General features: G+C 51.7%; 6 protein-coding genes across 16 annotated transcripts; 4 read left to right on the top strand and 2 right to left on the bottom strand.

The window, feature by feature from the left end:
* The first annotated feature begins 14,784 nt into the window (after positions 1 to 14,784).
* On the top strand, positions 14,785 to 24,375 carry HOMER3 (homer scaffold protein 3). 10 transcript variants are annotated; one of them, XM_053585729.1, is made up of 12 exons: positions 15,306 to 15,444; positions 15,816 to 15,968; positions 16,424 to 16,576; positions 17,134 to 17,215; positions 17,297 to 17,453; positions 17,666 to 17,797; positions 20,651 to 20,758; positions 21,645 to 21,766; positions 22,408 to 22,564; positions 22,892 to 23,002; positions 23,097 to 23,183; positions 24,179 to 24,375. In XM_053585729.1, exons 4-12 carry the CDS (start codon positions 17,202 to 17,204, stop codon positions 24,368 to 24,370), a joined length of 1,080 nt encoding a protein of 359 aa, XP_053441704.1. In that variant the 5' UTR covers positions 15,306 to 15,444; positions 15,816 to 15,968; positions 16,424 to 16,576; positions 17,134 to 17,201; the 3' UTR covers positions 24,371 to 24,375. The 10 variants fall into 10 exon arrangements, with proteins under 10 accessions (XP_053441709.1, XP_053441710.1, XP_053441711.1 ...); XM_053585730.1 differs by having other exon boundaries at positions 15,303 to 15,968; positions 16,424 to 16,500; XM_053585727.1 differs by having other exon boundaries at positions 15,303 to 15,968.
* An 895-nt stretch (positions 24,376 to 25,270) lies between these two features.
* Positions 25,271 to 33,654, bottom strand: DDX49 (DEAD-box helicase 49). Its single transcript, XM_053585724.1, has 13 exons — positions 33,308 to 33,654; positions 32,016 to 32,139; positions 30,937 to 31,022; positions 30,721 to 30,842; positions 30,326 to 30,513; positions 30,064 to 30,204; positions 29,075 to 29,150; positions 28,514 to 28,590; positions 28,278 to 28,375; positions 27,079 to 27,153; positions 25,738 to 25,826; positions 25,562 to 25,633; positions 25,271 to 25,473 (listed from the first exon to the last, which is right to left on the bottom strand). Exons 1-13 carry the CDS (start codon positions 33,420 to 33,422, stop codon positions 25,285 to 25,287), a joined length of 1,452 nt encoding a protein of 483 aa, XP_053441699.1. The 5' UTR covers positions 33,423 to 33,654; the 3' UTR covers positions 25,271 to 25,284.
* Positions 33,655 to 33,757: 103 nt separating this feature from the next.
* COPE (COPI coat complex subunit epsilon) lies at positions 33,758 to 51,367 on the top strand. The gene is made up of 10 exons (XM_053585739.1): positions 33,758 to 33,929; positions 39,771 to 39,833; positions 40,908 to 41,008; positions 44,655 to 44,807; positions 45,838 to 45,891; positions 46,442 to 46,523; positions 47,492 to 47,647; positions 50,325 to 50,393; positions 50,987 to 51,061; positions 51,188 to 51,367. Exons 1-10 carry the CDS (start codon positions 33,804 to 33,806, stop codon positions 51,233 to 51,235), a joined length of 927 nt encoding a protein of 308 aa, XP_053441714.1. The 5' UTR covers positions 33,758 to 33,803; the 3' UTR covers positions 51,236 to 51,367.
* A 3,035-nt stretch (positions 51,368 to 54,402) lies between these two features.
* CERS1 (ceramide synthase 1) lies at positions 54,403 to 73,329 on the top strand. The gene is made up of 7 exons (XM_053585738.1): positions 54,403 to 54,747; positions 56,770 to 56,929; positions 63,286 to 63,466; positions 65,283 to 65,444; positions 65,847 to 65,994; positions 66,423 to 66,532; positions 73,125 to 73,329. The coding sequence occupies exons 1-7, from the start codon at positions 54,499 to 54,501 to the stop codon at positions 73,165 to 73,167; spliced, it is 1,053 nt and encodes a 350-aa protein (XP_053441713.1). The 5' UTR covers positions 54,403 to 54,498; the 3' UTR covers positions 73,168 to 73,329.
* GDF1 (growth differentiation factor 1) lies at positions 73,271 to 75,183 on the top strand. Its single transcript, XM_053585725.1, has 2 exons — positions 73,271 to 73,764; positions 74,346 to 75,183. Exons 1-2 carry the CDS (start codon positions 73,440 to 73,442, stop codon positions 75,131 to 75,133), a joined length of 1,113 nt encoding a protein of 370 aa, XP_053441700.1. The 5' UTR covers positions 73,271 to 73,439; the 3' UTR covers positions 75,134 to 75,183.
* Positions 75,184 to 75,438: 255 nt separating this feature from the next.
* On the bottom strand, positions 75,439 to 111,031 carry UPF1 (UPF1 RNA helicase and ATPase). 2 transcript variants are annotated; one of them, XM_053585722.1, is made up of 24 exons: positions 110,542 to 111,031; positions 99,183 to 99,322; positions 97,295 to 97,384; positions 94,839 to 95,006; positions 94,221 to 94,401; positions 93,530 to 93,691; positions 92,821 to 92,938; positions 92,579 to 92,677; positions 90,946 to 91,054; positions 90,533 to 90,692; positions 90,326 to 90,444; positions 89,773 to 89,937; positions 89,579 to 89,693; positions 88,828 to 88,971; positions 87,954 to 88,167; positions 84,162 to 84,279; positions 83,490 to 83,646; positions 82,376 to 82,518; positions 80,793 to 80,967; positions 79,997 to 80,078; positions 78,490 to 78,651; positions 78,071 to 78,288; positions 77,664 to 77,786; positions 75,439 to 77,123 (listed from the first exon to the last, which is right to left on the bottom strand). In XM_053585722.1, exons 1-23 carry the CDS (start codon positions 110,770 to 110,772, stop codon positions 77,667 to 77,669), a joined length of 3,390 nt encoding a protein of 1,129 aa, XP_053441697.1. In that variant the 5' UTR covers positions 110,773 to 111,031; the 3' UTR covers positions 75,439 to 77,123; positions 77,664 to 77,666. The 2 variants fall into 2 exon arrangements, with proteins under 2 accessions (XP_053441697.1, XP_053441698.1); XM_053585723.1 differs by having other exon boundaries at positions 92,854 to 92,938.
* Positions 111,032 to 113,647: the final 2,616 nt, after the last annotated feature.

Genomic DNA, 113,647 nt, shown 5'->3' with positions numbered 1-113,647 from the left:
TTCTCCTGCCTCTGCCTCTCAAAGTGCTAGGATTACAGGTATGAACCGTCAAGCCATTGGGACCAGCCCATAGCCTATTCTTTTTTTTTGAGACAGAGTCTCACTTTGTTGCCCTCAGTAGAATGCTCTAATGTCATAGCTCACAGCAACCTCAAACTCTTGGGCTCAAGCGATTCTCTTCCCTCAGCCTCCCAAGTAGCTGAGACTACAGGCGCCTGCCACAACGTCCAGCTATTTTTTTAGAAACAGGGTCTTGCTCTTGCTCAGGTCTCCAACCTGTGAGCTCAGGCAATCCACCCTCCTTGGCCTCCCAGAGTGCTAAGACTACAGGTGTGAGCCACCACACCTGGCCTCCCATAGCCTTTTCTTGACTACAGGGCACAAGTTGGCTCTTCCAGCAGCAGCTCCTTTGACCTCCACCCCCACAATGTTTAACACAACCTCCAGCCTTTTCCAAGCCCCTCCCAACCCTCCCACACCTCTGTGGGTGCAATCCTCTCCACACCTCCTGATGGGTAGCCCAGAGCCGGTCTCACCCACTTGATAAGAATAGCCCTACCCCACCAAACTTATCAAGAGTTCAAGTCCACTCCTCACTATCTGTTGCCTCATGGCCTGGGATGCCTGGTAGACTTTGTGCCTCACTGTCCCCTTCTGGCCAGCAGATGCGGGACCTCACCCCCAAACCTTCCCCTGCGTGTCTTTGCTGTGTGATCCCAGGAGTGTCATTTCACCTCTCTGAACCTGTTTTCTCCTTCATAAAGTGAGTGTGGGTTGAGCCCCCTTCTCAAAACCCACTCCTTCACTTCCAAGTTGTACGACACTGGGCAAGTGCCTTAACCACTTCCAGTGAAAGGATACATTTTGAGGATGCAGGTTGAGTGCTCGGCATACTAGAAGCACTCAGTAAATGTTTGGGTTGGTTTCTTCAGTCTGTCCAGGCGAGGAGAAGCAGAAAACAGTCAGGAGTTGGAGATGGGTGGCTGAGGAAGAAGTCAGCATGTTGAGGAGGGGTGGGAACCAGCCCTGAACCTCAGTTTTCTCATCTGTAAAATGGGCTTTCAAGGTTCTGGCAACTCGTGGGTCTGGACAAGGAGACAGCACATAGCAGATGTTTCAAAATGGGGATTTTTTTTCCTTCTTCTAGTATCATAACTACTCAGTCACCCCCATCAGACCTCACGCTCCATGACCTGTGGGTGAGTATGGCTGCTAAGAACCTTGGGCTCAGTTTCTACAACTGACGTGGAATGATAGTGCTGAGCTTGGAAGGTTGAACTGCTTCAGAAATGGGGTGGGTTTGGCCAGGTGTCTGGGTTTGAGGTGGCAGAGATTCCTTTTTAAATTGCTGGCCTGGTGCGATGGCTCACATTCATAATCCCAGCACTTTGAGAGGCTGAGGCAGGAGGATGGCTTGAAGCCAGGAGTTTGAGATCAGCTTGGGTGACATAGCAAGACCCCATCTCTACAAAGGAAATAGAAAAATTAGCTGGGTGTGGTGGTGCACCCTTGTAGTCCCAACTACTTGGGAGGCAGGAGGATCACTTGAACCCGTGAGTTTGAGGCTGCAGTGAGCTATGAAAATGCCACTACACTCCAGCCTGGGCAATAGAACAAGATCCTGTCTCAAAAAAATAGAAATAAATTTAAAAACTAAAATTAAAAACTAAAAAATATCTGTTGAAAGAACGAATTGGGGCAGTGCCTGTGGCTCAGTGAGTAGGGTGCTGGCCCCATACACCAAGGGTGGCGGGTTTGAACCCAGCCCCATCCAAACTGTAACAAAAAATAGCCGGGTGTTGTGGCGGGAGCCTATAGTCCCAGCTATTCAGGAGGCTGAGGTAAGAGAATCACCTAAGCCCAAGAGCTGGAGGTTGCTGTGAACTGAACACCATGGCACTCTACTGAGGGCGACAAAGTGAGACTGTCTCAAAAACAAAAAAACAAAGAATGAATGAATCTAGTTGACATGGCATTCAGTTCAGTCACTGTTCATATTCAGATGGGGTCCATCTTAGCTTGGGACCTCCAGAAGCTAATCCCAAGACAAGGTGACCCCAGAAAGTCCTGGTGGGGGGTGGAGACATGAGACAGGGAGAGAAAGGGCTCTATAGGGGCACTAACAAGTGGGGTGGGGGGGGGGTAGTGGAGGGAGAGCCAGCATAGAGCTCATGCCTGGAGTGGTCCCACCCCAGGGATGTGTCCAACAGTGGGTGTCCTTAGAGCTGCTGTGGTTATCACTGACCTGGAACATCTGGCCAACTGCATAGGTTGGCAAAAAGCTCCTGTGGCCAGAACAATGGTGTCAGGAGGCCAACAGATGTGAGGGGCCCAGAGGGGCCTTGGCCAGTGGCTGCTCCTCACACTGCTTCTCAGCGAATACTCAAGGGGCCTTCGTGCCCAGGGTGTGTGCCTTTCTGCCACCCCCAGTCAAGATAGGACATGCTGAGACCTCCTCCATGGTCTCTGTGAGCCAGGTTGGCTCTCAGCAAAGCCCCTACCACATCCTCATACCTGTGTCCTGCACACAGGCAGTAGCTACCAGAAGAAGTCACCATGGAAGAGGCCCTGCTGCCCAGAGGCCATGAGCTCCTATGAGCTGTGTCCTGAAAAGGTAAGATCTTCACCCCACAGTCCTCAGTTCACCTTCTGGCCAGTGCAACTTGACCCCACAACCCCAAAGATGTCCTGAGTCTGCCCACCTCTCCCCATCCCATAGCAACCCCCAGCCACCTCCCTCAGACTCCACCTCTGCCTCCCATCCTCCACCTCCCCACAGAGGGCTTTCTCAAATCTTCCCCTGATGTCCAACATACTTGGACTTAAACTCAAGGCCCTGTCCTATCTTGCCCTTCCACATGTCTTTAACTCTCAAGCGAGCTCAGGCCTCTCTTTGGTCACAAAGACTCGTGTCTCATCCCCACCACTGACTTTTGCACATGTAGTTTTCTCTGCCAGAGAAATCTCCTTCTCTTCCATCAAGTTCCTCCAACCATTAGTTCCAGCCATCCCCCCAAAGACTTCCCCAATTTGCTGATAGGAGTTGAGCTCCTGATAGAAACTCTCATAGAACTGGTTCTTTTCTTTCCAAGCAAATAGCTTGGTTCATACTTAGACATTCATTTCTTTAACTATATCTTCTGGGCTGGATTTTTGCTCCATAAAGATAGCCCCAGATTTCTCTACCTGTCCCTGGTAGCACCCCCAGGCTTGGCACAAGGCTGACACACAGTAGGACTCAATGAATGCTGAATAAACCTCCCATGCCACACAGGCCGTGACCTCCCTGTATACGCAGCTCTTGCCTTTGCTTCCCCCAACAAGCATTTATTGAGTATTGACTGTGTCCCCTGTGTGATCCATAGGACTGCAGACTGGAAAAGGAAACACCTCCCAGAATCTCAGCTCTGAAGTCCATAAATGTCACTCTGCCAGCAACATGTGTGTCCAAGGCCATATTCCTAGCCCTGTTCTGGGCTCCTAAGCCAGGCACTGGGTGTGGCACCCTTGACACCTCTCACTCCCAACCCCACAACCATTCAGGCCCTGGGTTTGCTGATCTTCCTACTCCATTTTCAGCCCAGTCCTGCTCACTGTCCCCATGGCTTCCCTGGTTCCCTCAGATCTCAACCTGCCTCCTCCCTGGACCCTTACCCAGAGGGTCACACCTGGCTGACCTCTCCTGCTCACACATACTCCTGACTCCCAGTACCCTTGAGGCAGAGTCTTCAGGCCTCCCTCATGACCCAAGACTGCATGAGGGCTCTGTCCCAGCCCTGCTGCCTTGATGCCCTCTGACCCAGGTGTAGGCCTTGCTGGAGGCCCACGAAAAGACCAAAGAAGAAGCTGCTCACCTCCTAGCTTGAAGGCAACTGGGTTGCAGAGGGAGATGGTTGAGAGATCAGAGGCAGCCCAGAGCCCCCCATTTCTGTCTCCCCAGGGCCTCCTATTTGCAATCTCACAGAGTTGGTTGTCACAGAGTCGCATGGTAGAGCTTCAGATGATAGCCCCCAGCTGCTACAGACTCTACCTCAACTGCTTCCTGGCCTGAGACCCCTATATTTCTTCTGGGTTCTGTGTCTTGCCCATCATTTTCCCCTGGCCAAGCACCCCAGCCAGCTTGCCAGGTACATGTATGCCCCTCCCCTAACCCTGGCCAGCCCACAGTGGCAGAGGACACAGGTATCTTTCACTCCCATTTCATAGGTGAGAGAATCAAGGCCTAGCAGCATGAATTCAGGATCCTCACTTATTATAACCTCTCTGCCATAAGCCCATGTGAGTCGAGTAGTGTCAAATTAGAGGGGTGGATCCCGTTTGTCTCAGGAGCAGGCGTGAGCAGGCTTAAAGGCTAAGCATGGTTTTGCAGGGCAAAAGGGGAAAAGACACCCCAGGCGGAGGGCACTGCATGGGCAAAGGTGTGGCAGTGGCAAGGGCCAGAGGGAATTTTGACTCAGCTTTGCTGCTGTGGAGGGTTTGTGTCAGGAGTGGTGGGAGAGGGGCATCAGATGCCTAGAATCACAACTTACTGCACACCAAGTTGCCTTGTGCCAAGTACTATGTACATGGGACAATTCACATACTGCCACCGGAAGTTTCCATTCATCCCATTTTGCACATGAGCAAACTGAGGTTGGGGACACACGAGTCCTTGACCACAGTTCTGCAGCCAGCGAGGGCAGGATGGAGACAGAACACTGCGTCCTCTCTTTACAAGGAGTGGATTTAATTCAGAACGTCCAGCAATGTAGTGTACTTCTGCAGCCAGTAGGTGGACTTGAGTTATTCCCTCCCCACAAAACTCTGCTACCTCCATACAAGTCCCACCAAGGGCTTAAGTTGGGTTTTTAAAAAGATGAGGCAGGAGGATCACTAGAACCCAGGAGTTTGAGGCTGCAGTGAGCTATGATCACTTGACTGCACTCCAGCCTGGGTGACAGAGTAAGACTCTGTCTCTAAAGGAAAAAAAAAAAAAGCTTCCTGGAGAATTTAAATGCTGCTGGCCTAGTACCAGGAAAACCAACCAAGAGGGCCCAGGGTTCAGCTTTGAGCTTGGGGGCAACCACAGCAGGTACCATCTCTGGCCATGACATGGGGTGTCCCCTCCAGTCCTGCAGCCGGACCACTGATAGCTCAGAGGTCCAGAGGTCCCCAACTGGTCACTTCCAATGATACTTTGTTTCCCTCCTTTCTCTCCACCTTGAGCATCACTGTTTGGAAAAGTTTCTGTCTATATCACACCATTTGGTTAAATGCACATGGTTCATTTGCTTTTCTATTTTTTATAAAGAAATGGAAGAAAATACAGACAAACACAGAGGGGTGGCAGATGTGTCTTCTACAATCCCTCACCCCTATGTAAAGCCACTGACCACACCTGACACCTCCCAGACCTTGCTCAACGTCTTTGACAGGGTGGATTTTGCTTTATTCTTGCCTTGCTCAGATCCTACTGTCTCTTCTATATCGCACTTGGCCTTTTTGTTTATAGTATAGCAATGATTGGGCTGTGACTACTGTTTTACTAATGTTCATTTATCCAACAAATGTTTGCAAAAGACCTACTGTGTGCCCAGCATGGCTAGTGAGTAAAAAAAATGAACGCGATATTTTGGAGCACCTGGTGTGTATCAGCCAGGGCCAAGGGCAGGAAGGGCATCTGAATTTAGTTTGTTAGTTTGTTTCCTGTGCCAGCATTTTTTAATTTACCATGAGCACCAGACACAAAGTAAATATGTAATAAAAATTCATTGAGGGTGGGTGGTGCCTGTGGCTCGGTGAGTAGGGCGCCAGCCCCATATACCAAGGGTGGTGGGTTCAAACCCAGCCCCGGCCAAACTGCAAAAAAAAAAAAATTCATTGAGGGAATTATAATGCTATGACAAGTGGCTTGTTTAGATTATTCATATTATACATATCTGTGTTTTCTGAAACTGTTTTTTTTTGTTGTTGTTGTTTTGAGACAGTCTCAAGCTGTTGCCCTGGATAGAGTGCTATGGCATCACAGCACCCAGACACCCAGACACCAAAGTCCCCAGGGGGAACTCTACTCCTCACATCCACAGTGATGCTAACAGCTAACTCCCAAGCACTTACATCCTGCCTGGGCCCTGTGGAGGCCCCTTAGCCCCGGGTCATGGCCTCCCTGGAAGGTGCCGCCCATAGCAGAGGAGACACCCCCAAAGGCTCATGATGGATGACAAAACCTGAGGAATCCTAAGATGTGACAGTGGGCCCTGAGATGTTACAGTACTAACACCTCTTCCCTAGACTGTGGCCCCCTAGTCCCCATTTACTTTGAGATCTGTTATAACTGAGAATTAAAGAATTTTGAAAAATGGGGACCACATTTCCCAAAATTCTGGAATCCCAACTTTTGATGTCTTCAATTTGCAAGAGGAAGGCTGAGTCTTGTCACCCTTGCCCAACTCAATACACGTGCTACCATTTCGGGAAGTATTGTCTGTTAGGTCCCTCTGTTCTTGAGGGACCCCTTCCTATTCCCCTTCCTATTCTCAATTTCTCCAGCTGTAAAAGTTTGTAACAAAAGCTCCCACCCAGGGCTGGCTTTGGTGTTTAATGCTCTGATACCACAGCTTAGAGCTCATAATCATTTTTTAACAAGCAGCACTACATTTTTCCTTTTGCACTGGGTCCTGAAAATTATGTGGGTCTAGACCATCCTGACAGTATCCATCATAAGCATTTAGCCAGTGCCAAGCAAATGGGAGAACCAGCTGTGAAACCCCTCTCAGGTAGAATCTCAGGCTCAGAGCCTCCCAGCCAGACAGGATTTGAACTCAGGCCCCTGGTGGCAGCTTGTGCATTATGCAACATGTGACATCCCTTTCTTTCAGTGATTCTCTCTTGCTTGTGACCTCTCTCAGGAATGGAGGATCTTTGCACTCCAGGAAGCAGATGTTTCCTTCCTCTTAAAGGCCTGGGGTTTCAATGATAAGACCAAGGTCTACCATCCGGGGCTTGGTGAGAGAGAGGAAGGCAGGAAGGGACAGGAAGGGGCTTACTGAGGCCGGCTTCCTTCCTGAGGCCCTGGGAGGAAGAAGAGCTCAGAGGCTTTAGTTCATTCCTAAAGAAACAATGATAGTGAAAATAATAATGTCACTTATTTGTCAAATGACTAGGATATTGAGAGAGAAGTGTTAGATTTGTCCTGGTCAGTCCATTTGCCACATGGCTACAGGAGGAATCTTATCTTACCTAAGTTCATAAAAGCACGTCATGCCTCTCTCCTGTCCAAAAGCCTTTAGGTGCTTTCCAGTGCTCTGAGTATGAAGTACACATTCCTCACTGGGGTCCACAGGCCCCCTGTGCTCCAGTCTGTGGACCTTGTTGCCTATAGGGCCCCCCACTCTCCCCTATCTCTCTCTCTCTTTTTTAGCCAAACACACCTCTTCATGCTGCTCCAAGGGACCGAGCACATTTCTACCTCAGGGCCTTTGCACATGCCGTTGCCATCAATCACCACCTCTTCAGAGCAGCCTTCAATGAATAACCCAGTCTTGGCCTGTTGCTTGGCCTGATCTTTCCCTAACTAATAGAAGTCATCTCCTTAGAGCCAGGTGTTGTAGCTTACGCCTATAATCCTAGCACTCTGGGAAGCCTAAGGCAGATGTATTCTTGAGCTCAGGAGCTCGAGACCAAACTGAGCAAGAGTGAGATTCTGTCTCTACTAAAAATAGAAAAACTAGCCAGGCATAGTTCCAGCTACTCGAGAGGCTGAGGCAAGAGGATTTCTTGAGCCCAACAGTTTGAAGTTGCTGTGAGCTATGACGCCGTAGCACTCTCCCAGGGTGACAGAGTAAGACTCTAGTTTTTTTTTGGCCGGGGCTGGGTTTGAACCCGCCACCTCAGGCATATGGGTCCGGTGCCCTATCCTTTGAGCCACAGGCGCCGCCCAAGACTCTAGTCTCAAAAAAAAAAAGTCATCTCCTTGTGTTGTTTTGTTTTATTTTATTTTATTATTATTATTTTTTTTTTTTTTTTGTAGAGACAGAGTCTCACTGTACCACCCTCGGGTAGAGTGCCGTGGCGTCACACGGCTCACAGCAACCTCTAACTCTTGGGCTTACGTGATTCTCTTGCCTCAGCCTCCCAAGCAGCTGGGACTACAGGCGCCTGCCACAACGCCCGGCTATTTTTTTGTTGCAGTTTGGCCGGGGCTGGGTTTGAACCCGCTGCCCTCAGCATATGGGGCCGGCGCCCTACTCACAGAGCCACAGGCGCCGCCCTTATTATTATTTTTTTGAGACAGAGTCTCAAGCTGTCGCCCTGGGTAGAGTGCTATGGTGTCACAGCTCACAGCAACCTCCAACTCTTGGGCTTAAGCGATTCTCTTGCCTCAGCCTCCCAAGTAGCTGGGACTACAGGTGCCCACCACAATGCCCGCCCTGCCTATTTTTTGGTTGTAGTTGTCATTGTTGTTTGGCAGGCCCAGGCTGGATTCGAACCTGCCAGCTCCAGTATATGTGGCTGGCACCCTAGCTGCTGAGCTACAGGTGCCGAGCCTGTTTTTTTTTTTGCAGTTTTTGGCTGGGGCTGGGCTTGAACCCACCACCTCCGGCATATGGGGCCGGCGCCCTACTCCTTTCAGCCACAGGTGCTGCCCGTTTTGTTTTTTTAGACAGGTCTCTCCCTATTACTCTAGCTAGAGTGCATTATAGATTGCATCATCATAACTTGCTAATAACCTCAAATTCCTGGGCTCAAGAGATCCTCCTGCCTCAGTCTCTTGAGTAGCTGAGACTAAAGGTGTGTGCCACCACACTTGGCTAATTTTCTAGTTTTGGTCTCAGACCAAAACTGACCTTAGTGATCCCCCAGTTTTGGCCTCCCAGAGTGTTAGGATTACAGCCATGAGCTACTGTGCCCAACCTTCTCATTTTTTATGTTTATCATCTGTCTTGACCACCAGATGTTAGCTCCTTGAGGGCAGTAGTTACTAATAATGCTGGAGGTAGTAAATGCTCAATAAACATAAGTAGATGATGAATAATGACTATTTCACAGAGGAGGAAACAGAGGCCCAGGGAGGTCCCCCTGGTGCATCCATAGAGACGAGCTATTGGACTCCGTGAGTTTAAGCCCAGATTGCATCAAATCTACCTGCAGGTGGGTTAATGAGCCCCCCTGACCCACTCCCTGACTTGGGTAAATAAGGTTCCAAAGGCTACAGGAAGCAGGCCTGGCCTCTCAGATCTGGGTTCAAGGCCCAGCTTTTCCTTTCTGCTGTATTTTTTTTTTTTTTTTGGAGAACGGACTTGAGCTCCCTGAACCTCAGTTTCCTCTTCTATAAAAGTGACATTAAAGGTTAGGCCATAGGATTTGGCCTTGGGCTGCCACATGGGTGTCTTCCTCCTGTGGTGCCTCCGCTGTATACTCCCACACTGGATGATGAGGCCTCTGAGAGGCCTGGGCCTGGGCCTGGACTCTGGTGAGTTCCTAGTCTGGGGTGGACACCCCCATCCCAGGAGGTAAGGGTTGGTGGAGTGAAGGGGAGAGCTGGGAAGGCTTCCTGCAGGAGGCAGTCTTAGAGTTGGCTTTCCAAGCCGTAGGTGGGAGTAGTACAAAGGCTCAGAGGTAGGGCTGAGCAACTTGGATAATGGGCAATAAGGAATTTGATTCTCTCTCTGAGGCATCCTGGAGAGCCATGGAAGGTTCTAGAGCAGGGGAGTGAGCAACCGGGGGTAGAGGGCTGGTGCAGGGGCATTCCAGAGGGCAGCCAGGCCTCAGGTGGCCTATCTAGACCCAGGCCTACACCTACGGACTAGGAACGGTCTCCCTCTGGCAAAACCAAAGAAAGAGGCTGCAGCTTCTGAGTCACCCAACCACTGCGAGAACATTCGGCGCCCAGCAGCCCTGCGTGGGCTGTCACCAAGAAGGAACAGAGCCCCCAGAGCCCTCCAACCTACCTTCTCCACGGCCTCCCGCTCTCTGTTCCCGCAGCTGTTCCCTCAAGGCCACAGAAGGAGAGTGGGAGGTAGGGACAGGCGGAAAAGAGGGTGTGTAGGCTTCTCAGCCAAACTTTGGGAGCTTTGCAGTGAGGAGGGGCTTCCCTGGCTAAGGTCCCAGCATGTCCTGGGGCTGCCCAAGTCTCAGGACTCTGCCCAGGATGGAGAATCTGAGGCTCAGAGAAAGTCAGGGTCTGTCCCCATTTTGCACACTTCATTCTTTCCCAAGAGCTGAAACCCGGCCCAGAGCCTGCAGTGTAAACCGGATCACTCTTTTGCTCCCTGGCTCCAAACTCTCCTATGGCTCCCCAGCACCCTCAGAACAAAACCCACACAATTTATCAGGGACCATGAGGCTCTGCTCTGCTCAGTTCCTGTGACCCCCTCCAACAAGGTCTCAGCACTACCTACACTTTCTTCTTACTACATTCTGCTTTTCCCACTTCCAGCCTCCCCAATCTTCCTGCAACATATGCAGCTGGTCCTCACCCCAGGGCCTTTGCACATGCTGTGCCCTCTGCCCAGAACACCCTTTTGAATTATCATGCCTATTTCATCCCTCAGAAAAAGTGCAAGGAGTTCATGAAAGGCCATATGCCCAGGAACACATAGCAAGCTATTGGGATCTGGGATTTGAACCCAGGCTCATCTGACTAACCCCCCGCGCCGAATGCCCCTCCAAGCAATGATGTCACATTACCAACCAGTTCACCATGGAGCTGGCAGAATCTTCGTCCCTCCTGCTGTCTCTGGCTGGGTGTCAGACCCTCAGGCTTTCATCCCAAGCCTCCTGTTCAGGGAGCTTCCAAGGCCACCTGATCCCCAGGTCCCACAGAGTCCTGAGTGGCTGCAATTTCTCCGCCCCACTTTCGCCCTTCATGCAGGTGGATGTTGGAGCCTTCAAGGACAATGCAGCCAAAAATAACTGGGCCCCGACCTACCTCCAGAAAATGGGGCAGCCCCGCCCAGCCATCCAGCACCCAGGAGGTAATTAGTGCATGTAGCAAATTAGAGTAATTAGGTCTGTGGGAACAGATCCTCGGATCCAGGTTTGTTGCTCAGAGGGGTCTTGAATGCTGCCTCCTCCCACCCCCCAACCCACCCTAGTCCTGAACCCTCAAGTTTATGACCCAATGCTAGAGCCCTCCTTATAACCCCTTCTTTCCTAGGGCTGAGGGAGCCTGTCTCCCTTGCTTCCCTAGGGCTGTTTGTTGAATGAAATAACTTTGGCCTTGGGCAGAAGTCAAGTTCTGGATTTAAGGCACAATCTCCTTCAAGTGATGCAAAATCACCAATATTATCAAGCATAGTCCCTTTGCCTGACCTCCATGTGCCCACCCTGTGCCGAGAGATAGCAGACCCTAGGGAAGCTTCACCCCTGGTTTCAGCCCTTGAGGTATGGCTCAGGCTCAGGGGGTCAGAGCTGGACACAGACACTCCTAGCCCTGTGGGGTCAAGGCTTGGCCACAGCAGGAAGGTCTAGAGGAGGGTCTAGAGGAAGAGGAGGGAAGGCTTTTTGGAGATGGGGCTTTGAGGGATGAATAGGAGTTTTCAAGGAAGATAGCTTTACACTAGCTATGCATACCTGGGTGACTGGGGAAAAGGAAGAAAGGGGTGGATGGAGAAGACATGTAAGGAGCTAGGAGCTAAAGATTTAGAGGATATTATGTGAGGTTAGACCTATTTCTATCCTCAAGAGCTTACGTCTGGTTGGGGTCCCTCAACTCCTGAAAAAGAAAACTAAGAACTTGGCTCAGGATCCAAAGCACATACCAAGAATAAATATGTTTCTAACAGCAAGCATTTATTAAGCACCTACAGTCATGCTCTCTTCACATAAGAACTCACTGGATCTGTGTGTGTGTGTTTTTTTTTTTTTGGCTGGGGCTGGGTTTGAACCCACCACCTCCGGCATATGGGACCAGCACCCTACTCCTTGAGCCACAGGCGCTGCCCAACTCACTGGATCTGTACAGTAAACCTCAGAAGTGGGCACCATTTATATGTCCATTTTATGGATAGGGAAACAGAGAAGGGAAGTGACTTCTTCAGGGCTGCACTGCTGATAAGAGGAAGGGCTGGGATTTGCTCTCTGGCTCATGTGAGTCCAGAGGCTACCAAGAGCTAAAGCTGGAACCTTGGGTGGGGGGGTGTCCCATAGTTCTGAAAGTACTCATGGAGATCTGTTGCAGGCCAGGTGCTGGGACAGAGCCATGTAACAGGTGAACACCAACTGAATCCTGCCATAAACAGATCACCGAGACTGGCACTGGGAGGTTGGGCACCCAGCTTTGGGACGAGTAACTGGATGGCCCCTGCTCTGGTGGAATGGGAACCCTCCGGAGAAGAGACAGTTTAGCTTAAGCCCAAAAGTTCATTCAAATTTAACTAGGCAGAGACCAGAGCCTGACCCCTAAGAGCCATTCTACAAATGCAGCTTCCCTAGTGCTGAATGAACTATCCTGGCCCCTGCTTGGTCTCTTCTGTGTCAGGAAACTCATTCCCTTACACCATTCCTCAGACTCAAAGGAAAACTGTCACCACTAGTCTGCCACCTTGGGGTGGTAGCCTCTGCCTGTCCTACAAGAACATTCCCAGTTCCTTGGAAGAAAGTCCTCAAGGCCCAGGCAGAAGAGGGCTCTGGCTGGGGAGGGAACGGCAGCTCAGGGCAGATGTTGCTTCCCTGTCCCTTTCTGTCCCTCCAAGTCTGCAAGCATCAGCTTATTCTCCAGGTGAGAAAGCTTAGGTCTACACTGAGGAAGCCAATTCCTCAGCCTGGACTTGGCTGAGATGCCTTCAGGTCAGGGCTGCTCAAGGCCAGCCCTGTCCTCAGCACCTCTCAGAGGCCTGAGAGGGGGCGCAGGAAAGTGAGTCAGCTTTTTGTTCTCTCTCGCACTGTTGCTTTCTGCCCACACAAAGAGCAGAGTCTGCCTGGAGTCCTCACCCAGATACTTCCATAGAATAACTACAAGGACCCAGCTCTGCAATAGGCCAGGCTCTCAGCAAACTCTTAACGGCTTCCAGAAGCCTTGGCCCTGCCCGCAGTTTTCCCAGATACTTTTTGTAGAAAATTATTTTGTTGGTAATAAGGAAAAGTCACTCTTTGCACAGAACAGACGGTATTTTCTTTGTTCCCCACAGTGTTCAAGTATTTTGTGGCTTCAGGCCTGAGAGTGAAGCCAAATCCTTCCCTTGTGCAGACGCCTCATGAAGTTAAAAGCAGCTGGGGAAATCTAGTCTGTGTCTCAGTTTCCCTAGCTGGGGTGAACAGTCACTCTCATGCTGGGTTAGATCGAGGCTCTAGGATGGATGGGCCAGCTATAGAGGAGCATCCTGACCTGTTCATGTAACAAATATGTAACATAGAGTCACAGGAAGGGACTAGGACATGGGGAAGGGGAAGGCAACACCTCTTACAAGTCTGGGATAGTCAGAGAGGCTTCCCAAAGGAAGTGAGGGGGAAGTGGGGCTGGGCCTGGAAGGACAAGGTAGGATAGATGTCAGCAGAGAGGGCATTCCAGGTGGAAGGAACGGATTGGACAGGCCTGGAGGGAGGAAAACTCAGATCTTGACCTGAAAGTCTCCAGAGACAACCTGACTTGGAATTCACCTAAAGGTAATTTGAAGGTACCTATCTGCACAGATGTGTAATTTTTGTTAGGCAGAAACAGCAATCAAACAAGAGGAGGCTGGGCTCACACTTGTAATCCTAGCACTCTGGGAGGCTGAGGCAGGAGGATCACTTGAGTTCAGGAATTTGAGACCAACATGAGCAAGAGTGAAACCCTGTCAATACAAAAAATAAAAAAAAATTGCTGGGTATGGTGGCAGGTGCCTGTAGTCCCAGCTACTTGAGAAGCTGAAGTAGGAGGATCACTTGAGCCCAGGAGTTTGAGGTTGCAGTGAACTATGATTACAACACTCCACTCTAACCCTGGTGACAGAATGAGAGCCTATCTCAAAACAAAAATAAAACAGGGAAAGGAGACATGAGTGGAGATCTCAGAGAAGAAAAGGAAAAACCTTTGAGGTTATTAGAAAATGCAACCATGGCCAGGTATGGTAATCCTGGCACTCATGCCTGTAATCCTAGCACTCTGGGAGGCCAAGGCAGGTGGATTGCCTGAGTTCAAGGCTTGAGACCAGCCTGAGTCAGAGCGAGACCTTGTCTCTAAAAATGGCCAGGCATTTTGGCAGGTATCTGTAGCCCCAGCTACTTTGGAGGCTGAGGCAAGAGAATCGCTTGACTCCAAAAGTTTAAGGTTCCTGTGAGCTGTGATGCTACCGTACTCTACAGAGGGCTACAAGTAAAACTCTGTCTCAAAAATAAATAAATAAATAAATAAATAAATAAATGCACCCATGAGGCTCAGAGCTTCTGAGTTCCAAGGATCCACAGGACCTCTGCCCATGAACCCAATGGCACTGTGTGGTTTTAGAGAAGAAGCCAGAGATACAAGAGTAAAAGGATTGACACATGGGACCCTCAGGGGAGGTAGATCCCACTGAAGGATCGTCTCCTGGCAAGTATGGAAAGGGAGCGCTCCTTATGACTAGAAGTGACAAACGTAGGCCAGTGGAGCTTGATGAGCTACACCCATTTATTGGGGACTGGACACCGATATTCCTTCAGCCCTTCGATTCTGGGACTCCCAAACAACAGTAATAATAACCTTAATCCAACCGTCATTGACATTTTTACCATTTTCTTGGAAGGGGACAGAGGTGAACAGATATCCCCGCCCCAGGATCAGTGCTGGGCAAAAGAACAGACAGGCAGGCTTCCAGTTCCCTTGGGTCTCTTTCATTTCCTGGCAACACTCATTGAGCACCTCCTGTACCCAGACTCTGAGACTCCCTAGCACCCCGCACCCTAGAAGGAGCCTCGCCTCCTGTCACGGGACCGAAGTCATGACCCCAGGTAGAGGCAAAAGCGATCTGAAAGGTCATGGCTGCCCCTGAGAAGGTGAAAGGAGAGTGAGGTAACACACATCTCTATCTGTCCAAGTCGGTTTGTCTGTCCGCTTCCGGTCTCTCTACTATCTCTCCCTGTCTCTGGGTCCCTATCTCATCCCAGATGTCTGTCTCTATGTCCTTACCTTCCTGCTCTCAATCTTGGTCTTCCACACCACCCCCTGCCCCAATCCCCCTTGTCCCGATCCCAGTCCCTTCCCCAATTCTGTGTCCCTTCCCCGCGACCTCCCCCCCCAACTACAGAGGGCCGGCAGGGGGCGCAGCGGGGCGGCCTCAGCGGCCTGGGGAGGCGGGGCGGGCGGCGGCCGCGTCGGGACCGGCCGCGATGGGACCGGAGGCGGCGCGGGCGGCGGCGGCGGCGGCGCAGACAAAGGCGCGGGAGGCGCGGAGGGCGCGGGCCGGGGATCTAGGGAACGAGCGGGGCGCCCGGCTACGCCGAGTCAGCGCCGCGGGTCTGCACCCGACTCGCGCCCGGACACTCACAGGGCGCCGACCTGGCAGGGTGAGCCCGGCCGGCCGAGCCTGAGCTGGGAGCTCGGGGGCCTCCAAGTCCCAGGGCCAAGGGAGGGCGCGGAGTCCCGACGTAGGGCCTGGGGGCGGCGCAAGGGTCCCCCAAATTCTAGGGCTGAGGGTAGCGCTGGGGGCTCCAAGTACTGGAGTCGGGGTTGGGGCGGGGACTGCTCCGGAGGTTCCCAAAGTTCTGGACCCGGCGTTGGAGGAGGCTGCGAAGGGGTTACGGAGGTTGCGGACCTGGGGTGGTGAGTGGCGTGGGAGGGGTCGCGAAGTTCCGGACGAGGCACTGGAGGGGTGGCAGTGGGGTTCTTGAAGTTTAGTAATTGGGTACAACGGAGCTCCCTAGAATTCTGGACCTAGGGTGAGAGGCCGCAGCGCAGAAGGGGGGATCCCTGAAGTTACAGACCTGGGGTGGAGGAGACAGAGGAGGTGTCCCGGAAGTTCTGGACCCAGAGTCGGGGGCGTCGCGGGGATCTCGGAAGTTCCAGGGTCGGGCGCGCGTCCGAAGTTGGGGTGAGCACTGGTGTCTTCTTGATGTGGGTGAGGACTGCATCCTGAATGAGTATCAGACCCTCCCGAACTGGGGGCCTAACGGGATGGGATCTCATCCACCCGCCTGATTGGGGATCCCTGGCACCGGGTGGTGTCGGATCCCCCCCTCCGGGAACCCCGCGTCCCGCGTCCGAGGCGCATGACTAGTTGGTGAGTAACTTTCTCCAAACGCCGCAAGTCGGGGCAGGAGCGGCTGGACTGGAAGGGCCTGGGTTCCTGGGATCCCCGCGGGTCCGGACCCACCCTCAACCCAGGCCAGAGCTGCCATCCCTCCACCACGCGGGAGCTCCGATTTCAGACCCTGTGACCAGACAGACAGCAGCTGCCCAGGACAGGATGTGGGGGCACCCGCTCTGACCACAGAGGCTATTGAACTGGGGCCTCCCCTTCTCCAATCCCTACCCCGTCCCCTGCAGGTCGCCTGGATGCAGATTTGGGGAAGCAGGGGAGAGGACCCGGAAATCCCCTCCTAGCATCTTTCCTGGCTAACTGGGTTGGTGGCTAGAGGAGCCAACTGGGAGGTTGGGGAGCTCCACTCCCAGTCCTGGATCCTGCTCTGCCCCTCCATGGTGGGCACCAGGATTTTGCTATTTGGCTGTATCTTGTCTTTTCAACTGGGCTGGGGGCTCCCTGAGGTTGGGCTGTGACTCTGAGTTGTGCCTCTGCCCTAGGGTGGGAGCTAAGGAGTCCCTCTCTGGGTCTACTGGGGAACTGGTCTCTCAGTAAGCGCCTGTCAATATTCCATTTTTTGATGTAAGGCCCTACTTATTCTCAGGAGTAATAATAGGTGGATGTGGCAGAAAGTACTGAGCAGAGTTGGCCTTGGATTTTACTGCCTGGTCCCAGGATGGAAGGAGCTTCATTTCCGTCCAATAACCACGACAATGAGAATTTTCACTGGGATGTCGGGGGCCACGTGGCTTCTCTCAGAAAGCCATGTTCTGGCCAGGGTGTTGTGGAGGCTTCCCCTGGATGAAGAAAATGGGGTCTTCTTGCTTGGAGTGATCTGTACTGATTTTCTTGCCTTTTGATAGAAGTTCTATGAATGGTGAATCTGGCAACGGGTCCTGAGGTTTGACCTACTTGGCCTTCCTCAGCCTGGCCTTATATTCCCCTCTCTCTCCAGAGGCCAAACCAGCAGCTCCTGCCACCCCTCTGGCTGCCCCTTAGAGCCCACCCAGCCCAGCTTGACAAATGTCCACAGCCAGGTGAGCTCCCACCTCCCCCAGCCTGCCTCCAAGCTTCCTAGAGGGGTGGCTGGCCCCCACTGAGTGCCTTCTCGCCACTAGGGAGCAGCCTATCTTCAGCACACGAGCACACGTGTTCCAAATTGACCCAGCCACCAAGCGGAACTGGATCCCAGCGGGCAAGCATGCGCTCACTGTCTCCTATTTCTACGATGCCACCCGCAATGTCTACCGCATCATCAGCATTGGGGGTGCCAAGGTCCAGGCAGGGTCTGGGTGGGGCATAGGCACTAGGGGCCCTAGTGACAGGCCTTGCTGTGTGCCACAGGGGATGGGAATCCCGGAGCCTTCCTGGGCCTCCTAAAATGGCTTGGGGCTCTGAGACACTAAGGCAAGATGATATCTGGGGGTTTCATGTTTGTTATTATCAGTCCAATCAACCTTGAACTTTGTTTTGCAACCCCTGCCCAGGCCATCATCAATAGCACTGTCACCCCCAACATGACCTTTACCAAAACCTCCCAGAAGTTTGGGCAGTGGGCTGACAGTCGTGCCAACACCGTCTACGGCCTTGGCTTTGCCTCTGAGCAGCATTTGACACAGGTGGGCCTGGTGGAGGAGTGGAGGGGAGGACCAGGGCTGGGCCTAGTTCTTCTCTTCCATGCACTTGTTAACCCTGGGCAGGCCTCAGGGATCAGTCTCCCTGCAAAATAGGCAGGCAGAGTTGGGTAAGCCAGAATGTTCATGCCTATAATCTCAGTCCTTTGGAGGCTAAAGTGGGAGAATTGTTTGAACTCAGAAGTTCAAAGCCAGACTGAGCAGCATAGCAAGACCTCATCAGTAAAAAAAAAATTTAAAGAGGCTGGGTGCAGTGGTTCACACCTGTAATCCTAGCACTCTGGGAGACTGAGGTGAGTGGATTGCTTGAGTTTATGAGTTCGAGACAAACCTGAGGAAAAGCAAGACCGCACGTCTACTAAAAAATAGAAAAACTGAAGCAAGTGGATTGCTTGAGCCCGAGTTGGAGGTTGCTGTGAGCTATGACACCACGTCACTCTACCCAGGGTAACAGCTTGAGACTCTGTCTCAAAAAAAAAATAAATAAATAAAAGAAATTAGATGAGCTGGAAATCTTTTCAAGGTGCCCTGGTTTGAGACCTAGTTCTGTTGGCCATGTGCTTCGATTTTGGGTATACCTTGCTCCTCTTTGGGGCATCAAATGGATGCCTGGGTTGGGCTGGGCACCTCCCTACATGCACCAGAAATATATCACCCACCAACCTCTGCTGTCTCTACACTTCAGTGTTATCTTTATCCATTGTTTGTTTTATTAGTGCTTTCTGTGCCTTGCTGAGGTCATGAAGATATTCTCCTTTTTTTTTTTTGTTCTAGAGGCTTTCTAATTTAGGTTAATTAATTTCTTTTCCTTTTTCTTTTCTTTTTTTTTTGAGACAGAGCCTCAAGCTGTCACCCTGGGTAGAGTACCGTGACATCACAGCTCACAGTAACCTCAAACTCCTGGGCTCAAGCGATTCTCCTGCCTCCGCCTCCCAAGTAGCTGGGACCACAGGTGCCCACCACAATGCCTGGCTATTTTTTGGTTGCAGCCGTCATTGTTGTTTGGCAGGCCCGGGCTGGATTCGAACTCTCCAGCTCAGGTGGAGAGTTAGGCTTAGCCGCTTGAGCCACAGGCGCCGAGCCCTTTTTTTTTTTTTCTTTTTGAGACAGAGTCTCACTATGTCACCCTTGGTAGAGTGCCGGGATGTCACATCTCACAGCAATCTCAAACTCTCAAACTCTTGGGCTTAAGCGATTCTCTTGCCTCAGCCTCCCAAGTAGCTGGGACTATAGGCACCCACCACAATGCCCGGCTATTTTTTTGTTGCAGTTGTCATTGTTGATTTTAGCTGGCCGGGGCTGGGTTTGGACCATCCAGCCTCAGTGTATGTGGCCAGCGCCCTAACCACTGAGCCACGGGCACCGTGCCTCATATCAATTTCTGTGGGTGGTACAAGGTAGAGGTCCAGGTTCATTTTTTTGGTTGTTTAGCAGGCCCAAGCGGGGTTCGAACCCACCAGCCCCAGAGCACGTGGCCAGCACCCTAACTACTGCGCTCAGGTGCCCCCAGGTTCATTTTTATTTTCTCACATAGGGTTGAGTTGCTTCTGGGTCTTTTTATATATATATATATATATATATATATATAGAGTCTCACTTTGTTGCCCTCGGTAGAGTGCCGTGGCATCACACAGCTCACAGCAACCTCCAACTCCTGGGCTTAGGCAATTCTCTCGCCTCAGCCTCCCAAGTAGCTGGGACTACAGGTGCCTGCCACGACGCCTGACTATTTTTTTGTTGCAGTTTGGCTGGGGCCGGGTTTGAACCCGCCACCCTCAGTATATGGGGCCGGCACCCTACGCACTGAGCCACAGGCACCATCCCTGGGTTATTATTTTTAAAAGACCATTTTGGGGGCGGTGCCTGTGGCTCAGTGAGTAGGATGCCAGCCCCATATACAGAGGGTGGCTAGTCTCAAAATAATAATTATGTCACCCTCGGTAGAGTGCTGTGGCATCACAGCTCACAGCAACCTCAAACTCTTGAGCTTAAGCGATTCTCTTGCCTCAGCCTCCCAAGTAGCTGGGACTATAGGTGCCTGCCAGAACGCCTGCTACTTTTTGTTGCAGTTGTCATTGTTGGTTAGCTGGCCTGGGCCGGGTTCAAACCCACCAACTTCGGTGTATGTGGTTGGTGCTACGGGCACTGAGCCTAACAAAATTATTTAAAAATGGAGGAAAATAGTATCCTGTTCTAATGGGAAAACTGGTATTGCTTGTCATAGATAGGTGGTAAATGTAAACTTTTGCTACAATGAAAACAAGAACAAAGATTACTGTCTCACTGACTACATGGTTCTTAGAGCCCAAGACCTCTCTCTCTCTCTTTATAATTTGTCCTTGTTTCGTGTGTGTGTGTTTTTTTTGGCTGGGGATGGGTTTGAACCCGCCACCTCCGGCATATGGGACTGGCGCCCTACTCCTTGAGCCACAGGCACTGCCCTTGTCCTTGTTTCTCCTTTATTGTTTCTTTTGCTTTTTTGTTTCCCTACTCTTCCTTTGTTATAAAGTTATAAAAACAGATTAGCACCTACCTGAGACTCACTTTGTAAAAATAAGCCTGGTAGGAAAAGGGAATTCGTTTCTCAATGTAGCACAATGTATTTCATGCCACCTCTGTGATTTAATGCCACCTGCCAGCCTGCCATAATACCTATTCTGCTCATGGGAATATCATTTTCCAATCACACAATTCCCCTTCTTCCAGTTTGTGTGATAAGGGGATAATCACAATTCCGAAGATTCATTCCAAAGTGACAGGGCTGTCCTTGGGTGGGGGTGACCTGGTGGGGGACCTGGGGTTTGTTGACTGTTCTCCTTTCCTCCCTCCAACCTCCAGTTTGCTGAGAAATTCCAGGAAGTGAAGGAAGCAGCTAGGCTGGCACGGGAGAAATCTCAGGATGGGGGAGAGCTCACCAGTCCTGCCCTGGGGCTTGCCTCCCACCAGGTCAGCATTCTTTGCTCCCCTCATGCCCACTTGGGCACCCCTGGGACAGGTGGGCACCCAACTAATACTAGGGGATCTGGGCACCATAATTATTCCCAAGACCAAATCCTTCCAGATGACATAAAGTTAGACCCAGGGCAGTGACCATGAAGGAGGGGTATGGGAGCATGTCATGAGGGCATGGGCCTAGCCTAGGGTCAGGGAGGGTACCCAGTAGGAACCAGTGACAAAACCACAATTTAGATGGCAGAACCAAAGACTAGGAATTGAAATGCCTAGGTACAGGCAGAGCAGTGAACTGCCCCTGGGTGTTTTCCCACATTAATTTATTCAGCATCATTTACTGAGCACCTGCTGTGTGCCAAGCCCAAAGCTGTGCACAGGGGTTAAAGAGATGAAAAACCTTGAAAAAAAAAAAAAAAAAAAGAGATGAAAAAGCAAGCTGACTTCTGCCTTCAGGGCCAGTGGTCCAGGCAGCCTGGGGAGGGCATCCTCCTGGAGTTAAATGGGATATTGAAGATTGGCCCTCAGGGTAGCATTGCTATGGGGAAAGCTTTTAGATTGTTTCCTCACCCTTTACAGATGTGAGAGCCTCAGTGGGTTTAGACTAACCTGTGTCATGTTTGCTCCTGGAGGGTTAGTGAAAGCCCAGACAGGCAAGGTGGGGATGGAGCACAGAACTCTCAGCCCATGGGGAACCATGGAGTGGGTGAGGTGGAGAGGGACAGGCATGGATCCAGTGCTGGGAAGGACCTGCTGAAGTCCATGGGTCAGTTCAGAGTCCCTGAACTCAGTCACGACTCCAGCGGCACCCCAACCATGATGTTCCAACCTATCCTTGATAAGCAATTGCTTATCATGACTCCGTATTTGCCCTCATCCGCAGGTGCCTCCAAGCCCCCTTGTCAGTGCCAACGGCCCCGGCGAAGAGAAACTGTTCCGCAGCCAGAGTGCAGACGTCCCCGGCCCCACAGAGAGAGAACGCCTCAAGAAGATGCTGTCGGAAGGGTGAGGGGCGTGGCAGGGACTGGGACCACTGCAGGGCCGGACGGAGGGAAGACGAGGAGGGGGTTTCTTAGAAGCCGAGACAGGAGACAGACGGCGGGATCTGGCTTTGGACCCCTAGACCTGAGAAAAGGGAGGAGGCTAACCGGATCCTGCCGTATCTTGAGCCGGCCTCACCCCTGAGTTGATCACGCCTCCCCGGGTTGACCCCGCCCCTTCTCAGTTACTTCTAATCCTGCCTCTAATCGTGCACACTCTGCAAGCTAATGATAAATGCAAGGGACCCTTGCCCATCCCCAACCCCATGCTGCTATATCCTCATCGGCTGACATTCTCCCCTGTCCCCCATTTGGACAGTGTCTCACTGGGCTGACTCCACGTGCTTGCTTGGATCTGGTCCCGGACAAAAGACCACGCCTCTCCCGGACCACCCCATACCCTAGCTTGGCGCTATTTAGGCTCCGCCCCTAGTCCAGCCCAGGATCACCATGCCTCTTAGCCTCTTAGCCACCCTGGCCAAGTCCTCTAGCCCTGAGTCTTCCGGCCCCACCCCCAGTTTTGTCGCTCCTCCCCCTAGCCTAGCGTCGCCTCTGACCCCTCCCCCAGCCCAGTGTCGCCCCCTGTTAATTCACGCCTCTCCGCAGCTCCGTGGGAGAGGTACAGTGGGAGGCTGAGTTCTTCGCGCTGCAGGACAGCAACAATAAGCTGGCGGGCGCGCTGCGGGAGGCCAACGCCGCCGCCGCTCAGTGGAGGCAGCAGCTGGAGGCCCAGCGCGCAGAGGCTGAGCGGCTGCGGCAGCGGGTGAGGGCAGCCCTCTCTCCCTGAGAACCCTGCCTGGGCCAGGCAGCTGTGGAGCCTGAGCCTCCGAGTGTCCCGTCTGCCTTGGATTCATGGCTGTGTGACCTCAGCAGGTCACTTACCCCAGCCACAGTTTCTTGCTGTATGAAATGGGTCTGCTCCAATGTCAGCCTCAGAGGGTCATCAGACCCTAAAGTCCAAGCTGCCCAGAGGCAGGTGGTAGTGCCAAACAAAGGAGTGAGTGCTCAGTCATGGACATGGCTGAGCAGGAAGCCAATACCCCAAGGGTCCTGACTGGAGCATTAGGGGCTGAGATTCCTGTCCTCACAGGTGGCTGAACTGGAGGCTCAGGCAGTTGCAGAGGTCCCCCAGGGCAGCGAGAAGGAAGCACCCAGCCAGTCGTTGGAGCAGCTGGAGGTGCTAGTGCAGACCAAGGACCAGGTAAGCACTGAGTGTGGCCCTGGGCTTTGCCTCCCTCACCTCCTATGGGGAGAGCCAGGGTCCCAGACAGACCCTGGGACCCCTTCTTCTCTAGGAGATTCAGACCCTGAGGAATCAGACAGGTGGTCCCCGAGATGCTCCAGACACCACTGAGCGTGAGGAGACGCAACAGAAGATGCAGGTGTGTGGTGCCAGGAGGTGGGGTGACAGTGGGCAGGGTAGGACAGACCTAGGATTTGTATTCCTGGTGGCTCATGGGCAGCTCCATGCCTGAGCGTGTTTCATCTGGACATGGAGTAAAGTCAGTATCTACCTAAGGCTCTAAAGTGTAGGGCAGTGGTTCAACCTGTGGGTCTCAACCCCTTTCTAACAATGAAAGTATATCCTCCATATCAGATATTTACATTACGATTCGTAACAGTAGCAGAATTAGTTATGAAGTAGCAATGAAAACAATTTTATGGTTGGGGGTCACCACAACATGAGAAACTGTATTGAAGGGTCGCGGCATTGGGAAGGTTGAGAACCACTGATGTAGGGAAACCCAGGTCCACAGAAGGCGACACCCAGTAGGTGCTTTGTGATTAATGGTTATTAGTATGGCTTCACATCCATCCAAGAGTTCAATAAGCAACTTGAGTCCCTGCTATATTCCCATGCTTACCCCTATCAAATCCTCACATGTCCTTAGCCTGAGGTCACAAGAACCTGCATTTGAATCTAGGTCTGGCTGGCTAGGTTTTCCCTGAAGCCTTTATGTGAGAAATGTTCAGTACTTTCTGGGAACCCAATTGGAGATGTTCAAGGATCTGGTTCCCTCAAAAGGGTCCCTGAAGAGAAAAGTTAGAGATTTTCTCCCTGTTGTCTCCTGGCAGAGGGCATGTACAATGTGCAAAGGCCCCAGGGTGGGAGGAAAGTTGGGTATTCAAAGAACTACAGGTGGGCCAGGGAGGATGGTGTGCATTTTATTCCTAGTATGATGGAAGCCATGAGAGGGCTATGCGCAGAGGAAGGACAGATCTCTTGTTTCAAAATGGCCAGGAGACAGGGAGTTGTAGGCACAGAGCAGAGGTGCAGGGAGGTGGCAGGAGGTAGTTGGGGGCCTAGGCCACAGGCAAGGCTGGGGACTCCTGAGACTTATTAGGGTCCCCAACTGTGTCCACCCTCTCCCTGCAGGACCTGGAGACCCGCAACGCGGAGCTGGAACACCAGTTGCGGGTGATGGAGCGTAGCCTGGAGGAGGTGCGGGCTGAGCGGGAGCGGGCACGGGCTGAGGTGGGCAGAGCAGCGCAGCTGCTGGACGTCAGGCTTTTTGAGCTGAGCGAGCTTCGTGAGGGGTTGGCTCGACTGGCTGAAGCCACACCCTGATTCCGGCTGCCCAAGTCTGAGCAGGAGCCAGCACCCTCAGTGCTGCTTTTACATGAACAAGTCCTGCCCACAGCATAGGCTGGCCTGCAGGTGGCATAGCTGGGTCCATTTACCCTGGCAGGGACTAGAGGTCCCCACTCAGCCTGGGGCAGGCCTGGCTATTCACAGCTTGGAGGCTATTTGTGAGCTATCCATTGTGTAGAATTTCTAGATCTCTGAGATGTGTGCTGGTGCCCAAATTATATTTCTAAGTGTGGCTATGTGTGGTATGTGGACTCCCGAGTACCTGTAACCAGCCCCTTTACCTGCCTCCTCCTCTTGGGGGCACCTTGGCTGACCCTGTATCCATGTAGGATAGGGAAGCTTCTAGAACACAGCTGTATTTACTAAGCATGGGGGGGCCACCTTTGGAGAGCAGTGCAACTGCCGGGCCCAGAGAAGGGGCTTCACTAACCCAAGGTCACATGGCCAGAATGGCTAACCCAGAGGTTCAAGCTGGTGGTTTGTCTGCAAAACTTTGGACCTGCGGTGTTCTGGAGGACCTGAGAAAGAGAAGCACAGGCTGCAACCTACTCCCACCCCCACCCCTGCGCCATTCTCTGAGTCACACCGAGGAAGTCAAAAGACCCGTTTATTGAGCACCCCCTGCATGTGGCAGCCCTGGGCAATGACCCTGGGCTAAGGCTAGAGTTGAGTCTGACCTGGTCAGTGTTCCTTCCTCCTCTGCAGCCTGATTCTTGGTCAAGGTTCTAAGAAGGGGACAGCCAAGGGGTACCGGGATGAGAGGCTGAGCCCCTACTATGTGGGTGCCTACAGATTCTGCAGAGGGGTGCTGGATAGACCCCGGAGAGGACTTTCAGACTCTCAGGTCCATAGAGGAGTGCCAGACTGGGCACATGGGTGCGGTGTGGAGCTCAGGCTGGGTCCTGGGTGGGTACAGGGCCTGTACGGACCCCCGGCCGGGTGCTGGGTGGATGTCCTGTGCAGTTTGCCCTGCTGGCCTTCTGCCTCTGCAGTGTCTGTGTCACCTTCTCCTTGAAGCGCCGGTTCTTCTGCTTGATCTTGGCCAGCTCGGCTCTGCGCTTGGCCTCCAAGTCGGGGTCCTGGCTCAAGGAACAGGAAGTGGCTGAGCTGGGTGCCCACTCCTCGCCAGGAACCTGGCCACTCCTCACCTGCTGGCTCAGCCCTCACCTTCCCCTCCAGGATCAGCTGCTTCCGTTTGTTGATCTCCTTCTTTTCGTCAAAGTGGGCCGCCTCCAGTTTCTGGAGAGAAGACAGGGAAAGGTTGTTCATGAGGTCCCTCTTTTGAAGAAAACACCCTGGGCCCCAAGGACTAGCCTGGCCTCTGCCCTGCCTCTGGCACTCACAATCTCACACTCTCTCCGGACCACGTTGACCTGTGTGAGGATCTGTAGCACCTCAACTTCCTTCACCGAGAATTCCTCCAGCTTCTTCTCTATGGGGCAGCAGACCCCGGGGTTGGGATGGGGAGGAGACACAACAGGGAGAGGGAGTTCAGTCATGTAGTAAGCAACCTGTGCAGTGGGGCATGCAAGGCCATAAGGGGATCATATCAGGTAAGGGTTAGGTGTGAAAGATCGAGATTTCAGACCTAAGGCAAGGTATGGACTGCTATCTTTTGCATGTGTCTGTATGTGCATGCGTGTGTGTTAGCAACCTGTGAATTTGACCCTGAATATTTACTTCTTCGAAACAATGTCCTTTAAAGTCACAGATGTTTCTGAATTCTAGGACAGTCTGAGCAATGATTGGACATGCCCCAGTCAGTGAGTCTGTCTTTACTACACATTAAACTACTCAAAGGGTTTGTTTTTTTGAGACAAGAGTCTCACTCTATCATCCTGGGTGGAGAGTGCCATGGCATCATAGCTCTCAGCAACCTCAAACTTAGGCTCAAGTGATTTTCTTGCCTCAGCCTTCCAAGTAGCTGGGACTACAGGTGCCCACCACAATGCCTGGCTATTTTTAGAGAGGGGGGTCTAACCTTCCTCAGGCTGGTCTCCAACTCCTGAGCTGAGTTAGGCAATCCACCCACCTTGGCCTTCCAGAGAGCTAAGATTACAGGCATGAGCCATCACACCCGGCCCAACCTTAAACTCTTGAACTCAAGTGATCCTTCTTGCCTCAGCCTCCAGAGTAGCTGGGACTACAGGCACCTACCACAACACCTGGATAGTTTATAAAGAAGCTTTTTTTTTTTTTTGTAGAGATAGAGTCTCACTTTACTGCCCTCAGTAGAGTGCTGTGGCGTCACACGGCTTACAGCAACCTCCAGTTCCTAGGCCTACGTGATTCTCTTGCCTCAGCCTCCCGAGCAGCTGGGACTACAGGCGCCTGCCACAACGCCCGGCTATTTTTTTGTTGCAGTTTGGCCGGGGCTAGGTTCAAACCCGCCACCCTTGGTATATGGGGCCGGCGCCCTACTCACTGAGCCACAGGCGCCGCCCTATAAAGAAGCTTTTAACAGGCCCAGGCCTAAGTTCTGACACTGAGGCCTTTGACATCCACCAGGATGTCTTAGGGATCATCCACACATCTCAGTCTAAGAACCCCAAGTCCCCTCCTGCCTAATGTGGCTTTCAGCTGCTGACGGCCTCTGTAGGGAGTTTCTATGTCAATAACTGGGCAGAAGATGTCTAACCCAGACGCACTCACCTCTCCCCTCCACCTGACCCTGCTCTACTCACTGATCTGCTCCTCAATGGCATGCACCAGGTGGATGTCATACTGTGTCACCAGCGTGATGGCCTGTCCTTGCCGCCCTGTAGGAATGCACCACAGTTACCTGCTTTGTGTCAGGGGCCAGGATAAAGGGCCAAAAAAGGCAAGTCCTGACAGGCAGCTCAGGCTCCTCTTGATAGGTACAGGACAAAACTTTGGTGGGGAAAGGACCAGCCCAGAGCATCAGCACTCAATACCCAGCCAGACCTCTGCCTATCCCAGAGATGCTGCGGAAGCTAAGAGGCAGCTCTCCCACCAGCTTGGCCTTACCTAGAGGCTGGTTACTGGCCAATTTCCCTCTTTGACCTGGCTGCCAAGGAGCCCAGGTTATGTCAGCATTAGTCCTGCTAGGAGTAAGCCTAGATCTTTGCTCCCCATTTTTTTTTTTTTTTTTGCAGTTTTGGCTGGGGCTGGGTTTGAACCTGCCACCTCCAGCATATGGGGCTGGTGACCACTCCTTTGAGCCACAGGTACCGCCCATTTTTGTGACTGACTAGGGCTGGAAAACCACTGACACTGACAAGGTTCATGACCCTCACAGCAGCTGCCCAAATGTATTATCATTCTTGCTACCTGCCATTTGAATCCCAGGGAACAGAAGTGACCTGCCTGACAACACAGGGTGATGAAAGACGAGGTCTAACTCTTCCTCAGAGTCAGGAAAGAAGGCCAGGCCCACTCTATCCTTAGGAACCATGTCTCTCCTGGTGCCAGGTGTGACAGAATCTCATAAAAACTGTGCCTCTCCCTGGTGAGGGTAGGGATCAAATCAAAGTATGTCCTCTTGGCCCTTGGGCCAAGGCCACAGAGAGAAACCAAACTTGGTCATCAAATCTGGAGGGTCAGGTTCATATCCCCCGTGTTCTTTACCTCTTTACTGCTGGGCCCTGATTTGGAATCCTAACAGGAAAAGGGGGCTGGGACAGTATATGCCATCTTTCCAGAGAATAGCCATAACACCACTCAGCAGCACCCAGGTGTGTTTCTGGAGAAGGCAGAATACCTCCACCCTTTACTTTTGAAAGGACGATTACCTCAACATGCAAATGTTGCCTCTAGTAGCTGTCAGACGTGTGGGCTATATCCCACCTACATCCCATCATCTCACAACCAGGTCTGGGCAGTTTGGAGGGACCAGTGCCCAGGGGCCGCCCAGCCCAATCACCTGCACGAGCTGTCCGGCCGACTCTGTGGATGTAGATCTTAGGGAGTCCAGGAGTGTTGTGGTTGATGACTACCTGCACTGTGGGAATGTCTAGGCCCCTGCAGGCAGAGAACAGTCAGCTTTGGAATCCATGTTGGGAAAATGAGGCAAGGAACTTACCCAAGGATACTCAACCTGGAAGCTGGGGCTCACTGAAGCCAGCCTCCCCCACTGACCCTGCCTTTGGGGCCGCTCACCGGGAAGCCACATCTGTTGCAATCAGGATCCGGTAGATGCTGGACTTGAACTTGGCCAGGGCAGCAAAGCGTTCTTTCTGTGCCAGGTCAGGGAGAGAAATGGGAGTAGTGGGGGAACGCTTTCTGTGTGAGGCCAGGACAGACCCTGCTCTTACATGGCTCAGTAGGGGACCATGAAAAGGCCACAGAGGGTCAACTGAATGATGGTTGAAAGAGGTATGTTCAAGCTCAGTGCCTGTAGCTCAGTAGTTAGGGCACCAGCCACATACACCGGGGCTGGCGGGTTTGAACCCAGCCAGGGCCTGCTAAACAACAAGGAAAATACCAGGCCTTGTGGTGGGTGCCTGTAGTCCCAGCTACTTGGGAGGCTGAGGCAAGAGAATCACTTAAGCCCAAGAGTTTGAGGTTGCTGTGAGCTGTGACACCACAGGACTCTATCGAGGGCCATAAAGGGAGACTCTGTCAGTGACCTTTTGGGACCAAGAGGCAATAGGCCTCTTGCAAAAGCCCCAAGGCTGGGAAGTGTCCGGGGTGTGGCTGGTAGGCTGTGGGTGGACTTACCTGTTTCATCATGGAATGCAGAGCCACAGTGGGGAAGTTGAATTTGCGCAGCATCATACACAGGATCTGGCAGGTCCTGGTGAGGATATTAACCTCTCCAGCTCTGGGGTTCTAGGAAGGCATTCCTGCCCCCACCCACCCTTGCGACCCCAAGCAGGGTGGCCCTGCTCAGCTTAGAAAGGAACAGGATGTAGGGTGTCAGAGGTCCGGCTTGTTCAACGTCCTCTCTGCTGACCCCTCACCTGCCTGAACAGACAAAAGAGTAGGCCCTGGGACTGCTGCTTTGACTTCTGAACAGGTGAAATTTCATTTTCTGCCACATTTGTAGGACTGGTATTCTGCAAACTGAGCTTCTATCTCAGTAACTGATAGACAGTTACTATCACCAAAAAGGCAAGGCCTCCCAAGAAGGAGCCAATAGAGGAAAACAGAGTATAGAAATGAGCACAGAGAGAATTCTGTTGGGTCTTGACATGCCTAACAGCAACCTAACAGCCAAACTTTTCTCTTGAGTCAATACATTTGCACTGTCTTGACTTCTGCCCTGTTGTTCTGGCTCATGCTGGAATAGCCTATAGCTTATAGATGACCCCCTCAAACTGCTCAGGGAAGGAGCTGATGTGAACTGCCTCAGGGGTCTCTACACTGGTGCTGCCCACACCAGGCCTCAGGTATAACTTCCCGTGAGATGGGGCTGAAAGTCTGGGAAAGCTCAGTGACATCCCCAAAACACAGTGACTAGGCTGCTAAAACAGTTGCCTGTGGGGGTTTCCTTGCCCTTCTGTCAAGGATGAGACTGAAGGACCCCAAACACCTTCAGATGAATGAGGTGACACTGGCTCCTTGAATGAAACCTCTATAACCTCTGGTCCGAGCAGAGGCTGGGGAGTGCTGAGACTGGCTGTGTGTCTCAGACCTGTGACACTGAGCCACCTCCTGTAATGAGGGCTATGGGAGGGGAGAAGAGGGTCCTGCCCACCCATGCTCACTTGCATGTGTTAGTGAAGATGATGATGGACCAATCCTTGTGCTCATCCTGGAAATTCTGGATCAGGTGGACCAAGTAGGCATCCTTAACTTTCTCAGGCACCAGCAGGTAGCGCTGGTCCAACTGCTCAACAGTGCTTACCCTGGGGACAAGTGGATCACTGAGCCTCAGTTCTGCCTTCTGGAGGATAGCACTGCCCCCTCAACCTGTCTGGGTATGAATCCACCACCCCCACCCCGCCCCACGAGCGACTGTGAACTCACGGGGCCTGTGCCTCCCAAAAGAAAGGCTGGTTGGTGGCCAGGCCCTGCAGCTCCCTAAGCGTGTCAGTCAGTGTGGCACTGAACAGCAATGTCTGCCTGCGGGTCGGCACAGCAGCCAAAATGACTTCAAGGTCTGCGGTGAAGTCTGTGCAGCCTTGTTCCAACAGCCGGTCTGCCTCATCCATAACCTGCAGTGCCAGGGGGAGGAGGGGAGGGGGAGAGTGAGGGTGTTGGTGCTACCTGTGGTCCCAGGCCTCAGCGGCCCCCTCTTTTTGGTCCCTGAACAGTCCTTGTCACTCCTAGCACTTTACCAGGTAGTCTATGGGTCACAAGTTTCCCAAATGGATGAGATAGTGCCCCAGTTCAAGAGGTCTGAGAGGACCAGAGCAACTCACCAGGAAGCGGATCTTCTTTATGCTGAAGGTGTTAGAGCTGCGCAGGTGATCGGCTAGGCGCCCTGGTGTGGCAATGACCACGTGTGGTTTCCGTGAGAGCTCCAGAGCCTGAGCCACCATGTCTGGGGGCAGAGAGTGTGAGGTAGGACTAAGTAGGTTGTCTGAGGTTGCAAGGGCCCCATGCCAAGAGAGTCTCCCAGCTTCCTGGGCCCATACCCATGCCGCCGACGATGATACACTCTTTCAGGCCCAGAGGCTTTCCCAGCACCTGGAACTGCTCTGCAATCTGGTAGGCCAGCTCCCTGTGGGTGTAAGGGACCAGGCTGGGTCATGTTGCAGTTCCATGCCTGCCTCGCCTTCCCCTTTCCATCCCCAAGGCTCCTCCCCAATCCTCTGGCCTCCTGATTTGCTTTATCCTGTTCATGCACCTTCCACTGGCTCCCTTTGCTCTTTGGACAAAGGCTCTGATGCTAAACATTAGAAGCTAAGCCTGGAACACCCCACAGGCCCTCCACCACCAGGCCAACCTACTTCCTACCACACACTTGTTCCTTTTTCTGTTGTCTTCCTCTTAGCAATGGGGTTGACACCACCCAGTTCTCCAGAGCCCTGAACATGAGCCTCCTCTCCTCCAGGACTGGTCAGTCTCCAAATCCTCTCCTCTCTATTCCCTAGCCAGCTCTGCTCATGGCTCTCCCTGGCCTCCTGTCATTCCCTCTCCTGCTCACACATCCTCAGAATCTAACCCTCTGCCTGGCATTTGAGGCCTTTCTTGAATACCTGGCCCCCAGTATCCTTTCAGCGTCATGCCTTTCCCATGCCTCTTCATGGGTGCACTAGCAGGGTCTCTCTGCCTAGAATACCTTTCCCCAAATTTGTCCCTTTGCAAGGCCCTTTTCTTCTTTAAGGAATTCCTTAAATGAAGCCTCCCTGCAACCCTTCCCCTCAGCACTGTAAGCCACACCATCATGGCATGCTGTGCCCACCTCTCCTACTGCAGTTTATAGGACTTATCATGTCAACTTTTATGCTTGTCTGTCCAAGGATAGGAGACATATCTATTTTTTAAACTATAAAACTACTGGGAGCTCCCTTCTGACTCACTTGACCTAAATCAAGTCCTGTGCTGAGAACCTGTCCCACATATCCTCTTAATTCTACAGCACTCCTAATAGGCAGCCACGATTTTTATCCCCATTCACACATGGTGAGTGCAGCTCAGAAAGGGAAAGACACTTGCCTAAGAGAACACAAGGTTAACACACACCCAGGGGGCCTTTTGGCAGGGGGCTCACCTGGTGGGTGTCAGGACAAGGCAGAAGATACCATAGGGATCCTCAGACAGCTTCTGCAAGATGGGAAGAACAAATGCTGCTGTCTTGCCACTGCCCGTCTTGGCACAGCCTAAGCAGTCACGACCTGGGTGGAGGGCAAAGTAGCATCAACACACTAAGTGTAGACAGCTATTCCATTTGGCACAGTTTACAACAGCCTACATTTAATGAGCATCTACTGTGAGCCCAGTCCTGACCTATGAATTTTGCACTGCAGGCATACTGACCACTTTCCATTATGGTCAAATGGAAAGACAACAGACAAATCGTAAGAGGGAGAAGCCATTACTGTCTCCATTTAACAGAATGAGAAACTGAGTCTCGGAGACTTGCTCAGTACCCACACCCTATGAGTAGCAGGCTGGATTTGGATTCAAATCCATCTGAACTGAGATGCCTGCAGCTTACCACCACCTCATCCTGATTCCTTTCTGGAACATCCAACCTTGAGGAACCCAGAATTCCCTTACACGATAAGCAGCCTATGCTTCCTGTACTCCTTCATTTCAGTTTATTTAATCCCTTGGCTTGTCACATGCTAAGTTTCCTGCTGACATCTCTTTAATGGCAAAACTAGGTTGGGCCGGAAGAGTAGGGACAAGAACAGTCATAAGATCACAGAGTCATGCATATACCAGTAATTTTGACAGCCTCAGTTGTGGGGTTTTGTTGTGTTTTTTTTTTTTTTTTTTTTGAGAAAGAGTCTCAAGTTGTCCCCCTAGGTAGAATGTTGTGGCATCATAGCTCACAGCAACCTCCAACTCTTGGACTCAAGCGATCCTCTTGCCTGTTTTTGTATTTTTAGTAGAGATGGGGGGGGGGGTCTCACTTTTGCTCAGGCTAGTCTCCAACTCCTGAGCTCAGGCAATCCACCCACCTGGGCCTCCCAGAGTTCTAGGATTACAGGCGTGAGCCACCGCGCCCGGCCGTCAGTTTCTATTTGTAAGATGAAAACAGTGCCAAGCTCTGCCGAATCTTCATAGCACTATCCAATAAATTATTCATCAAACCCTCCCTGTCGTCTTGAGGGCATGAACATTTCAGAGATTACATCACTGTATGTTTACACTCGAGGAATCAGTTGTGCAGCCTAAACGCCAACATAACCCAGTCTGCCCTCAGAACCAAGGCTCCCAGCAACGCCCAAGGCTGCCCCTCGCTTAGTGGGACCGGCGTGGGCAAAGGATACAAACAGGGAAAGTGGACGAAAGGAGCGGAGACGCCTCTCGACAAAGCCTCCAAGCCACACTCACCCTCCAGTATGGCGGGGATGCAGCCGAGCTGCACAGGGGTAGGCTGCTTCAAACCCAGCTGCCGACATTGTTCCACGAGCCACGAAGACAACCCAAGCTCAGCAAAGCCGGCCATCCCAGCCACCAGCCGCGGGACACGCGTGTTTCGCGTTTCCGGCGCGCGCTGATTACGTCACGAAAATGCCTTCCTAGTTGTTGGATCAGTCTCGTGTGGCCCCACCTTGTCCTGCTTGCTTTGCCATTCCCAGCACTGACCTCATCCTCATCATGTCTCCCTGGATTCCACTGGATCTTAGGACCAAATAAAACTACAATTCCCGAGACGCCCTGCGAGGCGCACTGGTGTGTCCCCTTGTTCCCATTAAAGAGCCTCCTAATGGTTTCTTCCCCTGCCACTCATAAGGAGTAAACTACATTTCCTAGAGTGTCCCGTAGTGGCGCCCTACTTCCGGTTGACGTGTCTCTCAGGAACAGGAGTAAGTGAGACCAAAACAACATGGCGCCTCCGGCCCCCGGGCCGGTGTCCGGCGGCTCCGGGGAAGTGGATGAGCTGTTCGACGTGAAGAACGCCTTTTACATCGGCAGCTACCAGCAGTGCATCAATGAGGCCCAGCGGGTGAAGGTGCGGCCGCGCAGGGGCGAGGGGACGCTGGGGGCGGAGGCAGAGGTCGGTTTCGTACGGCCGCGAGCCGCGCTCTGCTTCAAAGAACTTTCCATCTTCTCGGGGAGTTTTTTCTCCGCGCGCGTCTTCGGAGTGCGGTAGGAGTAATCGTTGTTCCATGACAAAACCCAAGGCAGTAACACTTTATGTTGCTCCTGACATAGAGCACTCACTGTACGCCCTGGAAGGCATTTGAGTAAGGAAGATGTTATGCCACTATGGTGACAATAATTCTCTTTCGTCGAGCCATACACCCAATTCCTAAGAGGTAGGGACGGTTTTTCATCCCCGTTTTAAGGATAAGAATACCAAGGCTGGGGCGGCGCCTGTGGCTCCCCACGCCGGCCCCATATACCGAGGGTGGTGGGTTCAAACCTGGCCCCTGCCAAACTGCACCAAAGAAATAGCTGGGTGTTTTGGCTGAGGCAGGCAGGAGAATCGCCTAAGCCCAGGAGTTGGAGGTTGCTGTGAGTTGTGTGATGCCACGGCACTCTACCGAGGGCAATAAAGTGAAACTCTGTCTCTACAAAAAAAATTAAAAATACCAAGGCTCAGAAAGAGGGAGAAAGAGACATGTTACCCTGCCAGACTGCCCTAGTTATTTCCCGAGAGCTGTCCATTTGCCCATTCATCTGTTCCTTAATGAGCATCTCTTTGGGCCAGGAACTGTATTCTACTGGGCTTTAATTTTGTCTACTGAGACGGCCTCAGCCTACCAACAGAGACAGTAAACAAGTAAGGGACGGGGTGGAGCCCTAGTTCAGTGAGTAGGGCACCGGCCACATACACCCAGGCTGGCGTGTTCAAGCCCGGCTGGGCCTGCCAAACAACAATGACAATCGTAACCAAAAAAATAGCTGGACGTTGTCGTGGGCACCTGTAGTCCCAGCTATTCGGGAGGCTGAGGCAAGAGAATCACTTAAGCCCAAGAGTTTGAAAGTTGATGTGAGCAGTGACACCATAGCACTCCACCGAGGGCCATATAGTGAAACTCTGCCTCAAAAAAAGAAAAAAAAGTAAAGGGACAAGAAGTCAGGAAGTGACTAGTGTGATGGAGAGTGATGGAAATGAGCTTGGCTGTTGAAAGCCCAGAAAATAGCCCATCATGCCAAAGCCCAACCAGTGAAGAGGAAATGACAGGAGGGGGACAGCAGAGGCTGTTTTTAGAAGGATGTTTAGGGAGGAAAACAGACAAGACTGTCACTTTCAGGGTAAACTATTGGAGAATATTTAAGAGCAGCAAACATGGCAGGGTCCTTTCCTGCCTTCACAGTAATGTACCAAGTGAATAAATATGTGGGTAAACTTTGAGGTGGGTGCTTTAGGAGTAGGGGAAAAAGAGCCAAGTCAGAGAATAACCATGAGCTCTGCTTCATAGGGCATGGTCAGAAAGATCTAACCTGGTAGATTGTTGCAAAGGTGATCAGGCAGGGTTGAGTGCGGAGTAGTCAAGGCTTAAGAAGCCAGTGTGGCAGATAGAAGTGGGGCAAGAAAGGAGAAATTGAATTGAGGAGGGCCTTGGGGCCCACAGCATAGGTTTAGATTTTATTCCAAAGGTGCAAGTGTGCCAGGCACATTGGCTCACGCCTGTACTCTACCAAGGGTGACAAAGTGAGACCAAAAAAAAAAAGAAATGCAAAGGTGCAAATGGCCATAGGAATACCAAGTATTGTCCATATAATGGATAGAATCTCAAACAAACTTCAGGAAGCTTATAGCATTTGTTGAAGTAACTTTTGTATGATTGTATTAGTTCTCCATTGCTGCTATGACAAATTACCTCAAACAACTGCTTAAGAGAACACTTTTTTTTTTTAGACAGAGTCTCAAGCTGTTGCCCTGGGTAGAGTGCTGTGGCATCATAGCTGACAGCAACCTCCAACTCTTGGGCAGAAGCAATCCTCTTGCCTCAGTTTTTCTATTTTTAGTAGAGATGAGGGTCTTGTTTTTTGCTCAGACTGGTCTCGAACTTGTGAGCTCAAGTAATCCACCCACCTCAGCCTCCCAGAATGCTAGATTTTTTTTTTTTTTTTTGTAGAGACAGAGTCTCACTGTACCGCCCTCGGGTAGAGTGCCGTGGCGTCACACGGCTCACAGCAACCTCTAACTCTTGGGCTTACGCGATTCTCTTGCCTCAGGCTCCCGAGCAGCTGGGACTACAGGCACCCGCCACAACGCCCGGCTATTTTTTTTTTTTTTGTTGTTGTTGCAGTTTGGCCGGGGCTGGGTTTGAACCCGCCACCCTCGGCATATGGGGCCGGCACCCTACTCACTGAGCCACAGGCGCCGCCCCCAGAATGCTAGATTTACACGCGTGAGCCACCACACCCAGCCCACTTTTTTTTTTTTTTTTAAGATATGGGATCTTGGTAGTGCCCATAGCTCGATGGGTAGGGTGCCGGCCACATACCGGTTGGAGCCTGGCCTGGGTCTGCTAAACAACAATGACAACTGCAACCCAAAAATAGCCAGGTGTTGTGGCGGGTGCCTGTTACTCCCAGCTACTTGGGAGGCTGAGGCAAGAGAATCGCTTAAGCCCAAGAGTTGGAGGTTGCTGTGAGCTGTGACGCCATGGCATTCTACTGTCACTAGGGTGACATAGTGAGACTCTGTCTCAAAAGAAAAAAAAAAGGCTTGGCACCTGTGGCTCAAGCGGCTAAGGGGCAAGCCACATACACCTGAGCTGGCGAGTTCGAATCCAGCCCGGGCCTGCCAAACAACAATGATGGCTGCAACCAAAAAAGTAGCTGGGCATTGTGACGGGTGCCTGTTGTCCCAGCTGCTTGGGAGGCAGAAGCAGGAGAATGCTTGAGCCCAGGAGTTGGAGGTTGTTGTGAGATGTGATGCCACAGCACTCTACCCAGGGTGACAGCTTGAGGCTCTATCTTAAAAAAAAAAAAAAACGAGTCTCGGGCCTCATCTTAAATACACAAACACTAACGAAAGCTGATGAGCAAAGGAAAAGATCTGTGCTTTCTTTTCACAATATCTAGCAGGCCTCGAGTAATCTGCATGCCACCCATGGGCTGCACATTGGACAACCCTGTGACCTAGAGCTTTTGGAGGGAGCATGGCTCTGCTGACACCTTGACTTTGTACTTTTGGCCTCCAGAACTGGCAGAGAATCAATTTCTGTTTTAAGCCTCCCTGGCTGTGGTGGTTCTTTACAGTGGCCCTAGCAACTCAGGCCCATGTGAGGTTTCTGTCCTTTATTGACTATAGCACTAGGCCACCAACATGACACTTCCAATTTTGTCAGACATTTGTGAAGTGCCCACAAGATGGCAGCCAACACCCAGGTGTTGGGGTTGAAGCAGCGAAGAAAGCCTTGAGTTGCTTATGGTGATCAGGTGATTTGAAAGGCCGCACGGACAGTAGAGGGAAGGTACACTACCCCCAAGGTTTCTGGCTCCATCACCATCAGCCATCCCAAGCAGTATCCAGAGTCTTCATCCCTGAGCACACTTTGAAGCCTCTTGGGGGCAGTGCCTAGGGTCAGGCAACTTGGTAGGCGTGGTCCTCCTGGCTTTGCTGTATTCTGTGCTTCCAGATGATTATAACGAGCCCTCAGTGTTGGAGACCAGAGCCTGGTGTCAGGGTACCTACTCCATACATCTATTGTTACTCTTCCCAGTGCTCTTCTCTCTTGGAGAACTGAGCAGCCTCTGAATGCTTCTGCACCAAGGATCTTGTAGATACCTTGGCAATCCTGCAAGGCCATTGGCACTGTGTGTTTTACAGACAGGCTAGCTAAAGCCACCCTGGTACCCCTCATGGTGCCCTACAGTCTTCCTTTCTTTTCTTTTTTTTTTTTTTTGAGACAGAGCCTCAAGCTGTAGCCCTGGATAGAGTGCTGTGGCTTCACAGCTCACAGCAACCTCTAGCTCCTGGGCTCAAGCAATTCTCCTGCCTCCGCCCCCAAAGTAGCTGGGCCTACAGGCGCCCACCATAACACCCAGCTATTTTTTGGTTGCAGCCATCATTGTTGTTTGGCGGGCCCGGGCTGGATTTGAACCCACCAGTTCAGGTGTATGTGGCTGGCACCTTAGCTGCTTGAGCCACAGGTGTGGAGCCCCCTACGGTTTTCTTACCGTCAAGATCCTTTGCCGGATCTGGTGGCTGGTGCGTATAATTCTAGCGTTTTGGGAGGCCAAGGCAGAAGGGTCACTTAAGGCCAGGGGTTTGGGACCAGCCTGGGCAATGTAGTAAGACCCTTCTCTACAAAAAGTACAAAAATTATCCAGGCATTATGGGATGTGCCTGTAGTCCCAGTTACTTGGGAGGCTGAGGCAGGAGGATCACTTGAGCCCAGAAGTTTGAGGTTGCTGCAAGCTATGATGACACCACTACATTCTCTCCTAGGCAACACAGCGAGACCCTGTCTCACAAAAGAAGACCTTGAGAACCGTTGTCTGTCTCTTTTAATTGAGGGTGGCATGGGGCCCTAAGCTGGTCTTCCTTGTTGATATCTACCTTCTATGGTCATGTGAGAGTTACTTGTACATGAGGCATCACGTTCCAAATCATGGCCAGAAACCCAGCCTACACCAGCCTGAGTTGAGGTGGGGCCTGGTCTCCCAAGGCTGGGATGAGAACATGTTTGCCACCCACATTCTTGCCCCAGGCTGGGGAGAAGCAAGAGGGCATGGTGGCTTGGAATCTGGTTCTCAGCTTCAGGGTCTGGCATTCCTGTGTGCCTTCAGCTATAGGGTGCTGGATCCTTTGTCCCAGTGCCTTGGGAGCTGGTAGGCTATCTGTGTGCTTTCTCAGGCCTCTTAGCTTGGAGGTTGTTGGGGTAGTTACCTCAAGGTGGCCAGGCCTGCTTCCCACATACACTTGACCCTCCCAACCCAGGTGGCCTGTGCCAGGGCCCTGAGCCAGGGGCTAAGCTACACTGTGCCCAACTGGAAGTCAGCCAGCACCCCAGGGCAACATCCAAAGCTATTCTCCCAAGGAAGGGTCCTCAGCCTTTCCTGCCTGGCTGGGGCTTCGGGGACCTTCCTCACAGCCCTAAACCAAATGTAGTGGTAGGTAATCTCTCTCCTACCACTTAGTCCTGTGTAGTGCTGCAGGGGCATGGCCCAAGTACTGGGCAGTCCCTGGGTCTCCCCTGGCCTTGGCTAGATGCAGTTGCTGCACTGGTGCAAATTGAACTTAAAGTGTGTTGAAGCTTGGGCAGCACCTGTGGCTCAGTGAGTAGGGCACCAGCCCCATATACCGAGGGTGGCAGGATCGAGCCCGGCCCTGGCCAAACTGCAACAAAAAATAGCTGGGGGTTGTGGCAGGCGCCTGTAGTCCCAGCTACACAGGAGGCTGAGGCAAGAGAATCGCCTAAGCCCAGGAGTTGGAGGTTGCTGTGAGCTTTGACACCACGGAACACTACCAAAGGCAATAAAATGAGACTGTCTCTCTCTAAAAAAAAAAAAAAAAAAGTGTTTTGAAGCAAAAGCAGAACAAGAGCAAGCGTTGAGTGGCTGCATGTCCAGCAGTCAGAGGTGTGCGCCCCACCCTGGGTCCTCACTGTGTGGCTGGAGCAGCCACTGCACTTTGGGACAAACAGGAGAGATGATTACCCTCTTTTCTGGGGTAATGTAAGGCCAGGACAAGATCAGGTGCCTTCCATGCAGGTGCTCCCAGCAGTAGCCATTCATACTTAATCAAAGTCACACACAGTGGAGGATCAGGGCTGGGACCCTCCCATGTAGGCCACTTAATCTCCAGCCTCTGAGGACCTGTCTCAGGGGACCTGTGTGGGTTGTGCTATGCCTTGGTCTATATCCTGACCCACCTTTGTTCCCGCAGCTTTCAAGCCCAGAGAGAGATGTGGAAAGGGACGTTTTCCTGTACAGAGCATACCTGGCGCAGGTGAGTGCTGGCCCGTGACTGGGGACAGTACGAACTCTGGGACAGGAGAGTAACAAACAGAGCACTGGGGCCAGAGTCCAGGAAGGTGCCATCTAAAGGGGTTCCAGGCCCATAGGGTCTAGTGACCACAAGCAATTGGTGTAGCTACCTGTGTCACTGAGGCCCTGGACCCCTAGGCTAGGGGGTCTGTGTTGGGGTTTCTGGATTCTTTAAAAAAAAAATTAATAGCTTTTATTTCTCTAGTTCAGTTTTAGGTTTACAGAGTAATTGAGTGGAGAGGACACAGAGTTCCCTATGCTTCTCCTCCCCATATGCAGTTTCTCTCATAATTAACATCTTAACGTCATTGTGGGACATTTGGTGATGCTTTGATGTTGGTGCACTGTTGTTAGTGTTAGGCAGCTTTCTGGGTCTGCGTGCACCTTTTCCTTTGCGGAGCATTCTGGAATCTAACAGGCCCACCCTTGTGCTTGGACCTAGAAGGTTCCCCTCCGAGCCCAGCGCCAATGGTGTGTGCAGCCCAGAATTTCTGTTTGTCTTCAAAGTGAAGATTAACATGTGTACATGGCAACAAAAGAATAGAAGCAGTTGAGGAGGGAACACAGCAAGGGATGGGCTCCCAACTCCAGAAGTGACCACAGGCATCACTCTGGTATCAGCAAGAGGGGCCACTGTGTATGGGGCGGACTTGGAGGGGACACTTTTGCTTTATAGGAGCACATGCTCCCACTTCCCAAAGCTGCTGCTGCTGCCCTGCCCCCAAATGACACACCTATCCCTGCCTGTCATCACTAGAGGTAGACAGATAGGAAGGAACAAAAACCTGTCAGGGTCTCCAGCTCAAGCATTGGGCAGCATGACCTGACAGGTAAGGGCAACCTGTGACAGGTCACACCATGTTGACTTCCCAATGCACTGCAGTGGTGGTGGCCCCTGGGGGGTTGAGGGGGTCCCTGCCAGGGCAAGGGCTTCCTGTCTGGGGGCTCTGCCAGGTGATGCTGACAGTCAAACTGGGGACATAGAAATCCTTTGGGGAGGGCCAGCGCATCTGAAATGTGTTTATCCCAACTGCAGAGGAAGTACGGCGTGGTCCTAGATGAGATCAAGCCCTCCTCAGCCCCTGAGCTCCAGGCTGTTCGAATGTTTGCAGAGTACCTTGCCAGTGAGAGTCGGAGGTGAGGCCGGTGGGAAGGGCTGGCCAGCCTGGGTGCAGGGTCTTCTCCAAGCCTATTTGTTACAAACCTATACAGTGTCCACCATGATGTCCTTCAGATGGGGTGGCCCACCTCCTTGTCCTGTCACCTCTGTGCCTTGGTTTCCCTTGCCTGCATAGCAGGTGGGCAGAGACAGAGCCTGTTTCAAAAGGGAGGGTCAGAGACGACGTACATAGATGTCCTTGGGGACCACGAGGTGCTCTCTGAACCTACAACTGCAGGTATCAATTATTGTGCAGCACTGGGCACCCTGAGAGAGCCCTCTTCCCCCAGGACAGCCTGGGGTGTGGTTGGGACAGGGGCTCCTCTAGTTTTCTGACCAGCACTGTTTACCCCAGACCCCCAGGAAGGCCCCTTCCAGCCAGCTGTGGATCTGACCAGAGAAGTGGCTGTGCCACCTATGGATTGTCTGCTTTGGAGCTCGGGTTGGGGGGTTGGGGGAGGGGGGGTCATGCCTGTCCTGTCCCTGAGTTGCAGATCAGTGTTGGTCAAACACCCATGGATGGTAGCCATGTGAGGAGAGGAAGCCAGGCTGTGTAAACCCAGGGGTCCCCTCCTGCTTAACAAGAATGGGACTTAGGTTGGGGGGGTGACACTTTGCTGTGATCCTGCCCCCTTCTCATCCCAGGGAGGCAGCACCCCCAGCACCATCTCCCTTCACCTAGGGAGGCCTGAGACTCTAGGGAGTTGCTTTGTGTTCATCATGGGGTGAATGGTGTCCCCAAAAGATGTGTCCATGTCCTATCCCAGGTACTTGTCAAGGTTGTTTGAAAAGAAGGTCTTTGGCCGGGCACAGTGGTTCACGCCTGTAATCCTAGCACTCTGGGAGGCGGAGGTGGGTAGATTGCCTGAGCTCACAGGTTCGAGACCAGCCTGAGCCAGAGTGAAACGCCTGTCTCTAGAAGAAGCCGAGTGTTGTGGCAGGTGCCTATAGTCCCAGCTACTTGGGAGGCTGAGGCAAGGGGATTGCTTGAACCGAAGAGTTCCAGGTTGCTGTGAGGTATGATGCCATGGTACTCTACCAACGGTAACAAAATGAGACTCTTGTCTCCACAAAAAAAAAAAAAAGCACTGTGGGAGACTGAGATGGGTGGATTGCCTGAGTTTGAGACCAGCCTGAAGCAGAGCAAGACTCCATCCCTAAAAATAGCTGGGCGTTGTGGTAGATGCCTATAGTCCCATCTACTGGGGAGGCTGAGGCAAGAGAATCTCTTGTGCCCAAGAATTTGAGGTCGCTATGAGCTGTAATGCCATAGCACTCTTAACAAGGGCAATAAAGTGAGACTCTGGCTCCAAAAAAAAAGGGTTTTTGCTTGGCAAATTAAGGTAAGGTGCTTCAGATGAGGTCATCCTAGATTTAGAGTGGCTCTGAAACCAACAACTGGTGTCCTTGTAAGAGACAAAAGGAGGCAGGCGTAGAGAGGGGAAGCCTGCAAAGGTGGGATGATACATTTGTAAACCAAGGAGCACATGTATCACCAGAATCCAGGAGAGGGGCCTCGCATGGGGTCTCCTTCAGAACCACCAGAAGGAACCAGAACCAGAGGGAACCAGCCCTGCTGACAACTTCATTTCCTGGGCTGAAATAGCATAAATCCCTGCTGTCTTTTTTTTTTTTTTAGAGACAGGGTCTCAGTTTATCGCCCTTGGTAGAGTGCCGTGGTGTCACAGCTCACAGCAACCTTTAGTTCTTGGGCTTAGGCAATTCTTTTGCCTCAGTCTCCCAAGTAGCTGGGATTACAGGCACCTGCCACAGCTCTCGGCTATTTTTTTGTTGCAGTTTGGTCACTCTCAGTATATGGGGCCAGCGCCCTACTCACTGACCCCCAGGTACCACCCAAATCCCTGCTGTCTTAAGCCACCCAGGATGTGGTACTTTGTGACAGCAGCCCAGGAGATTCAGACGGCTTCCCAAGGCCCTTGTTTCTCCCACCCTGAACTTCACTAGTGAGGAACTCTGGGCTCTCCAGGAGCAGTAGTTGTTGTGAGTGTCACCAAAAAGAACCCATTTAAAGCAGGTGGGCTGGGCAGGTGCTCAGTGAAGCAGGGTGGTTCACGGTGTGTTCTGTACCATCCCTTGGGCGGTGAAGGGAGTTCTGCTGATCAGAGCCTTTATCAGTAATTATACCTCACAATAACAACACTGCAGGCCAAACACAGTGTCTGACACCTGTAATCCTAGTACTTTGGGAGACCAAGGTAGGAGAATCACTTCGGGCCAGGACTTCAAGACCAACCTGGGTAACATAGTGAGACCCTGTCTCTACAAAAAATAGAAAAATCAGCTTGGCGTGGGGGCACATACCTGTAGTCCCAGCTACCAGAGAGGCTAAGGTAGGAGGATCGTTTGAGCCCAGGAGACTGAGGCTGGAGTAGCAATAATGATGCCACTGCACTCCAATCTGAGTGACAGAGTGAGTCCCTGTCTCAAACACCTCCTAAAACAAAAGCACTAAGAGGAGGCAGTGTCCATGTACTCCTGTGTGCCTGGGGCCTCAGGAAATCTTTCCAAGGCAGCCTTGGGAGCCTCTCATGCCACCCTCTGTGACCCTCATATGTGGCCCCTCTACACAGAGGAGGAAACCGGCTCATATTTGAAGTCACTGGTAAATCGGGGTCTGGAGCTGCAGCCAGTTCTCAGTGGAGTCTGGATGGTAGCAAGCATGCCTCGCCCCGGGGGGAGTACTCAGACACAGGTATCTGGTAAACAGTCTTCCAGTGCCCATGTGGATTCTTACAGGGTCACAGAGACTCGTGTGGACCCAGAGGAGCAGTAGCTTTGGTCTGACAGTGACGCCTTTGCCTGCCTTTTGTTAGCTGCTCAGCAGCTCTTAGAAATGGGTGTTTGGGCTCTTTTCCAGTTAGGGAGACTGAGACTCAGGTGACCTATGGCATAAGGGCACATCTAGCTGGTCCTCGGCCTTGCCTGGACTCTAGCCCAGCTATGGCCCCCAGCACATTGTCCACCTGGGGGGGGCGCAGCCAACACACTGGGTTGTCAGGAATGAAAGGCAGCCTCCCCAGCTGTGGGGCTGCCGAAGGCCCCCCTGCTGGCAGTCATCTTGGGCTCCTGTCTTCTCTATAGCCACCCTCAGCACTCAGGCCAAGGTCCCACTCAGAGACTTGGGCTTGAAGCCTACAAGGTTGGCCAGTTGAGAGTCTCAGCAAGGACCACCAGCCTCCTGGGGATGGTGATGTGAGAGTCACAGTTCCTCTCCTGTATTCATGTGGCACCCGCTATGTCAGCCAGTTCCCTCCAAGTTCAGGGTGTTGTGGACACCATAGCCCCTGAAAACTGAGGCCCAGGGTACTTCAAGGCCCTGGGAGTCATTCATATGCTTCCTGGATAGAGCCAGGCACAACCCCTCCTGCAGCACATCCTTCCTACCAGGCCTGGAGCATCCAGCCCCATTTCTTGTATCCTCAGTTTCTCCTTCTGTATAGGGTGAGAAGTACCTCAGGGGAAAGTGAGTCTTGGGTGCTGCTGTGCATCCCTAGGGTCTGGTTCACCCTTTCTGGGCCTGTGTGCTTCCAAGGAATAGGACTTTTTGAGGTTACACAGGGACCTGGCCCCTCCTAGCCTCAAGTGTGGACCCTTGTTTTATAGAGATGCCGTCGTGGCCGAGCTGGACCGGGAGATGAGCAAAAGTGTGGATGTAACCAACACCACCTTCCTGCTCATGGCCGCCTCGGTCTACCTCCACGACCAGAACCCAGACGCTGCCTTGCGTGCCCTGCACCAGGGGGATAGCCTAGAGTGGTGAGTGCACCCCCCGCCCCACCTCCAGGCTGCATACCGCCTCACTGGCCGTTGTCATAGGAGCAGTGAATGAAGCAGTCCTGAAATGAGGCCCAGGTCTCCTGTCCTCGCTCCAGCTCCCACAGTGCCCAGGGCTGCAAAGTCTTAATGTGGAGCAGAAAGTGCCTTTGTCTCTGCTCATGATTTCTGTGCCCTTCCTCCCCCAGCCTTCTGTTCCTGGGCCTAGTCTCTCATGCCTTCTTGGGCCCCTCAGGCCAGTCTAACTTCAGGGCTTTCTAATGTGGGGGTGCTGGAGCTCTGTGTGACCTGGTCAGTCATTACCAGCCTCCACCTGGGTGGGATTCTGGGCCCATGCTAGTCACGGATGCTGGTCACAGAATACATGCCTGCCCTTTCCTATGAGCTGTGCCTGCCTTCCTCTGTGTATTGTTAGGTGCTTATCACATGATCATCATGTATTTCTTCATATGCCACTTCCATCCACAAAGGGGTCTGCAGGGGCTTGGAAATAAGGGATGGCACACAGTGAGCAAGTCCATGGACTTGGCACTGGTCTGGGTACCAGCTCCTTTTCTGGTGGGAAACACAGGAAGAAGTGGCCCCTTGAGTGACTGCACACCTGGGGATCAGAAGAACCGAGATAATGGGTGGTCCGAGGGCCCTGCAGCAGAGGTGGGGACAAGTGTGTGTCCCTCCTCTTCAGGGCCTTGTTCCTGAGTGCACATTCACAATCCTGTTGATGGGCCCAGGACAGCGTTTTGTCCACAAGTGAAGTCAGTTGCAGTTTCTTCTTGGGGTGGGCAGTGCACAGACTGGGAGCCTGGAAGTTTACACCCTGGGGACCCCACCAGATCTCCCTGGCCCAAGCAAGCTCAGCATCAAAATGTGGGAGCAAGCGTGTCCCCTTCTGCACTGTTGGTCCAAACTCTCTTAGAGGCATTAGGAACATTCTGGACACGTGGAGTGGGCCCCTGGTGAGGGGGTGGCTACAACACCTGTTGACTACCCACTTGTCTTGCTTGTCCTGCAGTATGGCCATGACAGTGCAGATTCTGCTGAAGCTGGACCGCCTGGACCTCGCCCGGTGAGCTGTTCCCTGTCTGTCTCCATCCTCCACCCTACATGCCCCAGAGCCTCTGCTGCTCAATCATTTCTTCTTATTTCATTCTATTCCATGAGGGACAGGACTCATTGCTCTCAGTTTCCCTCTGCGAGAAGAGAATTGAGGAGGCTGCCCCCATAAGTACGTGCTACTTGGCACGTGCCCTGACTGGGGTCATCTCTCAGAACAGACCCTGGAAGTGGTATCACTGGGTTGGAGGCTGTGGGTGACTATTCATGTCTCTTACTGCAGCTTCCAAGGCTCTTGCTCCAGACTTGTTCATAGTGTGCCTCAATCGAGTGATTCTCTCCTGAGCTCTACCTTGTGCTGGGTGCCCTGGGCATAGTGGGTAGGGCCAACCCAGCCCTCTCAGGACCAGCACGAGGCAGGCAAGCACACACAGCCCAGGCATTCAGTCGTGGAAGATGTGTGTGCAGGGGAGCTTGTGGCTCCATGCGAGGAACAAGGTGGACTGTACCAGGTGAGCCCTTGGCTACTCAGTTCCCTTCCCTCCTCTCTCCCCTATCTCCAGGAAGGAGCTGAAGAGAATGCAGGACCAAGACGAGGATGCCACACTCACGCAGCTTGCCACTGCCTGGGTCAACCTGGCTGTGGTAAGCCCCAAGGCCTCGGGCACAGAAATCATTGGTGTCCAGTCCAGTGGGGTCTTTGGGCCACCCCCATCTGTACCCAGGCCACTGGCCACTCTTGTGGGCCTTGCTCCAGCAGGGTTCTAGGAATGGGGCAGGAACCATCCCCCCTCACTATGGATGTGGCTCTGGCCTTTCTCAACCATGACTCCACTCAGGCTTTTCAGAGCCAAGTGACTTGGCTGGAGAGAGAGTGAACAAGCAGTAGTGGGAAGAAGGGGGGTCCAGACCCAGAGGTGGCCTGGCTCTTCCTCCTGGCCAGGCTCTGCTCTCTGGGCTCCTGGTACTTAGCCAGCCCTGGCGCTGACTGTTCCCTAGCAGCCCTGTAGGTGTCCTCAGCCCCAGGTCTTGGCACCCCTGCCTGACAGCAGCCTCTTTTCTGGTTCCTGGGACTTGACTTCCTTTGTGAGTTGTTCTTTTGTATGGGCTTGTTAAAATCTCTGCCTGTCAGGGGGCTGAGGCCTTAGCCAATAAATTTGCAATATCCATCCAGTTTAGTGGGACAAACCCAACAGATCTTTCTGGTAATTTAACCTTTCTCCAAAGCCCACCTTGGCCTCAGGCTGCCCCTGCAAATGTCAGACAGTGTCATTAGCAAGCTGGCAGGTCAGGGGCATCGGTCATGGAGCTGCCTCCGCCTCTGATAGGCCCTTGACCTGATGGTCCAGGCTCAGGGCCCAGTCCCACCATCTGTGCATTGAGTCTCTGTATGTTTCTGTGGAAGTTACCACATCTATAAACTGGACACTTGGATAGCTGGGTGGGAGGCAACTGGATGTCATTTGGCCTCCTCAGCAGAGCATAGGCTGCACTGATGGGTAATGGGGTCTCTAGCAAGCAGGTGGACGGGCTGTGAGCCTCCACTGTGTGAAGGGACTGACAGGGGAAGGGCTGGGCAGGTTGACCAGCAGTGACACAGACTGTCCTCACAGGGTGGTGAGAAGCTGCAGGATGCCTACTACATCTTTCAGGAGATGGCTGACAAGTGCTTGCCTACACTGCTGCTGCTTAATGGACAGGCGGCCTGCCACATGGCCCAGGGCCGCTGGGAGGCCGCTGAGGGTGTGCTTCAGGAGGCGCTTGACAAGGTAGGTGAGGGCCCAGCCACCCCCCAGGCCCTGTCTGCAGAATGGGGATGGCAGGAAGGCCAGGGGGTTCGAGGGTGGGGTCAGAATGGACAGAAACTGGTGTGGTGGAGTCCCTGCAGGCATGCCATGTGACCCCACCTGGATTCTACTGCTCACTCAGCTGCCAGGACCTAAAAAATCGAGATTGCAAATGAACATCCACATTCCAACTTCTCTTGGAAACAAGAAGATCCAGGCAGCCTGGATTGAATGGATAGGCCCTATTCTCACTGTCACCTCAGCTGCCTGGCAGGGGGCCTCCAATTGAGTCCTTCACTTGAATTTATACTCATCATTGAGTAGATGCCACAAGTCATTATACAGAGTAGAGCAGGCCTGTCTTTGTAGAGAAGGCAGAGAGATCACTGCCTGCTCAGGGTAGTTTTGACAGTTGTCTCCTGACCATTGTCTGTGGTCTTTATGTTGAGTTTGTTATTTTTATGATGAGAAAGCTTTTTCCATTTTGTAGTAACAGTTTTTCTTTTTTTGTAGAGACAGAGTCTCACTTTATGGCCCTTGGTAGAGTGCTATGGCCTCACACAGCTCACAGCAACCTCCAACTCCTGGGCTTAAGCGATTCTCTTGCCTCAGCCTCCCGAGTAGCTGGGACTACAGGCGCCCACCACAATGCCTGGCTATTTTTTTTTTTTTTTGGTTGCAGTTCAGCCGGGGCCGGGTTTGAACCCGTCACCCTTGGTATATGGGGCCGGCGCCTTACCGACTGAGCCATAGGCACCGCCCTAGTAACAGTTTTTCTAATGAGAAAGACAGCCTGCTGTGGCATCTCAGATAGGCTGTGTGTCCCTTGTCACCCCATGTGGTCAAAGTCCCTCCCATACACATAAACCTAATGCTGAAGAATTCAAGTGTAGTCTGTGTTCATGACCACATCCTATGGGGACTTTTGTCTGTCCTCATCCCCTGAAACACCACCTGGGGCTGGCTTGCTGCTCCACGGCCCTGATGGCTCGTGGCTTTGGCTGCCCCCTGTTCTTGAGGGGTTTTGGAGATATTCCTGTTTGTTCCTTTTGGAGCAGCCTCACATACTGCTCCTGGGAATGCTAGCTGATGTTAGTCAAGGAGGCTGAGTTGGGCAGAAGTCAGGTCTCAGTAAAGGTGTCCAGCGAGGCAAGTGTGGCACTAGGGTAAGGGTCTTTGTCCAGCTTGGATGGTGTGTCTCTGTTCTAAGCAGGCTGGGTCTTCTGGGTGAGGCAGGTCCTAGGGGTTCTGTGTGCCTCGGAAGCCAGTGTGAGTGGACTGGGCCAGGTGAGATCACCTGCCTGGAAATAGGAATTTTCTTTCTTTTTTTTTTTTTTTTTTGAGACGGAGTCCTACTCATAGCCCTCTGTAGAGTACTGTGGCACCACAGCTCACAGCAACCTTAAACTTTTGGGCTCAAGCAATTCTCTTGCCTCAGCCTCCCAAGTAAATGGGGCTATAGGTGCCTGCCACAATGCCCGGCTATTTTTAGAGACAAGGTCTTGCTCTGGCTCCGGTTGGTCTTGAACCTATGAGCTCAACCCATCCACTCACCTCAGCCTCCTAGAGTGCTAGGATTGTAGGCATGAGCCACCATGCCTGACCCTGGAAGTAGTAATTTTATTTATTTAATTTCTTTTTTTTTTTGAGACAGCGTTTCAAGGTATCACCCTCGGTAGAGTGCCGTGCCTTCAGAGGTCACAGCAACCTCAAACTCTTGGGCTTATGCGATTCTCTTGCCTCAGCCTCCCAAATAGCTGGGACTACAGGTGCCGACCACAATGCCTGGCTATTTTTTGGTTGCAGTTGTCGTTGTTTAGCAGGCCCAGGCCGGGTTCAAACCTGCCAGCCTTGGTGTACGTAGCTGGCACCCTACTCACTGAGCTATGGGTGCTGAGCCCGGAAATAGTAATTTTCTAGCAGCTTTCTGCCAAGGTATCTCAGAAGATGGGATGGCAGGTCTGCCCCATGGCCTTGGGGTTCATTCATAGCAGGAGTTGAGATTTGTGTAATAAATATGCCCCTCCCTGGCCGGGTGCAGTGGCTCACGCCTTCAATGCTAGCACTCTGGGAGGTGGAAAGAGTCGCCCTCAGGAGTTTGAGACCAGCCTGAGCAAGAGCAAGTCCCTTCTCTACTAAAAATGGAAAAAAAATAGCTGGGCGTCATGGTGGGTGCCTGTCATCCCAGCTACTTGGGAGGTTGAGGCAAAGGGATCACTTGAGCCAGGAGTTTGAGGTTGCTGTGCGCTAAGACACCACAGCACTCTGCCCAGGGCACAGAGTGAGACTCTCAAAAAAAAAGTGCACCTCCCAAGTCCCCATAAACAAGGGAGCCGTGTCCCAGGCTGGTTCACAGATGAGGAAACTGAGGTGCAGAGGGGATGCAGCTGGCTTGGGGAATTGGGAGGCTAGGGGCTTCTGGTCCCTTGGTACTGTGTCACCTCTGAGGTCACTGCCTTGCAGAATGGGGAGAGGAGGTGGAGCAGACTCTGATTCCAGCAGGGTAGGGTCCATCCCACCTCTGAGGGGGTGACCTTGTATAGGTCACACACCCTCCCCAGTGCTGGTCATTGCCCTGCCTAAAATAGGGATGAGTGGGTAGGCTTAGAGAGCCTGGAGTTACTGACCCTGCCCACTCTGCCCCTGTCTGCGTTTCTAGGACAGCGGCCACCCAGAGACGCTGATCAACCTCATTGTCCTGTCCCAACACCTGGGCAAGGCCCCTGAGGTAGGCTGCTCCCCAACCCAACCTAAGACCAGACACAGAGGGTTTCTCAGCCCCCATGGTGCTATCCTGGAGCCAGGCTGGGGTCTCAGGGTCTGGACATCAGGGTTAGCCTGGGGTTGGGGCAGAAACCTGCATTGCTAAGGGGTAGTAGCCATTGGCTCAGGGGTTCCTGGAAATCAGTGGTAACAGGTGTCCTTTAACCACAGACAGTGGGTCAGCGGCTCCCAAGAATCCAACAGAGAAGTGGGCTCAGAATATGTTTGAACCAGGATTGGCTAGGCTGGGCCCCTGGTCTGTGCCACTTAAGGGTGGGGGGTGGGAGATAGGAAGAAAAAAGGGGCCTGAGAGAGCAATTCTGGTGAGCCCATGTCATCTGGGGAAGGGGAAACTGGGGCACTGCTTTGGTATGTGTGACTGTTTAGGTTGTATTTCTTACAGTCAGCCTGATTCCAGGGTGGGTGTGGCACCCTCAGGATGAGGGGGGATGTGGGAGGGAGAACAGAGCTCCTTGCCCCACCCACCTCTTGCCTGGCAGTCCAGAGCCACTGTAGAGTTACCTACATTTGGTTAACCTGGCCCTGCCTCCCTTACAGGTGACAAACCGTTACTTGTCCCAGCTGAAGGATGCCCACAGGTCCCACCCTTTCATTAAGGAGTACCAGGCCAAGGTGAGCTGCTTTTTCCCCTGGCTGGGCCAGGGAAGGGTCAGAACTCAGGCCAGGCTCACATGTTCATATTCTCTCTGTCTCTGTCTCTCTCACCCCTGACCTCCCCTCCATCTTGGCCTGTGGAAGGAGAATGACTTTGACCGGCTGGTGCTGCAGTACGCTCCCAGTGCCTGAGGCTGACCCCAGGACAGCAAGACCCACCTTCCTGCCCCTCTTGCCTGACATCCGCCCCTAGCCTTCTCAGGCCTGGTTACTTGCATGGAAGGCCTCAGTATCCCTCTCTGTCAATAAACATCTTGGCTCCGGGCGGCGCCTGTGGCTCAGTCGGTAAGGCGCCGGCCCCATATACCGAGGGTGGCGGGTTCAAACCCGGCCCCGGCCAAACTGCAACCAAAAAAAAAAATAGCCGGGCGTTGTGGCGGGCGCCTGTAGTCCCAGCTACTCGGGAGGCTGAGGCAAGAGAATCGCTTAAGCCCAGGAGTTGGAGGTTGCTGTGAGCTGTGTGAGGCCACGGCACTCTACCGAGGGCCATAAAGTGAGGCTCTGTCTCTACAAAAAAAAAAAAAAAAAAAAAACATCTTGGCTCCAAGGCATTCCCACCTGCGGTGCTCTGGCTACTTTTGGGGGGGGGGGGTTATGTGGAAACCAAGGCTCCAAGGGTGGAGGCTTCAGGGAAACTGAGGCAGGTTACACAGCCATTGTGTGATTCAAACCAAGACCCCCACCTGGCCTGGAGTTGGAGATGGTGGGGTGGAATGGGGCAGCAAAGCAGAGTGGGACCTCACAGGGTCTCCATGGAGTAAATATTAACCTTGCACTCTGTTGTTCACTGCTGTCTTGTGAACTGCCACCAAGATGGAGGACTGCTGTGGTCAGGGCCCTTGGGCCCTAGGATAGCTAGTCTTGGTTGGCTACCACTCCACCACCACCACTGCCACCACAACTGAGCTCCCTGCTCTCTCCAGAGATAGCTCCCAGCAAACAAGCTCTGGTGTGATAAGGGCAGGAGACAATAGGTATGGCCATGCGGGGTGGAGGAAGGGCTGGCCAAGCCTCTCAGATATGGTTACCATTGAGCAGTGTCACATAATAAGAAAGGGCTGCCAGTCTGGGTTCCAGGGGACAAGCCTCCTGGACAGCAAGTAAGACCTATGCAAAGGCACTGAGGTAGCCCCGGGCTGTGAGGCTGTCTAGGGGAGCTAGACAGGGCTATGTCTCCTTTGGCTGGCATCTAATCTTACCTCCAGGGAGGAGATAAGATACTATTCCCTACCTCACAGGGTTTAGTCTCAGTTGTCTTGGGAACAGCCACCTGAAACAACCCTGTCCTGCTTGCCAAGGACAGGACAGTAAGTGACTTCCACATCAAGCAATGGGCCCACCCCAGCACCTTCCTGCTGGGTAGAAGAGAGAGATGGCAAAAAAAGTCCTTCCTGGGCAAGGGGTCAAGAATGGGGTCCTGGGGATGAGCTCTGCTTATGGGAGAAGGGGTGTGGCCTTTTGGGTGGGGAAAGGATACTAACCTCAGAACTGGCCCTCAGCAGTTTTTCCCAAGGCCTCAAGAGCCACTTTGTACTTCTGCCCTGCACCCACCTGTTGGTGGCCTCCTGGCTGGACCTGCCAAAAAGAAATTCAAGGCTGAGCTGGGGCCAGTGGGTGGGCAGGCAGAGCCTCTCTCATGACCGATGGGCACCATGGTGACCAGATAGTGTCCGCCGGGGGTGTGGAGGGAGGTAGCTGGGAAGGTCCGGGACTGCCAACGGGCCTGGCTGGACCTATGACAGATCTCTGGTTTCATACCTCCCACATACTGGGCCTGTTATGTCCCACCCCAACTCACAGATGGACAAATTCCTACCCACACAGAGTGCACATTCAGGAATAAGGAGTGGGATGTGCATGGGACTGATGGTGGGGGAGGGTTTTAGATAGGGGTCAGGGAGGCACAGTGGGTAGGTGACATCTGTAGAAAGTCGGGAGTGAGGGAAGAGCCCTGCAGGTACCTAGGGGAACAACATTCCCAAGAAGGAGGAACTGCCAGTGCAGAGGCCCTGAGCAGGACTGAGTGTGGCATACTGGGAGAAGAGTGGCAAGAGACAGTGAGTGCAGGTGGTGGCGCTGGGCTTTCACTGAATAGCATGGAGGGCTGTGAGAGTCAGAAGCTCCCTGTAGCCTCTGTGTGGTAAAGAGGGAGCCAGGACACCAGAGAGGAGGCCAGAGGGTGGCTCAAGGCTGCATGGGTGCAGAGATGGCTAGACTCCAGGACATCTCAATGTGGGGCCTCCTGCATGTATTTCAGAGCTTGGATGTGGGGTGAGAGGAGGAAGGGGAAGCCCCTGTTGGCCCCTTTACCTGTGCGCCTGAAGGTCAGGTTGGGCTGGTAGCTGTATGGTAGCCAGCCCAGCTCCTGGAGGGCCCATCCCTGCGTGCTGCACCTTGAAGGCCTGGGTACTGGAATGTGGGGGGCCAGCAGTACCAGGTGAGGTGACCTGTGTCCTTGTTGACAGCCACTGGGGACTTTGGGCCCAGGGCTTGCTCAGTAGATCATGGAAGGTCATTTGTGGAAGCCCCAGTGAAGTTATGGTTTTGATCCAGCTTTTCTGAGTCTTTATTCCTTCAGCCTCCCTGCAAAGCCTGCCCAGTCCCCAGGGCTGCAGAGAGCAGCAGCAGGTGGCCCTGACTTGGGACATAGCCCTCTCCCTCCTCCAGGGGACTGCCTCCCACAACTTGAACAGCCCCTCTGCACAATCTGTCTCTGAGTGCCCAGCAGCCTGCCAGAGATTCAGAGGAGTTGGCCTGACAAGTGTCACAAGTCCCTAGTCCAGGATGGAGCCCTATTGTTAAGTGCCAGGTGTGGCCAAATGCCCCTTGGGGTAGAGGACTGTTTCCACACCCACAAACGGGCCATGTCCTTTTTCAGGATTCAGGGAGGCTATAGGATGGTCCCAAGACTGTGCCAAGATGTGCTGGGATCTGAGCCTGAGGAGCCAGGTTCCCAGGGAATGGTGAGGTCTGGGCCTGGCCAGAGCCTTGGAGGGGGCCAACTGAAGGAACAGAAAAAGAAGGGGTGCCGGCTGAAGGTCCTGCCTCCTGGAGCCCACCCCACCCCACACCGCTGACACAGTAGTGAGATGGTGGAGCCCAGGGTGGGCACAGGCGCACCGGGGCAGTGACATAGGGGTAAGCAGGGCCTCTCAGGATACATGTCCAGCTCCGCCCCTCGATTTCCTCCAGTGGAGAACTGCCACCTCCGGGTCGCCCCCTGTCCCCTCGGCGACACCCCGGCTGCAACCCACCCCCCGAGGCGGAGCTTGCGCTAGCCCCGCCTCACCCCCCGTCCGCGCCCCGGCCCAGCTGCGGCGCGTGACGCTGGCCAAACCGCTCTGGTGGCCACCGCAGGCGGGCACAGGCAGCGGGGATATCGACTAGCTAGCGGCATGGCGGCGGTGGGGCCGGCAGCAGGGCCAGCGGGGCCCGAGCCCATGCCGAGCTACGCGCAGCTGGTGCAGCGGGGCTGGGGCAGCGCGCTGGCGGCGGCGCGGGGCTGCGCGGACTGCGGCTGGGGACTGGCCCGCCGCGGCCTGGCTGAGCACGCGCACCTGGCGCCGCCCGAGCTGCTGCTGCTGGCGCTCGGCGCGCTCGGCTGGACCGCGCTTCGCTCGGCGGCTACCGCGCGCCTCTTTCGGGTCAGTGTGGCTGGGGGCCGGGACCTGGGTGAAACCAGGCTGGGAGAAGTCAGGGCTGGAAGGGAGCCCGGGACGGGAGAAACTGGGCCGCTGTGTGCCCCTTTCAGTCTGTGCAACGTAGGGGAGGGTGCTGGGGTGGATGCGGGGGTGTGGCCGGGCTGAGGTGAGTCTGGAATGTGGGGTCCAGATATAGGTAGGGTGTTCAGGACACGGGAGGAATCCTTTCCGGTCAGTTTGGAACAATAGGCCCTGCGCGGTGGGCTGCTCAGGTTTCTGCGGGCTCTTGTGAGCCGGGGACTGAGGAACCCGGGACTGGAATGGGAAGGACTCTATGCTCTGGGGCCTCCTGTACCATGCTCCTCCTGGCCATTCGGGGCGCGCTTGGGCCAGAGCAGGGTCCGCTTCTCCGTTTCTGAGGGGTCCGTGTGGAGCGCAAACGTCTCGTCTTGCCTGCTGCTATCTGGGAAGAGGCAGGAGCTGCCTGGTCGCTGCCTCGCGCCTGTTTGGGGTCAGCGCCACCCTCTGACTAGGGATGGCAAAAGTCTGGGCGCCCTGCCACTCTGGTGGTCTCTCCTTTGAAGGTGACATGGCCCGGGACTTAGGGCTGGACTGCGCTGCCTCCAAGGGCGACAGCAGAATTGCCTCATTTCTGGTGAGGCCACCTCCCGGGCCAGAGAGTGACCGTGGTGGTGACATTGGTACCTGACCCCACTCCTTTTCCTGGGGAGTGATCGCTGTTGCCGGGGCTGGTTGGAAGATGTTTGGGTCTCTAGCTGTTTGACACCCCCGTAGACCAGCTGGGGTCACGCTGTCCCAGTTTAGCTGGAGGTGGTAGAGGGTGCGGGGACAGAGTGCCCAGAACCAACAAAGGGGCCTTTCTCTGCTAGCCAGAAAGAGGCTGGCCCTTGTTAAGTAAGGATGGGCTGTTGTCTGACCGCTCCTCCCCTCCTCCGTCCCCATGTCACCTACTTGGGCTGGTGGGGAGGGGGGCGGGGGAGAGAACCCAGCTCCCACTTTGCTGTAGGGAAGGGGAGGCGCTTAAGAGTCCTTCCATTAGTGGACCCTGTCTCTATCCTGCTTTGACTCTCCCCTACTTACCAATTTTCATCAAGGAAGCAGAAGGCGGGGCAAGGGATGTGGCTGCTCTTAGATTACCAGGGATGGAGGGGGAAGGACAGGGGAAGAGCAAGGTGTGTGCCCCTCATTTTTAGAGTCCTGGGACCCAGTCAACCTCCTGCCCCAGGCCGTCCCCAGCTTGGGTGGGGTGCTCATCCCAATTTGAGGTTCGCCCTTCCCAAGAAATGGGTGGAGGGGCTGCAGGGTTTTCCAAAGCTCATCTTCTTGGCAGCAGTCTGGTTGCCAGGGGTTACAGGAGCAGGCTCTGGCTGTCTCCATGACAACTGCTCTGGCTCCCAGCCCCCTCAGCCTTGGGGGGAAGGGGCGGGGGCTTGGCCCAGCAGTTCTGCAGCCCCACCCCCAGGAGCTACTGGCCTCCTTGCCCCAACCCTGCAACTGCCTGCACCTCACTCTGGTATTGTTATTGTGGTTCTCCCTGAGGTGACCTCTTCTTCTCAAGTTCTCTCCTCCCTTTCCGTCTCCCCTGTGGGGATCCCCACATGTTCCTGAAAGTGTCTGCATAGCCCCCTCCATATTGCCTTCACAACATGGCCACCCCCCATAACCCCTCTCATGTTATAAATTTCCGTCTCCGCCCTGTCCTAGTCCTCCTGTGACCCCAGCCCTCCTACTCTCCTGGACTTCCACAGACTTTCATCATCCACCCCAGGGTCTCCCCCCTCACCACCCCTCACCCCTGCCACAAGCAGACAGCTGGGCACTAAGTTTAGCCCTTAGCAGGTGCCTGTGGACTCTGGTTACGCTCCAGATGGCTGTGGGCACAGTGGCTAGGCTTTTCCCTGTGCTGCCCAGCTTGGGGAGTCCCAGGGCCCCAGTTTCCCCACCATGGAAGAGGGCCCTGGCCCCCGGTGCCAATGGCTGCCCCACCTGCCTTCTCCCCTGTAGCCCCTGGCCAAGCGGTACCACCTCCAGCCTAGAGATGCTGCCAAGATGCCTGAGAGCGCCTGGAAGTTTCTCTTCTACCTGGGCTCCTGGAGCTACAGTACCTACCTGCTTTTTGGCACTGACTACCCCTTCTTTCATGACCCACCATCTGTCTTCTACGGTAGGGGCCCTTCAGCATGGGTGGGGAGGGCTCTGCTTAAAACAGTGAGAAAGGGCCCTGTAATCCCAGCACATTGGGAGGCCGGGGTGGGAAGATGGTTTGAAGCCAGGAGTTTTGAGACTACATTGGGCAACAAAATAACTGTCTCTATAAAAATTTTAAAAATTGGGCGGCGCCTGTGGCTCAGTGAGTGGGACGCCGGCCCCATATACCGAGGGTGGCGGGTTCAGGCCCAGCCCCAGCCAAACTGCAACAAAAAAAAATAGCCGGGCATTGTGCCGGGCGCCTGTAGTCCCAGCTGCTTGGGAGGCTGAGGCAAGAGAATCGCGTAAGCTCAAGAGTTAGAGGTTGCTGTGAGCTGTGTGATGTCACGGCACTCTACCCGAGGGCGATACAGTGAGACTCTGTCTCTACAAAAAAAAAATTTAAAAATTGGGGCAGCGCCCATCGCTCAAGGAGTAGGGTGCCAGCCCCATATACCGGAGGTGACAGGTTCAAACCTGGCCCCGGCCAAAAACTCCAAAAAAAAAAATTTTTTTTTAATTAACTGAGCATGGTGTCACACTCCTATAGTCCCAGCTACTCAGGAGGCTGAGGCAGGAGGATCACTTGATCCCAGGAGTCTGAGACTTCAGTGAACTATGATAATGCTACTGCACTCCAGCCTGGGCAATGGTGATACCCCATCTCTAAAAAAAATTTTAAGGTTGGGTACAGTGGCTTATGCCTATAATCTTAGCATTCTGGGAAGCTGAAGTGGGAGGATCATTTGAGATCAGGATTTCAAGACCAGTCTGAGCAAGAGTGAGACCCTTTCTCTACTAGAAATAGAAAAATTAGCTCAGCATTGTGGCAGATGCCTATAGTTCCAGATACTCAGGAGGCTGATGCAGGAGGATTTTTTTTTTTTTTTTTGGCTGGGGCTGGGTTTGAACCCACCACCTCTGGTATATGGGGCTGGCGCCCTACTCCTTGAGCCATAGGTGCCACCTGAGGATTTTTTTTTTTTTTTTTTAAAAAGAATCTCTGGCAGCCGTAGCACAGTGGTTATGGCACCAGTCACATTTACCGAGGGTGGCAGGTTCGAACCCAGCCCGAGTCAGCTAAACAACAATGATAATTGCAACAAAAAATAGCCCGGCATTTCTTCATTAGTATAGTGGTTAGTATAAAAAAAATAGCCGGGCGTTGTGGCGGGCACTTATAGTCCCAGCAACTTGGGAGCTGAGGCAAGAGAAATCGCTTAAGCCCAAGAGTTTGAGGTTGCTGTGAGCTGTGACGCCACGGTACTCTACCAAGGGCAACGTAGTGAGACTCTGTTTCAAAAAAATATAAAAATAAAAATAAAAATAAAATAAAAAATAAAAAGGGTCTCACTCTGTCGCCCCCAGTAGAGAGCTATGGCGTCATAGCTCATGGCAACCTCAGACTCTTGGGCTCAAGTGACTCTTTTGCCTCAGCCTCTCGAGTAGCTGGGACTACAGGTGCCCACCACAACACCTGGCTATTTTTTTTTTTTTTTTTTTTTTTTTGTGTGTGTGTGTTTTTGGCCAGGGCTGGGTTTGAACCCGCCACCTCCGGCATGTGGGACTGGCGCCCTACTCCTTGAGCCACAGGCGCCACCCAACACCTGGCTATTTTTAGAGACAGGGTCTCGCTCTGGCTCAGGCAGGTCTTCAACATGTGAGCTCAGGCAATCCACCCTCCCCTGCCTCCCAGAGTGCTAGGATTACAGGTGTGAGGCACTTTGCCCAGCTGATGCAGGAGGATTGCTTAAAACTCCTGCAGAGTCTGAGGTTGATGTGAGCTAGGCTGATAGCATGGCATTCTAGCCTGGGCAAGAATGAAACTCTGTCTCAAAAAATAAAAACATTTTTTTAGGGCGGAGCCTGTGGCTCAGTGAGCAGGGTGGTGGCCCCATATACCGAGGGTGGCGGGTTCAAACCCAGCCCCGGACAAACTGCAACAAAAATATAGCCGGGCATTGTGGCGGGCGCCTGTAGTCCCAGCTACTCGGGAGGCTGAGGCAGGAGAATCACCTAAGCCCAGGAGTTGGAGGTTGCTGTGAGCTGTGTGACACCACGGAACTCTACCGAGGGCAATAAAGCGAAACTCTGTCTCTACAAAAAAAAAAACAAAAAAACATTTTTTTAAAGGCAGAGCTGACAGAATTTGCTGCCAAACCAGAGATGGGTGTGAGAGAGGAGGAGGGTGAGAATGATGCTAGGGTCTGGGCTCCCTAGTGAGATGGGCTCTCGAAGGTCAGGGAGAGGGACAAGGCAGGGATGGCATCGTGTGTCCAGAGCGGCACATGGGACATGCAGTATAGAGAAGAGGGAGAAGAGGTGTGAGACCCCTGGACTGGCCCCGATGTCCCCTTCCATCATGAGCGGAGATGTGGGAGGGCACCCAGCTGGAAAGGTAGGGACAGAGTGCAAGTGGGGGCCCTGGGCAAAAGCCAGGGTTCAGAAGTTTCCAGAAGGGCTGGGTACATGGGCTCATGCCTGTAATCCCAGCACTTTGGGAAACTGAGGCAGGAGGGTCACTTGAGCCCAGGACTTGGATACCAGGCTGAACAAGGGCAAGATCTCATCTCTAAAGATGGAAAACTTAGTCAGGCATGCTGGCACCTGTAGTCCCTCTATAGTCCCACCTACTCAGGAGGCTGAGGTGGAAGGATCGCTTGAGCCCAGAAATTACAGGTTGCAGTGAGCTACGATGATGCTACTGCATGCACTCCAGCCTGGGTGACACAGTGAGAGTCTCCAGAAATTACATATTCTATTGTCTCAAAAAACCCAGATGTTTCCAGAGAGTCCATTTGAAGAGGAACCAAGAAGGGGGTACAGGGCATTTCTCTTGAGTTTCAGCCAGTTTACGTTGGAACAGAGAGGTGGCCAGAGGGGGCTGTGGCATCCAGGAAGGGAGCCTTTTTTAGGCTACGGGAGTCACCTTAAATCCGAGGGCCTGTCTGTATGGGGTGTGGTGTTGGATAGTGGTCTCATACCTCAGGGGTCTAGGACAGGGGTCCCAATTGGGTGAGGTGACCCTGGCCCTAGGTGCCCTGAGGGCATTATCAAACCTTGGTGTTGACTCTCATACTGGACAGTAAATTATATGCCCTGCCGCCAACTCTGGTTTTGGCCCAGATCAGGGGCCTGAGGCTGGAAGAGGAAGCTCAGTCAAGGTAACAGGACATGGAGCTGGCAGTTAGCACAGTTGCTGCTGGGCCTCTGGGTGTGTTATCTCACAGGGATGCCAGGAGATGGTCCCAACTGGTCCTCCTCTTTCTTCTCTGGAGCACTCATCAGGACGCAGCCCTCCTCAGAGTCTCATGGAGACTGCCCTGGACCTGGGCTCCCTGCAGAGGGGCCTCTGCATGCAGGCGGGAGCCCCTGAATTCAGGGTCCAGTGGGGAGGGTGATGCCTGGGATGCCCATGGGCACAACTGCAAGCAAGGGCTGAAGGGATGATGCCAACTTCCAGGTGTGTGTGGTAGAATGTTAAGAGCTTGGAACCTTCAAGATTGCAGCATTCTCAGTGGTCAAGGATGGAGCATAGGCTGTGGGCCCAGCCAGGAGTGTGGGTTTTGCTATGGAGTCTTGGGGAGGCCTGGATGGTTTAAGTAGGGGATGGGGAGGCAGAGATCTGATTCCTGGGATATTTTGTATTCTTTTATTGAAGTAAAATTTACATAACATAAAATTAACCATTTCAGCCAGTAACAAAAAGGCAAATATGTATGATTCCACTTATATGAGGTCCCTAGAACTGTCCCATTCATAGAGACATAAAGTATGAATAGAGTGGTGGGTGCCAGGAGTCAGGGGGATGAGGGCAGAGGAATTAGTGTTTCCTGAAGACAGAGTTTCAGTGTGGGAAAATGGGAAAGGTGGCAGTGATGACTTCGCAGTAATGTTGATGTACTTAATGCCACTGACCTGTACCTTTATAGGTGGCTTAGATGACATAAATTTTATGCTGTATATATCTTACCACAATTAAAAAAAATTAACCATTTTAGCCAGGTGCATTGGCTCATGCCTGTAATCCTAGCATTCTGGGAGGCAAGAGGCAGGTGGATTGCTTGAGCTCATGAGTTCTGAGACCAGCCTGAGCAAAAGTGAGTTCCCATCTCTACTAAAAGTAGAAAAGCTGAATCAAGAGGATCACTTGAGCCCAAGAATTGGAGGTTGCTGTGAGCTATTATGCCATGGAACTCTACCCAGGGCGACAGCTTGAGACTCTTGTCTCAAAAAAAATAATAATAATAAATAAGTAAATGAAAATAAACCCTTTTTTAAAAAAATTTATTCTTTTTTTTGAGACAGAGTCTCACTATGTCGCCCTCAGTAGAGTGCTGTAGCATCACAGCTCACAGCAACCTCAAACTCTTGGTCTTAAGTGATTCTCTTGCCTCAGCCTCCCAAGTAGCTGGGACTACAGGCGCCCGCCACAACACCCAGCTTTTTTTGTTGTTGTTGTTGCAGTTGTCATTGTTGCTTTAGCTGGCCCAGGCTGGGTTCAAAACCCGCCAGCCTCGGTGTATGCGGTTGGTGCCTTACCCACTGAGCTATGGGCCCTGCCAAAATCAACCATTTTAAAGTAAACAATTCAACAGCATTTAGCACATTTACAGTGTTGTGCAACCATCATTTCTGATTCTCGAACATTGTCATCACCCCAAAAGGAAATCCCGTCCCCAGTAGCAGTCAGTCCCTACTGCCTCTCCTCTAGCCCCTCGCAGCCACTAATCTTCTGTCTCTGGATTTGCCTGTTGGGGACATTTCATATCAGTGGAGTCACACACTCTGTGGCCTATTGTGTCTGGCTTCTCTCACTCAGCCGGTGCATCTTCAAGGTTCATCCCCATTGCAGCAGGGACCAGTGCTTCATTCCTTTTCATGGCTTCATTATAGTACCATGGTATCAGCCCAGATCACAGCAACTTCAAATTCCTAGGCTCAAGAGATCCTCCTGCCTCAGCCTCCTGAGTAGCTGGGACTGCAGGCATCCGCCACAACACCTGAATAATTTTTCTATTTTTAGTAGCGATAGGCTCTCATTCTTGCTCAGGCTAGTCTTGAACTCCTGAGCCTCGGCCTCCCAGAGTGCTAGGATTACAGGCATGAGCTGCTGCTCTGGGCCACTATATCATTCTTTATAATCATTCACTGATGGACATTCGGGTTGTTTCTGCCTTTTAGCTGTTATGCTGCTGTGGACACAGGCATACAAAGATCTGTTTGAATCCCTGTTTTCCATTGCCTTGAGTGTACACCTGGAGTGGACTTGCTGGGTTGCCCATGATGGTTTGTGTATTCACGGCCATCAGGGCTGCATGGGACTAGTGGACAGATAGGTGCAGGTGCCTGGGAGTGCTGGGGCAGTGTGGGTGGGAGACAGTGGTGCCTTGACCTGCACAGGGGCAGCTGGGAGTGGGGAGAGTGAACAGAGGTATGGACAGAAGAGGGGCCCCTTGGATGGGGTCTGAGTTGATCTTGGCACCAGAAGGATAGGCAGAGATGAAGGCTTATTGCTGAGGCCAGTGCATAGAGATACCTAGCGGGCAGCTGGGCTCCGAGTATAGTTCATCATTGACATGGGGAACAAGAGGCCCCAGACGAAGCCCAGAGGGCTGTTTTCACGGGGGTGGGCAGAGAAGGAGCAGCCAGAGAACAGGAAACAGCCCAGAGTTCCAGAATGAAGTGAGCAGAGTAGAGCATGGCCCTTGGCCTTGGTGTCTGGTGGCTCCTGGTGATGTGGCCAAGGATTGGAGGGGGGGAGAACTAGGGGGTCAGATGTACCTGGAATCAGGAGGAAGGGAAGGGAAGCAGGGCCCACTCATGGGGAGACCCCACAAATGTGGCATGGCAGGTCCTGGCATGGTGAGGTCAAGAGGGGCAGCATCCTCCATTGGGCTTGGGATTTGCAGGGCCGTGGGCCCAGTACACCAGCAAGACAGGAACGAGCCTGGGAAGAGGAGCCAGGGCAGAAATGGAACTCCTGCCAGTGATGCATGAATAAAGAGAACTAGGAGTTATTTAACAAGAATGTGTCTAATGGCTCATTATTGCAACAAAGGTGCCAGCCACACTGATGCAAGGTGTCACAGGGGAGTCTCGTTGAGCTGGGAAGGGAAGATGTAGGAAATCTGATTTTTCTAGAAACCTGAAATGTTCTAAAAAACACACCAATTAATAAAAAATAACAGAGAATTGGGGATGGAAAACCAGAGATGTGTGGTGACCCTGGTTTTGGGAGGTTGCACACACAGCTTGTGGGTGTCATGGGGTCACTTGGGGGCTGCCTGAAAGCCCCACAGGTCTTTTATGTTGAGGTTCGGCCCTCTCCAGACTGGACACCAGGCATGGCAGTGCCATGGGACATCGCAGCCATCTACCTGCTGCAGGGAAGTTTCTACGGCCATTCCATCTATGCCACACTGTACATGGACACTTGGCGCAAGGACTCAGTGGTCATGCTCATTCACCATGTTGTCACCCTGGTCCTCATCATCTCTTCCTACGCCTTCAGGTGAGGACAGGAGTGGGTGGGCAGGCGGAGGGCATAGCATAGGCAGTGGGCAGGGCTCGGAGGCTAATGCTGTGGGCAGAGGGGCACAGAGGAGGGGCTAGAGGATGAGGTGAAAAAGACCCAGAGAGCCACTACTGAGGCCCATCCCACCCCCTCCATCAGACCCAGCCCTTGACAGGGTCACACAGTGAAGGTTTAGTGACCACCACTCTGCACAGGCACTACGGGGACAGGCATGAACTCAATAGATGCGCCTGGATGTTCTATACCCCACTGTGGCCACTGCTGAGCATTTCCCAGGGAGCTCATCCAAACCTCAGTGGTCTATGTGTGTAAAATCTCCCCCATTTCCAAGTTTTCATATGCAAACTGGAGTGAAAATACCCTATAGCTCCTTTTGTTATCTCAATTACATATTGAAATGATATTTTGAATATACTAACTACAGTGTGTTATTAAAATTCATCTTACCTGTTTCCATTTTCCTTTTTAAAAAATGGCAGCGCCTGTGGCTCAGTGAGCAGGGCGCTGGCCCCATATACCGAGGGTGGCGGGTTCAAACCCGGCCCCGGCCAAACTGCAACAAAAATATAGCCGGGCGTTGTGGCGGGCGCCTGTAGTCCCAGCTACTCGGGAGGCTGAGGCAGGAGCATTGCCTAAGCCCAGGAGTTGGAGGTTGCTGTGAGCTGTGTGATGCCACGGCACTCTACCGAGGGCAATAAAGTGAAACTCTGTCTCTACAAAAAAAAAAAATGGTGGTTGATAGAAACTTTAAAATGACATATGCGCTCATATTCGATTCCGACAGGACTAGCAGCTCTAGCTACACTAATATAGTAGCTGCCGGCCACAAGTGGCTGTTTTACCTTTGAACTTAAACAAAAGCGCACATTTCCATTCCTCAGCCACATAGGCCACATTTCAAGTGTTCATTGGCTACATGTGACTGGTGGCACTTGTATTGGATGACACAAGTTTAGAATATTCTCATGGTTCTAGAAAATTCTATCAGCACTCTCTAGCGGATACAATTGGATGATAAAACCAAAAAGGAAAAAATGAAGGAAGGAAGGAGGAGGAGTTTGTTTGAAGGTGATAAGAACTATGGAGAAAAATCAAGTCAGAGGACAACAGTACAGGGGTATTATTAGGTCTAAGTGTGTGGTCTGGGGTACCAGGTGAGAGAAGGCTGAAAGAAGTGAGGGGAGTTGATGAGGACCCAGGGAGGGGCATGTGCAGAAGGCCTGTGCAGGAGCCCAGGATCAGTCAGGGAAGCAGAGTGACAGGGAGGCGCTTGGCCAGGTCCAGGCTGAATCTTGGCCCCTTTGACCAAGCAACTGTCAGGTGGTAACTGGGGAGGAACGGAAGACAGCCAGCCTTCAGGCTTCTTAAGATCCTAGCCCGCCCATGGCCAACGCCTTTCCTAGGTCAGTCTGTAACTTGCAATGATGTTCAGGTTACATATACACAGCTTGGGAGTGTCAGTGTGGTGGTGATGTCCAAAGGGAGGGAGCAAGCTTGTGGGGGATCTGGACACAAAATGGCCCAGGCTTGTAAGAGTTGGGGCTCACAGTGGATGAGGTCACAGAGATGAGGCAGGGCCAAGAAGGAACTTCCAGGGAGGCTCCTCGCCCCATGTGGGGATAGTAAGGCAAGATGAGGGTGTGGTAGGGTAGGAATGGTGAGGAGAGGGTATCCTGGGGAGGGAGGTGGGAGGGCAGGTAAGCCAGGGAGGGCAGCATAGACTACAGGTTAGACTGGGGGACCTTAGTGCAGAGTGGGGGTCCCTAATGAGTCACTCGCTCCTCTCCCCCAGGTACCACAATGTGGGCATCCTTGTGCTCTTCCTACATGATATCAACGACGTGCAGCTCGAGTTCACCAAACTTAATATCTACTTCAAGTCCCGTGGTGGCTCCTACCACGGGTTGCATGCCCTGGCAGCAGACCTGGGCTGCCTCAGCTTCGGCTTCAGCTGGTGAGTGGATGGGGAGGGGGCAGGGCCGGCCGGGTAGGAAAGGAGGTGGGGCCTGTGATACGATCGTGACCAACAGTGAGGGGGTTGGGATGGGACCTAGTGCTATGGGTGGGTCTGGGGGAGGGGCTTAGCGAGGTGGGTGGGGCTAGTCTGGACTGAAATGAGGCGGAGCAGAGGTGGGGCCAGGCAGGGTTGGGGAGGGCCTAAGTGAAGTAGAACCAGGGTTGGGCAGGGCAGGATGTGGCAGGAGTGGAGGTAGATGGGCATGGATGAGCAAGGATAGGACAAGGGGACAGAGACGGGTAGGGATGTGTAATGGCACATGGATGGGTTCCAGGATTGGACAAGATAGGCCACGATCCCCTACACCCACGGTCTCCAGACCCAGCCTTACCTCCACAGGTTCTGGTTCCGCCTCTACTGGTTCCCGCTCAAGGTCCTGTATGCCACGAGCCACTGCAGCCTGCGTTCTGTGCCTGACATCCCCTTTTACTTCTTCTTCAACACACTCCTGCTGTTGCTTACCCTCATGAACCTGTACTGGTTCCTGGTGAGTCAGCTCAGCACATCACTGTCCCTGTCCCTAGTTAGCAGTACAGTCACAGGTCCTTCTGAGGTAGGCCAAGGAGGGGCATGTTAGGCAGGGGGAAGGAACACCAGGTGCAAAGGGCCTGTGGCAGGAGCACCCACCCACCTGTCAGGAGGTGGGTGATTCTCTTGTCTCAGCCTCCCAAGTAGTTGGGACTACAGGCACTTGCCACAATGCCCAGCTATTTTTTTTTTTTTTTTTTTTTTTGAGGCAGAGTCTCACTATGTCACCCTTGGTAAAGTGCTGTGGCATCACAGCTTACAGCAACCTCAAACTCTTGAGCTCAAGCAATTCTCTTGCCTCAGCCTCCCAAGTAGCTGGGACTACAGGTGCCTGCCACAACGCCTGAGGAAGGGGCTTCCTTCTCACCCAGGCCTTTCCCTCCACAGTACATCGTGGCGTTCGCTGCCAAGGTGCTGATGGGCCAGGTGCGCGAGCTGAAAGACCTGCGGGAGTATGATGCAGCGGAGGCCCAGGACCCCAAGCCCAGCAAAGCTGAGTGAGTTTACAGGGGCCTCCAGCCCACATTCCTTCCATTAGCAGTATCTGTCTGAGTGAGCTGTGTGGGTGGGCTCCCAAGACATGGCAGCAGATGAGGCTGATGCAGACGCTGCCCCCAGAGCCTACATGGAGACAGAGACTACAATAAGGACATGAAGGCTATAGCCACAGCGTTAACTGCTGTGAGGGATGGAACAGTGAGGAAGGGGAGGAAGAGGCCTGGGGAGGGGGCAGAGGCAATGAGGGCTAGGCCCAGTAGCCAGAGTGGGTCAGGGGGTCATGAAGAATAGCCATTGGCTAAGCCAGATGATAGATAACCTCTGATCCATGTCCACACCAGGGCTGATGACAGTGGAGGTAGGGGGAGAGAGTCCTAAGTGCCACAGAAAGGATCCAGCTCTGTCTACATCAAGATGTGCTGGCCTTGGGTCCAGCCCACTGGCCAGCCAAGCAGGAGGTGGAGCTGGAAGCTCAGACCCAGTCTGGCCCAGGAGGGGTGCCGGGGACAGAGCAATAAAAGGAGCTTGCACCGGGGCTGGCAACATGCACCTGAGCCTCCTGCAGGTTGAGCCCTCCCGCCCTGCCTGCCCTGAGGTAAAAGCCAGTTCAGATGTTGTCCAAAGCCTGGGGTGGGCAGAGGGGGCACACAACCCAGGAATTAACCTAGCCAGCTTGGGGTGACAAGCCACCTTGGTATCCATGCCCCAAACACATCATAGTGAAAATGCAAAACAGCCACGGGAAAAAAAAGAGAAGACCTGCAAAACAGTGCAAACTAATAGCAACCGGGATAGCTGGAAGATAATGGAAAAAAATATCACTTCAAGTGCTGAAGGGAAGTAACATTCAACCTGGAATTTTGCACACAATTTGAAAAACAGTTAATCCAGAGAAAAGATACTCACACTATCAAAAACTAAAGAAGTTTACCACTAGCAGATTTTCTCTGTGGGTATACAGTATTTCAAAAAATAGGAAAACTATCCAAAAAGGTAAGCAAAAGCATGGAAATATATCTGGATAAAAATTCTTAAAGTTATTTTTATTTCATTTTATTCTTTTTTATTTTGTTTTGTTTTGTTTTTGAGGCAGAATCTCTCTTTGTTACCCTTGGTAGAGTGCCGTGGTGTCATAGCTCACAACAACCTCAAACTCTTGAGCTCAAGTGATTCTCTTGTCTCAGCCTCCCAAGTAGTTGGGACTACAGGCACTTGCCACAATGCCCAGCTATTTTTTTTTTTTTTTTTTTTTGAGACAGAGTCTCACTATGTCACCCTTGGTAAAGTGCTGTGGCATCACAGCTTACAGCAACCTCAAACTCTTGAGCTCAAGCAATTCTCTTGCCTCAGCCTCCCAAGTAGCTGGGACTACAGGTGCCTGCCACAACGCCTGGCTATTTTTTTGTTGTAGTTGTCATTGTTGTTTAGCAGGCCCAGGCTGGGTTAGAACCCGTCAGCCCCAGTGCATGTGGCTGGCACCCTAGCCACTGAGCTATGGCACCAAACCCCCGGCTATTTTTTTTAGAGATGGGGTCTCACTGTGGCTCAGGCTGGTCTCGAACCTGTGAGCTCAGGCAATCCACCCACCTCAGCCTCCAGAGTGCTAGGATTATAGGCATGAGCCACCGCACTCAGCCTTAATTTGAGAGATTTAAAACAATTAGAACAGATGTATCAAACATCAGAACAGGACGGGGAGCAGTTTTTTTTTTTGTTTTTTTTTTTTTGAGACAGTCTCAAGCTGTCACCTTGGGTAGAGTGCTATGGCGTCATAGCTCACAGCAACCTCCAATTCAGGCTCAAGCGATCCTCTTGCCTCAGATTTTCTTTTCTTTCTTTTTTTTTTTTGTGGAGACAGAGTGTCACTTTACTGCCCTCGGTAGAGTGCCATGACGTCAGACGGCTCACAGCAACCTCCAGCTCTTGGGCTTACGCGATTCTCTTGCCTCAGCCTCCCCAGGAGCTGGGACTACAGGCGCCCACCACAACACCCGGCTGTTTTTTTGTTGCAGTTTGGCCAGGGCTGGGTTTGAGCCCACCACCTTTGGTATATGGGGCCGGTGTCATACTCACTGAGCCACAGGCGCCACCCAGATTTTCTATTTTTAATATAGAGTCTGGCTTTTGCTTAGGCTAGTCTCAAACGCATAAGCTCAAGCAATCTACCCACCTCAGCCTCCCAAAGTGCTAGAATTATAGGCATTAGCCACGGAGCCTGCCTGGCCAGGACTGAGGGCTTTGTATTCTTTAGGAGGGTGGGGATTGGCCAGGCACAGTAGCTAATATCTAAAAATAGTCAGGTGTTGTGGCAGGAGCCTTTCGTTCCAGCTCCTTCGGAGGCTGAGGCAAGAGAATCACTTGAGCCCAAAAGTTTGAGGTTGCTGTGAGCTATGACACCAGGGCACTCTACCAAGGGTGACAAAGTGAGACTCCGTCTCAAAAAAAAAAAAAAAAAAAAAAAAAAGAGTGGAGATTAAGGATAAATATTCAGACTTTTAGGGTACAGAGGGAAGAATGGAATAAAAAACAGACACGACAACATAAAAGGCAAGAAAGGAGGAAAGGTTAGAAAAAGCAAGATAAATAATGCAAAATAAGAGTGTATCAAGAATCCCAAATATTAGACATCAAAATAAACATACATGGGATAATCATGACTGTTATGAGATTGCTTTTGTAAAATAATTCATCTCTATGTTGGTTAAAAGGGCAAGAGGAAAAGTTCAGGGGGTTTTTTTGTTGTTTTTTTTTTGAGACAGAGTCTCGCTTTGTCATCCTGGGTAGAGTGGCTTCATAGCTCACAACAACCTCAAACTCTTGGCCTCTAGCATTCCTCTTGCCTCAGCCCCTTGAGTAGCTGGGACTACAGGCCTGCACCACTACGCCCAGCTAATTTTCTTTCTATTTTAATAGAGATGAGGTCTTACTCTTGCTCAAGCTGGTCTCAAGCTCCTGAGCTCAAGCAATCCAGCTACTTCATCCTCCCAGAGTGCTAGGAACATAGGCATGACCAACTGTGCCAAGCCACAGTTGTAATTCTTTTTTTTTGTTAATTATTATTTTTTATTAAATCATAACTTTGTATACAGTTGTAATTCTTAACATGAATGTTCCAAATGATGCAGCTTTACCCCACTGAATGACTACAGAAAATAACTGACTATCCATGTACCTTCCACAAGCAACTCAGAACCAGGGTGAAGAAAGGTTTTGTTTTTTTTGTTTGTTTTTTTTGAGATGGAGTCTTGCTCTGTCACCCAGGCTGTAGTCCAGTGGCATCATTATAGCTCACTTAGCTCACTGCAGTCTTGAACTTATAGGCTCAAGCAATCTTCCCACTTCAGCCTCCAGAGTAGGTAGAATTTCACACCTACACCACCACACCATGTATGCACCACCAGACTCGGCTAATTTTTCTTATTCTTTTGTAGAGACAGGGTCTCATTATGTTGCCCAGATTGGTCTTAAACTCTTGGGCTCAAGCAATCCTCTCACCTTGGCCTCCCAAAGTGCTGGTATTATAGGCCTGAGCCACTGTGCCAGGCCTAGATGTTCTTTTTAGGTACAGTAACATTTCTAAAAATTGACCTAATCAACCCTCCTGGGTGGTCCTCATGTCCATTGGCCATTTGCTGCAGTGGACAGCCCCTCTCTCTCCCTCCAAGGCCAAGGATGTCCATCTTCATCTTCTCAAGGACATTTCAGCCAAGGACAGAAACACTTTCTCTCTACTCTTCTCCACTAGCCTCATCAACCTCTCTCCCTCCCTATAGCAACTACAAGATTCTCCTAGATCAGTGGTTCTCGACCTTCCTAATGCCGCAATGTATTTTCATTGTTACAAAGAGGTTGGGTGGTACCTGTGGCTCAGTGAGTAGGGTGCTGGCCCCATATACCAAGGGTGGTGGGTTCAAACCCAGCCCCAGCCAAACTCCAACAAAAAAATAGCTGGGCCTTGTGGCGGGCGCCTGTAGTCCCAGCTACTTGGGAGGCTGAGGCAAGAGAATCGCCTAAACCCAGGAGTTGGAGGTTGCTGTGCGCTGTGATGCCACAAAACTCTATCGTGGGTGATAAAGTGAGACTCTGTCTCTAAAAAACAAAGAACAAACAAAAAGGGGGTTGTGATCCACAGGTTGAGAATCACTGTCCTAGATTCTTCTCAGTCCTCACATACACCTTCTCCTGGGATTGCCTCCCACCAGTTCCAAGATAGCTTCTGTCTATATCCCCTGTGGCCTTCTTGGTTTCTTTTTTCAAAAAGTTTTATTGAGCTATAATTTACATACTATACAATTCACTGAGTCACGGTGTGGAATTCAATGGTTTTTTTATACATTTCCAGGGTTAAGCAGCCATCACCACTGTTCAGTTCCAGAACAATGTCATCATCCTCAAAGATACCCTGTACCTATCAGCCATCACTCCCCACTCAAAGGAGCTGTCCACCCGTCTGCTCTCTGCCCCCTACTTCTTCGCCCAATTTCCTGGTACATTCTTGCTTGTTTTCTCTGTCTTCTCATTTTGGTTGCCTCCACTCCCTGAGTCATTTCCTTGCCCAGTTAATCCACACCAACTTCCAGATTTCTCTCCCTGAATGCCATTCCCTGTCTCCCTGACATTTTCATATTTCCAGCACCTTCTAAAACAGCCAAAATCAATCGTTAGTCCTATCCTAGACTCTCTCTCTGGAATATTCATCCATTGTAGTCACTGGCAACTCAGGGCAAAAACCTTGCCCCAGGGACCCCCTGGTCATTGAAGAAGCATACAGAAGCTACTTGTGCACACTCATCTCTCTCTGGCTTCCACCTCATTGTGCTTCTCTTCACCACAGTGATGGCCTGAAGTTGAAGGGCATCAATCTGCTGTCTTAGGAGCACCCCTATTCAAGGTGGGGCTGTTCCCTGCCCCCAAAAGAAAATACTGACAGCTAATTCTGAAGCTTGTGCAGAAAAACAAATAAGAATGAAGAATGGGCAAGAAAGCTCTGATGAAAAGACACCTGGCAGGGGTGTCCTCCCTTGAAGACACTAAACGTGCGATTCTAGGAGTCAACAGTGTGGGACAGAGACAAGACATCTGAGAAACCTTTAGTGAATAATACAGAGCACCCAAAGGGAGGGAAGGTCTGTCAGGATGTCCCCAGGACACTTGGGGACCATCTGGAGAAAAAGTGAAAGCATGTCTTTGTTTCACTTCAGCCTCCAGGGCAAATCCCTTGTGTACCAAAAGTGTCAGTGCAGAAATGGAACCATCCCTGAGCATGTGTCACAATGGGAGAGGGTGTCACTGAGGAACAGAGAGATGTTTGACTATGGGAAGAATCAAGAAGCTGCAAAGGTGGATGAAGGACCAAGGCTCATGTTCTAAAGGACCACAGGCAAAGTCAGAAGACAAGGACAGATGGGAGGTTCGAGCAGGGCTTATCTCCCCACAGATAAGACCAACAACTCACAGGATTAGATATCACTTGTCTCCAAAAAGCATGAAGAGGCTGAGCTTCAGGTAATGAGGGCAACCTCTTCAGGAAAGTGTTAGGTTCTTATGTGAAGGGAAGCTGGAATGGAGCCCTCCACAAAGCCACAGAGCAAAGGGGACAGTAAGGCACACATGGGTCTGTAGCCATGTAAAGACACAAAAGCAAGAAACTTTTGCAGGAGCAGCTTGGGGGACCTGTGAGCTTTTAGAAAACATTTGCTAGGGCATGAGCAGTTCCCAAAGATGCAAGCAGGCCTGGCCAGTGGCCTCAAGACCCAAATGAGATGCCATCTAAGTTGAACAGGGTGCAAAACTCTGAGCACTGGCAAGGGCAGCAAGGAGCAGGGGCAGGCCCCCTGTCGTGTCTGGCAGGGGAGGCCTTGGACAGATTCTTGATCCTCAGGGAATTACTTTCCCAGTCAGACCCCCAGAATTTTGTGGCTAACTCTTGCAGGGAAAATGGAATTTCCTGACAGCAGCAGTGGCCACAGAGAGAGAACTCAAATAGGACTGCACTTTTGGAAAACATGAGTTGCAAGTGGGCTATACAGTTTGAAATACATGCCTTGTTTAGAAGTTAGGGGTCTTTCCCTGGGATCTTAAGCTGGACACTTAATGTAATGATTAGAGTTTGAAAACGTGGCAACTTATTTTAACATGGAAGGAAAATGGGTGGATGGAGAGAACAGGGCAAGGCCACCAGACCCAAGAACAAGTCTGCATGGGACAGGTGACTGAGGACTCTTCCCGAAAGCAGTGGAGGATCTGTAGTGTCTGTCCTGTGCCCAGGTCTGTTCTGGCAGAGGTGATGGAATTAAGTGGAGCTCAGGCTGGTGGGTGGCTTTGCCCTCCAGAGGCCTAGGGAAGCGGGGAGTAGGGGAGGAGAAGAGTTTAGCTGGGAAGGAGGAAGCAAGAACAAAGTGCCAAGGTACATAAAGGGTCTCATGGCCCCGTGGACAGGGTAGGGTAATTGCAAGGAGGAAGCAGAGAGGCGGAGCCCGGGGCTGGTCGGGTAAAGAGACGTGGGGGGTCGTTGAGATCTGAGGAGAGGGAAGACCCTGGTGGGGGTAGGCATGTTGCTCCGTAGCTAACCCGCCCCACTTCTGGCCCCAGGAAGCCGCTGAGGAACGGCCTGGTGAAGGACAAGCGCTTCTGATCCCCTCGACCCCGCCCTGTCCCCAAAGATCCAGCCACGCCCCCAGGGCCCTGGCTGAGCCCCACCCCTGGGGACTCTGGCCCTAACAAATTCTGCTGCTCCTGGGCACATCCATTCCGGGCCACATTCTCTGGGACCCTGCCAGACCCTTCAGCCCCAGCCTCCAGACCGCGGCCACGCCCCCTAAGACCCCAGCCCAGCCGGGAGCCCCGCCCCACTGGTCTGGGGCTGCGGCGGACCCGCGCACTCTCCCGCCATCATCTGGGAGAAAGATGTCACCGCTATGCCGACACCCTAGCCGCCACCTTTTCCTCCTCATCCTGGCCCTGTTGCTGCCCTCGCCATCCCCAGTCCGTGCCCCTGTGCCCCCAGGCCCCGCTGCCGCCATGCTCCAGGCCCTCGGGCTTCGCGATGTGCCCCGGGATTCTCCCATGCTGCGGCCCGTTCCCCCGGTTATGTGGCGCCTGTTCCGCCGCCGCGACCCCCAAGAGACCTGGTCTGGCCTGCGGCGGACACACCCGGGGGCCACCCTGCAACCTTGCCACGTGGAGGAGCTGGGGGTCGCCGGAAACATCGTGCGCCACATTACTGACCGCGGTGAGTGGGTCCATTCTTCCCTGGGGCCTTTTGTGCCCAAGGCCGAGAGCTCCAGGGGTGAGCCTCGAGCGCGGCAGGGGTAGCCCCTATAGTCCCCCACCACATCCAGCCACATGTCCAGCCTGCTAGCAACCTGGGCCTCCGCAGTCCACCCTTTCCCTGTACTCTGCACTCCAGGGACACCCGCCAAGCTGCCTAGCACCAGTAGGGCCCCTTGTAGCTGAATCCCTGCCCCTACTCCAACCCCCAGCCCCATCCCCGCTGCTTCATACCATTTGATGCCTTCCTGCAGATACCACCGCTCCTGCATCGCTTCGCGGCGGGGCCCAGGCGCTAGCCTATGACCCCGAGGGTGGGCAGCCATCACCCACCCATGCACCCCGCAGGGCCTCTTCCTTCCAACTTACGCCCTGTCCTGATCCCATCTCCTCATGCCAGGGCTTCACACTATTTGACGTCCTCCAACAGATTGTGTGACCCCCAACTCCAGGAGCTTACCTTTCTCCCGGACCCCATCGCGGGCAGCCTGGCCACTGGGCAAGGATAAGGTGCCAGCCGAGTCCTCTTCTCCCTCTCTCCAGGTGCGCTCGCCCGGTCTCCGGAGCCCGGCTCAGCCGTGGGACAGTGCCCCAAGTGGACCGTCGTCTTCGACCTGTCGGCTGTGGAAGCCACAGAGCACCTGACCAGTGCCCGGCTGGAGCTGCGCTTCGTGGCGGTTGAGATTCCGGCGGGCAGCTGGGAGCTGAGCGTGGCGCGTATGAGTGAGGCCATGGGCGGGGATTCTGGGCTGGTGCTGCTCCGCCAAGCGGTGCCTGCCCTGGGGTCGCCGGTCCGCGCCGAGCTGCTGGGCGCCACGTGGGCCCGCAATGCCTCAGTGCCGCGCACCCTCCGCCTGGTGCTGGCACTGCATCCCCTGGTACCCACAGCCTGTGCGCGCCTGGCCGAGGCTTCACTGCTGCTGGTGACCCTCGACTCGCGCCTGTGCCACTCCCCGGCCCGGCCACGGCGAGAGGCTGAATCTGCGCCAGGAGGCGGCCCCGGGAGCGCGTGTCGCGCGCGGCGGCTCTACGTGAGCTTCCGCGAAGTGGGCTGGCACCGCTGGGTCATTGCACCTCGCGGCTTCTTGGCCAACTACTGCCAGGGCCAGTGCACGCTGCCTGCCACGCTGTCTGGACCCGACGGGCCCCCAATGCTCAACCACGCTGTGCTGCGCGCGCTCATGCACGCGGCCACCCCGGGCCCTGCCGGCCTGCCCTGCTGCGTGCCCGTGCGCCTGTCGCCCATCTCCGTGCTCTTCTTCGACAATAGTGACAATGTGGTGCTGCGGCACTATGAGGATATGGTGGTGGACGAGTGTGGCTGCCGCTGACAAGGGACAAGTGGGGGGCTTGGAGCCAACAATAAACACCGCTGGTCTGCTCCACTGGTCTCTGTGTCTGTCTCGTCTCAAGGGTGGAGAGGACGGCCAGAACCTTAGGGACTCCTCCAGGCCCATGCACTGCACACTCAGTTTGAGGGGTTAGGGTGGTCCTCCCTTCCCTCCACAGTGCAGCTCGAGCCTTCCAGGGCTTTGCCCCTAGAGGTGGATCAGCAGCCTCCACACCCATGGACACGCTCCAAATGAAGCCTTCCCCACGCCCTGCAGTTGAATTCTCACGTGAAGGCAAAAACTGTTTATTTTTTTATTGGTGACAAAGAGCTTAAAACAAATTGACCAAAAATCAAAAGTTACATCACCTTGGTACAGATGCTCCTCAATTTGTAAAACTCAAGAGTGCTGCCAGGAAGGTGGAGAACACAGCAAAGGACACAGAGCAGAGGCAAAGCATTCCAACCGCAGACAGGGTCACAGTGGGAAGCTACCCAGATCTATGCCTCCAGGGACTACTAAAAGAAGGGGAAACCGAAAGCCCTATAGCAATGGTAATAAATAAAAGAGTCCTTGCCAGAGAAAGGTGGCCTGGCATCCCCATCCATCCTGTTTAGAAGCTGGAATCTGGAGGCTTTGGGAGGGGGAGGCTGGGGAGTTAGGTCACCAAAGAGGACACCCCAACCTATGATGTGCAAGGACCTGGAGCAGCTCTTGAGACTAAAGCAACAGACCCAGGCAGAGGTCTCCCCTGCCAACCAATGTCAAACTCCTCCAAGCCCCTTGAGCACAGAAACAACTTATTTCTGACTTGTTCCCTTCCCCCCACCTCCCAAAAATAAACAGAAACCACCCCAGGTCAGTGGTGCTGTTACAGCAGGTAGAGGCTCCAAACTTGAAGGTGGGGTGGTTCGGCATATCCACAGGGACTGTCGGTGCCTCCAGAGGATGGAACAGGCCCTCTTGGTTCCTTGGAAGGACCCTGGGAAGTAGCCACTGGCCTGGGAAGTGGCCACCCTCCTGCCCCCTGGCCTCATGGCCAGTCCTGGCCCAGGCCCCTTCCAGTGGGGCTGTGAGCACCTTCCTGATGGGCAGCCAAAGCCCTCCGCGAGTCCACCACAGGAAGCAGCTCTGCATCTCAGAGTCCATCGGAGAACCCGCCGCTTCTGGCTCGGCCAGGTGGCCCCTCAGACCTGTGGCCCTGCAGCGAGAACCCTGGAAGCTAAAGCCTAAAACAAAAATTCTCCTCGAGGCCAGTCACAGGTGTTGATCTTAAGTCTCCAGCTGTTGTTGACTTGTTTAAACTTCGTTTCTGGAAGCTTCTGGCATCTCACAGGTCCACCACTAAGATTTTAGAGACAAACTTAGGAAAGTGTTTTTCAGTACTCCTTTGAAAATCTTTAGAAAAACAAACAGAAAAACCCAAAACACCGTATTTTCTTTAAATGAAAACCCTCTTAGGACACAGGCAGCGCAAACTTGGCGGTTTTGCAGCATGGACAGATGCCACTCTCTGGGGCTCTGCCCGGCGCTGCGCCGCCTGCAAGGAGCCTGCTTGGGCACAGAAATTCGAAGTTTTTTCCTGCTAAAACGTAGTCCCCTTTCAATAAAAAGAGAAAAAGAAAGTAAAGAACAGAGGAAAGGGCTACTCTGAAATGAGGATCTTCCTCCCTCCGCCCTGGCCGCAGCCCCGATTGGACGCAGCGAGCGGGGCCTCCAGGTGGGCTGGGCAGGGACTCGCTGGCGGCGGCTCCCGGCGGGCCGGCCCCTCCTCCGCTCCCTTCTGCTCCTCCGCCGCCGCGGGCCAGCAGGGGGCGCGCTCCGCTCGGCTCCTCCTCTCCCTCGCTCGCTCCTCTCCCTCTCCTGTTGCTCACACAGTGGTGCTTCAGTTTTAGCAGTGGAAAACAGGTATCCGTTTATTTTTATTTTTTATTACCCAGAATAAGATGCTGATGGACTAAGCCACATAGCTTAGCTCTTCCGCCGCCACCTGTCAGGAAGAAGGGCAGAAGGCCTTGAGAGGCAGCAAGGCCAGGGCTCCCCTTGGGCTCCCACTTTGTCCTCCCCAAAGGGACACCACTGACCAGAGGACCCTGAGCTGCAGCAGTGCTGCCTCTGGGTCCCCTGCTGTCTGCCACGCAGGCTGGCCGCAGGGAATCCCTGCACGCCCTCCCACCACTGAGAGGGGAAACAGGCTGTGGAGCCTGGCCAGTATCCTGAAGCATCCCTTCAGTGAACAAAGGCGACCCATGCTGGGCACACCCATGCAGCTGTGGAGCCACCACATCCCTTTCATCAGCAAGGCCTAGAATTCTCTGAACACAAGAGCAGGGCTGTGACCCTGGGAGGTGTACGTGAGGCTGCTGTGAGCCGAAGCAACCTGACCACTTGGGACATAAGACTCCCCCATACCCACAGTATGGGTATCCAGATTTGCCCTCCCTCCCTGAAGACTCCTCACTACCAGCAGCTCCCATCCTTTCTCTTGGGGGCAGGAGCTAGGCCCAGGCCTGCTTCAGGGTCAGCTTACCTTCTAGTACTGGGATAGCCCCGTCACCCCGCCGTGCTGGTATGCCCGCTCTCCCTGGTACGTGGAGTCTTGTGAGAGCGCCACATCAATCTGTGACTTAAACTCATCACCGAGGTAACTGTCCTGAAAGACAAAGTTAGGTTAAGTCAGCACAATCCAAGGGTGCTCACCTCCATCTGGCCCATCACCAGCCCCAAAGAAGAGTCCAGAAAACACTTTCCTCAAGCTTAAGTGGCAGAAGACTCACCCCACTTACCCTAACACAGGGAGAAGTAACCCTGATGGGGGACATAGACTAGATCACAGCTGCCCAGGATGCTTCAGAAGGGCACACTATGTATGGAATGTTCCAGGCTTACAGTTCCGAGTAGTGCTGTGGCCTATGTGTGTGGGACTTGGGGGCTCACCTGGGACAGCTCCGGCTGGGAGAGGCCAGGTTGGCTCATCTGAGAGGGCTGGCTCATGGAGATGTAGCCCTGTGTCAGGGCACCCTGGGAAAAGGGCTGGGATGCCACATCCTGGCTGGCCTGGCTGTTGGGGAGGTTGGTCTGGCTGGGCCCAGGAAGCCCAAAGCGGTTCTTCTGACGTCCCCCACGCCCAGTCTTGCCTTTTGGAGTGCCCCGGCCTGAAAGATAGTAGTCCAGTGCTACTGAGGGAGATCTGAGCCTCACGGACAAGCAAGACCTCAGCAGAACACAAAGGGCAGCCCTAGAAGGGAAGAGAGTCCAGGACTCCAGGGAGGGCCACTTGCCCAGCAGAAGTGATGGGGCTGAGGCTGGCAGCCAATGTCACTGTGCTTTCCTCAAGCAGTGCTGTGGGCACTCACCTGCAGCTGGCCCGTTTGCTTGTCCAAAGTAGCCCGGTGGTGGCATGGGTGGCATGACCAGGTTGAAAGGGATGGGTATGTTCATCGCAGCCACATGGCTGGGCCCAGCACTAATCATGCCAATCTGGTCGTGAGTCTGGAAGTACATATTTGAAGGCCGGCCTGCAAGACACAGTGGAAGCAGGTATCACCTGCCTCAGCCAAACACTGGTGACACCCCTGACCAGCAGGATCTGCCTGAGTCAGCATGTCTGTCACTGCATGGTCTTGCTGACAAGTTAAAAATGAGGTTCTCAAGTCTGATAACTAACCCCACATCAGCCTGCCTTGGGCTGGGGCCTGGAGTGTACCCTTTCTCCTCTGGGAGTCTGCTGAGAACTAGTGGCCTACATGGATCCTGAAAATTGAAAACCGGGTGGCACCTGTGGCTCAGTGAGTAGGGCGCTAGCCCTATGTACTGAAGGTGGCAGGTTCAAACCCAGCCCTGGCCAAACTGCAACTATAGTCAGGCATTGTGGCAAGTGCCTGTAGTCCCAGCTACACAGAAGGCTGAGGCAAGAGAATCGCCTAAGCCCAAGAGCTGGAGGTTGTTGTTAGCAGTGACGACACAGCACTCTATTGAGACTGACGTAGTGAGACTGTGTCTCTAAAAAAAAAAAACAAAACTGAAAATTGAAAACCATGCTGCAGGCCAGGCATGGTGGCTCACACTTATAATCCTAACACTCTGAGAGGCTAAGGCAGGTGGATTACTTGAGCCTGGGAGTTCGCCACCAGCCTGAGCAAAAAGCGAGACCCTGTCTCAATTGAAAATAGAAAAATTAGCTGGGCATTGTGATAGGCGCCTATAATCCCAGCTACTCAGGAGGCTGAGGCAGGAGAATCGCCTGAACCCAGGAGTTTGAGGTTGCTGTGAGCTATGATGCCACAGTATTCTAGCCTGGGACAACCGAGTGAGACTGTCTATAAAAAAAAAAAAGAAAAAAAGAAACCTTTTAATGGAAATTTTATATTCATATTTACGCAACCTATGCTACCAAAAAGTCAAAACATCTAAGATTGATCTTATGAGGAAAAACTCAATCTAACAGACCCTGGCTAAAGGCAAACAATGGTCCCAAGTGCTTCCTGTCTAGAGATACTCTGGGAGCCAGGCCCCCTCCGCTCTTCAGGGGGAGGAAAGGAGGCCACATCAAGGATCAGAGAGAAGTGTTCCAGGTACCCTAGGTGGGTGAGGGCAGCAAGGTTTGGCAGTGACCAGTGTGCCAGCCTGAGCAGGGTTCACAGTGGACTTAGTGATAAGGGATGGTCCCCAGACATCCCCACTTAACATGGTAACTTGCTAGATGTGCGCAGTGAGAGATTTCAAAAAAGGCACATCAAGCAGCCTTCTGTGGACGAGGGCTATGACCACCCAAGAGAACAGGGCCAAAGCCACGGAGGTGGGAATGGCAAACACCTCAGTGCAGGGGATACAGGGTGGCCTGGCCTCCTGCTGGGCACTCACCCTGGCTGCTGCGATCATAGACAGAGCCTGGGATGATGGCCTCCCGGGCATCATACATGGCTGTCGTCATGAAGCGGGCTCCCTGCAAAGGTTGTAAATAGGTGAGGAATTTGTCAGCTCCATAGAGAGAATTTCCCACAGATCTGGTGGTCTGGGAAGTGACAAGTATGTCAGTATGGATAATGGGCTGGAGTTCACCCAGGGTAGGGACTGCTGAGATGTATATTCTGGGCCCTGCCCACCCTCCATGGGTGACAGGGTCCCAATGCTGACCACCTCAGTCCCTCGCTTTGGCCCAGGCAGATGTGCACTCCCTACCACCCAGAGCACCCCAGGCTTTCTAGGTTTCCTAACTGGGTGTGTCTATGTCCCCATCTGCTATGGCACAGTGGCTGAGTCTGATTTCCTGAGGTTGCCCATGACGTAGTAGCCTGTGAATCATCACTGGAGGCCTGGGAGCCTGGGCATGGGTGCCCTTCAAGCCCCAAACTCTTTCTATGGGGTCTTGATCATCTTACCATTTACAGGCTAACGAGTGGCCCACTCTCAGAGTGCCACAAGCCAGTCAGCAGTGGTCCCAGAACATCAGTTTGAGAAAAGTGGCCCTTCCTCACTCTGCACATGAGGGACCATTGCCTAGGGAGGCAGGTCCACATGCCCAGGAGTGGTGGGGCTGGCAGACGCTAGCTCCTATTCCCAGGGTGCACGAGTTCTGTACCCTCCCTGCTGCAAGTTATCATGCCCTGAACCAAAAAGGGCCACGTGGGTGTGGAGCAGGGCCCAGCCTCATGCTCACTGGGTTGATGGTGTTGACCAGCTTCCGAGGCTTGCTGAACTGCATGAGACTCTCGCGCAGGTTGTTGAGGGGTCCCTCCACCAGCACCTTCTGCTCCTTGTAGTAGTTCAGCAGGTGATTCCATAGTGGCTGCTTAGACAGCGCCTTGGGGTTGCCCACAATGATAACGCCATACCTGCAACAGAAGTGCAGAGCTGAGGACCCATGTGGCAAGCTTCTATCTCAAGGAGCACTCCATGAGGTGGGAGGCCGTGAATTAAGAATTCAAATCCTGGCTTGGCACCTGTAGCTCAGCAGCTAGGGTGCCAGCCACATACACCGGAGCTGGTGGGTTCGAATCCAGCCCAGGCACGCCAAACAGCAATGACAACTACAACCAAAAAAATAGCCAGGCGTGTGGTGGGCACCTATAGTACCAGCTACTTGGGAGGCTGAAGCAAGAGAATCACTTGAGCCCAAGAGTTTGAGGTTGCTGTGAGCTGTGACGCCATGGCACTCTACCAAGGGTGATAAAGTGAGACTGTCTCAAATATTAAAAAAAAAAAAAAAAAAATTCAAATTCAAGGACAGAAGCTTGAAGCCAGTAGCCCTTCCACCATACCCAGCATGGCAGCTTACTCCCTGCAGATTTGTGTGCCTGACAGTCAGGAGCCCTGGGGGCCACCAGTCCAATCACAGAGGCCAGGTAACCCAATGTGTGGATATGAGCCTGAGGCAAGGACTGAACCCCACCTTGGGTTGTGGGGAGTCCTGGACTGGATCCCCTGACTACAGCTGGTAAATTGCAACTGTATAGTTTTATGTGGGAACCAACAAAGTGGCTGCCTCAATCTCTAGATCTTTTCTCCTATTATTTCAGAAAAGTTAAAAATCAAAAACAGTGGGCGCAGTGGCTCACAAGTTCGAGACCAGCCTGAGCAAAAAGCAAGACCTCCACCTCTACTAAAAACAGAAAAACTAAGGCAAGAGGATTGCTTGAGCCCAGGATTTGGAAGTTGCTGTGAGCTATGAAGCCACAGCACTCTACCCAGGGCTACAGCTTGAGACTGTCTCAAAACAAACAAAAAAACCAAAACAGTGAGCTGGACCAAATTTTAGGCAAGTGTGAGCACATGCAGACACAGTTTGAATCTCAAACAAGACCTTGAAAGACACTCCTCACATTGGGCGGCGCCTGTGGCTCAGTCGGTAAGGCGCCAGCCCCATATACCGTGGGTGGCGGGTTCAAACCCGGCCCTGGCCAAACTGCAACCAAAAAATAGCTGGGCGTTGTGGCGGGCACCTGTAGTCCCAGCTACTCGGGAGGCTGAGGCAAGAGAATCGCTTAAGCCCAGGAGTTGGAGGTTGCTGTGAGCTGTGTGAGGTCATGGCACTCTACCGAGGGCCATAAAGTGAGACTGTCTCTACAGAAAAAAAAAAAAAAGATACTCCTCACCAAGCCATGAAAACAAAGACACACCCAAATGACAGTTTCTAAACTGCTGCTCAGAGCCCTCTGATCTCTTGCCCAGGTACCCTCCCCACCCCAAGTTGGGACTGAGAAGTGAGGCTTAATAAAAGAAGAGGGCCCTGGGTCACCCTACCTTGCTCTGGTCAGGGCCACATTAAGACGCCTGGGGTCATTTAGAAACCCAATGCCTTGGTGCTCATTGGCCCGAACACAGGAGAGGATGATGAAGTCCTTCTCACGTCCCTGGAAGGCATCCACGCTGGCGATCTCTACCTCCTAAAAGGGAGCCATGTGGTCATCACCAGCCAGCAGGCTGCCTTCTGGGACCCCCAAAACTGCAGCAAATATGACTAGAGACACCCTTAAATCCCACCCAGAGCCTGGGCCCAGATGCACCTGTTCACTGCGCTTCTGGGCTCTCCCTGCCCTTTGTGCATTTTGTTTTCTTTTAGCCACTGATGTCTGTTTCTCAGCAGTAAGAGCACACATGTTCATCACAAAGCTGGGGCCAGATCCAAAGAACAGGACACAACCCATCATAGAGTAGCCACTCAGATGTAGCATTAGGGTTTATTTCCATATAGACACAGGATTCTGCCTCCTCTCAACATGTCACAATGGGTATCTTTATCAGATGTCAATACAGGTGTAAAGGTCACTTTCATGTAACACCCACAGGAAGGACGGAACCAACCAGCCCCCTGCTCTAGCCTGGAACTAGTTTCAAATAGCTGAAGCAGGCTGGGCACAGTGGTTCATGCCTACAATCCTAGCACTCCGGGAAGTCAAGGTGGGAGGATCCCTTAAGCTCAAAAGTTTCAGACCAGTCTCAGCAAGAGTGAGACCCCATCTCTACTGAAAATAGAAAAATTACCCAGGCATTGTGGTGGGCACCTATAGTCTCAGCTACTTGGGAGGCTGAGCCAGGGAGGATAGCTTGAACCCTGGAGTTTGAAGTGGTTGTGAGGTAGGCAAAACAAAACCAAAGAACCAAATACCCTAAGAAAATACTGTTGGCCCACATTTCTGACCCTTGAGACATATTCCTTGGGCTGACCACACAAGACCCTGGCAGAAACACTAGTGATGTGCTACTGTGTACCCTCCCCAGAGTCTGGGCCAATTTGTGCTTCCCAGACACGGTCTTGAACACCAGCTCAAGAGGCATTGTGATGGCTGGCTAACTTAAAGGTCAAAGGTCAATATCCATGGTGGGACCCAGAGCAAGTATGCCCTCCCTTAGGTACCTGGTAGAGCTTGGTGTGTAGGGAGCCGCTGAACTGCATATATTGCACCAGGTAGGAGCGCTGGCCCTCGTAGGGCGTGATGATGCCAATCTGGTCTGGCTTGGCACCCGCCTTCAACAGCTTCGTGGTGATCTTCTCCACATTTGCAGCTTCCGTCCTAAAAAAACCAGGCTCTCAGGAACGGAGATCACCTATAGGATACCAAGCCCTGACGCTTCAAGCTGTGAGGGCTGCAGCAGGTACGACAACCTGGGCAGTGAGTGTCACCATGATGGCTCTGCCAGTGCCACCCCTACCCATACCCACAGTGCCCACGCTGAGTTACACTATCCCTTTTTTTTTTTTTTTTGGCCGGGGCTGGGTATGAACCTGCCACCTCCAGCATATAGGGCTGGTGCCCTACTCCTTTGAACCACAGGCACCGCCTACACTATCCTTTTAAACAGTGACAAGAGACTGAAAAAGCTCACATACGGGTGTACAAACTATCTGCCTCATATAAAAACATTGGAAAAATGAGGCAGAAATGAAACACTGTGATTTAGAGTCTCAACAGAACAGGGAATGAGAAAGGTTAGAAAAGTTTCAAAATTCATTAAAAAATGCAATTATTGACCTCTCAACAAGCTGTCAACGAAACCTGCTGACATTGGTGGACACATTCCCACTCACCTGTTCAGGTAGGAGGTGCCTGAGCTAGCAATCTCCTCTTGGCCCTGAGTCACATAGAAGAACATCGGCTTGTCAGGCTGGGGCCACTGGAAGTCAAACCCTTTCTTCACACGATCAGCTATCATGGGGGAGGGAAGAGGGACAACACTTCAAAAGCCGTAGCCCACCTCACCCAAGCTCAGAGAAAGCAAAAATGTGCACCCGGCACCACCGTGGGCCGAGGCCCTGGGGCAGGAGACCCGGCTTGTGGGGCCCTGACCAGAGATATCCAGGATTGAGCAAGGCTGTGCAGAGGCCACACAGAGTACCACTATGCCCAACACAAAACTGGCTCACAGACTGAACAAAAGCTCGTTGGTTATGCTTTCTTGTAGGCTGGGTATCTTTGCCTACCCCAAGATCACAAAGATAAAGAAACTTTACCATCTTAAAAGCCCCATAAATGCCTACAATTCACTTGGGTGTGACAGTGTTGAATCAACCCATCCTTCTGCCCTGCAGCCTTGCTTGTTACCATTCAAGGCCCTGGACAAGTCGTTCTGCCTTTTGACTCCATCTGAACTGGGGTCAGACAATGTCCTGATGCCTGCCTCCACCTTCGCTGGGATCTTTATTCTTGTCTTGGCTGTTCGTTCTGAGTCCCGTTCATTTCCTTATAATTTTACTTGTTTTTAAGACAGAGTCTTATTCAGTCACCCTCAGTGCCACGGCATCATAGCTCATAGTAACCTCAAATTCTTGAACTCAAGTGATCCTTTTGCCTCAGCCTCTTGAGTACCTGGGACTATAGGCCTGGCTAGTTTTCCTATTTTTTTTTTTGGTCGGGGCTGGGTTTGAACCTGCCACCTCTGGCATATGGAACGGCGCCCTACTCCTTGAGCCACAGGCGCCGCCCTAGTTTTCCTATTTTTAATAGAGACGGGGATCTTGCTCTTGCTCAGGCTGGTCTGGAACTCCTGAACTCAAGCAATCCACATGCTCCAACCTCCCAGAGTGCTAGGATTACAGGTGTGAGCCACTACACAAGCTTATCCTTAAAAGTTTAAAATCAGCTTATCAATTCACATGTGCTCCACCCACTCCCCTGGGAATTTTTCTTTTGGTTTTGAGACAGTCTTACTTTGCCACCCTCAGTAGAGTGACAGCAATCTCAAACTCTTGGGCTCAAGTAAGTTTCTTGCCTCAGCCTCCTGAGTAGCTGGGACTACAGGCGCCCACCACAACACCCGGCTATTTTTAGAGATGAGGTCTCGCTCTGGCTCAGGCTGGTCTGGAACCTGCCTCAGCCTCCCAGAGTGCTAGGATTACAGGTATGAGCCACCAGTGCTGGCCACTCCCTGGGAATTTTGATTAGCGAGAAAAGTGTTATTTTCACATTGCCCAGCCTAACACCAATAAAGGAGGACAGATATGTGAGGACACATTCTGCTAGGTAAGCTTGACACCCAGTAGTCCAGGGGCTGCTACAGACGAACAGTCACAAACAGCTGCTCATAAAATCATGGTGTTGTTTAACCACTGGCTCTTAACAACAGATGCAAGCAGGCACCAGCACCATCCTGGATAGTGGTCACCCTCAGGGATGAAAATGGCTTCCAAGAGCTGGTCAGGGTTATTTTGGGAGTTAGGTGCTAGTTATACAGCAGCTTTCACTTAGTGAAAACTCATCAAGCCAAATACAAGGTGGGCATGTGTTTACACTTCAATAGAGAATTTCCTAGGCTGGGTGCGGTGGCTCACGCCTATAATCCTAACACCCTGGGAGGCTGAGGCGAGTGGATTGCCTGAGCTCACAGGTGTGAGACTAGCCTGAGACAGAGAGATAACTTGTCTCTAAAAACAGCCAAGCGTTATGGTAGGCGCCTGTAGTTCCAGCTACTTGAGAGGCTGAGGCAAGAGTATCACCTAATCCCAAGAGCTTGAGGTTGCTGTGAACTGTGACGCTATGGCACTCTACAGAGGGTGACATAGTGAGATTCTGTCTCAAAAAAAAAAAAAAAAAAGAATTTCCTAAAACATATCCATTGAGCACTAAGCACTGATACAGTGGTAAACAATAAATAGCACCTGCCCTCCAAGCTGATGTTCCTGGCTAGCAAGGGGTCTGAACTATGCTGATTTTCAGAGTCACACAAGCAACAGAGAGAAGGGATGCTGACAGTGGCAGCAACAGAAGCATGGCCCAAGGCAGGGTGTAATCTTTGGCCTCAGTGTCCTCCTTTAAAAGCAGAGTCCAAATGCCAACGTTGAGGATTGCTGGAGATCACAAGACACAGTGGCAGCGGCAGCTTTTGAAACTCCTTTATGCTCTCACAAGCTGAGGACTCCACTCCAAATAGCTTTTGTTTATGTGGATTATTATTGTATTCCAGAACTTAGAAATTTAAAGTATGTACAAGTATTCATTTTGAAATAAATCTATTATACATGTTAAATAGTATTTTTTACGAAAAAATTCTATTTCCCAAAAAATAAATTGAATGAGAACAGTCTTGTTTCCAGTTTTTTCAAATCTCTTTGCTATCTGGCTTAATGGAAGACAGCTGGGCCCTTGGATCTGCCTCTGTATTCAGTTCTCTCTCCTGTGACATGTTGAAGGATGTGAGGGAAGCTGGGCCTCACAGACATGTGTAAGTGGAAAGAAGAAAAGTATTTTCACAACCTTTCTGGATGACTATGGGTCCCGTCTCTAACATCATACTAGGCTGGACAAAGGTGGTTTCTCACAGTCTGTTACGATTCCTCACTACTCTGTCCATATTCAGGACAGGTCTTTGGCACGTGTGTGACTGTAACACTCTGTGTTGGTCATTTAGGAATGATCTGACCTCTGAGTCAAGCAGATCATCCAAAGGTCGACACATGGTTGTTTCACAGACAATGGGGGAAATGTTCCATCTGTCACCACCAAAGATCCCATCAGAACAGACTTTGGGTACTGAAAATGAAGACACCAAACTCATAGAAGGTAATGTTAACTTTTCCAACTTTTCATTTGAATCCTCAGATTTTATTGTTGGTGACAAATATTGTCACTTGTTTTCCTTGAAGCAACACATTTGCTTTCATCACCTAAAGGAAAACATCTGTCCCACACCCCAGAGTGAATACCCATGGTGTGTCTGTAAGTTCTTCTTTCAAGAACCTCACATACCTGCAAGTGTCAGAGAATTTATATCTGGTCACCCTGAACATTAAAAGGACATGCACAGGACTTAGTAACATTAATACTTTTCACTTCATCCAGGGCATTTCTCAGAGACCATGTGGCAGCAGGGACACCATGGATCTTGGTATAGTCTGGTGGCTCTGTACTGAGCCTAATGGAGGCCCTAGCTGGTCACTACCAGCATGAGTTGCAGCACAGTGAAAAGGCAAATAATGCCTCCTTGTTATCAAAGTGGTTCTGACCTCAGGAAAGCTAGAAAAGGTCCTGCAAACCTGCCAGAGCTTGGGAATTTGAGAACCACTGCTACTTAGAAAGCTTGGAACCTAGGGCCAGCGTAAGTAAGACCAAGAGATCAGTGCCTATAACTTCTGTCCTTTCCACTACAAGTGAGGCTGCAGAGCCCTGATTCCTAGGTTGCAACTCTAAGATTATGGAGGACATGGGCTCCCACACCCACAACCTGAAGCAGATACTTGCTCCCTCTGATCACACTGCAGAGGACATGGTACCAAATGTGAGAGGTCACTATGAAAAGCCATGAAAGGAGGAAGTGACAGGCTATATTCTCTCAATACCTCCTCCAGAGAAGCCCCACCACCACCACCTGGGCAAGACCTTGTTACCTGCAGTGACACCATTCTGGAGAGAGCCCTCATAGAAGATGTTGGATGGGAAGGCACTGAGCGCAGGGTGCATCCGGTACTGGACCTGCAGGCGGATGGGCCGGATGCCCAGCACCACCAGGCGCTCAAAGAGCGACTGCGACAGCCCAGCCTTGGCTGCCTTCTTGCACATCACCACTGGGCCTAGCTGGCAGTGGTCACCCACAAGGATTAGCTGCAGGGAGAGGGTCCCAAACAAGTCAGGAAGCTCAAGGGAGACTTGGCCCCAGTATGCACCATGAAGAAACTAGGGGGCCTGGGTCCCACAAACAACCACCTGCCATGGGTTTGGGGAAACCACTCACCAAACACTGTGACATGAGCAGTGTAAGGCTACGTACTGTTCCCAGCCCCAGCACATGAAGGCTCTGGGTGTGGAAGGCTAAGGCAGGGGGCCCCATGAGTCCACCCTCCAAAGACCCCTCTTCAGAGGGCTCACTGTGCACTCCTCCAAGCCCTGCTGGGTGTCACACTGCCTTAAAAGACGTTTTTAAAGCCAGCCTTGAGCATTAAGAATCTTTTTTTTTTTTTAGAGACAGAGTCTCATTGTACCGCCCTCGGTAGAGTGCCATGACATCACACAGCTCACAGCAACCTCCAGCTCTTGGGCTTACGCAATTCTCTTGCCTCAGCCTCCCGAGCAGCAGGACTACAGGCACCCGCCACAACGCCCGGCTATTTTTTTGTTGCAGTTTGGCCGGGGCTGGGCTTGAACCCACCACCCTCGGTATATGGGGCTGGCGCCCTACTCACTGAGCCACAGGCGCCACCCGAGCATTAAGAATCTTACACAATGGTTCTCAAACAAGATTTTGGTGGAGGTGTGGGAACCCACCTGCTTGGCACCAAGGACCACAGGAACCATGCACTCCGGCTCTGTGGCCTGGGTGCTTTCGTCAATTAAAATGGAGCGGAACTGCATCTTGGCAAGTCTTGGGTCACCAGCACCCACACACGTGCAACAGATGACATCTGCATTCTGAGAAAGGGAGTGCATAGGCATCAGGATACCTGCACTGTACACATGGGATGTGATACTGGAAGTGTTCCATTTCTTGCTCTCCCCAACAATCATTAAAAACACTGCCCCTTGCAGATAAGATACATGGTCTATGATGTAGTAACCATTAACTTCTAAGGTCTTAAATAGTCGTGCTTCATGGAAGGTAACCACCTCTGGGCATGGAAAGGGTTCCATCCCTCATGATAATCTCTAAGGGGCAGTGCTGAGTTGGTAAATTCCTCAGGCTGAAATTCCAATTTTGCTTAGCTGGTTATGAAAGAGCAGTGAGTGAGCGTTCCAGACCCACCTCTGGCATGTGGACCAACTTCAGGGAGTCCAGCAGCAGGAACACTGGTAGGGAGCAGAAACTACTTGCCAGTAGAAGTACTGTGCATCCTAGGTCCCTAACTGTGCAAGTGAGCACAAGAAGGCAGAGGAAGGGGCTGTCCAAGTTTACCTCTCAACAGCAAAGCAACAAACCCACCCGAAGGAGCTACTGTAGGCAGAACAGACTCATACAGGTGCTTTGGCCCAAACAAACAAATCAGCCCACAGGCTGTGCAGTGGATAGCAAGGTACTCACCATGAGCAGCTCCCTCTCAGCGGTGCGCTTCAGGGCCCGGTACCGCTTCTCATCAGCAGATGACAGCTCCCCGGTCTCGTCCTTCAGCTGCTGCAGCTTCTGCAGCTCAGGCATGCTGGAAGCACACGCAGGTCAGCAGGGTGACGAGCTCTACACACGCCGTCCACAGGGGCTCAGGACGACTGGACACCCACCTGTCCATGTTCCTGATCTGGTTATGCAGGGCCAGGAAGGACACTGGGGAGTCGATGGCCTCACGGCTCTTGGCACAGAGGCGCACAACCTTTAGCCCCGTCTGGTGGATCTTCTCTGTCAGCTGATCCACAGCAATGTTGCTTGGAGCACAGACAAGCACAGGCCTAGAACACCACTCAGCTCAGTGTTTGCCCAAGAAAAACTCAGCAAACACCAATAAGCCAAGACTGTCTCTTTTCACTGGCAATGAAGACACAACACTGAGGGATCTTGGACCTGGACAGCCCAGAGATTCCTGTCCCCCACCCAGTTCCACCCACTAAAGACAAAACGAAATGCTTTCATAGTTCTGAGTTAAACGACAGCGCAACAGACTCAAGATCACCTAAGCATTGTCCTTCAGGACAGTAGCTCGATCTGACACAAGTAATGTGAGAGACACAACAGGCTCTCCTCCATGTGACACACCCAAAAAACCCAGCCAACAGGCTTTCATCTCACCACTTCAAACCCCTCCCTCCATCTCCATGCATGGGCTGTGCCCAGCCCTACCCGTTGCCTTGCCGAGCCAGGTGATAGACAATGGTGGCTGATGTCACTGTCTTCCCCGTGCCTGGCGGGCCCTGGATCAGGCTCAGTGGCCTCTGCAGCACAGTCTTCACAGCGTAAACCTTCAAATAAAAGCAGCTGTTAGGGGTGGCCATGACTCACTCCATGGACATGCAGGAGAGGCCCTGCCAACCTGAGGACAGTGAGCACCTGAGAGTGGTTGAGGTCGGGGAGCCCTTGTGCTGTGAAGCGCTTCGGCAGCTGACACTTAATGATCACATCCTCCACCTCATGGCCCAGCAATTTGTGGTAGATATAGCCAGACACAGAGGTTTCATCCACAGCAAACGTTTTCAATGCACTCTGCATCCTGTAAGGATAGCTCAGGGTAAGTGACACACATTACAACAACCCCTGTCACTGGTGTCCTGAGTTCACAAAGCTGAACCTGATCATGTTCCTGATCTGGTTATGCACGGCCAGGAAGGACACTGGGGGGTCGATGGCCAGTGAACCCACTTCACTGTGATGGGGTAATTCATAAAGATGCCACAGGGCAGGAGACAATGACCTGAGAAGATCAGATGACCACAAATAAAGACAGCAGCAGTGGGTAGACGTACCTGTCAAATGAGGTTGACTTCCACACAAAATCCACCTGGAAATTGTGAGTCACCTCCACAGGTGCACCAACACTGCTCCGAAGTTCAATAGCAATCTCATCACCATAATCTGTGCGCTCAGTTAAGTTTGCATCCTTGTCAAAAGCCAGGCTGACTGTTCCAAGGAGCCCTTGGTACACGGTTTTTAAATAGCATCTATCTGGTTACTTAGGGGACCCCTCCTCTGTGCCTAAAGCTGAAAATGCACAGAACACATAACCCGAGAAGAGGGGGAAAGCGTCCTTGCTGACAGATTCTGCTCAAAGCCAGCTCCTAGGTACCTCGCTGCTACTCTCAGAACCACCTCCTAGTCTCTCACTTTTGCCCTTCTTAGGGATGCAGAGGGCAGAAGTGAGGCCATTACCCCTCACCAGCTTGGACTCCAGCTTCCAACTATAAGCTTGTCCAAATGTGGCCAGCAGAGGCTTGGGTGCAGAGCTCAGAGCATCCCAGCCTCAGCCAGAGCTGTGTTTTATCAGTTTTATACAAACAGTGCATCCTCTGAATACAACCAAAAACAGGGCTGAGACAATAAGCAAGCAACCTGCCCTGGGCACACCCTCAGGCCAGTGGGCAACACCCTTCCACCCCAAGACCAATGAGCCCTAGAGACAAAGGCAGACAGTGGGTGTAGGGGACAACACCCCCCATTCTCAAGGCCACTGCTGGGTCATCAGCCACCAGCACTACCAGATAGGAAGCCCCAAGATGGACCTGCCAGTGTCTCCTCCCACAGCATCTCCCCTACCCTAGGCTTCTGACTACACCTGTGCCTTCCAGATGCTGCAAGATTCCCACCCAGCAAGTATGCTGGATCACTCTGAGATCACAGAACATGGGAATAAATGTACACTCAGAGCATCTGCATGCGATGGCAGGCTTCTAGAATCTCATAGCATCAGCTCCTAGGTAAAGCTCTTCTTTAGAGCCAACTTAACCTTAAGAGGCCCAGCACAGTGGCTCATACCTATAATCCCAGCACTTTGGGAGGAAGGAGGAGGATCTTGAAGTCAAAGAGCTGGAGGCCAGCTTAATCAAGAGTAAGACCCCAACTCTACAAGAATGAGAAAAATTACATGGAGGTGGCGTGCACCTATAATCCCAGCTACTCAGGAGGCTGAAGCAGAAGGACCACTTGAGCCCAGGAATTTGAGGTTGCAGTGAGCTGTGGTGACACCACTGCACTCCAAACTGGGCAACAAGAATGAGACTCCACCAAAAACAAAAAACCCTCAAGAGTCAAACCAGAGGCCCTCTCCAAGAGCAGTATCTACTTCCCAATGAGAGCTTGTACACACTGGAAGGCATAAAAGTACAGAGAGGGGAGGAGAAGCCAGCTGTCACAGGCACAAGAGACATCACCAGTGTTGACATGCCACCTTTCCCCACCAATATTAAGGACCTGTGGTTTTCCTAAAAGCAGTGAAAGGTTGTGTCAATCAACACCTGCCATAAAGCATGAGATTCTGGCACAGCCACAACCATGAACTTCACAGTGGTGCTGCCGCTATTCACCTGACATCAAGGGAGCCTCTCAAACCCCTGACCTTCCTCTCTCACTAGCCCAGCCTTGCCTTCTTCACACAAAGGATACTATCAGGGACTTTGATGACGTGGCCAATCCCCTTCCACAGGGGCGCAAGGTCCCCTTTGTACCGCAGGCATATCTCATCTCCCTGCATGAGCCGCATATCTTCCAGTGAAAAGAAAGAGTCAGTGGTTAATACATGTTGCGGCTTCCATTATGAAGAGTTCAAATTAAAGGACACTTTACAAGGGCAAAACTAGAAATTTTATGCTACTTATGGTCACAAATATTTTAAAACTTAAAATCACCTCTTAACCAAATTATGACTAAATCCTCATTACCAGAGTCAGTCTTGGGCAAAGTGAAGTAGGCGATTCTCTTCTTGTTAAGGCCCAGGTCCCACCTGACCGTGATGTTATCTTGAGTCTGAGCACATGAAAAACAAGAGCCCTGGTTAGCCTTCAGCACAGACACGGGCCTGGACTCCACGTGTCTGGGTCTCTACAAGGCATGAGCACTATTGGGACCCGCCGCCATGAAGCCGGGACGCTATTAGTAGGACCTGACAGCCTCAAACGCCACTGAAAGCAATTTAGGAAAAGAAGCAGTTAAGAATCCCCAGAACCCACACAGGCCAGTCCCTGCTGGAAACTCTACAGCGCATGACAGGAGACCTCTGCATGGGCCACAGAAAGCCAGCTGGCTGCAGGAGTAAGAGAAGGGAGGATGATGTTACAAGGTTGTTTCCTCAACACATTCTTCATGGAGACCAGGCACAAGGTCTAACTCTGGTAGCTGTGGCAAAGCTGTGGACTGGGAGGAACTTTTGTTGGATTTAAAAATAGAAAATACTCTGTTCCAAGGGCCAGGTCACCAACTCAGGAACCACTCCACTGCCTAGCCCATGTCAGCTTCCATAACCTAAAGAAAAAATGGTCCTTCCCAAACCTTAGGAGAGATGCTTTGTTAAGCCAGAGCACAGACCACACCATGTCCCCCCTGCACGTGCCCCATCACCTGTGACTCCTTTAGTTTCTTGTCATAGTCAGCCTCCAGCTTGACCAGGGGCCCAAATATGTTCTGGTACTGGTAGGCGTCCTCGTACCGCAGGAGGACATGCTGCGGTTCCTCATCTACCCCGGGCTTCTCCAGATCCTCCAGGGTAGCCGAAGGGTTTTCCTAGAAGACAAGAACACCAGCACCATGCTCATCTTCATTTTCACCTACATGCAAATGAACAAGAGAAGGACAGAGCACTCACAGTGCTTCTTACAACAGGTGATTCATTCAGTTTTTGTTTTTTTTTTTTATTAGAGACAGAGTCTCACTGTACCGCCCTCCGGTAGAGTGCCATGACGTCACACAGCTCACAGCAACCTTCAGCTCTTGGGCTTCTGTGATTCTCTTGCCTCAGCCTCACGAGCAGCTAGGACTACAGGCGCCCGCCACAACACCCGGCTATTTTTTGGTTGCAGTTTGGCCAGGGCTGGGTTTGAACCTGCCACCCTCGGCATATGGAGCCAGTGCCCTACTCACTGAGCCACAGGCACCGCCCTCAGTTTTCGGTTTTAAGTACAGGCAAGTGCCTGAGGTACCCTGGGCCCACTCTAGAGGCAAGATGCAGAGGTTCACCTGAGTTATTTCCACAACCTTCCCCCACACCCCAGACTGGAATCGGTGCAGGCCTGCCTGCCCAGAAGACCCTTACCTTCCAGAGCTCCTCCAGCTTGTTGATCTGCTGTGCTGTGATCTGGCGTGCCCGCAGCTGCTCTTGCTCAGAAGGGATCTTCACCAGCCAGGACAGGAAGCAACGGTCCTGGATCAGTGGCTGCCACTGTGAGCTGTCCCAGTTGATGTCTTTGAGGCTACTCTGGCTGGCACAGGGCTGCCTGCCAAGTGGGGAGGGCCACTATGAGGACTGGTACCCCTCTTTGAGGCCCCAAGTGGAAAGGGTCCTCCCCAGTTGACTTTTCACCCTAATGGGCATACATCCCTACATTTTATTATGTGATCACATTACCTTTAAATTGTTAGTAATAAATTGTATCTCCCCATGCACTTGAGCTCTGAACTCTTAAAACTCAGAACAGACTTTGGTTTTACAGAATTGTTTTTATGATCTAACCAGAATACACCCCAAAAGAGTTACTCAGCACTCCCAACTCCCAAACAAAACCAAGTCCCAAACATTTTCATATCTCACCCCTCCCAGAAAAGATCTTTAAAGCAGAGTTCACTGGAGTTAGAGCTGTGGCTGGGCTATGGCTTGTGGGAAAATGGCTAGAGCTGAAAGGTTGCACCCAGGGGACATGTGAGGATCTCTCACCTGCATAGCAGCACCACTACAGAGTCAGCCTTGGCAGGGATGAAACCGAGGAGGAAGACATTGCGACAGCCACAGTTATAGCACTCCAGGACTGTCTCCCCTAGGGGCCCATCCTTGTGTAGAGTCACTTCTTTGCATTTTGCCCTCACAAGGTGATTTACAATGTGGCTGAAACCAGGAAATGATAAAGAGTTAACACCCAAAGTTTGGCTTTTCACCACTTCCAACTTTCAGGCCCCTGTTAAAAGTTCCGGTACCGTTCATGGTCCATTAGCAGAGGCGGTCACACCTCATCCATCTGGTACCCGTGGGGACCAGCCCTCTCCCCGCCCCCCAACTGGGTCCCCACTGAGCGCAAAAATCAATCCCAACTTTAACCACTTTCAAGGAAAACTTTCTTAACACAATTCACATGGTTCCTGTTTTCTTTTTTTTCTTTTTTTTAAGTTCCTGCTTTCTCAAATCCAGCTAATTTAATCTATTGCTGGGCAAGGGCTGTGCTGGGGCTAGTGATGTTTCCTGAAAGGCCACCTCATTGCCATCTCTGCTGTTTCTTCCAAAGCCACTTCTCAGAGGCCCCATGCCTACTTCCAGGAGCAACAGCCCCTCCTAATTTGCTGCAGGCCAGGAAACCTGATAACCAGACATATTAGAAACCTAAAAACAGTAAAAAAAATAAATAAATAAATAAAAAAATACTGAGCCAGGGCTCTGGGCTACTCTACAGAAGCGAAGGGCTGGTTCTGAAGCTGTGGCTGTCTCTTCTTCCTTGCGGCTCCATGGCCAGCACACCGCTCATCTAACACGCGCCAGCTGCCACACTCTGCCCACACCAGGCCAGCCACATACAGGAACCCATCCACCTTATCCAACTGGGACGCCTAATAGCCCTATTCTCCCTTCAGGCTTTCCTAGTGTCTCCAGCAACTCTGAACCTGACCATTGGTTGCTGTGGTTGGGCAAACACCCCAAACACGTTCTGCTGGGCCTCCGAGCCTTCCTCACTGTGCTCTCTCTGTTCCCTTCCAAAAAACCCTCCCGTGTTCAAAACTTTATCTCAGAAGCCAACCTTCCAACCCTCTCTCACCACCACAAAGCTCATGGGATTACCAAACCAACTGTGGCCCCTCTCCAACGCCCCCAACTCCTCTTTGGAGCAGTTGCCACTGGGCATTTAACCAGAATCAACGGTTTCCTGTTGTCTTTCTGCGCCTACCTCACCCTATCACGCGCGATGCTCCCTGAAGGCAAGCGGCTGCTTCGTCACCTTTCCCACTGGGGCCTTGCACAGAACACGCAGGGGTGCTTGGCTTGAGCCTGTTTTTTCTCGGAGGCCCTTTTGCTCACTTCCCTGTTCTTGGCTGTGCTGACCGGAAGCTGGGGTTGCCAGCTAAGAGTAGTTTTATTTAGTTGCTTTTCCTGCACGAGAGGAACTAATGCAAACACAGCAACACTTAAATTACCCAGAGTATTCTGAAAAGAGGACACGAATGTCTTTTGGTTACTCAGAAGATACTTTTCTTTTAAAACCTGTTAAAAAAAATCAGCCCCTTTCTTGCCTTGCTCAGAACACAACACCTCAAGTTACTAACTCACATATGCCACAAGATCTGACCACCCTGTCTGTGTCCCTCCATGACCCACATCTGCAGAAGGCACAGAAAGGTGGAGGTAGAAATAAGCTACTACAGGCTTTTGTCACTTTCATTCTCTAAAACATGAACCTCAGAAAAAGATTCCACTTCTTTGTTGGAAGCTTTAAGCTCTGCCTGGCAGGCCTCTGCTTTGGTTGTCCCCAGCAGTGGAGTAAACCATCCACAGGTTCACGGCAGCCCAGAGGGGGAACCGCCAGCACAGCACCCCCAGGATGGAAGCCCCTCCACTTGGGCAAGACAAATGGACTCCCTCCTGGAATTCAAGCACCACTGGTCTTGTCCCAAACACAAGATGAGGGACCCAATCACAGTTGATGATGATCAACAGCAGGACGGGAAGCCCCATGCCGACAGTCAAGTGAACTTAATTTAATCCAATTGATTAGGGATCTGGCCCGAATTAGCCTCAAGAAGGCTCAGAAGAAGTCAGGCCAGAGTAAGCCTTCTCAGAAACTTGCTCCCCTGGATGCCTGTTACTGCCTTGGGAACATCCTCCCGTTAATGAAGATCAACAGGCATGCTAGGAGCTCATCTTGCAGAAAAAGAGAAGTAAAAACTGGGAATGAGAATTAAACCAACCCTACTTGCATAATAAAAAGAACCACAGAGAATAAATCAAGGGTAAATACATTAAGGCATTCACACACCACCATCTGTTTCAAGTTAAACCAGTCAGAGAAGGAAAAAAACCAGGTTTGTTAGCGTGATTTTATATTGTGCTTTGCTTCAACATTTCCATAATTTACACACAAATCTGAGCACACTACTGATTAAAGACACATGCATGGTTTGATTATCTACCTGCCAGAAGTATTTCCACGTCCATTACAGAACCACTTCTTGCTGGTGTTACAGTAAACCACGCAAGCAGGATCATGTATTCCACAGTAACTAAAAAAAAACAAAACATCAACAGTTAAAAAAGTTGGAATTGCTCTCTGGTTTTAATTTGGCAGGATGTAAAATTCTTTCCTCTTACAACATTTTTAAGTTTTTCATTAGACACATACTCAAACCCAACAATCCCAATAACCAAATCAAACCAGTTAACCAAGGCTTCCCAATCCTGAGGCCATAGGGAAAGGGTTGGGTGTGTGGTGAGGGGCTCTTTGAGGGACAGCCTGGATGAGCAACAAAGATATTTCCAGGGACAGAACCCCCAAGAGATGCCAAGAGAGCTGTCCAAGGGGGCCTCATACTCCCAAGGCCATTGTAGTCCCTCTCTTTTGGCCTGACATTTCAGGGGCCCTGACTTTCATGATGCTATAGCCACAGTGAACTACAGGCTCCAGCAGAGGGCACCGTGCTACAGGGGAACTCAGCTGACTCTGTGATAAAGGCACTGCTCTCTGGCCCCATGCAGGCAGCATCTCACGGGATGCTCACCCTCAGCCCTGGTTTTCTGCAAATCGACACACCAGTATCAAAACCCTAACTCCCTGAAGTTCTGCTTTTTTGAAGAGCCAAGATGCTGTCCTAAACCAGAATGTGCTTCAGCCAAGAACCCTCTGCCCTCCCTCATACCACAGAGAGGGCCTAGGGATAGGAAGGACCCTTAGGACCCTCCCCAACCCTCAAAGCCTGGGAACAGTAGGGAGAACAAGGGGCTGAACAGCTGAACTCCCTGCAGCTCCAGCAGGACTTTATAGGCAACTGTGTGACACGAGCACAATTATACAAGTTCGAACATTTGTAAATTAGCACAATAAAAGAGCCAAAATAAAGTAAAAAGCATCACCCCACAAAGTGGGGAGAACTGCCCTGTGTTCCAGAAAGCTGAGCAGGAAAGGGCCATGAGAAAAGACCTTGGCCGGCACCGATTAGGGAGGCAGAGCAGGCTAAGTCAAGGCCTAGGTCCCATGCTGCCTTGACTGGCTGGCTGCCCTGAGCAAAATCATTTCACCCTTCTGGTCTTAATTTCCTCACAAGTGCATAACAAAAAAGCAAGAATAGGGCGGCGCCTGTGGCTCAGTCGGTGGGGCGCTGGCCCCATATACCGAGGGTGGTGGGTTCAAACCCGGCCCCAGCCAAATTGCAACCAAAAAATAGCCGGGCGTTGTGGCCGGCACCTGTAGTCCCAGCTACTCGGGAGCCTGAGGCAAGAGAATCGCTTGAGCCCAGGAGTTGGAGGTTGTTGTGAGCTGTGTGAGGCCACGGCACTCTACCGAGGGCCATGGGGTGAGACTCTGTCTCTACAAAAAAAAAAAAAAAAAAAGCAAGAATAAACTCAACCATAAGGGACAAGATATGAGAATTCCAAATTTGGCCAACATACAGGTCTATACACTATATATTCACTCCCAATTTTCCAGGCATGGTGAAGGCATCAGGGAGCCAGACCCATCACAGAACCCTAGGGCAATCCCTCCATGAGAGAATCTCAGCTGCTCTGTTTCCCCCTAACCCCAAACACTTCACCCAATGTGATCAGTTCTTTCTAATGAGAGAGGAAGCAGGTACCAGGCAATGACCCAGGGCCTGGGGCCAGAGGAAAGGGCACCTCTCCCCACTAGGTGAATGAATGGGCATTGGAGGGTGCTGAGCCCATCCTCCCCACTGGTAACAGGGACCATGTGGGCAAGAATGCTAAGCAACTTCCTTACTCACAAGGACAAGGACACCATGAATCAGAGTCAGCGCAAGGATACTGCCCACCCTAGGAAGAGAATGTCCTCACTTGTCAGCTTACCTGCAGGCATGTATGGGGAGGTCCTTTGTGTAATAGGTGTCTTCTTCATCTTCTTCAAAGTTCAATTCAGCCAACAACTGGCTGGTCTTAGCCACACTGTCATCCACAGCCCCATTCTGCAGGATGCCCTCAGGTCCAACCTACAATGGAATGATAGTGTCACCCAAGTAAAACCACTGCTCTGGATATTAAGCAGGAGCACATGGTTTCTCCCCCAAAAAAGCAACCTCCTGTGATGTGCTGGTCAGCTTGCTTCTTTGAGAAAGTTCCCATGTTCTGATTAGTTTTTTTCATACAATCTTCTTCCCTATCAAATCTACCTGACTTAAAACAGGGTACTGGTGGCCTATGACACCCATCCCCACGACTGCATATCCAGTCTAACCCCCAGTTGGCCACAGAGCCACACCCATGGCTCATAATCAGGATGCTAAGAAAACATTTTGTGAACGAGGACCACCAACAACCAAATGACTTTAACGACCAATGGCAGTGCACCCAAGGGACAGGCGAGGACTACAGTGAAAGGCTCATCAACTGCTCAAAGTAAAGGCTGCCTTCGCTGGAGGCGTGGAATATTCTCCAGCATGCCCCCCATAGGCCATTTAACCCCAACATAAGCCTGGGTCAAGCAGCAGGAGCCTTACGTGGTGACTAAACACAGAGGTGGCACACAAAGGACCAGGGAGACCTTAAGGGAGCCTCCAGGGCAAGTGTCAGGTCTCTCTAATCTGAAAGAGGGGACCAGACACCTGTCCACCCCTCACAGAGCCCCTGCCACCAGGGCTGTGGACCAAGAACAAAAAAGACAAACTAACCAAGGAACCTTGTCCAGCACCTCCCAGCATTCCATTCTCAGTCACAGAATCCCCCCATAACCCATCATCCCAGCAGTCTTGAAGCGCCAACTGTACAAAGCCTTAGGACAGAGGTTCTCAACAAGGGCCAGCACCCCCTTCGGGGTATTCTGGACAACATAAAAGTGTGTTTGGGTCAGTAAGAACACCTGTCTAACTGTGCCCAGCTTAGACTGGAACTCCTTTTCAGTGTGTGACACCACTTGAAAAGTTTTTTCAGGAAGGCAATTATAGGTTAATTGCTAGAAGACTGTATACTTCACTTTGAAGAAAAAAATTCTTTTGTAAGAAATAAAAACCAAAATCAACTTTTGAATTTTAACATGAAGAGTACTCCCTCAGTACCTCTTTGTGAATCCCTGCTCTTTTTGTAAATTGTAGTAAAATACACAAGATAAAATTCACTTATTTAATTGTCTTGCTCTGTCACCCAATCTGCAGTGCAGTGGCGGGTGCCTGTAGTCCCAGCTACTTGAGAGGCTGAGACAAAGGATCACTTGACCCCAAGAGTTTGAAGTTGCTGTGAGTTATGATACCACAGCACTCTATTGGAGCAAGAAAGTGAAACTCTGTCTCACAAAGGAAAAAAAAGGAAATTCAAAATTACCCCCAACTGAGGGGCATAAAGTCTTATGACTACAGACTTTTTTTTTTTTTTTTTTTTTTGAGACAGAGTCTCAAGCTGTCACCCTGGGTAGAATGCCATGGTGTCACGGCTTGCAGCAATCTCAAACTCTTGGGCTTAAACGATTCTCTTGCCACAGCCTCCCAAGTAGCTGGGGCTATAGACGCCTACCACACTGCCCAGCTATTTTTTGGTTGTAGTTGTCATTACTGTTTGGCAGGCCAGGGCTGGATTTGAACCTGCCAGCTCTGGTGTATGTAGCTGGCACCCTAGCCACTGCGCTACAGGCGCTGAGCCAAGACTGCAGACTTTTTTACTCCAACCCTCAGTCTCTGCATTTGTTAGTCACTCCCCCTACCTACAAAGTCACTCATCATTTATTCTCTTATGCCAAGGTTTAAATAAAAAAAGAGAGGCTAGGAAGTCACCATCCCTCCAGGGCTCTGAGCCCTCCCAAAGGAGGGGACTGCCAGAACTGGCCACAAGCTGGAATGGATTCCTGCCCTGGTTATTTCCCTCAACTCTTTTTTAGAGGCAAGGTCTCTCTCTTGCTCAGGCTGGTCTCAAACTCTTGAGCTCAAGCAATCCATCCGCCTCGGCCTAGAGAGTCTTCAACTCTTTGGAAAATTCCAAACTTACAGAAAATACACACCCATACCTCTTTCACCTGGACACCCTGCATCACAACCCACCACACATTCCCCCTCACTCTGCACACACGCACTTCATTTTCCTGACCTGCTTCAGAGCTGCAGGCCCCAGGACAAGGGCTCTTTCCACACCCTCACAAGATGAGCAAGCTCTTGTGCCAGTGCTTAGGACCTCACCTGGCCATCACACTGCTGGCTAATACAGATACATGCACAGTCCCAATGTCCTAATAACCTTATTTATCCTTTTTAAAAAAATCCAAGACACAGTTTAACAACTGCACATGATTTCTGGCATCTCTTTCACCTTCTTTAATCTACTAGTTTGAACCACATAAAATCACCGGCATATGAACCATTTCTGATCTATAGAGAAGGCTACTCCCCATGGTCCCACCCAATGGAGACCCCGGGTTATGCTTTCCATGGTTTTTTGTTGTTGTTGTTGTTGTTTGTTTTGAGACAGTCTCACTATGTCACCCTCAGTAAAGGGCTCTGGCATCACAGCTCACAACAACCTCAAACTCTTGGGCTTAAGTGTTTCTCTTGCCTCAGCCACCCATCCATGTTTCTCCTTAAGAAAAAGGAAGCCCCTCCCTCCTCACCTCTCGTCTGTAGTCCCACCTACTCAGGAGGCTGAGGCAGGAGAATCGCCTAATCCCAGGAGCTGGAGGATGCTGTGAGCTGTATGCCACAGCACTCCATCGAGGGTGACAGAGTGAGACTCTGTCTCTAAAAAAAAAGAACAGGGCCTGCAGACACAGCAATCATCCCAACACTGGACTGTGACAAGGTCTGAGGGAAGAATCTGGTTGTGAAAAGAATCTAATTGTCCCTATGTTTTGGAGAATCCTGAAAAACCATTGTCCGTGTTATTCGTCTGACACTAGCATTGCAGCAATGAAGGAGAGATGCCTCCTTTTTGTTTCTAGAAACATCACATTTTCTAGGTCAAAATGGTCAAGAACTGCCAATTCACATGGATTGACCTCAGAAGTGAGGGTGAAAAGACCCATGGAACTGGCTTTAAATACACATCATCAAAAACAAACAAAAGCACATGGGCAAGAAAAAACAAACAAGAGGAAAGGAAAACTTTCACTTCCTATTAAACCAAGGAAAGCAATACACAGGGTTTGCTTTCTCTTCTCGTATATTAAAGAACCTGTCCTAAGTGTTCTACACAAAAGATGACGTCGTGTACCCAGAATCTGCATTCATTATGTGGACCCATATATAATGGAAAGGAGATGAGGACAGACACTGACAGCATCACCCTGACAGCACACCTTCTCCACTAGCCACCCTGGGCCTTCTCCACCTCACTCTGCAAGGAGCTGATACTTCAGGGAGGTGCCATCCTTGGTTGTGGCAAGAGTTATCCAGAGCCCAGAAAGTAACGTCCTAACAGAAGTCCACATGATCCCTGAGAAGCCCAGTTCAGTCACCCAGCTTTCAAACTGCTACTCAACCAACACAAGTAAAAGGCATAAGGAGCACACACCTGTAGTTCCAGCTACTTAGCAGACTAAAGCAGGACTGCTTGAGCTAGGAACTAGAGTCCAATCTGGGCAACACAGTGAGACCCCATCTCTTTCTTTCCTTTTTTTTTTTTGGAGTCAGAGTCTCACTGTTGCCAGGCTAGAGTGCCATAGCATCAGCCTAGCTCAGAGCAACCTCAAACTCTTGACTTCAGGTGATCCTCCTGCCTCAGTCTCCTAAATAGCTAAGACTACAAACACCTGCCACAATGCCCAATTAGTTTTTTCTCTTTTTAGTAGAGATGTGGTCTCACTCTTATTCAGGTTGGTCTCCAACTCCTGAGCTCAAGGGATCCTCCCACCTTGACCTCCCAGAGTGCTAGGATTATAGGCATGACCACCACACCTAGCCCCATTTTATTAACAAAAAAAGGCACAAGGAGGGCGGCACCTGTGGCTCAAAGGTGTAGGGCCGCCGGCCCCATGTGCTGGAGGTGGCGGGTTCAAACCCAGCCCCAGCCAAAAACTGAAAAAAAAAAAAAAAAAAAAAAAAAAAAAGAGGGGCCACAAGGATCTGTTGCCAGCCCTTGGGTCCAAGGACTCAGCAGGCCTGAGAGGCAGAATTCTGTTCTCAGAGTAAACCTCCTCCAGCAAAAGGAGTCCTAAGCCATAAGCCATCCATGAATATCACTAGTGACCTGGCCTAGACTGAATGCCAGTCACCCTCCCGCCCCAAGGCCAGCTGATCACTATGGCCCTCCTTTGCTAGGCTGGACTGTCCTGACCACCATGACAACACCCCCACTATGGTGACAACCACAAACTGCCTTCAGTAGTAAAGTGTTCCCCAGAACATGCCCCTTCCAGCTTTAGTGCATGCTGCTCTAGGGGACTTCTCTCCTCAAAAGGCCCTCAAGGCCCTCCCTCTAAGGGCACTGCCACCACTCCCAACAGGGAGCCCTCCCAGCCTGGGAGATGTGGATCCTGGTGAAACCACAGGCAGGAGCTCAGGCCTGCTCTAGTCTGTGACGCCTTGTGAGGAAAACTGGGGGCATCAGTGCCATGGGTTCAGTACTTACCGTGTGGACTGGAAGGGGACACTTGGTATTCAGGCAGTTCCCACAAGGCACATGCATTCACACATGTACACACAGCCTTGACAGTGTCCCCTACCTCAGTTCCTTTCATTTATGGGGTTGTCCAACCTCAGACACCCTGCCCAATCTTTCAACCATGGTCCATCCCCTGGCTAAGAGGATTCCATGATAGGTTATCAGATCTTAATAAAGCAATGAGAAAAGTGTTGGCTGGATTGAGAGGGAACTTTGATTTTTAGTTACTGCTGGTACAGTATTAAGTATTATTTCCCCAACAATCATGCAGCATCTGGGTTAAGAAACTGAGACAAAAGTATAAGTCGATTCACATATTCACCACTAGCTGTAAAGTGTCCGCTGCCTTTTTGCATAATCACTGGGATGCTGGGAGAGTCATTATATGGAAGCAACCCTGGGAAGTCTGATGACACCTGCCAGCACTCCTCCAGGTTAGTAGCATCTTATCTCTAAAGTTCATTTGTTTTCCAAGATGACAGCTGGACTACCCAAGCATTTGCAAAACCAAAATGGACAAAGTCACATGCAAATTTTAAACATCGTTTTTAGAAACCAAGAATTGTATAGAGTTCACTGGTTCTGGTCTTATGACTATAAGCTTAGCTAGCAAGACAAGATAGTCTGTCTACCTGGATAGTCAAGGATGGGCCACTGTAGTCCTCTGTGAACTCTGAAGGCAAGCAAGACTCAGGCTTTAAAGATGAGGTGGCAACTTTTTTTTTTTTTTTTTTTTGAGATAAAGTCTCACTCTGTCGCCCTGGGTAGAGGGCCGTGGCATCATAGCTCATAGCAACCTCAAACTCTTAGGCTCAAGCCATCCTTCTGCCTCACCCTCCCAAGTAGCTGGAACTATAGGCACCTGCCACAACCCTCCCACTCCAGCTAGTTTTTCTATTTTTATTAGGGACAGGATCTTGCTCAGGCTGGTCTTGAACTCCTGAGCCTAGGCAATCTACCTGCCTCAGCTTCCCAGAATGTTAGGATTACAGGTGTTATCCACTGTCCCCAGCCAAAGTGGCAACTTTCTATCCTAAATATTTTAAAAAAATTTTTTGGGGGGTAGAGACAGAGCCTCACTTTATTGCCCTTGGTAGAGTGCCATGGCATCACCCAGCTCACAGCAACCTCCAACTCCTGGGCTTAGGTGATTCTCTTGCCTCCGCCTCCTGAGTAGCTGGGACACCAGGCGCCCACCACAACACCCGGCTATTTTTTTGTTGTAATTTGGCCTGGGCTGAGTTTGAACCCGCCACCCTTGGTATATGGGGCCAGTGCCAAACCCACTGAGCCATAGGCACTGCCCTCTATCCTAAATACTTTACAACTAAGAAAAGGAAAAGAAAGCCTAAATTTGCAAACTCTGGACTAGCACTAGAGAGGAAACACATGAAAAGCCTGGCAGGCGGGAGGAGAGTTAAGGCTGGAGTAACAGCTCAGCAAAGAGCTTTTCCCAAATGTTGTCCCTTATGATCAAGAAAAATGGTATTTAGGCCAGGTACAGTGTCTCATACCTGTAATCCTACCACTCTGGGAGGCCAAGACAGGTGGACTGCTTGAGCTCAGAAGTTTGAGACCAGTATGAATGAGCAGGAACCAGACCCTGTCTCTACTAAAAGTAGAAAAAGTAGCCAGGCATCATGGTAGGCACCTATAGTCCCAGCTACTTGAGAGACTGAGGAAAGAGGTTAATTTGAGCCCAAGAGTTTGAGGTTGCTGTGAGCTATGATGATGTCACAACAATACCCAGGGCGACAGAGTAAGACTATTTCAAAAAAAAAAAAAAAAAAAGGCAGTACCGTAGCTCAGTGGGTAGGGCACTAGCCACATACATAGGGGCTGGCAGGTTCGAACCTGGCCTGAGCCAGCTAAACAACAACTGCAACAAAAAATAGCCAGGCATTGGCAGACACCTGTATTCCCAGCTGCTTGGGAGGCTGAGTCAAGAGAATTGCTTAAGCCCAGGAGTTGAAGGTTGCAGTGAGCTGTGATGCCACAGCACTCTACCCAGGGTGACAGCTTGAGAGACAGTGTCTTCAAAAAAAAAAAAAATAGAAAAGAAAGACGGCAATTTTCCTAAGAAAACAACTCTTGCACTCAAGTAAAATCCCAGCTGTGCTATTCCGAGTGGAGAGGGAGGGAACATGCTTGCAGCACAGGCCTGATGTGAGGATGAAGGCATGAAGTGGAACCAGGACCCCACAAATTCCAAGCAGCATCTACAAGGTCTCCTGGAGCACCTGCACAAAAAACACTTGCAGGGACAGCGCCTGTGGCTCAAAGGAGTAGGGCGCCGGCCCCATATGCCAGAGGTGGCGGGTTCGAACCCAGCCCCGGCCAAAAACTGCAAACCCCCCCCCCAAAAAAAACACTTGCATTTCTGCCTAAAAGGACAGTACCCATATGCAAATCTCAACATCTGCTGAGGTGAGTTGAGCTAAGAAAAGTTAACCAAACCAACAGGCATCCATTTTTTTCTAAGTGGTTGTCCATACTACTTTGGACTTTGGAGGCTGCTGTCAATATTTAGTGTAGTCCTACATATGGACATATAGTGGTATTTCGTTTTTTTTTTTTTTTTTTGTGGTTTTTGGCCGAGGCTGGGTTTGAACCCACCACCTCCAGCATATGGGACTGGCGCCCTATCCCTCTGAGCCACAGGCGCCGCCCCATATAGTGGTATTTCTATGTGGTTTTGAACAGTTTCATTGAGACGTAACTGATATACCATAAACAGTGTATATTTAAAGTATGTCATTTTTAGAAACTGACATACATCAACGTATGTGAAATATTTCAGCAAGACAGACTAAAAAGTTTGTTAACACCAGCTATTGGCTCAGCGCCTGTAGCACAGTGGTTACAACGCCAGCCACCAGCTATTGGCTCAGCGCACTGTAGCACAGTGGTTACAACGCCGGGCGGGTTTGAACCCAGCCTGGGCCAGCTAAACAATGACAACTGCAACAAGAAATAGCCAAGCATTGTGGCAGACGCCTGTAGTCCCAGCTGCTTGGGAGGCTGAGGCAAGAGAATCGCTTAAGCCCAAGACTTTGAGGTTGCTGTGAGCTGTGACACCACGGCACTCTACCAAGGGTGACACAGTAAGACGCCATCTCAAAAAAAAAAACAAAAAACGCCAACTACTAAACAAAGGACTTCTGAAATTACCTTTTGCTGTCCTGGGAGTAGGGAGGGCCCAGGAAAGGGTCAGATACTCACAAAGAAAACTGTCCCTTCATCTTAGAAATGCTTGGCAGGGCTGTGTTGGTGTTTCATCCCATGATTTCAAGGGCTTTGATAAGTATCAGTTTCATTTCATAAACAAGAAAAGGAATGTTATTTGAACCAGCTGAGTGCATCAAGAGTCACCCCTGCTGCCATTCTCCCACCCTAGCTGGGACATTCTGCCTATAAACAGACTTTAAGGGAACCTCAACTGTGTAAAACTGACACTGGCAGGGCTGGTATTAAATGATGGCACAGCAGCAGGCTAGCAGTTCCTGAAAGGGTTAAACCCAGAGTGAACGTGCAACTCAGCAATTTCACTATAAACTACACGCACACAGAAACATGTACACATGTTCGAAGCAGCACTATTCACAATAATCAAGAGGAAAAATTATCCAATGTTCATTTATAGATGAGGAAATAAAATGTGGTCCATGTACAAAACAGACTATTACTTAGCAATAAAAAGGAAGCAGTGATCCATGCTGCAACAGATTATGCTACATGAAAGAAGTCAGACACAAAACGCCACATATCCTATGATTCCATTCATGTTAAATATCCAAACAGGCAAATCCATATAGTCAGAAACCAGATTAGTGGCTGCCAACGGCTGGGGGAAGTAAATTAAAGTAGTGAGGGAAGAGGTATAGGGTTTCTTTGGGAGTAATAAAAATGTTCTGAAGTGAATCGTGGTGAAGGCTGCACAACTCTGAATGTTGTACCACTGAACTGTACATTTTAAATGGGTCAATATTATGGCTCAGTATGTGAATACCACTTCAACAAAGCTGTTAAATGGGTCAATTTTGTGGTTCAGTATGCGAACACCACTTCAACAAAGCTGTTAACTCAGCCTTAACCCCCCACCCTGGCTACACTTAAAAATTGACATCCACTCCTTCATTAAGATAAGATGAAAAGGGAGAGCCTGGGCATAGTGGCTCATGCCTGTAATCCTAGCACTTTGGGAGGCTGAGGAGGGTGGAATGCTTGAGCTCACGAGTTCGACAGCAGCCTGAGCAAGAGCGAGACTCTGTCTCTACCAAAAATAGAAAAAACTGAGGCAAGAGGATCACTTGAGCCCAAGAGTTGGAGGTTTCTGTGAGCCATGATGCCACAGCACTCTACCCAGGGTAACTGTCTCGAAAAAAAGATGAAAAGGGAGAATGAGATTCTGAATAATTTGGAGAGCCCCCATCTTTCAGACAGTTACATAGCCAACTCCTGAGGACAAACAAGTGTGGGGAATATTCCCAAGTACCTTAGGCAGCCAATGTCACCAACAGGCACAGGAGATAACCTTTTTCTATTTTCTCTTCTACTGAAACTTTTCTGCCCTAAATTCTGTCTTCCTCTTCTCTGATCCCAAATACAAGTCCAAACCTAGGTTGCAGGTGGGTGGGTCATCAGAGTCAATTAAAAAGTTAACTAAGAACAAGCCCTCAGATGTCATCACTCAAATGATCTCAACTAATTTTAATGTTCTCCTTTTGTACAACCCAGTGTTCAGGTGCGAGAAAATTGATTGCTTTAACTGAAAGAGGACACACCCTACGATTAATGGCAAACAAAGAACAAAAGCAGAACTCAAAGCTGCCTCAGGTTTGCTGCTTTATGTTGGCTACAGATAAAGGATTCACAAGAAAAACAAAATACCTTTCACAACTCTCCCACCCCCAGCTGCCCCTGATACCACCTAGAAAGATCTTTACCTGTAGCCTTCCCGATATGCTGGACAACACTGTAACACTATCTAGTCATTTCACACACAAATCCTGATTTTCCTTATGTTTAAAAATACCGAAAATATAACTGCCACCCCCATTTTACAGCTGCCAAAGCCGAGAAGTATACAGAATATGAAAACTACAAGGAGGTTGGGCCGGGCTCACTTCTCCAAATTCCCCTCTCCCTACCTCCACCTTCACCAAATGTAAACAAAACGAGGAAAAAAAAAAAAACAAAAAAACCTTACTTGCCCACCTGTTCTTCCCATGCTCCACCCATCACGCAGGCCTTCTATTTTAAGGAATCTGGGGTTAGAATGAGTCAAATGTTTCTTGCTTTCATTGGGGGCTAAAAGAAAGTTCAAGTGGGTGGTCTACCCACGGGAGTGACTCAACCACCCAGCACATAAGCCCCCCCCCCCACAAGAACAGGGTCTGTGCTCAGTCTGGTTAAGCAAAAGGTGGTTCCCCCAGCACCAGAACCCAAGCATGTGACAAAGGACACCTGTGACAAAATGAGCCTCCTAACTCCTCCCTGGCACAGCATTCAGGAAAATAAATCTGAGGGAAGTGCGAAGCACAAAGTGAGCCTCCAGTGTTAGCAATCTAAGATCCAAAGGATGATGGCAACATTCCACAGGACCTGGCCAGCCCCCTTTCCCACCCTAGGCAGAAACCCAGGTCCAGGAAGTGTATGCTAGGTCCCTCTCACAACCCAAACTCCAATTTAAAATACCTAAGTAACCTTCACTGAACATCCACATCATTAAAAACAGAAGTTTCCAATGTAGCAGACCCATTTATTTAAAATCCACTATCACTGCCCCACTAGAAGAACAAAACTCAAGCCCAACTTTTCCAAGGCAGGGCTATGGAGTTATGTAACAAGCCGGTTTCAGCAACAAGCAATGCAAGAAGGAAAAACGCAACCTACTTATTGAATAATCTTAACAGCCAGCGAGTGTGTGGTTCTCCACGGAGGGAAAAATTCCTCTCTGCTCAGGGATTCTCAACCCTCTGCTAGCCATACTGCCCGGGCCGGGAGAAAACTTGAACCCACAGCTCGGTCAAGGTAAACTGGGGCTGGGGGCGCCCAGATGGCTGTAACCATAGTGTGACCGGGTGGCCAGACCAGCCAGAGGGGAGACAGGGCTGGTCACCCCAGAGAGGACCAGAGACAAACCTAGAGCAGGTCACCCTGGACACGCCCAAAAAGAGACTGAGGGCAGGTCATCTAAGCTCTGGCCTGAACAAGACCCACAACAAGCGGTAGGGGAAACTAGGGGCAGACCACTGGAGCCGGCAGAAGACCAGTGCATGTCAGCCTGATCCCGCCTGGAATGGAGGAACCAAAGTAGATCAGCTGAGATCCAGCAGAACAGTGGGAACCGGGATAAGTTACTCCAGGCCGGGCCGGTTGGGGGCCACGAAGCAGGTCAGCACGGGCCCAGTCAGGCAAACCTAGCCAGAGTAAAAGAAGTGGTACAAGTCAGCTTAGACACAACCAGAGTAGTGGGGGGTAGGGGAAAGCAGGCTGACGGGAAAAGAGCCCGACGGGAGAGGGGGATCCGAGGCAGGTCGGCCCAGGCCAGGCCTGAGGGGGGAGCTGGGGTAGGTCCTAGGCGCCAAGGCCCGGCCCGGGCTTCCGGCGCCGCCATGTGCCGCCCGCTCACCTGCGCGTCGAGCTGTCCCGCCGCAGCGCCTGCTCCCGCGCCGCCCGGGCCTCCAGCGCCTCCACCTCCAGGGCCGCCCGGGCCGCCGGGGGGAGTCTGAGTCTGGCTAGGGAGGGTAAAGTCGGTGAACTCGAACTCGGAGCCCTGAGTATCGGCGCCAAGCAGCTCGGCCTCCTCAGTGTCCAGGAAAGTGAGGGTCTGCGAACTGGGCCCGTACGCCTCCACGCTCATGGTGCCGCCAGGTAGGGCCCTCACGCCGGTTCCGCGCAGCACTCGAGACCGCCGCTGAAGCGAGGCCTAGGCCGCAGGCCTCGGGTCGCCGCCGCCGCCGCCCCAGCGAGCCCGGGCTGGACTGAAATGCCCGCTTTGACACGGGCTGGACAGAGAATCACCACAGCCGAGCCGCTGCCGCCGTTGCCGAGCCCCTCCGCCGCCGCTGTTCCCCTCAAAGTTGCCCGCCGCTCACAGGCCCAGGCAGGAACCGCCGACGCCGCCGTACGCGTGCGCGAGCCCGGCGCAGGTGCGCGTGCGCGAGCCCGACGCCGGCCACCAACCGCGCCGGGACGCCCGGAATCTAGGCAGCCGATGAGCCGACGCGCACTGCGCACGCGCGGGGGCCAAACTTCCAACCGTCGTTGCGGCCGCTGAAAGGCTCCGTCCCGCCCCAACCGCTGTTTAGTGACGCCCGGCCCCCTGGGCCAGGCGGATGCGGTGGTCTGAGCATGCTGGGACCGGGACGGTGTTTCAAGTTAATTTATACTAACTGAATGCCCTACATAGGTGGTTTTGGAACACCCGGTTGGAAAGGCCGGGCGGGGGTGGTTCATTCCCGCCCCCGAGAGAAGCTTTTTAGGCCTCCGTTTCCCTGTTTGTAAGATGGGATGCCTAGAACATAGGAGATGCTCCATGTTTATTGGTACAGTGAAACAATTGGGACACATGCTCCGTGGTGAAATCCAGATCCGACCACTTACAGACTGTGAGACTTTGTTTTTTTGATTTGTTCGTTCTAATTTTGTTTTTGGAGACAGGGTCTCACTGTGTTGCCCACAGCACAGCAACCTCAAACTCTTGGGCTCAAGCTATTCTCTTGCCTCAGCCTCCCCAGTAGTAGCTAGGGCTCCAGGTGCCCACCCCAACCTCCAGCTAGTTTTTTAATTTTTTTCTTCTATTTTTAGTAGAGACGAGGCCTCCTCTTGCTCAGGCTGGTCTCAGACTCCTGAGTTCAAGCAATCCGCCTGCCTCAGCCTCCCAAGAGTGCTGGGATTACAGCCATAGGCCACTTCGCGACCCTCGTCCGCCAGGCTGTGACTTTGGACAAGTGACTTGACCTCTCCGAATCAAAGGTTTTCTCTACCTTTAAGGTGGGCTAAGGAATAAATGAGCTTCTATTCATTCCCTTAGTTATTAAGTCTTGAAAAAGGAAAGCTCCATGAGGACAAGGAGTTGACCTTGTTCATCACTGTCTTCCCCATGCAATGCACACTAGATGCTCACTAAAAAGTTTTCAGAGACTTTAAGATCAGCTCCTGGTTTATGAGCCTTAATCTCCTAATCCCGGGGCTCAGCTTCTTTTGTAAAGTGTCTTGGAAAACTTTCTCCACTCCCTTTCTGTCCCAAGATTCTGGGGCTCTGTAAATACTTTGAAGTCATCTGAAAGGATTCTTGGATTGCACGTTGAGCTGTTAAATTCCCAATCTTGCCATGGTTTCTCATTTTCCAGTTTTCTTAAAGAGGTTTTTTTTCTTTCTCCACATGTTTGGGGGGCTTCTGTGCACTAAACTGTGGGAATATAGAAAATGAATAAAATTAGGTCCCCCTCTCCAGGAAGATAGAGTTTAAGGAGAAATTCTGACAAGACAACAGGTAACTTTCAATAAAGTAAAAAGCTCTCTGTAATTCTCTGCAGAAAAATTGCAGATCAATGTGGTAACACCTATCAGAGTTTTAATTGCGTACCCCTTCCCTACTTTGATGCAACAACTTCAAGTCTATGATTCTTCTTATACTTCCTATATACACCCACATTTGCAAAACAACATTGTGGATAGTACACTAGAACATATTGATTTAATGCAAAATAAATTGGTAATCAGCTCGGCACCTGTGGCTCAAGTGGCTAAGGTGCCAGCCACATACACCTGAGCTGGCAGGTTTGAATCCAGCTTGGGCCCGCCAAACAACGATGGCTGCAACCAAAAAACAGCCCGGCGTTCTGTTAGGCACCTGTAGTCCCAGCTACTTGGGAGATAGAGGCAGGAGAATCTCTTGAGCCCAGGAGTTGGAGGTTGCTGTGAGCTGTGATGCCATAGCACTCTACCCAGGGTGACAACTTGAGGCTCTGTCTCAAAAAAAAAAATGTTGGTAATGGAGGAATTGAACAAACATCAGAAATTACATTAAATGTAAATAGATAAACTCCCCCCTTAAGAGGAAGTGTTGTCAGAAAGAATTTTTTAAGAAAACAAAACAAGGGCAGTGCCTGTGGCTCAGTAAGTAGGGCGCCAGCTCTATATATGGAGGGTGGTGGGTTCAAACCCAGCCCTGGCCAAACTGCAACAAAAAAATAGCCGGACGTTGTGGCAGGTGCCTGTGGTCCCAGCTATTCAGGAGGCTAAGGCAAGAGAATCGCCTAAACCCAGGAGTTGGAGGTTGCTGTGAGCTGTGATGCCATGGCTCTCTACCGAGGGTGATAAAGTGAGACTGTCTCTACAAAAAAAAAAAGAAAGAAAACAAAACAAGAATCCAACTATATACTGTATTAAAGGTAATTTACATTACCTTCAAAAACATAAATAGGTTAAAAGTAAATGAGTAAGACAGTGTTGTGGTTCATGCCTATAATCCTAGCACTCTGGCAGGCCAGGGCAGGATGATTGAGTTAGGCCAGAGGTTTGAGGTTGCAGTGAGATATGGTGATAACACTGCACTGTAGCCTGGATGAGAGCGCAAGACCTGGTCTCAGGAAAAAAAAACAAAAAGAAAGTAAATGAGGCTCAGGGCTCATTGAGCTCAGTAGTTCAGTGGTTAGGGTGCCAGGCACATGCACCAGGGCTGGTGGGTTCGAACCCAGCCTAGGCCTCCTAAACAACAGTGACAACAACAA

This window comes from Nycticebus coucang, chromosome 3 (genome assembly GCF_027406575.1).
Source record: "Nycticebus coucang isolate mNycCou1 chromosome 3, mNycCou1.pri, whole genome shotgun sequence".
In the NCBI taxonomy this organism is placed as follows: domain Eukaryota; kingdom Metazoa; phylum Chordata; class Mammalia; order Primates; family Lorisidae; genus Nycticebus; species Nycticebus coucang.
This window is presented reverse-complemented; position numbering and strand designations above follow the sequence as displayed.

What these genes read in the sequence shown, in the direction of transcription:
- UPF1 (XM_053585722.1), bottom strand. Translation starts at nt 110,772, where the DNA reads ATGAGCGTGGAGGCGTACGGGCCCAGTTCGCAGACCCTCACTTTCCTG. An exon ending in GGCACCTCCTACCTGAACAG is followed by an intron (nt 83,647 to 84,161) that starts GTGAGTGGGAAT and finishes TGGTTTTTTTAG; the next exon opens with GACGGAAGCTGCAAATGTGG. An exon ending in TACACACCAAGCTCTACCAG is followed by an intron (nt 82,519 to 83,489) that starts GTACCTAAGGGA and finishes GCTCCCTTTTAG; the next exon opens with GAGGTAGAGATCGCCAGCGT.
- GDF1 (XM_053585725.1), top strand. Translation starts at nt 73,440, where the DNA reads ATGTCACCGCTATGCCGACACCCTAGCCGCCACCTTTTCCTCCTCATC. An exon ending in GCGCCACATTACTGACCGCG is followed by an intron (nt 73,765 to 74,345) that starts GTGAGTGGGTCC and finishes CCCTCTCTCCAG; the next exon opens with GTGCGCTCGCCCGGTCTCCG.
- HOMER3 (XM_053585734.1), top strand. An exon ending in TGGGGCTTGCCTCCCACCAG is followed by an intron (nt 20,759 to 21,644) that starts GTCAGCATTCTT and finishes CCTCATCCGCAG; the next exon opens with GTGCCTCCAAGCCCCCTTGT. An exon ending in CTGAGCGGCTGCGGCAGCGG is followed by an intron (nt 22,565 to 22,891) that starts GTGAGGGCAGCC and finishes CTGTCCTCACAG; the next exon opens with GTGGCTGAACTGGAGGCTCA.
- DDX49 (XM_053585724.1), bottom strand. Translation starts at nt 33,422, where the DNA reads ATGGCCGGCTTTGCTGAGCTTGGGTTGTCTTCGTGGCTCGTGGAACAA. An exon ending in ATCTTCACTAACACATGCAA is followed by an intron (nt 29,151 to 30,063) that starts GTGAGCATGGGT and finishes TATCCTCACCAG; the next exon opens with GACCTGCCAGATCCTGTGTA. An exon ending in GCAACAGATGTGGCTTCCCG is followed by an intron (nt 28,376 to 28,513) that starts GTGAGCGGCCCC and finishes CTCTGCCTGCAG; the next exon opens with GGGCCTAGACATTCCCACAG.
- CERS1 (XM_053585738.1), top strand. Translation starts at nt 54,499, where the DNA reads ATGGCGGCGGTGGGGCCGGCAGCAGGGCCAGCGGGGCCCGAGCCCATG. An exon ending in ATCTCTTCCTACGCCTTCAG is followed by an intron (nt 63,467 to 65,282) that starts GTGAGGACAGGA and finishes CCTCTCCCCCAG; the next exon opens with GTACCACAATGTGGGCATCC. An exon ending in TGAACCTGTACTGGTTCCTG is followed by an intron (nt 65,995 to 66,422) that starts GTGAGTCAGCTC and finishes TTCCCTCCACAG; the next exon opens with TACATCGTGGCGTTCGCTGC.
- COPE (XM_053585739.1), top strand. Translation starts at nt 33,804, where the DNA reads ATGGCGCCTCCGGCCCCCGGGCCGGTGTCCGGCGGCTCCGGGGAAGTG. An exon ending in GACCGCCTGGACCTCGCCCG is followed by an intron (nt 45,892 to 46,441) that starts GTGAGCTGTTCC and finishes CCCTATCTCCAG; the next exon opens with GAAGGAGCTGAAGAGAATGC. An exon ending in TTAAGGAGTACCAGGCCAAG is followed by an intron (nt 51,062 to 51,187) that starts GTGAGCTGCTTT and finishes GGCCTGTGGAAG; the next exon opens with GAGAATGACTTTGACCGGCT.